Below are 121,896 nucleotides of genomic sequence, written 5' to 3'. Positions count from 1 at the left end.
CCAAAACGCTATTTTTCTCTCCAGTCCTGCCCCTTTTTGTAGCCCCTCACCTCTACAGTGCTGTCCTTCCTTATATCACCGCCCCTCTCTTCAGTTGACATTCTGTAACTCTGACCCTCTCTGATACCCTACCTTTCTCTGTGGAACATCCCTCTCTATAGCCCTACACCCTTTGTATCTCTCTCTGTAGATCCTCCTTCTCGACAGTGCCAGACTCTTTGCAGCACTGACCCTCGAGGTAGACGCCCACCCTCCGTCTAGCCCCGCCCCTCCCTGCAGCTGCGTCTCGTTCCCTAGCCCCGCCCCTCCCTGCAGCTGCGTCTCGTTCCCTAGCCCCGCCCCGCTCGCTGGCCCCGCCCACCGCCCGCACTCTCCGCCGGAAGCGCTCTGCGCAGTTCGGGCGGTTCTTTCCGCTGGTTCCCGATTGGCCGCCTCTCCGCCCGACACGTCAGGAAAACTTTGTTTACATCCACAGCAGTCGAGCTTTCCAGAAGCGGCACCATGAGCGAGCGGCCCAGCAACCAGGAGGACATTCTGCAGGGTGGGTACACACGGAGCAGCCGCTTCGAGGAAGCACATCAGTCTCGGTACAGGCCTGATCCCCACCTCCACCCCGGGGCCTGATCCCCCTCCACCCCGGGGCCTGATCCCCCTCCACCCGGGGCCTGATCCCCCTCCACCCGGGGCCTGATCCCCCTCCACCCGGGGCCTGATGCCCCTCCACCCGGGGCCTGATGCCCCTCCACCTGGGCCTGATCCCTCTCCACCCCGGGGCCTGATCCCTCTCCACCCCGGGGCCTGATCCCCCTCCACCCCGGGGCCTGATCCCCCTCCACCCGGGGCCTGATCCCCCTCCACCCGGGGCCTGATCCCCCTCCACCCGGGGCCTGATGCCCCTCCATCTGGGCCTGATGCCCCTCCACCTGGGCCTGATCCCTCTCCACCCCGGGGCCTGATCCCTCTCCACCCCGGGGCCTGATCCCTCTCCACCCCGGGGCCTGATCCCCCCTCCACCCGGGGCCTGATCCCCGGCCTGATCCCCCTCCACCCGTGGCCTGACCTGATTTCTCCCTCTCTGCCCATTTAGCTGTATGTCGGAGGTTTTTTGCTCTCGACATTTTCCAGTAGGTGAGTTTGACTATCTATGATTTATTGAAACCTGGGTTCTTGTTCCTCGGGCTAAATCTCAGTAAACTCCTTCTATTACCAAAGCAGATTCATAATGACAGGGCCTGGAGGAAGGACAGCAGCGCTGCTGTTATATAAACAATCTCCATGGCAGGCAACCAGATCCAGTGATAGCATTTCGTCTTTTCACCTGCACAATGTGTATTACAAACACAGTCAGCACTTACTGGCTGTGATAAATCCAGATAATGGATTAAGTTAACTGTGCATATCCTTTGTGCACCTTTACCTTTGTTACAAATGGTATCTAGTTCATCTGCAATGATGTGAGCTGCCTATTTATTCGGTTGACAGCCTTTGTGAATTTCCCCCTTTATTGGCATGGCACTTCTGCTCTCGGTTGTTGTGCTCTGCAGTAACATTTGAATATGTCAACCTACCTCTTTCAGTGAAGAAGAAAACACGAACAGCAGTTTTGTTTTTGCCACTTCCAGGTACCGTGAGCTAGATTTTCTGTTCACCTCTGTTGATTGGGGCAAAGCACTACTTATCAAAGACTTGTGCTCCTGACCTCAGTTGATCTTCCAGCTTTAAGATTATGAGACTTTGGAGGCAGGCTCCCCAGCTTATGAGTGACTTGTGCCAGACTCGGGCAACACCTATGATGGGCATCTGAAGCCTGCTCGCCTTTGAGTGCTGAACACAAAGGGCTGACAGGGATCTCTTACATTCTGCTGGATTGAACTATGCACATTGTTATCCTTAGTCCACTCAGCCAGCCGCTCTGACTTTACCAAATGCATGCTCAGGTGCTATGATCATGAGTCACAAAGTGTAAACAGGTAGGTTTCTCATTAGGTGATGCAATAGCACATTCCAGCCATCCCACCAGTATAGTTATGTGATGAACATGCCAATCTGAATGAGCAAGACATGGAGTTTGAAAAGCACCAGTGTGTTCCCTTTCAGGAGATTCAATGGCAATCTCCTTTCAGGAACACACTCAGCAATTTCCTCAGCCTTTACCTGTACCCTGCTACACCCCTACCTATAATTGGGCAGTAGGCAAATAGTCTCATTATCACCCACACATCTGGCTGTGTCTCTACTGCACCCTCTGTACCCACATGCCAGGAGGCAATTTCAACTGTGGTTGTGCATTGATCCAACGGTGTTTGTTTCTTGTGCCATAATACATTCTGGATATGTGAAATATATGCTTCTGTGAGTAGTACTATGTAATCTTATATGAATAACGAATTAAAACAGGGCACTTAAACTTTACAGATTATAATAGAAACAAACTAAATAGAACATGATTACTTGCATAGTGTTGTTTGGTATTATTACTTCAGTAATGCTTAAAAAAAATTAATATTAACTGTTGGAGATATATTACACCTAAGGAGTAATTTTGGAAAATTACTTTACCAGTATACAGGCTCACTTGCCAGGAGCACTTATTGGGGATTTTGTGTTACTCCTCCTCCAAGACTTTTAGTCATTAATTTTAATGCATATGCAAAGACACATTTGATTAAGCCTAATTTTGTAATATTACTTCTGTGGTACAAACTCAGCCTATTTTGAGTGGATCTCATAGGGAGAAAAGCATACTAGTTGGCTTTTAAACACTCAGGAATCAGCATACCTCTCAGGTCAGACTGTTAGTTTTATATTAAAGCAAACAGGGAACTGCTAATTCCCATGGAGCTGACAGAATAACTACAGTTCGAGATCATCACCTGATAATATCACCTGTGATCTCTGTGTGCACTTATTCTTTTTATTAATAGGATTAAATTCCAAAAACAATTTAGTCTCAAGATTAAGAAATAGGCTGTTTATTATTTCTTTTGTACACATTCCTCCTCACTGCCCCACTTTACGATCTTATTTATGGCCGGATACTGCAAGATTAACAATTGGAGCAGTTTTTGAAAACCTTAAACTTGCTAAGCACAGTCTAGTTAATTTGTGGTATTTTCGGTTTGTATACTTCTATTTGGTTCAGTAAGGTGATTTGTTCAATACTTTTGAGAACTAATTATGAAATCACTTTTTCTCAGGGATATACTGTGTTTTGCTGTACATGGAAATGCTCAGTATTGTAGATTGTCTGATAAATATTTATTGATGTTTGTATGCATTTCAGTTTGGATCCACTTGCCTGTATGACTGCCGGAAGGGAACATTTGTATTTGTCCTCCAGCATAACGTTTTGTCTTTTCCCTCTAAAATCTTCATAAAATTGAAATTGCAATTAAGCAAGATTGCATGTGTGGTCAGTTTGACTTTCTTTTCTTATCAGTTCCTCTTTTTGTTGTATCGCCTCGTAGGCTGAACAGTTCCTTGATTTAAACAGTACCCAATTTTTTTTTCCAATTAAGGGGTAATTTTAGCGTGGCCAATCCACCTAAACTGCATATCTTTGGGTTGTGGGGTGAAACCCACGCAGACTTGGGGAGAATGTGCAAGCTCCACATGGACAGTGACCCAGGGCTGGGGTCCTCAGCGCCATAATCCCAGTGCTAACCACTGCACCACATGCCGCCCTCATTCAGTGCTGGAATGATGAGCTCTTTGGGCAATTCTGCTGCATAATCGCATTTAAAGAAAGATGGTGATTGGGATGTGGCAAAGCAGTTAATGTTGTGGAAGGTACATTTATTCAACAGTTGTAGAGTGGGTATTATCAGAAGCAAATATTAGCAAGATTAGGGCATTAAATAGAGTAAAAGTGAGGCAAACCTCCCAACGCCTCAACCCCGGAAGTGCACATTGGGAATTTTCATAATGGGTGCGATCTACCCGAATGAGAACAGAGTCCCGTAGCGAGTGCCTTTACCTGGGTGTTTCCTGGTGCTCGGAGAGCCGAGGAACACCATGGTATTGAACTCCCATTTTAAAAAGATATATTTTTATTCTCCTTTTTCACATTTTCATCAAATTTACGTCAACAATAACAAATACGATGGCAATCCCCTGGCCAATAATCCCTTTATCCCACCCGCCCCCAAACAAAATACCAATGAATCCACCATCAACCCATACATAATCATCAATAACTTGTACATTCCAAACCCTCCCCCCAACCGCCTGCCTAATGTTCAATATAATCCAATTCTTGAAAATGCATGATAAACAAGGCCCATGAGTTGTAGAACTCTTCCATCCTTCCCCTCAACTTGAACTTTAATTTCTCGAGCGTTAAGAACTCCAGCAGATTCCCCCACCATGCCGCAGCACAGGGCAGAGAAGCCGACCTCCACCCCAACAGAAAACGCCTTCGAGCACTCAGCTAGGCGAAGGTTAAGACATCTGCCTCCAGAATATAGCTTCTAGGAGACCTAGGGTCTTGCGTGCACCACATTCGAGATTACCCTAAAGACCTCCCTCCAATACCCCTCCAGTTTTGGACAGGACCAAAACATATGAACGTGATTTGCGCAGACCCCTCACATCGTTCACAATCATCCTCCACCCCCTCAAAGAGTCGGCTCATCCTTGTTCTTGTGAGGACGAGGCCACACTTGGTCCCGTTTTCTGCACTGAGGAGCTCCGCTCGCCAGATCTTCTGGCATCTACCGACAACTCGCCTTTCGGGCGTAACACGACTGGTAGATCGCGCCCAATTTTCTAATAGCAGGAAAGTGTGGATGCACTTTTCCAGTATATGTCACTATTATATGAAGCTCCGTATCAGAATTTGATTCAGACAATCAAAATTTAAAGGTAAAATAAAATTTTCATTACCAAGCATATCAGTTATTTCATAGAATTTACAGTGCAGAAGGAGGCCATTCGGCCCATCGAGTCTGCACCGGTTCTTGGAAAGAGCACCCTACCCAAGCCCACACTTACACCCTATCCCCATAACCCAGTAACCCCACCCAACACTAAGGGCAATTTTGGACACTAAGGGCAATTTAGAATGGCCAAACTACCTAAAAAGTAGAGACACGTGCATTAAAATAACATCTGTAATTATGGGTGACTCTAATCTGCACATAAATTAGGCAAATCAAATTAGTCACAATACTATAGGGGAGAAATTCTTGGAGTATATACAGGATGGTTTTCTGGACCAATATGTTGAGGAACCAATAAGAGAACTGGTCATCCTAGATTGGGTACTGTATAATGAGAAAAGAATCATTGGAAATCTTATTGTGCAAGACCCCTTGGGAAGTTATGTTTTTAAAAATGTATTCATTAAATGTGGATATCATTGGCAAGGCCAGCATTGTTGCCCATCCCTAATTGCCCCTGAGTGGCCATTTCAGAGGGCAGTTAAGTCAACCACATTGTTGGGGTCTGGAGTCACATGTAGGGCAGTCAAAATAAGGACGGCAGATTTCCTTCCCTGAAGGACCTCAGTGAGCCAGATTGAGTTTTTACAACAATGGTTTCATGGCCACCATTACTGAGACGAGATTTTTATTCCAGATTTATTCACTGAATTCAAATTCCACCAGCTCCCGTGGTGGGATTTGAACTTGTATCCCCAGAGTATGAGCCGGGATCTCTGGATAACCAGTCCAATAACAATACCACCATCATAGAATTTTCAGTGCAGAAGGAGGCCATTCGGCCCATCGAGTCTGCACCGACCCTTGGAAAGAGCACCCTACCCAAGCCCACACCTCCACCCTAGCCCAGTAACCCCACTTAACCTTTTTGGACACTAAGGGCAATTTCGCATGGCCAATCCACCTAACCCGCACATCTTTGGACAATGGGAGGAAACCGGAGAACCCGGAGGAAGCCCACACACATACGGGGAGAATGTGCAGACTCCGCACAGACAGTGACGCAAGCCGGGAATCGAACCTGGGACCCTGGAGCTGTGAAGCAACTATGCTAACCACTATGCTACTGTGCTGCCCACATCTCCCCTGTATTGTTTAGAACATCAGTTTATTGATGTCAACTTGGTTTTGATGGAAACTTTTATTGCCTACAATTTTTTATAGAGTGTACACAAAACAGAAATAACTCTTCAAGTGACGCATTCAGTGTGCTGTACTGGGTCAATATAAGGAATGGAAGGAGCCCCTTTAGTAATAGTGTGTGAAAGGCTGACCTTCATCACTGTACAGGGAGAACTGATGGGAAAGAATACATACTGCATAACTCATATGTACTGTTAAATTGGAGATCAACATGTCTGGGCATGTTAAGTGGAAACATTTCACACTCTAATCTAGAAAAAGGAGTTTGCAGCAAGTAGTGCACTTAGACAATACGGTGTGACAGCTGCTTTATTTTAGATGAAGGACCTGTGTACATTAAGTTAATGATTGCACTGTATTTGTAGAGCAGCTTTTAAAAATACTCCAGACAGAAGCAGTTCAGAATGAAGTACATTATACCGTCTGCAGGAGTTAATTTTTGATAGAAGAATTGCCCTGATATGCACCCAGTCGTTTTCCTTGGACTTCCTTCATCCAGATCATCTACAGATATATAGATGATGATAAATGTTATTGTACATTTTATTGTCCTCAACACTGGATGTCGAACTAGGTCAGGCTGTGTTTTGCTCAGACTATCTAGATATGAAATGCTGAACTTAATTTTTTGTGACATGTTTTAAAAGTATTTGGATGGTGGCAAGATCACGGAAAAGAGCTTCTCCATTTTCAAACTGCAAGTAAGCAAGACAAGAGGATTGTGATGAGGAATTGTTTTGTTCCAAGAAAGAGACAGCCAGAGACACAAATAGGCACAGTATCTACTGGTTAGGATCTCACATCTGAATCTGCTGGAGAAAGCTGCTCAGGAGGATCCAGTGTTAGCTCTGTACAGGGCTTCAGGGCCTCTGGTTAACAGTCTACAAAGAAGAAACTTAACTGGGGAACAAAGCAGTATAAAAGTGATTTATTGAGGTATTGTTTTGTTAATTGTGCCAATGCAAATAAGGATGCAAATTCCGTGTATTATATGCAGGGAAGTACTGGCAAATGAGAGTAGTTTCAGATTTTGAAAGAGATGTAGTGAGTGAAAAATTCCTTTTGAGGTTGAGACAACAGAGTCAGTTATTAACTTCCAGCTGACTCCAAATGAAAAGACTATGCTGCTGTACCTGACCTGTGACAGCACATTTAAAAGCATGCCAAAATCCCATGAGGCTGTCAACATTCTGGAGTAAGATCTCCCAAGAGTATCCAGTGCTGAGTAAAACAAGTATTTTGTTGCTATTGCTCTTCACAACGACCTACATGTGTGTTGTTGGATTTTCCGTTCTCACAAAGATGAAGACAGCACATTATACTCTGATTGGAGTGAGATCATGAGACAAAGCAGGCTCCCCTTTCGCATTAAAGGTAAGTGAACATGGTATGTGTTGCGAAGGTCGACCGGCAAGAGTCCCAAAGGTCGACCGGTTGGCAAACGTGTCCTGGGAAAAACGTTTGACAAACACTGGTGTCAGGGACGTCATTTAGGCTTTCCATACATGAAGAAACAGTTTAATCTCATTCCCTTTTCCTAGAGACACATTTCAAGCACAAATGTTTGCATGGATTGGAAGTTTCCCAATGGTGCAGGTTAGCATTTATTGCATGCACATTGCCATGTGTGTGCCTTATATAATCTCAGCCATTTTCATGAGCTGAAAGCGATTGCACTTCCTCATTGTAGATTTCATAGAATTTACAGTGCAGAAGGACCCATTCGGCCCATCGAGTCTGCACCGGCTCTTGGAAAGAGCACCCTACCCAAGCCCACACTTCCACCCTATCCCCATAACCCAGTAACCTCACCCAACACTAAAGGCAATTTTCGACACTCAGGGCAATTTAGCATGGCCAATCCACCTAACCTGCACATCTTTGGACTGTGCGAGGAAACCGGAGCACCCGGACACGTGGGGAGAACGTGCAGACAGTGACCCAAGCCGGGAATCGAACTTGGGGCTGTGAAGCAATTGTGCTAACCACTATGCTACCGTGCTGCCCATGCAGTTTGTGTGTGACCACTGACAATGGAATGTGCAGCTGAGGACTGTCTTATCCGTGCAGCAGTCATATTTCCTTCATTTGGTGCAATCCTCAGTGCCACTTGTATATGATCACCATGGCAGGACAAGAGTGAGAAGGATTATCAACTCATAACATGGCTTATTATTGCGGTCAGGAGCCATGCACAGTAGGCTCACAATTTGAGTGATGCTGCCATGCGGTGTGAGTGTCACTGGCAAGGCCAACATTTGTTGCCCATCCCTTATTGCGCTTGAGATGGTAATGGTGAGTCGTCTACTTAAACCGCTGGAGTCATGTTGTGTAGATGCACGGTTGCACAAGTGGATAGCACTGTGGCTTCACAGCGCCAGGGTCCCAGGTTGGATTCCCCACTGGGTCACTGCAGAGTCTGCACGTTCTCCTTGTGTCTGCATGGGTTTCCTCCGGGTGCTCCGGTTTCCTCCCACAGTCCAAAGACGTGCAGTTTAGGTTGATTGGCCATGATAAATTGCCCTTAGTGACCAAAAAGCTTAGATGGGGTTATTGGGTTACGGAGGTGGGGTGGAAGTGAGGCCTTAAATGGGTCGGTGCAGACTCGATAGGCTGAATGGCCTCCTTCTGTACTGTATGTTCTATGCACCCATAATGCTGTTCAGAAGTGGGTTCCAGGAATTTGACTCAGCGACAGTGAAGGATTAACAATATAATTCCAGGTCAGGATAATGTGCGACTCAGAGGGAACTTGCAGGTTGTGGTGTTCCCGTGCATCTGCTGCCCTGATCCTTCTAAGTGGTAGAGGTTGCAGGTTTGGAAGATGCTATTGCAGCAGGTTTGGAGAGAGTTCTGCAGTGTACCTTGTAGATGGTGCACACTACTGCCACTGTGCATCGGTGATGGATGGTGTGGCTGTTTAAGCTGGTGGATGGGGTGCCAATCAAGTGGACTGTTTTGTCCTGAAATAAAACCAGACAAATTCTGGAAACACGCAGCAAGTCAGGCAGCATCTGTGGAGAGAACAAGAATTAATGTTCCAGTTCAATGATCTTTCATGAGGATTGGATAGTGCTAGATATGATCAGCTTTTTGAGCAACAGAAACTGGGAGAGGGGTAGGTGTGATAGGGTGGCAGACATGAATAATTGGTCACAAACAAGCCTTTGCTTCTGGTAAGATTTTTCAATGTTGCCAGAGTAATGTTAAATCTCTACATTTAATTTTTAGACAGCATGTTCACCTGGTATCAATAAAACATTGCAGTTGTAATGTAAGTTGTATATAATTGTGATATAAATGATAGCTGCTGAATAAATTATGAATTATGATCAGGGGAAGTGGTAGCTTTCGACTGAAGGCAATAATGTGTGTTTTGACCTTGGGTTGTTCAGATGTACAGTGCAGTCACAGGCTGTCCTATTTGCTGAGCATATTAGGCTTGCAATGGCATTCTGAAGAGGAATAAGCGTGCATCACTCTTTATTTCCACACATTGATGTTTATAAATATCATCAAAATAACAGTGGCATCAACTGGCTGTCCTGTGATTGGGAGATTTGGCGTAAATAAGCACTGAACTCTTGTCTGCATGTGACTATCACATGGGTTTGACAGGAAACATACCAGGAAGCACAATGCACTTACAAAACAAGAGGGGGTTGTGCATCAGCTGGTAACAGATGACTTTCTATAAATCAGGTTAAAGGAATAACTAGTATTCTGAAAAATCAGTGTATCAGGAATCCTGAGCACAATGTTTTATTCATTAGCATTTTCTTAATGTGTTTCTAATTAGTGAGAAACATTTTCAAAAATGGCTCCTTACTGGTGGTACTATAATTTGCAGATATTTATCAGATTGTTGGAACAAGACAATCCTTGAAACACTGTCCCTATTTTTAAATTGGCAATGTGCTGGTGTGGGGAGTTTTAATTGCACATCAAAAAACTGGAACTAAGTGTTGTGTACCTGCTGGTGACTTTTAACTCCGCCACATAATTATTACTTTTCTTCTGGATTTCTTGTCTAAGTAATGGCAGCAGGTGTGATGTGGGCCTGCATAACATAATCTCAATTACGGGGACAAATTGAAGGAGTTGGAGTTCAGTGTTAGAGAACTGCAGGTGTCAGAAAGGATTTCAGATGGGCAAACGCTGCGTCCCTTTTCACTGATACCTGCCTGGATGTGCCGCTGGGGGCTGTGAGTAAAGAAGTGAGATGCTGTTTAGCACTGGGAGAAGAAAGCCTGCAGCCGACACCAAGAAGGTGATGTTTATTGTGGCAAAGGAGATGTGGCGCTGCATTCCTAGTTTCAATGCAGAAATTTGATTAATAACCTTACAGGTTAAAAAAGATGAGTGGAATGGTACCTTCATTTGTATCTTGTGTTAGAGTCCTTCCTTGTGATTTCCCTGTGTTCCCTTTTATTTTGGTGCGTGGACTCGTAATTGGAATGTGACTTTAAGCAGTGGACCTAAATTGAGGCAACCTATTAGTCAGGACAGTGTGTTCTAGGATTTGTTTTTTGGAGAGGAGAAAACAGGCTTGTCGACGCCGAGAGAATCTTAAAGGCCAGCTTTGGAGGAAGTTGGTTCAATTGACTGGCTGGCTGGCCAGAGACACTGTTCTGGCTGACAACAGTCAGTGATTGGTTCCAGCAGGATGCTTCTGAGAGTGCTGGGCAGAGGTGATCAGACCTTGTAAGGAGAAGGCTCTCTTTTCTCTCTGCTGAAGTAAAGAACTGCTTGATTGTTCTAAAACCAGTGCGTGCTTGGCACATCTCTACTATATAGTTGGTATGAGCTTGAATCTACAAAGAAATTAGGCAGCCCTTCTAGGGAAAACCCTCTCAGGTTTAGAAGGAAGAAGCATCAAAGTGAAAGCTTGAACTCCTGAAAGACTTGAATTAAAAACCATCAGAAATATTTTATCCTTTTAACTTTCTCATCATTTTTTCTTCTCTCACCACCATTTCTATGCTTTGTGGGCGGGGAGGGGGGGGGGGGGGTTAGGAAGAGGTATTGGGGAGTCAGTTACATTTGTGTCAGTTTAATTATATTACTGCTAAATAGCAAAAGGTTATTTGTGTTAAATTTACAGACCTGGTGACTGCAGTTTATTGGGCTCAGCCAAGGCCCTCGGGTATTTTACAATAACATCTAATTTCTCTTGTATTGTGACTCAAGTGGGTCAAGTGGGCTGGAATTATTGACCGTACACTGGCCCAGACTATCGCAACACTTGCTTTGTGCATCAGTCTAGCTCCCTCACTCTGCTTCGTCTAACCTATTCCCATTGCATAACATATACCCAATTACAGTGTGGGTGCACCCATCCTTCACTTTTTACGCCATTCCTGACATCCACAACTATCTGTCCAGCACTTCTACTCACCCATACCTTTATATACCGTCATACTTTTCCCTCAGATGCGCTTCATCCATCTTACGAACACGTACCATTACTTGAATATATTGGGTAAGTTTGGATGCCAACATGCCTGCCACTTTTGTTTGGCATTCTAGGGCTGCACTGGCCTGCACTAAAGTGTTCTCCAGCGCATTAATAGCAATGAACTATTACCTGGCCATGAGAGAGGTCATGGAACGGGAGAGTTCATTCAAGTGCTTCCATTTCTCACCCTCAGCTCTTCTCTCAGTTGGCTGCCCACACGCTATCTCATGGCCAGGTCTGCCTTTTTATAGGAGTAGGTGGAGCAATCTTTAATCGGGCTCTCACCCAGAGGATGTCAGCCGCAAGCGTCTCAGTGCTCAGACCAGGGGCCAAGCAGCCTGTCTCTAGTTCTGTTGAAGCCACAGAAGTTCGACCATGCAAGATTGGCAAAGAAAAGAAAAACAAAGAATTATCTGGCATAAAGGTAGACATATGGTGTCTGAGAAAATATTGTTTCAATAAGTTTTTGTTCTTTATTTAGTTCACAACAATAGTATTCTTTTTAATCATTTTTCTATTGTGAACATTTTTGAGTTTGTAATTATAAGTGACCTTCTAACTTGTTTGAAGAGGAATGTTAAGAAATGATTTGATGGGGACCAAAGGGGGGAACCTTCAAGGGGTGTTTGCTTGTAGGACTGTTTTGTCACCGTGGCATTGAGGGCTTGGGTAAGAGTGGCTGTTGCATTTTCTGTTATGAGTCCTCTGCTACAACCTAAGTAAACCATGCATCAATAATGGTACCTGGGGCAGCAATGTGAGGAGCTGGAGGTATCCCCTGTGCTCCTCTTGCTTCCTCCTTACCCTCTGAAGCACCTGAACTCTTCACTTTGTTCATCCTGCAGGTCCAAGCCTCAGTGTTGCACAGTTCTGTGAGCACACCACAATGCTGATGACCCTGGCTGGTGCTACTGAAGGTGTCCAAAGCTGTTGAAACAACTGAAGCACATTAATAACACGCTGATGGCCTGCTCAATCACACATGTGGTGGTGATATGTCATCCATTTTAACACTGTTGAGCTTCAGTGCCTGGCTTCATGATGGGTGTCTTGAACCAAATTTCCAATTGGTAGCCTTTGCCGTCTCTCAGCCACCTCATAACTCTGCTTCCAGGTACAACAGATGAGGGAGCTTGGACTGCTGCAGGATGAAAGCTGTCTGAAAATCTTATGCATACCTACATAAAAATCTTCTTGCAGTTGCACATTGATGAAGTGGAAGCCGCTATGGTTGACAAATATTCCTGATTGTTCTGGGGCGCCTGGAATGCTTTGAATGTGCAGTTGATGGCACCTGGAAGTCAGCCAAAGTCACAACGAGATCACTCATTCACACTGGTATCATCATAGGCAAAGTTGGCATTATTTCCAGCCCTGGCAAAAAAGCCATCAGTCACCTATCATATTTTATATGGGTGGCTGACTGGGAGACCTGGATATGTCAGGATTCTGTTAGGGTCCGGTGGAAAAATAATTAAGGGTGGTCGTGACTTTAACACCACTGGTAACAGGTGGTCACCAGGTCCATCAGACAGCAGTTCTGTCTCTTACCACTTGACGTGATGTCCTGAACGTCCTGATCATGGACAGCACAGTAGCACAGTGGGTAGCACTGCTGCTTCACAGCACCAGGGTTCGATTCCCGGCTTGGGTCACTGTGTGGAGTTTGCACGTTCTCCAGGTGTCTGCGTGGGTTTCCTCCGGGAGTTCCAGTTTCCTCCCACAAGTCCTGAAAGACGTGCTGTTAGGTGAATTGGGTATTCTGAATTTTCCCTCTGTATACCTGAACAGGCGCCGGAATGTGGTGACTAGGGGCTTTTCACAGTAACCTCATTGCACTGTTAATGTAAGCCTACTTGTGACAATAAAGATTATTATTATGAGTGATCAAACAGGTGATAGAAATTGAGCCTTGTACAAGACCCTCTGATTCAAAGGTTGTGCCTCCTACACCCCCCTTTTGCCCCCTTCTCTAATGTGTAGCTGTAGGTTTGTGAACAGCAGTCTGCAGTATTGTTGCTGGTCATCTGAGTCCTCATCCTAAGGCAGCAAAAAAAGCAAAATTCATTCTGATGTGAACGTAACCAGCGCCCTGGCCCCCGCCAGACGCAACCACCTCCCTTGCACAAGGTCAGACTTCTCCCATCGGATCTCGGGACCATCCAGCTGTAGCCGCTGACCGAGGAAGCGAGGGAAACGCGGCGGTCTGCAAGTGAGACTAAAGCGACGCGGCTTCAAGACCCCTCTCCCCAGCATACTCCTGGCAAATGTACAAGCGATCGAAAACAAGCTGGATGAACTTAATGCTAGACTTACCTCTCAGATGGAAGTAAGAGACTGCTGTGTGCTCTGTTTCACAGAGACATGGCTCACCCCCGCCCCACCGGACTGTGCCATTCAACCTGAAGGCTTCTCAATTCATCGGGCAGACCGCACTGCATCATCAGGCAAAGCGAAGGATGGAGGGGTTTGCCTCCTCATCAACTCCTGGTGCTTGGATGTGATGACCCTGGCGACCTACTGCTCTCCGGACCTGGAATACCTGACCGTGAAGTGCTGGCCATACTATCTTCCACGTGAGTTCACTTGAGCCATTATCGCAGCGGTTTACATCCCACCCCAGGCAGAAGTGAAGAAGGCGCTGGACTAACTGTACACAGTTATAAACATCTATGAAACAGTACACCCAGAGGCGTTGTTCATTGTGGCCGGGGACAGATTTCTGGAGGCCAACCTCAAGAGTAATGTAAGCCTTCTTGTGACAATAAAGATTATTACTGCCAAAATTCCACCAGCACATCTGCTGTCTCACCAGGGGCGACAACATTCTTGACCACTGCTACTCAAAAATCAAGGGCGCCTACCGTTCCTTCCCCCAACCGCACTTTGGCAAATCAGACCATAAGACGGTGCTCCTTCTCCCGGCATACAAGCAGAAACTCCAGCGGGAGAATCCAGCTAAGCAGTGCTGGTCCAAGGAAACAGAAACAGAAGAGCTCCTACATGACTGCTTGGAGACAGTGGACTGGTCCATATTTAAGAACTCAGCGAGCAACTTAAATGAGTATGCCACCACCGTCACAGACTTCATCAGCAAATGTGTGGAAGACTGCGTGCCAAAGAAAGCAGTACGTACATACCCCAACCGGAAACCATGGCTCAATCGCGAGATTGACTCCCTACTGAAGAACAGGTCTGAGGCGTTCAAGTCAGGCGACCCTGACCTATACTAGAAATCCAGGTACGGCCTCCGCAAAGCCATCCGAGATGCCAAGAGAGAATATCAGACCAAGCTAGTCACAGACTAGCGTTACAGACTCTCGGCGGTTGTGCAAGGCCTAAACAACACAACGGGATGCAAAGTGAAGCCGGGCAGTATCTCCGGCAGCAGCGCACCCCATCCCAATCTACTCAATATATTCTATGCTCGGTTTGAGCAGGAAAACAACAATCCGCTGTCGAGTTCCCCAGCAGCCCATAACACACCCAGCTTCCGAAGTCAGATCGGCTTTCCTGAAAGTGAACCCTCGGAAGGTGATGGGTCCAGACGGGATTCTTGGTCGTGCGCTAAGAGCCTGCGTGGACCAGCTGGCAGATGTGTTCGTGGACATCTTTAAACTGTCCCTACTGCCCTCCGAGGTCCCCATCTGCTTCAAGAAGACCACCATCATTCCGGTGCCAAAGAAAATCCAGGCTACGTGCCTCAATGTCTACCGTACGGTGGCCCTGAGAGGTTGGTCATGAAGCGTATCACCTCCAGATTCCCAGAATGCCGTGATCCACTGCAATTCGCATACCGCCGCAACCGGTCCACAGCAGATGCCATCTCGCTGACCCTACACTCATCCCTAGAGCATCTCGACAAGAATGTCTCCTACATCAGACGCCCATTTATTGACTACAGCTCTGCCTTCAACACCATAATCCCAGCCAAGCTCCAATCAAAGCTCCAAAACTGAGGGCTTGGCTCCTCACTCTGCAACTGGATCCTCTACTTTCTAACCCACAGAGCACAATCAGTGAGAATAAACAACAACACCTCCACAATAGTACGTAATGCCGGGGCCCCGCAAGGCTGCGTACTTAGCCCCCTACTATACTCCCTGTACACACACTGCGTGGCAAAATTTGGTTCCAACTCCATCTACAAGTTTCCTGACGATACGACCATAGTGGCCCAGATCTCGAATAACGACAAATCAGAATATGGAGGGAGATTGAGAACCTAGTGGAATGGTGCAGCGGCAACAATCTATCCCTCAATGCCAGCAAAACTAAAGTGCTGGTCATTGACTTCAGAAAGCAAAATACTGTGCACACCCCTGTCAGCATCAACAGGGCTGAGGTGGAGATGGTTAGCAGATTCAAATTCCTAGGGTTACATATCTCCAGAAATCTGTCTTGGTCCACTCACGTCGACGCTCTCACCAAGAAAGCACAACAGCGCCTATACTTCCTCAGGAAACTAAGGAAATTCGGCATGTCCATATTAACTCTTACCAACCTTTACAGATGCACTATAGAAAGCATCCTACCGACTAAATCATAGCCTGGTATTCCAACTGCTCATCCCAAGACCACAAGAAACTTCAGAGAGTCGTGAGCACAGCCCAGTCCATCACACAAACCTGCCTCCCATTCATTGACTCCATCTACACCTCCCGCCGCCTGGGGAAAGCGGGCAGCATAATCAAAGACCCCTCCCTCCCGGCCTACTCACTCTTCCAACTTCTCCCATCGGGCAGGAGATACAAAAGTCTGAGAACCGGCATAAACTGACTCAAAAACAGCTTCTTCCCCACTGTTACCAGATTCCTAAACGGCCCTCTTATGGACTGACCTGATTAACACTACATTCTTGTATGCTTCACATGATGCAGGTGTTATCTAGTTACATTGGGCGGGATTCTCTGATCTCTGATTACAACGTGGTCAACAGGCCCCCAGGATCAGCGATCCTGCACCCTACAGGGGGCCAGCGCGGCACTGGAGCGACTCACGCAGCTCCAGCTGCCGATACCGGCGTCAAACGGGCGCCGCAGGTCTGCGCAAGAGCGCTGTGGCCGGCGCAAATTCACGCATGCGCATTACGACTGTCGCTGCCTTCTCCACTCCAGCCCTGGCGGCAACATGGCGGAGAGCTACAGGGGCTAGGCGCGGAGCAAAATAGGTCCCTGCCACGGTGGAAGCCCGCCCCCGGGGTCGGATCCCCCCCACACCACCCCCCCCCCCCCCCCCCCCCACCCCCTTGCAGGATGAACGCCAAGGTCCTGCTGGGTAGGATTACACACGAATAGCACCGGCGGGACTCGGCCTATCTCGGCAGCTACTCAGCCCATCGTGCGCGGAGAGTCGTTGGGACGGCCCCCAACCCTGCAATTCTCCGACCCGGCCCGGGATTGGAGAATCCTGCCCATTGTGCACCTTGTGTTGCCCTATTATGTATTTTCTTTTATTTCCTTTTTGTCACGTGAGAATACCTTTGAGAAATGGGTGTTTATAAATGGGTGTGTATATAAATATCTGTAGTAGAGTACTTTTAAGAAATGGATGTTTACTACTACAGTGATGTCAGAGAGTGGGTGGAGCTGGGCTGTCTGTCAGCTTTTTACTTTCATTTTTGAGCAGGCTGCAGGGTGTGTTTTAGTTTTGTTTTCAGAGCTGGATAGCTGCAGTCACAGCCAGAAGGTGTATGAATCTCTCTCTAATCTGAAGACTGTAAATCGATCCTGGTAATTAAAAACTAATAACAGTAGTGATGTTAACCTGATGTGCTGCTGGGAAAAGGTGTTTTAAGTTGTATGGGTGTTAAAAGGAAAGCTTAAAGGATTACTTAGTGTTGTATTCTTTGGGGGTTGTATTTTAAATAATGGTTGCTAAGATGTTCACTATGTTTTAAAAAGGTTAACTTGAGTTCATAGAGTAAACATTGTTTTGCTTTAAAAAAATACTTTTACATTTCTGCTGTAGCACACCTGTAGAGTGGGCCATGTGCTCCCCATACCATAATCTATTAAAAGTTGTGGGTTAGGTGAACTCCATGATACACTTTGGGGTTCTCTAAACCCTAGCCCATAACAAATTGGGGGCTCACCCGGGATAAAAGTCTACCTATTGGATTGGCTTAGTGAACTTAACAACACTAAGGGGCGAGCATATTGTGGGTGCTTTTCAGGTGTGGTACTTTAGATTAAGTAGGGAGTGTGTTGTGGGCAATGGCTCTTTCAGAGGCTCTGAAGTTTTTGGGGGTGGAGACGGTCACACTCAGTACCTTACGGACAGAGGCTAAAAGCAGACTGTTAGATTTGGCAAAAACATTGCAGTTAACATTACCTGATAAAATGCGAAAAGATGAGGTAATTATGGAGGTGGCTAAGCATTTAAAGTTGCCTGAGATACAGTCTGACTCATTAGAAATGGCAAAGATCCAGTTGCAGATTAAACAACTTGAACATGAAAAAGAATTAAAGCAGCTTGAATATGCAATGAGAGAAAAAGAAAGAGAAAGGGAGATCCAGATCGGCGTTTAAAAAAAAGAAGAGAAAAGAGAGAAACAAAGAAAGAATAACCCTAGCAGAACAAAAAGAAAGAGATAGAGAGGAAAAGGAAAAAAAGAGAGTTTGAACTTCAGAAAATGGCCATGAAACATAACAGTCAGTTAAAATTGGCAGACGTAAAGGGAAACGAACAGTTGGAAGATAGTGATGAGGATAGTGAGAAAGAGTGTCATAGTCGAAGGCTTGGTGGGGATCTATTTAAATAGGTCCAAGCATTTGCCAAGGTTTGACGAGAAGGAAGTGGAAGCCTGGTTCATTTCATTTGAGAAGGTAGCTAAACAAATGAAATGGCCACAGGACATGTGGGTGTTACTGATTCAAACAAAGTTGGTAGGTAGGGCTAGTGAAGTGTTTGCATCACTACCGGAGGAGGTATCTGGGACGTATGAGGAGGTGAAAAAATCCATCTTGGGTGCATATGAACTAGTGCCTGAAGCCTATAGACAAAGATTTAGAAATTTAAGGGAACACTTTGGTCAAATATACATGGAGTTTGAAAGGCTCAAACAGAGTAATTTTATAGGTGGATAAGGGCTTTAAAAATAGACCAACCGTATGAAGCTCTCAGAGAAATTATACTTTTGGAGGAGTTTAAAAATTCAATTCCTGATGCAGTAAGAACTCGTGTGGAAGAACAGAGGGTTAAAACTGCAAGATTAGCAGTAGAAATGGCAGATGATTATGAATTAGTTCATAAATCAAAGCTTGGTTTCCGACATCAGTTTTAGCCTGTGAGGGATAGAAACTGGGGACATGAGAAATACTCAAGTGGGAGAGGCAAAGGTGATCTGATGGGAGATAATAAGGAGAGTGTACCTCAGATTAAAAAAGAAATCCAGGAGGGTGGAAAAGAAATGAAAAATTTCAAATATTTTCACTGTAATAAACTAGGCCATATAAAGTCACAGTGTTGGTGGTTGAAGAAAAGCACTGGGAAGGCTGAAGGTAAAACAGGATAAGACAGTGGGGTTTGTTAAAGTGGTAAAGGAAAGCCCAAGTGAAGCGAATGAGGTGCAAAAGATTGTAAAGCGTGATCAAGAGGTGATTGATAAGAAGGTGCCAGATCTCTTTAAATAATTTACTTTTGTGGGTAAAGTTTACTCGTGTGTATCAGAAGGAACAGGTAAAGAAGTCACAATTTTAAGAGATACGGGAGCTAGTCAATCTTTAATGGTAGGAGATGAGGAGTTATGTAGTTTGGGAAGAATGTTGCCAGAAAAGGTGGTAATATGCGGAATTCAGGGTGAGAGGAGTAGTCCATTATATAAGGCAGGGGTGTCAAACTCAAATACACCGTGGGCCAAAATTAAAAAATCGGGACAAATCGAGAGCCGGACTGGTTTGATGTTTTTTTGCAAAACTTATTGAAATGAACTTATTGAACCTGGAACTAATAAAGCTTAGGTTATTGCCTATAAAACAACATTAAATATTAAATAAATAAAAAAATTAGTTGCATTTATTTCTTATTGCTTTAGAACATAGAACATAGAACAGTACAGCACAGAACAGGCCCTTCGGCCCTCAATGTTGTGCCGAGCCATGATCACCCTACTCAAACCCACGTATCCACCCTATACCCGTAACCCAACAAACACCCCCCCCCCCCCTTAACCTTACTTTAATTAGGACACTACGGGCAATTTTAGCATGGCCAATCCACCTAACCCGCACATCTTTGGACTGTGGGAGGAAACCGGAGCACCCGGAGGAAACCCACGCACACAGGGGGAGGACGTGCAGACTCCACACAGACAGTGACCCAGCCGGGAATCGAACCTGGGACCCTGGAGCTGTGAAGCATTTATGCTAACCACCATGCTACCCTGCTGCCCTGGAGCTTTTCCAGAGTAATTTCTAATGAAAACAATTTTCCACAGGCCAACACTTTGTGATTCACACTATACCTGAATAAACTCGGCATCAGCCATATCATACGCCATAGGCGCTTCAATTGCTGGGGCCAGCTTTAATAGTAATTAGATATTATTAGGGCAGCACGGTGGCCTAGTGGTTAGCACAACCGCCTCACGGCGCTGAGGTCCCAGGTTCGATCCCGGCTCTGGGTCACTGTCCGTGTGGAGTTTGCAGGTTCTCCCCATGTCTGCGTGGGTTTCGCCCCCACAACCCAAAAATGTGCAGAGTAGGTGGATTGGCCACGCTAAATTGCCCCTTAATTGGAAAAAATAATTGGCTAATCTAAAAAAAATTTTAAAGTAATTAGATATTATCTCGCGGGCCAAAGATAATTCCACCGCGGGCCGGATTTGGCCCGCGGGCCTTGAGTTTGACATATATGATATAAGGTAAGGTTGGAAAGTCCAGTGAGGAGTGGTGAAGTGGTAGTAGTAATAGAGAAGCTATCTTGTCCAGGGAATACAGTTTATCTTGGGTAATGATATAGCTGGATGCAGGTGGGAGTGATGCCTACTGTGGTTGATAAGCCAGTGGGAAATCAGACAACTGAAGTGTTGAAGGATGAATATCCTGGGATTTGTCCGGATTGTGCAGTAACAAGCTTGCAAAGTCACAGGTTAAGACAAGAGGAGAAATCAAAGAGTGAAGATGAAGTTGAAGTGCAATTATCAGAAACGATTTTTGATCACATGGTTGAAAAAGAACAAGAACAGGTGGAGGATGAGGCAGATATTTTTAGTTCAGGAAAATTGGCAGAGTTACAACAGAAAGATGTAGAAATAAAACGGATATATCAGAAAGCATACACGGAAGAGGAATCTGCATGTATACCAGAGTGTTATTACCGTAAAAGTGATGACTTGATGAGAAAATGGAGACCTTTGCATATGCATGCGGATGAAAAGTGGGCAGAAGTTCATCAAGTATTATTGCCGGTAGGGTATAGAAAGGAGGTGTTGCGAGTTGCACATGAGGTACCAATGGGAGGTCATTTGGGAATCAGGAAAACCCAAGCTAAAATCCAAAAACTTTTTTATTGGCCTGGACTACATAAAGATGTAGTTAAATTTTGTCAATCACGTCACACATGTCAAGTGATAGGGAAACCTCAAGGAGTGATAAAACCAGCATCCTTAATACCCATTCCAGCATTTGAGGAACCTTTTACAAGGGTCCAAAATTGATTGTGTAGGACAGCTTCCTAAAACAAAAAGTTAGAATTAATATCTTTTGACTATAATGGATGTGTCTACTAGGTTTCCAGAGGCCATTCCAGGACATAATATTACAGCTAAAAAGAGTGTGGAGGAGTTACTTAAATTCTTTACGAGATATGGTCTACCCACAGAAATACAATCGGATCAAGGATCAAATTTGACCTCGAGGTTATTCAAAGAAGTAATGAATAGCTTAGGAATAAAACAATTTAAATCGACTGCTTACCATCCAGAATTGCAGGGAGAGTTAGAAAGGTGGCATCAGACATTAAAGACAATGTTGAGGGATTATTGTCATGATTATCCAGGGGATTGGAAAGAAGGAATTCCATTCGTACTGTTTGCAATTCGGAATGCATCTAATAAGTCAACCAAATTTAGCCCTTTTGAACTAATTTTTGGTCATGAGGTAAGAGGTCCACTTAAATTGATTAACGGAAAATTGGTGGGTGAGTAATCGGAAATTACATTAATGGATTACGTGTCAAATTTTAGGGAACGATTAAATAGAGCAGGTGAATTGGCTGGACAGCATTTAAAAGTTGCACAAAATGTGCTGAAACGGGTAGCGGACAAGAAATCCAGGTCGTAGTTTTGCCATAAGAGATAAAGTTTTAGTATTGTTACCAGTGAGGTGAGCCTTTACAAGCTAGGTTTTGTGGACCTTATCAGATTGAAAAGAAATTAAGTGAGGTGTATTATGTGGTGAAAACAGCAGATAGAAGGAAGGCTCACTGAGTGTGTCATGTGAATATGCTTAAAAGGTACTTTGAAAGGGAAGGAGAGAAAAAGGAGGTTTTAATGATTCTAACTCAAAGTGATGAACCAAATCCAGATGACTGTGAATTTGACATACCTCAAATTAATTGGAAAATGAGGATTTTCTTAAAAATTGGGATAAATTGTTGAGTTACATTCCAAAGGAAAAACAAACTGACCTGAAAGAGTTATTGATATCACATGGGCAAGTTTGTGGAGATAAATTGGGAAGTACTAAAATGGCTACACATGATGTAGATGTGGGAAATGCTGTTCCAATCAAACAACATCCATATAGACTTAGCCCTTTAAAATTGGCACAGGTTAACAAAGAGATTGAGAGTATGCTTAAAATTGGCACAATTGAAGTGGGTTGCAGCCAATGGAGCTCACCCATAGTGATGGTGCCTAAACCAGACGGTACCCAACGGTTGTGTGTGGACTATAAAAAGTTTAATGCAGTTACAAAAAACGGACTCTTATCCTATCCCACGTTTGGAGGATTGCACTGAGAAAGTGTGACAATCAGCTTTTATTTCCAAACTGGATTTATCTTAAAGGTTACTGGCAGGTACCTTTATCCGAAAAGGCGAAGGATATTTCAGCTTTTGTGACTCCAGAAAAACGCCCCAGCCACATTTTAACTAACAAAGTTGTTTCAGGATTACCCAATTGTGCGGTATACATCGACGATCTGGTAATTTTCAGTCAGACATGGACAGAACATTTGAAACATCTGATGGAGTTATTCAATCGATTTCAGGAGGCGGGTTTGGTGATAAACCTAGCCAAAAGGGAATTTGGAAAGGCCCAAGTCACTTTCCTTGGCCATACAATTGGACAGGGTCGAATGGTCCCACGGGGTGTGAAGCAAAAGATATTGGGGAGTTTTCGATACTCTCGACACAACGGGAAATAATGCGATTTCTTGGTATGAGTGGATTTTACCGGAAATTTGTACCCAATTTAGCAGTGTGGTCGCTCCACTGATGCACTTGCTCAAGAAGTGTAACAAATTCCAATGGACAGCGGAGGGTCAGTAGGCATTTGACTGCCTGAAGGTGGTGTTAACCACTGTTCCTGTGTTAGCCATCCCAAATTGTACGAAACCATTCAAAGTGACGGTTGATACGAGTGATGTGGGTGTAGGTGCGGTGCTTCTACAAGACGACGACGAAGGGCTAGAGCGGCCTATTGGTTATTTTTCAAAGAAATCGAATTCTCACCAGAAAAGTATTCCACGATTGAGAAGGAGACTTTGAGTTTGGTGCTGGCTTTGCAACATTTTCACATTTATGTGACCAGCAATCCGCCTGACACCGTTATATATACTGATCATAATCCGTTGCCATTTTTGGAGCGATTCCGGAATAAGAATGCACGGCTGTTTCACTGGAGTTTGTTGTTGCAGCCATTTCATTTAAAAATAGTACATGTGGCAGGACGAGAAAATGTGATAGCCGATGCTTTGTCACGAATGTGATGAACGGAAGCAATTTGAGTTGGAGGAAGAAGAACAAAAATGGATATATTATTGTACCTGTTTGCGTGTGTCATTTTTTGAAACGTGTCATGAGAACATCGCTTTAAGAAATGGTTAGCTGCTCATGTTACTGCAGTGATGTCAGCGTGTGGGTGGAGCTGAGCTCTGGTTCTGTTTTATAGTTTCACTTTGTGAAAAAGCTTGGGTGTGTGTCTGTGTTTTCTAGTGAGCTGCAGTTGAAGTTAAACAAAGAGCTGTCGTGTTGATCTCTGCTATCCAAAGACTATCTCTGGATCATTTGGTGAATTCAGGACTATAAATGTTCTCAATAGTGAATGTGAACCTAATGTGCTCCTGTTTAAAGGTTTGTTAAGTCTTTTGGATGTTAAAAGGATAGCTTAAAGGATTACTTAGTGTTGTATTCTTTGGAGGTTATCTTTGAATTAATGGTTGCAGGGCAGCACGGTGGCCTAGTGGTTAGCACAACCGCCTCACGGCGCTGAGGTCCCAGGTTCGATCCAGGCTCTGGGTCACTGTCTGTGTGGAGTTTGCACATTCTCCCCGTGTCTGCGTGGGTTTCGCCCCCACAACCCAAAAATGTGCAGAGTAGGTGGATTGGCCATGCTAAATTGCCCCTTAATTGGAAAAAATAATTGGGTAATCTAAATTTAAAAAAAAAAAAAAAAAATTAATGGTTGCTAAGACATTCACTGTTGGTTTTAAAAAGGTTAACTTGAGTTCATAGAATAAACATTGTTTTGGTTTTAAAAATACTGGTCCATTTCTACTGTACCACACCTGTAGAGTGAGCCATGTGCTCCCCATACCACAATCTATTAAAAGTTTTGGGCATGTGAACTCCATGATACACTTTAGGATTCTCTAAACCCTGACCCATAACAAACAAAAAAGTATATTTCCTCTGTGCATTTCTTAAAGGATGGTGAATAGGTGAATAATGAAACCATCTTGAAGTTGATATTTTCTTGGTGGGGAGGTGTCATGTCAGAGTATCTTTAAGAAATGGGTGTTTATAAATGGGTGTGTATATAGCTATCTGGGGCGAAATCGCCTGGGGCCGCCGAAAATCCCGCCCCCGCCGTGGCAGAGATTCTCCGCCACCCGGGAAGTGGCGGTGGCGGGAATCTCGCCACTCCGATCGGAGAGGCCCCTGTGGTGAGTCTCCGGCCCGGATGGGCCGAAGTCCCGCCGCTGGGAGGCCTCTCCTGCCGGCGAGGTTTGAACCACCTCTGGAACGGCGGGATGAGCGGTGCGGGCGGGCACCAGGGTCCTGGGGGAGCGGGGGGCGCCCCCACGGTGGCCTGGCCTGCGATCGGGGCCCCCCGCTCAGACTCCGGGCCAGTGCCCTGGGTGCACTATTTCTCCTCCACGGCCACCGCCATGGCGGAAGCTGAAGAGAACCCCACATCGCGCATGCGCCGGCAGTGACGTCAGCGGCCACCTGACGTCACTGCCGGCGCATGTGCCGACTGGCGAAAGCCTTTCGGCCAGCCCCGCTGCCGGGGGCGCCGGTTTTGCGCGCCAGTCTTCTGGTGCCAACCGCTCTGGCGCGGGGCTGGCCCCCAAAGGTGGGGAGAATTCCCCACCTTTTGGGAGGCCCGACCCCTGAGTGGTTGGCGCCAGTCCCCTACGCCAGGACTCTCCGTCACGCAGGGTAGGGGAGAATCCCACCCCAGTAGTGTGAGTACCTTTAAGAAATGAGTGTTTATAAATGTGTGTGTATATAAATATCTGTAGTGGAGTACTTTTAAGAAATGAGTATTTATTACTGTAGTGATGTCATAGAGTGGGTGGAGCTGGGATGTCTGTCAGCTTTTTACTTTCGTTTTTGAGCAGGGTGTGTTTTAATTTCGTTATCAGAGCTGGATAGCTGCAGTCACAGCCAGAAGGTGTATGAATCTGTAATCTAAAGACTGTAAATCGATCCTGGTGATTTAAAACTAATAACAGTAATGACTTTAACCTGATGTGCTTCTGGTAAAAGGTGTTTTAAGTTGTATGGATGTTAAAAGGAAAGCTTAAAGGATTACTTAGTGTATTCTTTGGGGTTTGTATTTGAATTAATGGTTGCTAAGATGTTCACTGTATATTTTAAAAAGGTTAACTTGAGTTCATAGAATAAACATTGTTTTGCTTTAAAAAATACTTTTCCATTTCTGCTGTACCACACCTGTAGAGTGGGCCGTGTGCTCCCCATACCACAATCTATTCAAAGTTGTGGGTCAGGTGAACTCCATGATGCACTTTGGGGTTGTCTAAACCCTGACCCATAACATTTTCTTTTCATGTACTTAATGATCTGTTGAGCTGCTCGCAGAAAAATACTTTTCACTGTACCTTGGTACACGTGACAATAAACAAATCCAGATAAACATCCAGATCCAGAAAGAGCAACCTCTGAAGTGTAAAAAGTTATCTCTCATCAAAAACGCTGTGATCAAACCCTTTCCCACTAGAAAATAAGAAAGCAGATATAAACTCTTATTTCCAAGAGATTGATTCAGGTGCTGTTGTGTACTGCCCTTGCTTTTGTAGGTGAATTTCAGGAATCCTGGAAAACCTGTGGACCTGAGTTAAAGTCAAAAGCGTGTTTGAGCTATTAACATATATTGTGTCAGAACATTTCCATCCTGGGACCCAGAAGAGGAAGTTCTCAGTCTATGCCTCAAAAAGAATGTTACAGCCTCCCCTGCCTTGTTCTCTTTTCTTTAACCCCCCCCATCTGCCACTAATCTGTAAGCTGTGGACACTCATGGGTATCAAGTTGATTCATTGAGGGCTGAGCAGCAATGTTTTCTGTAAACAGTGCAGTGACTGAAAGATCCTTGTGTTGGCAAGGCCCAAGTTGGCACACCGGCCGAGTTGTTCAATAAATCACTTATGCACTCAAAAAAACATTAGAGGGAACCTTGTTGAGCAATTAAAATTGCCGGCCTTTCCGATGCATCAGGTGGGAGGAGAAGAGAATTGACAGGAGTAGTTTCCTGTAAGAAATGCACAGCCGTGTTCATCCCTATGTAAAGTTGTATGCAGTGGATTCACTGAAGATCAATTGCATAAGTGTTCCTGTTCTTTAAGTTTTGATTCTCTCTGCCAGTGCTGGATACTAGGATGCTAATGTGCACTTAATCATAGAATCACAGAATCATTTCAGCACAGAAGGAGGCCATTCAGCCTAATGTGTCTTCCCTATTCTGCTCGAGTTCTGGAAAGTAAATGAAACTTGAACTGCAAACCTTGCTGAGGACTCCTTTCCTGTTTTTAATTAACAATTATCTAGTAACCACCTCTCTATAACACTAGGTGGCGTACTTGTTATACTGAAGGAAATACCATAATTGAAAACATTTCCCTTTTGTCAGAAAGGTTTTTTGTAATCATTTAGCCCAAAGTTTATCACAGTCACGGATTTTCTACTCATCTGGTAAGGGTTCTTCCCCCAAAAAAATTAAATTGTAAGAACATGCAAACACAATTAGTAAAATCCAACAGGTTCAGCACACCCATGTCCATCTCGCATCCTATCCCAAGCAATACTATCTTCTGTGAAACCTAGAAAGAATCAGAGAAGAAATATATGGACAATTCAGGAAACATGCAGGGTAATTATACTCTGATTCTTAACAAGAAACAATGGCATGTAACTTTCCTGAGACCTACGTAGGGACTTCGCTGGAATTCCAAAGCCCCTTTCTCGCCCGATGTGTGGAGGAAGTTTCAGGGGTTGCATTGTTGGGGGCTGCGGGGTCCCCTGGAGGGTAGGTGTGTCCCATGCAGAGCCTGCTCTCAGTCTTTAATATAGTCACTCTGAAGTTAGAAGCTTTTTTTTCCTTCTAACTCTTTCCGAGTAAAGATGAGTGTAAAACTAGCAGAACCATCCGAAGTTAGTGATTTAAATCGCTCTGTTGGATGGTTGCCACTGCGGCCCAACTGTTCAGGGGAAGTTAGCCCGTCTAGATAATTGCCAGGTAAACCCTTACTTCGGAACTTCCAGATGGATTCCCAGCACATTTTTGTGCTGGGGAGCCAGGAAGTTATGGACCAATGTACTTGCAATTATATTGCAATTTTACATTCCAAATAAGCCAATCATGTTATAGTGCAGCAGTCAGTTTGCATACTGCAAAGCTCTGCATATGGTAATGAGATAAATGGTTGCCTGTTCTGGTGGTATTGATTAAGGAATAAATGTTTGTCAGAAACCATGAGCAATCCAGCAAGCTGTAGGTGCCGGTGTGCAAACTGTTTTTCAACACTGAAGTAGAGAAGAAGTGTTTACAGCATTTCTGCCTTTTAGTTAAAAAAAATTGCCAGCGTCTGCAATGTTCCTCTTTATTTTACTTGGAAATTTTCTAACATCTCTCTATGATCGTTTCCTCTGCAAGCTCTCCAAAGCTTTTAAATCTCTTCATATCTTACCACCCAACCTGAATATGATGCTGTCAAGTGCAGAGGTACCTGAGGCATATTTAGCAATAGTTGTCAGACATAGATGCTTTTGTGCAAGCAGGCAGTTCTTTAGACTGACTGTCCACACATTCACATTTTGATATGGGAAGTTCAGGAATTCAAATTTCCCATCTGTCCCTGAATGAAATTAAATGAAAATCGCTTATTGTCACGAGTAGGCTTCAATGAAGTTACTGTGAAAAGCCCTTAGTCGCCACATTCCGGCGCCTGTCCGGGGAGGCTGGTACGTACCATGAAATGCAACTCCTCTGGCACACACACACAGTCTTAGAATTAGTGAGGTGATACAAGCTTTTTGTTCACTTGCTCGAAGATGTTAACTTTTCCATTTCATAAACTTGCTCTATTAAAAGAGTTCCAGCTCAAATCTTTCTTTCCAAATACATTAAATGCTCCTCCACACCCTACTGCTCCGATGTCCAAGCCTTGGCTCAGCATCAGTGTGGAAATTTTGACCTAATTTGGCACTTGTCACTCCACAACCTGAGCCAGTGTTAGTGTTGAGAGAGAGAAAAGAATAACTCGGTCCGAAGAGTTAATTTTTTTCCCAGTGGGACATTGATGGGATTGGGATAACTTCAGTCGTATCCAATTAGTTGGTTGTCAAGCAGTTGTCCAATCTAATCTGATCAACTTCCTGCTGGGTTAGGTTTATAGAGCCCCGTGAGATTTTATGAATGTGATAGAAAAAGGGAGTAGCAGCAGGGTGAAGAGAAGTGGGCTGCTGGAGATTTTGGTGATGAACAATTGACCTGGTCACCTGGAATAGTTTCATTCATCGAGTTCGCTCAACTTGACCATGAGCAAGACAAGAATTGCACAGTTTCCTTTCTTCCTCAGCTTTTACCAGTGGGATTGTGGACCCCCAAAGTACCATCTCAAATCTCTAAAACTATTAGGATCCAAAATATCGGCACTAGGCTACCTGAGCACATCCCCAGAATTAAATTGACTGTGACAGAATAGCAGGAATCTCAATCACATAAAAACATAATTTGTTTAAAAAGAAATCTGGTCTTTGGACCAGATGCTATCTAACAGGTGCTGTGTAGCTGGTTTGAAAGAAAACAAAACAATAACCCAAGAATCCTTTCTTGAAGTAGCACAGATACACTGTTCAAACAAGATAGTTATTTCATCCTGTTCGTGACTATGGAACCTTAGGCCACAAATTAGCATTATTTTATTTTCCTCTTCTCTTTGTTTTCCCTCTTGAGGGCATTAAATTCTTAATGAGTTGAGTAAGCACAAAAACATTTGACAAAGGGAACCTAACTTGTATATGGTAATTGCAAAATCACTTGCAGACAGCAGAGAAACATGATGTAATTAAACCTCCAGGAATACAACTGGTTCACCCCTCTGCATCCAACAGTGGAATATTTCCTTATATCTGTCCATAAGCCACAACCTTCAAAATTACACACACTACTAATGAAGCAAGGTGACAGGAATACCTTAGCCCAGTATGCATTCAATCTTCAGCAGCACAGCTAGTGTTGGATTGTGAGGTTTTCAATGCATTTTTAACCATGTATTTCTCAATTAGAGTGTTTAATGTCTGAGAGTGCCTTAAGATCCATTTTAAAGGTGTATATTATAATAAAAGTTCCTTTGTCCAAGCCACAAGTCCAGAACCCAAATAAGTCTGCTAAATTGGTCTATATCAACATTAATACATCTTACATATTCCTTCACTTAAGTGTATTATGATGATCAAAAATTATTTGCACATTGAAAGAGTGAAATTTTCATATTCATAAATGGTTCATGGCTGCATTTGATGGTAAGAGTAATTAAGGGCAATGGGAAGTTGGCAGAAAATAGGTTATCTTTGTTTCTAGTGTTTATGGTCCACACTGATTTCAATGAACTGGTGTGCCTTCTGTTAAAGCATGTCAGCTATATCACAAATAAAAGGATGTGGAGATGCCAGCATTGGACTGGGATGAGCGCAGTAAGAAGTCTTACAGCACCAGGTTAAAGTCCAGCAGGGTTTGTTTCTCGTGATTCGAAACAAACCCTGTTGGACTTTAACTTGGTGTTGCAAGACTTGTTACTGTACAAATAAAAGGGTTCACCTGATATCAGTCAAGTCTCTTGTCTCTCTGAAAGGTATGAGTAGCATAGAATCCCTACAGTGCAGAAGGAGGCCATTCATCCCATCAAGTCTGCACTGACCCTCTGAAAGAGAACCCTACGTAGGTCCATTCCGCCTCCCTATGCATGTAACCCCACCTAACCTGCACATCTCTGGACACTAAGGGGCAATTTTAGCATGGTCAATCCACCTAACTTGCACATCTTTGAACTGTGGGAGGAAACCGGAGCAGTCAGGAAACCCATGCAGACACTGGGAGAATGTGCAAACTTCACCCAAGGCCAAAATTGAACCCTGGTCACTGGCGCTGTGAGACAGCAGTGCTAACCCCTGTGGCACTGTGCCACCTATCTCTGCAGTTGTTATCTTGATTTACCATGAACAGTGCAGTAAGTCTGGTTCTTGCTTGCAGATTATAATGCATTTTCACGACAACTTGGTTCAACATAGATCTCTTCAGTAAGTTCTCATTAGATAGACCTTGAATAAATCATCTTAAACGGGTGTAGATGGTAGGCACAGTGCTGTCCACCCCTGTTCTCTCACTGCTCCCTTTCCGTCATCTCTAATTGCTCTTCTCTTTTAAATTAACCTACAATTGGGATCCTACACCCATTGTTTAGTAGTGAATATATGCAGCAAATAGCAGTGCTAGCTTGCAATATTCAGTGAAACTGGTAAATACCTGACTCAGGATGCGATATAGCCAGTAAATCTCGCAAGAGGTCTCTCGCAAGATTTGCCCAGCTTATCACATCTTGAGAGACTTTGCAATTTGAATCCCACCCAAAGTGGGATTTTTTAAAAAATGCATTGCTTTATGGAGAGGAAGAATTCATCTTTAGTTAGTAACTCAATCTGAAGGGAATTTCTAAAAACAGATTTCCTTACTGGTTTGTGCATTGATGATTTACATTTTTTGTGCAAAGTTCTTTTAGCAAAGAAGAGTAGAGAACAGGCTTTATTATTGATTTGGTTTTCTTTCAATACAGTTTAATCTGAGTTTATTGTGTTCCTTGTATGACCAAACTTGTTACTAAAGAACAAACTATATTTTATTTTATTTTTTAAATAAATTTAGAGTAGCCAATTATTTTTCTTTTCCAATTAAGGGGCAATTTAGTGTGGCCAATTGCCTAACCAGCACATCTTTGGGTTGTGGGTTGTGAAACCCACGCAGACATGGGGAGAATGTGCTCCACACGGACAGTGACCCAGGGCCGGGATTCGAACACGGGTCCTCACAAACTATATTTTAGATGGGAAGCTACAATGTGCATGTAGAATGGTTTGCTGTTTTGCCGAGCAATGTTTACAAGCAACAATTATTATTTTCAAGTAATAATGAGTTGGGAATCAGAAAGAGTTACGGCTTATTGTCTGGGAACCAAGATATTCAAACAGGCCTCCAGGCCACAAACAGATGCCTGGACAGAGAATAAAAATGGATTTGATGTTTCAAACTGTCATACTTATTCAGATTCATATACAGATATCTGCAATTGGCTGCATGTCCTGTGAGAAGCCACATATAATACAATAATCAGAAAAGCCTGAAACCAAGAAAGGCAAAATGTCCAGGGTATCAATTGTTTATCTTGTCTTTCATAACCATTGATTGCTAATGTTTGTGATGAGATCGTCCCCTCCCCTGTACCCCATATTTTGAGTTACCAGATTTGTCCAGTGACATCCTGTTGCATGCCATAGCTTGTGCATGACAGGTTACGTACATCATCTTAGACTTCTTAAAGCTTAAAAGCGGAACTTGTCAGCAACAGCATGCATATACCACGTTATTGTGGTATGTTGCTTAATTCCAGATTACTTTTGCGAGGATTTGACAATATTTTACTTTTAATCCACTCAGGATCTTGGGTAGAGTTGCACTACAGTAACAATGGCAACAATGGGAGCAGCACACAAAGTGGAGGACAAGAGCAGGTTCCAGCACCCACTTCCATTCTCAATGGAGAAATGGAAAAAATACTGCTAGATGCTCAACATGAATCAGGCCGAACCAGCTCCAGAGGAAGCTCTCACTGTGACAGGTATATGCAACATGTAATTTTGCTACAAAGATAAACCATTAAAAATTTTAATTTGTGTTTTTAAACAGTTATGATTGAATATCCTGTTGACTATTCCTTCTCTCTATTGGTCGGGGGGGGGGGGGTTTGACCATCGACATGTCGGACAAAGAGACAAGTAAAGGAACTTCATACAACTGAACTTTATTGACAAATCTTAACCCATTTAACCTATACTGAACTACTAATCTGTGACTAGGCAAAAGGCTACGGTATTATCCACACAAATGAGTTGATCAAGCTCATGTCAAAAGGGATGAGTATTTGATTGCAGTTCAGGCACCTTCTTGGAAGGGTTACTCCTGGGTTCTTGCTGCTCGATGTTCTGAGTCTTTTTGCTTTAATTCGACTTCTTCCAGCATGAATTGTCCATGGAATGCAGTGGATCAGCAAGCCACACCCCTGGCCTGAGAACACATCCGTTTGTTCAGCAATTGCTGTGAATGGGCCGTTAATACTCCGTTTTGTCAACCTTTACAACTGCAGTTATGTACTATTTGGCTTTTTAAAAATATTTTTATTAAGGCATATATAATTTTAACAATTTTCACGAGGGAAAAACATCAAAATAAATAACACCCACCCAACCAACAACCACACCCAGCCAATGTGGCTTACATACACAATTTCCCAATCGCCCTTTCCTCCTAACTATTTCCCACATCATCCAACACCCCACACTAATTGGCTTTTAACACAAGACGCTGTCCAGATGGCTAGTTTATTAAAAGTGGCTTTTACAATTCTCCTCACGAAATCCACAGGGTTGGCTTATATTCCCATTGTACTTTGAGAACTTAGTCTTTAAACCATTTACAGATGAAACTGCAACTGCAGCCATTTCCCAACTGCAGACTTGTCCATTTTCCCAGTGTTACGACATCCTGGACTAGTATGTGGTCAATTTCAGCCCCACTTGATCTAGGATCACAACACATTTGAAATTAACTCTTAATTTTAAAAATACCCGAAATCTTTGGGCTTTGGCAGACCAATAAGTACAGTCACCAGCTTTGTAAATTTAAACACAATTACATTTTATCAATAACAATAACTATAATTAAATAGACAACGACTACAACTCGTTAACTGCTGTCTAATTTCTAACCCCTCTCTTTAACTTGCCCCACCCTCTATACACACACACAAGACAAACAAGCACAAGGGTGTAAAAATAATCCTCAAAGTAAAAAGTTAAAAGTCTCTGTTTGAGATGGTTATCTTCTAGTTGGATCATTCAGTCTAGACTTCCAGTTGGATGAGGTATTTGTGTTCAGTCTGCAATGGTTTCTATGCGATCTTCCGGCCTCGTTACACTCGCATTCAAGCGTAATGAGGCCGGTGAATAGCAGGAGAGGCCAAAAATGAGGTTGGGGGGGAGGGGAGAGGGGGAGAGAGGGAGCAGGATGGTCAACTGGGGGGAGGTAATCGCTCGGGGCACCACCATGCCAACCCCTGGGTCTCAACCCCATTCCGGGGCAACCCTTGTCCCTGCCTGTCTGCTCCAGCGATCACCCAGAACCCATACCAACTGCTGGCTGCACGGCTGAAGGCAATCGCTAATAGGGAATTGACAGTCATGGTTAAATGAGTACTTCACACATGTCAAGTGGATTCCCGTGGGTAGGCGGGCCACGTAGTATGTGGGAGTCATTGCCTAGCATTCCAATCACACCTTGATGCCTGGATACTGTGCCTGAACACTGTGGGAGGCAACACCACACATGCAGCAGCCAACATCCGAACACCCAGGGGATGGGACACAGCTCCGGGAACATGACCACAACCGGATGGGAGGGTGGGTTGCCTGGAGAGATGGGCAAAGGGTCCTGGGGTCAGCCTGCATTGCGGAAGAAAATAACAGAGGCATCATAATGATTGTGCAAAATGTTTAATGTGCTGTAGCCCATTCCCGACAATGCCCCCCCTCCCTTCCCCAGCTAACCAGCCTAACCCCTTACCCCTACACCGAAGCCCTCATGATCCTCAATGTACCTGGCCCTCCAAGCTCTCCCTCTACGTCTTGGTGTTTCCCCAAGATGCACATCTGAGCTGGAGGCAGCCAGCTGCTTACCTCGTCCCATGGCCCTCCATGCCCCTGGCGGACGTCCTCTAGGGGCTCTGGGGTCGGAGGAACTCGGCTCACTTGTCGGCGGTACATGCACAGCTCTGCCGCCCTGTCCTGTGTGCTGCCTGTGAGATGAGGCCTCGTCAAAGGGGTGAAACCCGGGGAAGATTCTGGAGCTCACCTGATTGGGCTCCAGAAGCCTGTACATTAATATTTCCCACCAAGATGTGTGTGTCTGCGCTGGTGGAGGGTGGGGATGACATCTGTGCAGTGGCTATTATGATGGCAGTCTCGGAGCTCTCCTCTGAGGTGTTCTCCTCTGAGTCAGGAGAGGGGGCCACCCGGGTAGGTCCGGCGCCGTCGGCTGGAGGATCTGCAGGAGAATGGGCATGTGGACAGTGGGATTGATGGGTCAGTCAGTAAGGCAATCACTGCTCACGTTTGACAGGTTGTCCGGATGGAGCCCGGTGGTTCCTCATCTCTGCAGCGTTCGCCAGCCTCTGCATGAGTGACCGCTCTGTCCTCGGCAACACCGGTCATCTCCAGGGCTTATCCCTCGAAGGAGGTGAGGATTTTCAAGTCCGGCACTCCTCCGCCAGTCTAGGCCTTCTTTCGCCAATTGTGAGAGAGTTTTTCCTGAGGAGATGCAGAGTGAGTATCGTTAGTCACACGTTCAGTGGTGGGAGAGGGGGTGTGAAGGCAGTGCTAGGGGGAAGGGGGAGGGAGGGCTGGGGATCACTTGGAGAGTTGGGGAGTGGATGCTACCGGACTGGGGGCGGGGGGTAGGGGGGGACTGGTGGCTTTGGTGAATACTCACTCGTGCTGCCCGGTGTACGTTGTTGACCTTCTTCCTGCACTGCTGGACAGTCCTCTTGGTCATACTGTTGGAACTAATGGCTGCCGCCACCTCATCCCAGACAGCACTTGCTGCCGTGTGTCTCACATACCGGGACCCCGGGGGAACAGGATGTCTCTCCTGGTCTCCACTGTGTCCAGGTCAGCGTCCACGAATCTTGGAGTCCCGAGCCACCTCGGCGTCATTATTGTGAGTTGGCTGGGGTTGGCCGAGCAAGTGCAGCTTAAGTGCTGCTCGAATCTTGTTAGTGGGGGAGGCTGGCGAGATCGATCCTAGCGAATCAGCTGACGAGGTGTTATTTGCAGTGAGAAGCCCGTGAGGCCTCCTTCAGTGGACCAATTAACGTTGAATTGCCGGATCGCTGAGCCGAGTGCCGAGAAACTCGTGGTAATTCCCTACAATATTTGGAAATTTTTCCGGAAGATCGCGCCCCATGCATATTCTATGGCAAACAACAGTCTTGAGACGGCATGGTGTGTCAACCAAACTGGCTGTTAAGCTGATTGCTTGCAGGGTGATAGTTCTCTAGATCAGGGGCTGTGATTTCCTGATCACGTTGCGCCTGAAAGTCGGCGCGCCGTGCCGCAATGTGGCTGATAGATGTTGGGAGACCCCACTCCTGGGATCTGCCCGGCTCGCTACACCTCATGAGAACTAACGCGATCTCGCGAGACGTCACATGCGAATCCAGCCCATTGAGGTGTGATCACTTTTGGCAAATCTGCATATTAGAGTGAGACAGTTCCCTGAGGTAACCAAGGCCTTGGTATCTTTCCCACTCACCTCGGAGACTTTGGGCGAGCTCCGTTCAGTACTGGTCCCCACAAACGGGACCAGGTGGAACACTTGTGGTGGGGTCTCCCAGGGAATCGGAAGCCCCCAGGTGCTTTCCGTTTGGGCATGCTGGCAGGATGCCACCCGGGCACCCTGTCTCTATCAGCCTGGCATCCCGGCACTGCCTACCTGGCAGTACCACCTGGATGCCTGCCTGGAACTGCCAAGGTGCCCAGGCTGGCACTGCCAAGATACCAAGCTGGCATTTTCTGGGAGGCGGTGATCTTGCCGGGTTTGGGGGGGGGGGGGGGGGGGGTAAGGGGGAGTGCTCTGTGGGGGGTTGCGGGGCCTGGAGAAAACCCTATAGTGAGTTGGGGGGGGGGGGGGGGTCTTGGGAGTCACGTCGGGGGCTCGAGAGGTTGGGACGCCATTAAAAAGTTCTGGCGAGTGGAACCGAGAAGTTCTGGCGAGCGAACTGCTCAGTGCAGAAAACGGGGTTAAGTGCAGCCTCAGCCACACATTCCCCACTGAGGCCCCCAATCCACCTGAATGGGCATTAGATAGTAGGGTATTATTCGGCACTTTAAGCACTGGGAAATACCCAGCTAATCTCAGGCTACAATATTCTGTCTCCATTCGGGTAGATCGAGCCCCTATAGTTTTGTGAAATTGGTTGAAGCTGTTATTTTGAATTCTTTATACATCTAAAAACACACCAGTTAAAGTAATGCTTAACATAGGAAATTCAGCGGGAGGTCGGCCGTGCAACGGAGGGCTCCCGATCGGGAACGGCATTTTCGGGGCTTTAAGCCCGGTCCCAGGGTCCACGGAGGCGTCAAGGTTCCCCGGTGACGATGGCGGTGGCGAGTGCAATGGCGGAGGTGCGGGCGCAAGTGGAGGCGCTGAAGGTAGTGGAGGAGACGGTGGCGCAGCACGTTGACGAACTTACCTCGATGGGGAAGGAGATGTGGAAGGCGATGGAGGTGAACAAGGATCTGCGAGGAAAATTGGAAGACCTGGAAAACAGGTCCAGGCGACAGAATTTGAGGATTGTGGGGCAGCCCAAAGGAGTTGAAGGGCCGAGGCTGACGGAGTATTTTGCCGCTATGCTGGCGAAACAATTGGGGCAGGGGGGGGGATCCCTCCGGATATGAACTGGATAGGGCTCATCGGTCGGAGAGGCCTGTACCAAAGGCGGGTGAGCCACCAAAAGTAGTGACTTTGTGCTTCCGTAGGTACTGTGTGAAAGAGAAGGTCCTGTGCTGGGCCAAGCAGAAGCGGGTGGTGCAGTGGGCTGGAGCTGGTATACGTGTATACCAGGACTTTACGGTGGAGCTGGCGAGGAGGCGGGGTGCTTTCAACCAGATGAAGAGGGCATTGTACATCAGCAAGGTGCAGTGCGGCATTGTGTATCCAGCGAAGCTGAGGGTGACTTATAAGCTCAAGGACTTTTATTTTGGAACGGCGGAGGCAGCAGAGGAGTTTGCGAAGGCAGAAGGACTGTGGCAGAACTGAGAAATTGAGAAATGGCCACTTGCCGATGGAACCTCCGGACTGTATTTTTTTCTTCTTTTTGTCTCTTCTTTTTTTGTTTCACTGCTTCCGGGTGTGTGGGCTAGAGGAGCCAATGGTGTATATATTTGGACAAGGGAAGGGATGGGATTTGCACTCGAAGCGAGGGCTCTTTGGGGTGTAGGTGGATATGCGGGTGTGTGTGTGCTAAAAGGGGATTTCTGGGCTTTCCTTGGGCCAGGCAAGGGGGAAAGGGACCCGGGCGGGGGCCTCCACGCTGGCCAGTTTAAACCGGCCAGTGAACGGGAGTGAGGTTAGGGGGGGAGGGGCTGCGGCCATCGTAGCCTAGCAGAACAGGGTCCGAGTGGTCTAGCCAAGGTGGAAAGTTGGAGGGAAGGAACCGAGGTTGGGGGAAGGAGGACCGAGAGAACCGAGGCAGTGGGCAGGGGGAGGGAGGGGGGAGGGGGGGGGGGGGGGGGGGGGTTTACAACTCTTGGGTATCACATACGGTACTCTTTCGGAGGTTGGACGGTGTTGAGTGTGGTGGGGGGGTAGAGTGGATTCTAGGGTGACCGGGGGGGGGGGGGGGGGGGGGGTGGACTCTAGGGTGACCATGGGCGGTACCGGACTCCTTTCCTTTGTTTTTTTGTTTCCACTGTGGGAGGGTTTGTTTTATTGATGCATATATTGACAGGTGGGCCGTTGTTTGGGGTGGTGGGAGGATGGGATCGTTGTTATTGTTAAGGGGATTAATGGAGAATAAAAACTGTTTTTAAAAACATAGGAAATTCATAACAATAACATCTAATGTGTTGGAAGTCTGAGGTAGATGATGCATCTCTGAAGACATCCATCAGGCAGGAGATGATGGGGTGTATGGTGAGTTCTGGCAGAGATCCATGAAGGTCTGAGTGCCATGGCTTCCCTCATTGAGGTCTTCATGCTGAACATGAGTACTGCGTTGATGCTGAGCACTGAGCGCACATCCTCCTCCATTGAGAGTGGCGACTCTCCTGGAGAGGTTGCTTCAGGAGTTTCAGGGATTGTACTCGGACCTTCAAGATAGCACACCAGCTGTGACTCTGGAGGTCACTACCAGTGTGAGAGATGGATGAGGCGTTTAGTGTCACTGTTAGCGCCATGTCCACCAATGGTGAGCAGGGAGGTGCAGACGCACCTCACACTGGCAGGTGAGCAGTCTATCTTCTCCATGGGCTTCTCTCAGGGCACTCCGGACAAGACTATCAGCTGCTCTGCCCCTCTGCCAGTGGCCACTGCATCTAACAATACCATGACATCTGAGGAGCGTCCAGCCATAGTGCTGGATTCTTCCTCTCTCCCTTCCCCCCCGCCCCAAGCTGGAGCCAACTCCAGCACCAATGACCAGAGGACGCCTGCCAAGGTCATCATGGTAGCCACAACCGCAAAGTCAGCAGGCCACCCCCAAAGCTGCTGCCAGTGAGGAAGGTGGGGCAGACGGGCGGCACCAAGACACAGCACCACAGGTATAAGGTTAAGGCAACTTGAGCATAACCAGGTGTGTCACAGGTGACATTATTTGCGTTCATTACTCTGAATATTCTGTTTGGTTTGGCACATTTGTATATGTTTCTTTATGTTAAGTGATATGGGCTGAGTTGGCTGCATTGCTTGTACATTGGCCAGGTGTGGTAAACTGAGGGCTTGGTGTGGTGCAACATTTCTGGGTTGGGCTCTTAAGGGAGATTTTATTACGAGTGAGACATTGTCATTAGACTGAGTCAGCCTCCATGCCTTGAATGCCGAGCTAAAGGATCGCTGTATCAATGCATCCCTGCTTATCTGAATGTTCATATTGTCTGCCTCGAAGTCCTCTCCCTGTACGATCCCAGGTTCATCCTCAGACCCATCACTGGAGTCATCACTGGAGCCCGTAACAGCCTCCCCGAACAGGCGCCGGAGTGTGGCGACTAGGGGCTTTTCACAGTAACTTCATTTGAAGCCTACTTGTGACAATAAGCGATTTTCATTTTCATTTCCTCCCTAACCTGTGATTCTGCCTTGCTCTCCTCGGCCTCCATTAGGCCCTCCTTGTCAGTGCTAGATTGTGAAAGGCACAGCACACAACCACTTTGAGGGAGACACGCTCTGGCAGATATTGCAATGATCCACCGGATCGGCCAAGGCATCGGAAGCCCACCTTGAGCAGCCCAATGATCCTCTCAGCCACCGCACTTGAGGATGCATGAACCCTGTTTTATCTCTTCTCTGCCTCAGTTTTTGGGTAATGGAGTGGGGTCATCGGCCACCTCTTTAAGGGATGACTCCTGTCACCAGGAGCCGTCCATCCAATCTTGCAGCATCCTTGAACAGCCTTGGTACCTGGGAGTGCCACAAGATGTATGAATAATGTGAACTCCCTGGATAATGGGCACTTACCTATGGAATCTGTGTCCTATAGCCACAGTCAATCTGCACATTCATCGGGTGGTACCCACTCCTGTTGATGCCAGCCCCCAACTCTCCTGCCGGTGCCCTATATGCATGCAGTGTGTAAAACTCTGGATGCAGGAAAACCCAACCATCGTTGCAAACCCTCGTGCTCTCTTGCCTGGCTGCCTTGTCTGTCCGGCAGTTGATGAAAGTACAGGCATCTCAGAGGGTGGCATCGGACACTATCTTGACATGACTGTGTGTGTGTGGCTGATTGAGAGATGCTACACTCTCTCAATCCTTCACTGAGCCCTGCAATGAATTGAAAGCATAAAAATTGAGGGCCATTGTGCCCTTCAATGCCACTAGCTACAGTTGGAGGCAATTTCAGGCCCCATGTCGCAAATTGATTTCATTGTGTCCCTGCAGAGGCGATGCAGAGGACTGGTGCCTTGCAGGTGATGTAATCCTGAGGTCCAATCCTAAGGAAAACCTTGCAGGGAAGTCTTGAAATTCTGGACGTTACTCCTCTAATGCTAAACTACAACTAGGGAACAAGCAAAATGCTGTACTCTCACAGCTACATCCAAACTATCACAGAAGAACTGCTGCTGCTTTGGCGGCCATTTATCCCACCCTGGGATGAGGGAATACCCGTTTTCCCCATGCAATGAGCTAAAAAATTGCAAGAGCGGCATAAAAGTCCTGGTGATTGGACTTTTAATGGCCTTAATTGGTCCTTTAATTGTCGATAGGTGTACATTAGATTCACGCATGTGCATGCTGATATGGGAAGTGCTCCTGGGCAAGATTTTAAAAACTAGGTCAGCTGCGCACATTGGCCAGACATAAAATGCTAGCCTTAGTTTTGCTGCTACAAAGACATCTAGAAGTACTGTGTTAAATGTGATTGGAGAGCATTTGCAAACCTTTTGGATTTTCAAGGAAATGGTGCTGAATCTTTACTAGGAGGCCAGAGAATAAGGTAGGTATGTCAAGACAAAATCTGCTTCAGGAATGGGAGCTATATTGGGGCAGCAGGATGGCCTAGTGGTTAACACTGCTGTCTACGGCGCTGAGGACACATGTTCGATCCCAACCCATGGAGTTTGAACATTCTCCCCGTGTCTGCATGGGTTTTCACCCCCACAACCTTAAGATGTGGGTAGGTGGATTGGCCACGCTGAATTGCCCCTTAATTGGAAAACAAATTGGGTACTCTATACATTTTTTAGAAAGGAATGGGAGCTATCCATGCAGTCCCTTTTGGGCTGCAGCATCTTTTAGAAATGGAGACAAGTAGCAGAGCACAGAGCAGTGTGCAACAGGAGGAGATGGAGCTCTCCCAATTGTTTTCTCCTCAGAATCCTCCCAGATAATTGTCACATGAGTGTTTCCAAGATCCACTCCCAAGAACACACTTGTTATTTTACCTTGTCTCATAATAATAATGTTTTCCTTTAGTGGTTTGCAAATCCTGCCCAAACTTTTACACACCCCGGGCGGGATTCTCCCCTACCCGGCGTGACGGAGGGTCTCGGCGTAGCGGAGTGGCGCCAACCACTCGGGTCGGGCCTCCCCAAAGGTGGGGAATTCTCCCCACCTTTGGGGGCCAGCCCCGCGCCGGAGCGGTTGGCACCAGAAGACTGGCGCAAAAAACCGGCGCCCCCGGCAGCGGGGCTGGCAGAAAGGCTTTCGCCGGTCGGCGCATGCGCCGGCAGTGACGTCAGCAGCAGCTGGCCGCTGACGTCACTGCCGGCGCATGCGCGATGTGGGGTTCTCTTCAGCTTCCACCATGGCGAAGGCTGTGGCGGCCGCGGAGGAGAAATAGTGCACCCAGGGCACTGGCCCGGAGTCTGAGCGGGGGGCCCCGATCGCGGGCCAGGCCACCGTGGGGCCACCCCCCGGGGTTCGATCGCCCCCCGCCCCCCCAGGGCCCGCTCGCGCCGCTGATCCCGCCGTTCCAGAGGTGGTTCAAACCTCGGCGGCGGGAGAGGCCTCCCAGCGGCGGGACTTCGGCCCATCCGGACCGGAGAATCACCGCAGGGGCCTCTCCGATCGGAGTGGCGAGATTCCCGCCCCCGCCACTTCCCGGGTGGTGGAGAATCTCTGCCATGGTGGGGGCGGGATTTTCGGCGGTCCCAGGCGATTCTCCGACCCTGCTGGGGGTCAGAGAATTTCGCCCCCCGTTTTTGTTTTCCTTTATCTTAACTGCTTTCACCCCCTCCCACCCCCAAAGGATCCAGCCACTAATTTCCACGATTATTTCAATTCACATTCCACAGGCCGTAGTAAAATCTCAAAATCCTAAAAATCACTTCAGATATCTTTCTGGCCTCTCAATCTTCTTCTCCGTTTTGTCTGTCTTTATTGAACAGTTCTCTGTTCTAGCACCTTCAACCTCGAGGCTTCTTGGAAACTTCTCTTCATTTATCTAGTTTCCTTAACTAGCTGCTCTTCAGATGCCGATACTTGTTTTCTTAACCGGCAGGCGCATGCGCAAATCTAATGTGCACCGATCGACAGTTAAAGGGCCAATTAAGGCCATAACAAGTCCAATCACCAGGACAGTAATGCTGCTCGTGCTATTTTTTAGCTCATTGCATGGTGAAAACGGTTGCGTAAACCCTCATTACTCCATGGTATGACTTTTCTTCTGGAAAAGTTGAGAGAGATCTTCCCTCACTATCTTTCTAAGCCATCTGCTTCTAGCAGAGCTGTGAGAGCTGCCATCTTTTGCACTGCCTGTATTCAACGGCAATAAAATTATCTAAACTAAAGCTTAAAAGCTTCTCTATCATACAAGGCTCCAGTTGGTAAGCAACACCCACATGCTTAAGCCTTTTATTTATTCTTCATGCAGTAGCCCTCTCTAAGCACAATAGAAACACAGTTGGAACTTAACCAACCCTCACACTTACCACACATACAACCACCATTGTCCAGCATGAATCTATCTGTAGGTTTTAATCTTCCATGCACATAAACATTAAATTAAACCCACTTAAAAATTATACCTTATTTCTAATTGTTTACTAATACAAATATAAATCCCTTTAAATTACCTTTGTTTCCTATCAGGAACCTAATTTCATTTTAAGTATCCCTCCAAGCAACTGGACTGCATTGAGTGGAATGGGCCTTGAGGCTGCTCTGCTCCCATTTTCTAGCAGTTGGCAGGTCATTGTTTTAATAAATTGATCCAGGAAGAGTAGGAGTGTATCTGAATTATTAAAATGAGGCCCGAGGGCTGTCTTTAGTGGGCCGGGTTAGGATGTGGATTGGCAAAAGTATCAACTCTATGCATGGGATTTTGAGACCTTGAAATTGAAAGACAGTTCAGTCAATACATTTAATCATGTTGTGAAATGTGTAATTTTAACTTTAATTTTATTTTGCATATTAGAAACTTCAGTTACTGAGAGGAAACAGCATAGATAGAAAAATAAATTCAGAAAGCACATTGTAAGAGATCTATGGGAACCCGGCAACCAGATTACATAAATGATTAGATTGTGCAATCAGTGAGTCAAGTTTCCCGAGGAAAATGCCATAATGTGGTCAGAGGAATTTATAAAGGGGAAAAAGGCAAAACAAATGGCAAGGAAGTTGTACAGTCAGGAGGTGCATGCAAATGCTAAGATAGGTAGTGCGTAAAATAAAATACACAATAATATTGGTGTGTTTTAATTAGTTAAGGGCCTGATAAGGTTCCCAAAAGGACCAGATAAATTTATCTTTTCAATGAGCTCACCTTGTCTTCCAAGCCCTCATTTCCCCACTACTTCCTGGCCAGAGTGTCCAGTATTTCTCTCAACTATACCTATTGCACCACTCGATCACAGCAGCATTATTCAGTGCCATGGCTTTAGATTCTGTATGAAAGAAACATGAAAAATCATCTAGCCTCGGGTAGAGATGTAACATAGCCTCAGCATCTTGCCCTTATGGACATTTACAGGAAGGGACTGTATTCTTCTGAAGTTGTTTGCTGATTTTTTAAATCACGAGTCTCAGCTCACTGACACACTGCGTCACCATGAAACCCATTTTCATCTGTCCAGACAAAACAGACAATTTTATACAGATTGTGGTGACTAACATCTTTAACGGCAAAACAGATATGCAACACTAACGGATTCCCACACTAACAGGCGCCATTAAGTGTTGCTAATTAAGATGATGATTTGATAACATAGGCTGCACATTGAACATCTCTCAGCTCTGCATATTTGGAAACAAAAACACTTATGTAGGCCTTTAATTGCAATTTTAAAAATATTCTGGTGTGTCTGCATCTCTCTTTGTCATATTGAAAGAGAACATTGAATACTCTTGATCTGTGAAATAAAACTAAATGATACAGGGCGTGACAGGTTAGATGTTCAAAGACTGGAGGGTCTAGTACTGGATTCAAAGGGTCAGTTTTATCCTGCTAGGATGTGTGGGTGTCAGTGCATGCAGGGAGTGAAAATTGCACTAGTTGTTGGCATGTCAGGAAGACAGATGAACCGGTTGTCTTCTGCATTTAACATTCGCCAGTGTGCAGAAAACCAATGTGGAACTGGCAGATGTACTATTAATATATGTTGAATGGGAATTAGGTGCAATTTTAAATTTGTATTCTGGTTTAACTACCAGCGCACAGATTTCCTGGCCTTCTGGAACTCGCCAGGTTGAAAAAGGTAAGGGAGCAGTGAAAATTGATGGGGTGAATGATCGAGAGGCTGGAAAGCTTTTAAAAATAGAGATATGGCAGGTTCACATTTGCCTCAGCAAACGTGTTCTCACGGGATTTGTTCTGAGAGTTCTTTCATTGTTGTGGAGGTGATTTCCAAGACATTGGAGGTCCTCCTCCACCACCAGCCCATGAGGAAACTTGCTGGACCTGTGGTAGATGTAAGACATAAGCTATTATTTTATTATTTATTCTTTCACAGATGTGGACATCGCTGACTACACCAGCATTTATTGCCCATCCCTAACTGCCCTAGAAAAGTGATGATGAGCTGTCTTCTTGAACAGTGCAGTTCATTTAGTGTAGATATCCATCATATGCTGTAAGGAAGGACCTTCCAGAATTTTGATCCAACAACAGTAAATGAACAGTAATACATTTCCAAGTCAGGCTGGTGTGTAATTTGAAGGGGAACTTGCAGGTAATGGTGTTCCCATATATCTGCTGCCTTTGTCCTTCTAGGTGGTAGAGGTCATTGATTTGGAAGGTGCTGTCGAAGGAGCCTTGGTGAGTTGCTGCAATGTATTTTGTAGTTGATACACACTGCTGCCACTGTGCATTGGTGGTGGAGGGAGTGAATGTTTAAGGTGTGGAGCAAACAGAGGATATTTTCCATCACGCTCCTGACTTACACCTTATAAATGGTGGACACGCTTTGGGAAGTCAGGAGAAGGTATTTTCTGGATGATTCCCAGTCTGACCCACTCTGGATGCCTGGGCTCCACTCCCCACCATCACTGCTCCCCAACACCTGTGCACCCTGGACCCTACTCCGCAGCTCCCTGACAATTGGCTCCCCAGCCCTCGGCTTACCAGGCCCCAAACTCATCGCTGCTGCTGCGGCTGCTTAGTGTTCCCAGAATCACTGATTGTTTCTCTCTCACATCAGCTGCTGATAGGCTCACAAAAAAACAGCTCCATACAGAATCTTCCAAGCAAATGTAGCTGTTTGATTGGCATTTTGAAAACTGACTCTGGAGTTCACATAGAAGGGATTGGGAGGGCCGCACCTCGCCCATGGGCTGCACGTTGGACAAGCCTGCTATAAAGAGTGAAGCTTCAACAGTCAGGTGCGGATCATGATCACACCTGCCTTCTCTAATTGACCAGAAAACCTGAAAGCAGGATGCGAATGCCGTGTCTCGGTTGAAGCCCACTGAAACAAAATTCACTGCGCAAACCTCTAGGCTGCAAATGCGCTGCCATTCTGCCTTGCTGTGAGCAGGTTGAATAAAATTTTACTCCATCTTCTCAGGATAAGGGGCTTGCCATTTTGGACTGAGATAGAAAAAAATTCTTCAATCTGGGGTTTGTGGATCTTAGGAATTCTGAACCCCAGAGAGCAGTGGATGCTCTGAGTATATTCAAAACGGAGATTGATAGAGATGTTCGGGCACATAGGGAATCAAGGCTAATTGGAATATAGCAGGAAAGTGGAGTCGATGTAAACATATTGAATGGCGGTTCAGCCTTGCTGTTCCTACTTTTTATGCTCATATCTAGTTTATTTTCTCACAGCCATGACCTCATATAATGCATCCACTTCAGTGTTATTTCACTTATTGAAGTCCTTTGTTCATCCATTAACTTATCATTTTCGAAGTTCTCATTACCTAGCTATAAAATGTCAGTCGCACAGATTCAGTGGAGAATAGCATGAACGGGCATGATTCTCCGGCCTCGTTGCTCGAGTGAAACGAGGCTGGTGAATAGCGGGAGAGGCCGAAACCGAGAACCGCGCCAGGCGCCAAACAGTTTGCGATGCAACCGGCCCGCTCCCGTAGGCAAAATCAGGATCTCGCCAGAGCGTGGCGAAAAAAACAATTATCACCATTTAAGTCTTATTTCCATACAATTAACAGGAGCCATCCCATATCCAACGGCCTCTCGTCATTCATCGGCCTCCCAGCAAGTGGTCACGTTGGCGCCGATTAGTCCTCCTTTTTAAAAACATGAACCTGGCGGGAGCAGAGGTGGAGTAGCCAGCCGGGATCCTCCCTTCTGGGGGCAAAGTCCCAATGCCGGCGGGAAAACCGGTGCCAACGACTCAGGTGTCAACGGCCCACCAAGGTGAGGATTTCTCACCTTGGCGCCGCTACAGCCAGCGGCGAAGGGACGGCGCAAACTCACGCATGCGCGGGGGGCTCTCTTCACGCCCGGCGTGGAAGGAAGACGTGCCCCCACGGAACAAGCTCTCCCGCAGATCGGGGGTCAGGCCAACGTGCTTCCCCCCCCCCGCTCCCCCGTGGTCAGATCCCCCACGCCCCAAGGACCGCCCACGTACACCCGCCTGCCAGGTTCCGCCGGTGAGTGAGTTGAGTGATTCAAGAAATGGACGGCCATTCTGCCTATCGGAGCCCTGAGCATGGGGGGGGGGGGGGGGGGGGGGGGGGGGGGGGGGGGGGGGGGGGGGAGCAGCTGTCAATGGCCCCCGCCCAAAAAACGGCGCCGGAGAATATGGCAGCCGGCGTCGGGGCGACGGGGTGGGATTTGGGGTCGGAGAATCCCGCCCGCCATCTTTGCTCACAAGCAAAGAACCCAAGTATGCTGGGCGTGCCACCCGAGTGCCTGGTGGGGTTTGGAGGACCCTCGGCTGGGGGGTAGGAGACACTCCACAGGGGTGGGCCATCATGGGTGGGAGTGGAGGAGGTGCTATTATAGATTATTATAGAATTTACAGTGCAGAAGGAGACCATACGGCCCATTGAGTCTGCACCGGCTCTTGGAAACAGCACCCTACCCAAGGTCTGCGGGGGTGCAGCGGGGCAACCGTGCATGGCAACACTATGCCAACCCCTAATCGTATGAACCTGTTCTGGGGGCAACCCTTGTCCCTGCCTGCCTGCCCCACTGACCACCAATAACCCCTACCGACTGCCAAGGCATCTGGCCATGCAGCTGAAGGCTATTGCTAACAAAGAATTGGCAATCGTGGTTAGATAGCCACTTCACAAAACCCAAGTGGGTTCCCGTGGGTAGGCGGGCGTGTAGCATGTGGTAGTCAATGCCTAGCATCCTAATCAGACCACGATTCTTGGCCACTGTGCCTGAACACTGCGGAAGGCAACACCACACATGCAGCAGCCAATATCCGAACACCCAGGGGATGGGGCACAGCTCCGGTGACACGTCCACGGCCGGAGGTTGGGTGAAGGCCTGGAGAGATGGGGCGTGTTCGGAGGTCGGCCCGCATTGTGGAAGATGAAACAGAGGCATCATACTAGCTGTGCACAAGAGTGTTTATTATGTGTAACAATTCCCCACTCTCCCAGTGGTGCCGTCCCCCTCCCCACCCCCAACCTCTTCTCTCACCCCCAACCTCTTCCCTCACCCCCTTCCCTGGTGCCCTCAGTGATTCTCTATGTGCTTTGCCTTCCTAGCTGTACCACTACATCTAGGTTTGTCCCCGGGATGCACATCAGACGTGGAGGCAGCCAGCTGCTTACCACCTCCCATGGCCTTTGATGCCCCAGCGGGCGTCCTCTGGGACCGGAGGGCCCCGGCTCACTTGTTGGCGGCACATGCATAGCCATGCCGCACTGCTCCGGGTGCTGGCTTCGAGACGAGGCGTCATCAGAGGGGTAAAACCCGGGCGAGTTGGTGGCCACCATCGGCAGTCCGTGGGATTGGTCCGGGTTGGTCATAGGGCCCTGGGGTTCACCTTGGGATGGAGGGGCTGCTGGTTCGAGCCATAGCTGCCCCTGCATAATCTGGCACTGCCAGCCCTGACGGCTCCCCATGGTCTACACCTTCGTGTTGATGCCCTTGGCGATGCTCCTCAGTGACTGGGATATGCTCTGCATCACCTTGGGACATGTCTCGCGGAACTTTATCAAGGTCAGCCTGATACTGGGTGACATCCGCCAGCGATGAGGACATTCTGCCGAGAACCTCAGCCATGGCTGTCACCGACTGCGCGACGCCTCGGACGCCTTCACTAATGGTGCCGATGTCGTGCACCAGGCTCTCCAGTGCAGTCACCACCCTAGCAGTGTTGGCCTCAGTACCACGCATTGCCGACGACATCTCCTGTGCCTGTAGCCTCTGGGACTCCTCCAATCGGCCATGGATCTGCTGGTGTCGCTGACATCTCCCTCTGACTGCTCCCTATCGTCTCCATTAGTTCCGGAATCACCTCTTCCATAGGCTAAGCATCAGGCTGGGACCGAGCTAGGTCCTGGGATTCAGCAGACCTCCGACTGCTGTCTTGCCTGGGGATTCCTGCCTCCATCAGCAGCTGTGTGGTTCTCACCAGATCATAGAATCGTAGAATTTGCAGTGCAGGAGGCCATTCGTCCCATCGAGTCTGCACAGGCCCTTGGTAAGAGCACTTTACCTAAGCCCACAACTCCACCCTATCCCCGTAATCCCCCCATGTCTTTTCTGGACACTAAGGGCGATTTAGCGTGGCCAATCCTCCTAAACTGCACATCTTTGGACTGTGGGAGGAAACCAGAGCATCCGGAGGATACCCACGCAGACATGGGGTGAACGCGCAAACTCCGCACAGACAGTGACCCAAGCCGGGAAACGAACCTGGGATCCTCGAGCTGTGAAGCAACTGTGCAAACCACTGTGTTACCGTGCCATCCCAGAAGCCTGACCACAAACATTTCCTACCGTGGTGCGTGTATCTGCGCTGGTGGAGGCCGGGGATGACAGCTGTGGGAGAATGGGCATATGGGGCGAAATTCTCCGACCCCCAGCAGGGTCGGAGAATCGCCTGGGGCCGCCAAAATCCCGCCCCTGCCATGTCCAGAATTCTCCCACCTGCAAAAAGTCGGCGTTCTGCCAATCCCGCCGCCCGCCTCGGAGAATGGCGGGGGCCGGGGGGAGGCTATGGGTTTCTGTGCTGCCGTTATTCTCCGGCCCGGATGGGCCGAAGTCCCGCCGACGTGGCCACGGGTCTCGTTGGCGTTAATCAGAACTGGTATTTAACGGCGTCAACCAGTGCTGATGGTTGACGCCGTTCATCATGGAGGTGGGTGACAGGTCCTTGGGGGATGGGGGGGTGGGGGGGGGGGGGGAGGAGAGAAAGCACAGAGTGTGAGTGCCGGTGGGTTGGGGGGAGAGGAAGAGAGAGATCACAGAGTGCGGGTGTCGGTGGGTTGGGGGGAGAGGGAGAGAGAGATCACAGAGTGCGGGTGCCGGTGGGTTGGGGAGGGGGGGAGGGAGAGATCACAGAGTGCGGGTGCCGGTGGGTTGGGAGGAGAGGGAGAGATCACAGAGTGCGGGTGCCGGTGGGTTGGGGAGGGGGGCCTCTTTTGTGTAGTCACGCCGGGAGGCGTTGGTTACGTCGCCCGATGTCAGCGGGTGACGTCGACGTGAATGGCGTAACGCCGCTGCTGGCCCATTCGGGCCCGGAGAATACGCGATGTTTCGCGGGGCCCGATGCCGGTGTCATCAGCGCCGTTTTTGGCACCGGGTCCCGGGCATTGCAACGGTCACCGGAGAATTTGGCCCGTGGTCAGTGGGAGGAATGGGTCAGTCAGTAAGCAATAACAACTCATGTTTGACAGGTCCTCTGGGTGGTTCCTCACCTCTGCGGTGTCCGCCAGCCTCCACAGTGCGACCACACTGTCCTCGTCCACACCCGTCACCTCCAGAGCACGCTCCTCGAAGGTGATGAGGATCCTGATGTCCGGCACCCCACCGCCAATCTGGGCCCTCTCCCGATGGTTGTGGGAGAGCTTTTCCTGAGGAGACACAGAAAGGGCATTGTTAACCACGGGTGTGGGGAGGGACGGAGTTCGTGTCAAGGAAGGATCCGGGGTTTGAAGGGAAAGGTGGGGTAGAAGCAGGTTTGAGGGTTGCATGGAGAAGTGGGTGTGGGTTGGTTTGACTCACTGGTGCTGCCTGGGTCATTGATCTCTATCCGGCACTGGAGACCAGTCCTTCTGGTCACATTCCCGGTGCTCACAGCCGTCACCACCTCAATGCAGGCAGCCCTGGCTGCCATGTGACTGACCTTCCGGGACCCTTGGGGGAACAGGACATCCTTCCTGGCCTCCACTGCGTCTAGGGGCCACCCCAGCCAGATCTGCATTCCCAAATCTTGGGGCCGGTCTCCTGGATGCCATTTTTGCGAGCTGGCTGGTGTTGTCTGAGCATGAGCTGTTTAAGTGCTGCTCGGCCTTGTTAGCGAGGGCCTGGCAAGCGCGTGCAGGCGAATCGGCTGGCGAGACTTCGTTTGCAGCGAGAAGCCTGTGGGGCCTCACTAAGTGGACCAATTAACGTTGAATACCATATCCGGCCTTGCTGGGCCGAGCCCAGGAATCTCACAGCAGCCGTTCGCTACCATAATTCAATTTTAATGCTATAATGCCATAATTCAAAATCTTTCCGGAGAATCGCACCCTACAACTGACATTGTAGGTTCTATTTAATCTTTTGCTTTGTATCCCATTCGTTTGGCATCTGGATATTGTGTGTGTGTGTCACCTGTTCAATGATTTATCATTTGCTTTCTCTTTTGAGCTCACGATCATGCAGCTTTTCCTTCAAGCATTGTTTCCCTTTCGTCTTTGCTTATCCACGCAGGGACCTTCTGTCTGCCTTTTAAAGCCAAAGTTTCCTTAGTTAAACTGTGAGACTATGCCCGTAACTACCTCAGCAGCTCCTTTAGGGAGATCTGACACTGGTCTGATTTTCTCATTGGACATGTGTTTTGCCAGAAAATGTCTGATAGCTATTCTGAAACATTTCACTTCAAAACATTTTTTCTCAAGTGTCTTGCCTTGTGTTGCCCATGAGTTAGTCAGACTTCAGTGCAGCATAGCTGTGAGCTGCTGCTACAGTGGGAGGCATTCAATGTGCTCGAGCCCAGTTGGAACAGGAACCAAAAGGAAATCTGCCTGTAAATCAGGGACAGCACTCCCACGAGTACCTCATTCATGCCCGTTATCCACTATGAGACACTTTATGTACCCCTTCCCCATTCAGTGCACCTTGAGTAGTCAGCAGCTGTTACTGGCATCTGACAACAGAGTCCTGTTGTTCCAGGCATGTTTCTGGAGATGTCCCAGGAACACTAATAAAGTATGTGTATAAACCGGCCTTGTGCCATGGCGTAAAATCTGTTCCTTCGTGCACAGGCACGTTAATAACCTAAACAGTGACAGCACCAGCGTCGTTCCACAGAGCCCACAATGCTGTTCCCTAGATTTTTGCTGTTGTTACCGTGAAACATTTCTGCCTTTTATATGTGCTGTTTAATTTTCATATCACCATCCATCTGCTGCTCATTTACCAAATTGTGAGATTTGTGCTGAGAATTGTACCCAAGAGCCTAATATATTCTCTAACTGGTACAGCATTAAAATTGTTCCACACGTAATCTGTGATAAGAGCCCATGTATTGTGCTGAATGTTGATTCTAATGATTCTTGCATGAGTAAAGAAACTCTCAATAATTTAAAAGGGAATTGAACTAATGTTGGAAACCCAAGTGCTGTCAGTTAGTGTGTTTTCGTAATTTATCAGCAGACAAGACTGAAACCAAATCTCCAACTCTACTACATATGTTTTGTTACACTTGAACGGCTGCCAGAAAACTGCAACCAAGTCGATGCTGGTATTCTTTCGAAAGGATCTGAGAGCAAGGATGGCAAAAAGGCAGCAAAAGGGATGTTGATGTGTTTTCCATAAGGCTGCATACCTGCTCACAGTTACAAATTAGAAACATTAGAAACTGGATGGTGCATTGGGTCAAAAATACAATTGTATTTTTGAGAACTGGATTTAAATCAATGATGAGAGAATATTCTCCTCTTTTTAATGACCATCCTCATCATTTATTTTCAACGCAAAATGCATCGCAGGATAGCTAGCATTATTCCTTCCAGCAGTCAAATGGTAGAAGGAGTAGGTAATTCATACTGGTGCACAAGTGTGCACTGCGGTTAGAGTTAACAGTAGATTGGACTGAATTACGTTGCATCAAGTGTGCTGGACTTGTTGACGGGCTTATCTGATTGGTGAAAGTGGAAAATTCTCAGTGCCCATCTGGTTTCGACCCATCACTTTTATTTTTTTTTCAGGTCACGTGATTCTCTATGCAGTTAGCTCTTGATGGCCTTAGAAGCCAAGAAAATACTTTGGGGAGAAATTTTAAAGGTGCAGCACGGACTTGTATCAACTCCTGTGTGCTCTGCACAGCATTCTTCCATTGTTATTGCCTGTGTTCTGCAATGCTACCTGTTCCCCGGGAATCAACCTGAATACAGGCTGACAATCAACTTCTGCAAAGGGCTTAGTCACCACACTTCTCTTGCACTTCTCAGCCACCATTTACTGAGCAGCACTAACAGTGCCTGAGAATTGGTTTTTGACTGCTGTTTTAGAAAGAGGAAGGGGATAACTTCAAAATTGAAGTTTAGAACTCAGTCGGAAACTCAGGTGAAAGTGCGTGCTTTAATAAATACGTATTGAGTGGAGGTGCAATCTCACTGTACATGAGAACTGAGGTAGGAAAAGTGTTGTTACTTCACATATTGGGGAAAAACCATTTTCTTTTATTAATGGATTTGTACTGCGGTTCTTTTAAATTGTGTATATTCTTTGCATGCTGATAAAGTACATTGATCATGGAGCAGGAAGCTGGTTTGACACTGGCAACGGAGAATACAGGCCAAAATGTAATTTTCAGTGACAGTACTTCTTTCTTTAAAGCCAATGTTTTATATTTCTAGTATAATATTGACATTTCTGAATTGTTTTGATTCTCTGCAGCCCTCCACGTTCTTTGACTCCTCAGCAGCCTCGCTGCAGTTCAGAGGTGGATACACATAGCAATGGAGAGAAAAACAGTTCGCAGGTGAGAAAAATTGAGGAAATTGTTTCATCCCTAAAAACACATCATGCTCCTACAACTGAATTGTTAATATTTCAATTAAAATCTGATCAAAATTCCCTTCCATCTATTTGCGAGCTTGCAAACTGTTCACAAAAGTTGAAATAGGTATCACAGTTTTTAAAAAAAGTATAAGTTGAAAGATATCAGCCATAACCAGTAACAATGATTACACTGGTAACATGACATAATTATGCTGAATATGCTTAGGCTGCTTATTCTTTAATGAGTGATGAAGAACATTTATCTTTCCCGTATTATTTCCAGTGACACAATTCCAGACAATGTGATTTTTTTTAAACAAATCTTTTAATCTGTTAAAAGAATTTTTCAGTTATAGTTGGCACAATAATAAACTCAGTTCTGACATTGGAAGCTTCAAAAACTAACCTTCCATTCACAATAGAAAGCTGCGTGAAAAAACTAGTCAAATGTAGTTGCATGGAAATAACAATAATTGATGGTACTAATAAACAGCACTCAATTTGCAAAATCACATACATTATGGAGACTAGGAGATGGCAAAGGATATGTTAATGGAAGGATATAATTACAGTGTGACAAATTTGCTTAGGCACTTTCCATTATAAATATGAACGTTGTAACTTACAATGGAAAACTGTAACAGTAAGTGCACAGAGTTGCAATATATTTAACATATTACTAGGCATTGCAAATATGTAATAACCATCCAGATGTGTTTTTAATTGTAGCTGTAATGTAAAGTAAGGTCAAAGTTAAAGGGACACTTAAAAAAACTTAACGACATTAAAAACGAGTTTAGAAATTGTGTCCGAATGATATTTTCATACAGAAATATTTAATGGCAGCACGTGCCCGTGAGCTGTGTTAATTCTGCATAAATGTTGCACAGTTCTTTTTGCTATTTTTGAGTGGAGAGAAGTTAAATTAGGTATGTGAAATAAATTTGTCAAGAGCCCAGGAAAATATTAAAATCAATTTGAAATAATTGCCCATTTTCAAGAGGTAGCTGAAAGGGAGTATTAGTACAGTGTACGCATATCTGAAAAGTAAGAATGTGCAAATCTACAAGGAGAGGGAAGGGGAGTGACAGGAAGTGAATTGATCCTTCGAAAAGCCAGCACAAACACATCAGGCTGAATGGCTGCCTTCTATGCTGTAATGTCTCTGTGATTCAGTGATGTGAGTACTTATTTTGAGATATATCTTATAACTATAGGATTCAAAATTTGTAAGGAACTGTCAAATTACATTGGGCAGAATTTAAATCTGCCTCTGGGCTGTGTGGCAGGCTGGGGGTGGTGGGGGCAGGTGAAGTGTCCATCACTTTCCCAACTCCCTCCAATTATGTCAGAGTTGAAGAAGGTTAAGGGTGGCATCCGTCCTCGAATCCGATTGAGGCCCTTAAGTGGTTAATTAATGACACCTTAAGGGCCTCTTTCCGCTATGGAGGGCTTTCCCAGTGGCAAGGATTGGTCCCTCAAAACCGAACCCTCACCTGAGCCTGCATGACTAACCGTGGACAGCCCTGAACCCTTGCCTCCATTCCAGGGCCTCCTCTATTGTTGATGGTCCAGGCTGACTGCAGACCAACAATGGCTACCACTCCCGGTGACGATGCTGGAAGTGAAGGGCTGCCAGCACTCCGATTGGTCAGTAGCTCCTAGAGATGGGATCTTCATATTTAAAGGGACAGAAGCCCTGACACTAAAGCAGTTATGTGGCTGATGGGCGTGCAATTGCATTGGAGCTCTGGAAATCGCCGGAAGTGGGGTAACCCCAGCGAGTTAGGGCCCGAGGATTTCTGTGGGAAGGAACGCCGAATGTGCCTGAACTGCTGCTCAACGGTTTGCTGGGCCAAAGGGGCCAAGCGGAACATTTGAGACTCTTTCCTTTGTTCATGGACATTGGTTTGGGGGGTTTCCCCCCCCCCCCTTTTTTTTGTGCTCTCTTGTTTCTTATGGGGGGGGTTTGGGTATATATTTATGTGCTTTTTCTTTTTTTTCTGTTTTTTTTCCTGTTTGGGCTGGTTTGTGCTTTTTGTGCAGCTCGCGGAAGACACTGGAGCCGGCTTGCCCCAGTGGGTGGGGAGGAGGACGGGGAAACAATGGGAATGAGACAGGAAGGCACCGGAGTGTTGAGTCACCGGGCTAGCAGATTGGCTAGTCAAGGGAGTCAGATGGGGGGGAAGCTTCAGCCAGTAGATGGCAGGGGTGGGGGTATCGGGGGATGGGGTTAGGGGAGGGTGGGGGGGGGGTTCTGCTCGGGAGAGGGACTTGAAATAGGCACTGGAAAGGAGGTCGAGGGTGGAGGCAGCCAAAGGGCGGGCCAGGAATGGCGCGACGCACGGGCCAGGGGCCGGCCCGAGAAAGGCTATGGCTGACCGGCGGGGTGGGGGGGGTGGGATGTGCCCCCCGACCAGGCTGATCACCTGGAACGTCAAGGGACTGAATGGGCCGGTTAAGAGGGCGCGGGTGTTCACGCACTTGCGGGCCCTGAGGGCGGACGTAATTATGTTGCAGGAGACACATCTGAAAGTGTCGGACCAGACCAGGCTAAGGAAGGGCTGGATTAGCCAGGTCTTCCACTCGGACTTGGACTCGAAGTCCAGAGGGGTGGCAATCATGATCAACATGCGCGTGCAATTTGAGGCAGAGGGCATATCCGCAGACAGGGGGGGCAGATACCTGATGGTACGGGGCAGACTGGAGGGGAGAAGAGTGGTGCTGGTGAATATATATGCCCCGAACTGGGATGACGTGGACTTCATTAAAAGAGTGCTGGGGAAGATCCCGGACCTGGATTCTCGCAGGCTAATAATGGCAGGGGACTTTAACATGGTCCTTGACCTGACTTTGGATCGGTCGTGTCCCAGAACGGGTAGACTCTCAGCAATGGCAAGGGAGCTGAAAGGGTTTATGGAGCAAATTGGGACAGTGGACCCCTGGAGAGATAGACAGCCAACAGGAAGGGGCTACTCGTTTTACTCGCACGCCCATAAAGTATATTCCAGGATAGATTTTTTTGTACTAAGCAGGGACTGTATGGGGGTGGTAAAGAACACGGAATACTCAGCAATTACCATTTCAGACCATGCCCCGCATTGGGTGGACCTGCAGTTCGGGGGAGCGAGCTATCAACGCCCGCAATGGAGGCTAGATGTGGGACTGCTGTCGGAGGAGGGGATCTGCGAGAGGCTTCGGAAATGTATAAAAAATTACCTGCAGGTGAATGACACGGGGGAGGTCTCAGCGGCGACCTTGTGGGAGGCGCTAAAGGCAGTAGTGCGGGGGAAGCTGATTTCAATTGGGGCCCACAGAGCCAAGGCAGACCGGGCAGAGATGGATAGATTGGTCAGGGAAATGGGTCGGATAGATGAAGAGCACGCGGAGTCCCTGGGGGAGGTTTTACTCAGGGAGAAGCAGAGACTACAGGCGGAACTGGGGGCACTATCCACGAACAGGGCCGTGGAACAGCTTAGGAAGGCGAGGGGAGTGGTGTACGAGCATGGGGAAAAGGCTAGCAGACTGTTAGCGCAGCAACTCAGGAGGAGGGAGGCGGCCAGGGAAATAGGTAGAGTGAAGGACGAGGGGGGGCGCAAAGTGGAGGACCCGGCAGAATTGAATAGGGTATTCCGGGACTTCTATCGTAAGCTGTATACTTCGGAGCCGCCGGAAGAACCGGAGGGGATGAAAAGGTTTCTGGACGGGTTAACATTCCCAACAGTTGGTGGGGGGCGAGTGGAAGAGCTGGGGGCCCCGATTAGAGTAGAGGAGGTATTGGGGGGCCTTAAGGCTATGCAGTCGGGGAAGTCCCCGGGGCCGGATGGATACCCAGTAGAGTTTTATAGGAAGTTCTCTGAGCTGGTGGGCCAGGTCTTGGCAAGGGTTTTCAATGAGGCAAAGGACAGAGGGACCCTGCCGCCGACAATGTCACAAGCCACCATATCTCTGATATTGAAGCGGGGTAAAGACCCGGAGGCGTGCGGGTCCTACAGGCCAATCTCCCTGACTAATGTAGACGCCAAGTTCCTGGCATAGGTACTGGCGGGTAGAATGGAGGACTGTGTACCGGAGGTGATTGGGGAGGATCAAACGGGGTTCGTGAAAGGTAGGCAGCTGGCGGCCAATCTGAGGAGATTGCTCAATGTGATAATGATGCCCCCGGCGGGTAGAGAGGTGGAGGTAGTGGTGGCAATGGACGCCGAGAAGGCCTTTGACCGGGTGGAGTGGGACTATCTATGGGAGGTGCTCGGACAGTTTGGGTTCGGGGAGGGATTGGTGGATTGGATCAAATTATTATATCAGGCCCCGAGGGCCAGCGTCAGGACCAACAGAGAAATGTCGGAGTACTTTAGGTTGTACCGAGGGACCAGACGGGGCTGCCCGCTCTCCCCGCTGCTGTTTGCGCTGGCCATAGAGCCGCTGGCGATTGCGCTGAGAGCCGCAGAGGGTTGGAAGGGGATGGTGAGGGGCGGGGTTGAACACAGGGTTTCTCTTTATGTAGACGACCTGCTCCTGTACGTGTCGGACCCAGTGGCCGGGATGGGAACTATACTGGGAATGCTGAGGAAGTTCGGCCAGTTCTCAGGATACAAATTAAATACGGTCAAGAGTGAAATGTTTGTGGTCCAGGCAAGGGGCCAGCAGGGGGGAGGGGGGGGGTAGAGTAGAGTAGGAGGGAAAATATGGCGGGTAGTACCGGTGGGAGGGGAGCGGGCTTGTGCAATATGTTACGATGGAAGTATTGAAAGTACGTGGATGTTTGCACATTTTTGCCTTTTTTGCTTTCTTTCTGATGATGGCTGTAACTGTTTATAAAGCCAAAAACTACCTCAATAAAATTGTTTATTAAAAAAAAAATTAAAATTAAATAGTTGTTTTTTTCCCAAAATTATAGATTTGCTTCTATAATCAGGTGAAATGTGCAAGTCTGAATACCATTGTCTGTGGCCGGGATTCTCCGGTATCCGGCGGGCGGGCCGTACCGGCGCCAAAGAGTGGCGTGAACCATTCCGGTGTCGGGCCGCCTGGAAGGTGCGGAATCCTCCGCACCTTCGGGGGCTAGGCCGGTGCTGCAATGATTGGCGCTGTGCCAACCAGCGCCAAAGGACCTACGCCGGCCGGCGCGAGTTGGCGCATGCGCAGGAACATCAGCGTGTTTCCAGAACCGCTGGCGTGATTCCTGCACATGCACAGGGAGGTTCTTCTCCACGCAGGCTATGGGGGAGCTTTACAGCGGCCGGCGCGGAGGGAAAGAGTGCTCCCACGGCACAGGCCCGCCCCCTGATCGCGGGCCAGGACACCGTGGGGTCCCTCCCCCCGGGGCCCGATCCCCCCGCACCTCCCCGAGGATTCCGCAGAACCGCTTCCCGAATTGGAGAATCCCGCCCGTATATCTAATAATATTTTCATTATCTCTTTATTCAGTCCGAAGAAGATTATCTTGAGAGAAAGAGAGAGGTCGAAAATATAATGAAGAAAAATGCTGATTGGATCTGGGATTGGTCAAGCAGGCCAGAAAATATCCCGCCAAAGTAAGTATAAACTTGTTGCCATTATTAGCCTTTTCTGTCCCTCCTTTAATTGCTGTGTCTCCACAACATGACCCGCAGATATAGGATCAGCAAAATGGAGCCCAATCAGATAACGGTGTTCAAAATTATGATGGATTCTGGTGGGATGAATGATAGTCGATTATTTCTGTTGGTAAGCAATAGAGTGATGATGGGACATAAAACACGGAAGAAACGTTTGAGAAGAACCTTGAGAAGATGTGGCCAGAATGTGGAATTCTCTGCCAAAAACTACTGAACCAAAGTGCATAAATTATTTTAATGTAGAATTAGATCATTGCTTCATAACTAAAAGCTTTAAATGGTAAAGGGAGCAGGCAGGCAAGAGAGATTAGACTGGATGTTTCCTATAAAAAAGATCAAGCGCACAATTGACAGGCCAAAGGGCTTGCTTTTCGTTGTAACATTCATCATTTTTGTTACTTTGTAATATTTGTAACAACACTGCACCAGCTAAAATGTGTATTCTGAAATAGGGAATTCCAGTTCAAACACCCAAAGCGTTCTGCCAGTCTGAGTATGAGGAACACGGGAGTCATGAAAAAAGGTGGAATTTTCTCAGCTGAATTTCTGAAAGTCTTCTTACCTTCATTGCTCATCTCCCACATATTAGCTATTGGTTTGGGGTAAGTAGCCATCAGTTTGTTGATTATTAGAGTTAGAGTTACATCAGGATCTATTTACTACACTGATTCGAATGTTCATTGAAAGGGCTTATTTTCGCTGTACCGATTTGGCCAACTTCAGATACTTGGTGAAAATTGAGCACATTTGTACTATATCTGGTTCAGAAATCACTTTGACACGCAGTTATAAATATTATTCAATAATTTAAAAAAACAGCTTTGTCAGTGAAGCCGAGTTTTCTGATGTGATCAGCCTCATGCCTCCCTTTGATCCATCTTGAATGCTTAATGCAATCGATGTGAATCCCTAAATACAGACTTGTTGATCCTCACACAGCTAGTTGTGATATCTTGCTCAATGTTCCAGCATTCAGAATTGATTTCTACACGGTATTTTCCACTCTAACTAGCAGGTCCATAGGAACCCATTTTGCTGGATTTTCACTGTATTTACAGTGGGAAATTAAGAACCGCTGCCAAAGTTGTACCCCTTCCTGCTCCAAAGGGTAAAGTTGAAAATATATAAAATACAAATACACTTGGCCTGTCCTTAACCATTCAGGAGGAGATTTGTTCACATCCACATTTTTATAATAACCTTATGTAGAAAGAATTTTAAAAATTGACTATTTGGCAAAGATTTTTTTTCACCTTTATTAATCTAGAGTTTGCTTAACAATTTTACCAGTAGACGGACTCATCTGGAATTTCCACAGGAGTTCTTCAGCGGGAGATTGGAGGAAATACAGGAAAACTGCTAAAAATGGGCGTATTCTTCAGTTTCTGCTAAAGTTTCATTGGGGATCTGGTGAACCCTGTGAAAATTTGATGTCCACATGTTTAAAAAATACTTTCTTGAGAGAGGAAATCTTATCCCAACCAATGATGAATAAAGGGGTATGTGTTCAGAGTTCTTTAACCCACAGGTATAAATGTTACCATTATACATAGGCCTAAATGGTAGAGGAGCTCCAGTTCCTTCAGATTAATAGGCTGGTAACAGCACAGTGGAGGCCATTTGGCCCACTGAGTTAACACCAACTTTCTGCAAGGGTAATTCGGTGGTCCCACTCCGTCACCTTTTCCCTGTAACCTTGCAAATTTCTTCAAGTGCTTATTTAATTCCCTTTTAAACCCCACAATTGAATCTGCCACCACCACCACCCTCTCAGGTAGGCAGTGGGTAAATAGAACTTGTTTTTCCATGTCACCGTTGATTCTTTTGAAATGAAAAATGAAAATCGCTTATTGTCACGAGTAGGCTTCAATGAAGTTACTGTGAAAAGCCCCTAGTCGCCACATTCTGGCGCCTGTCCGGGGAGGCTGGTACGGGAATCGAACCGTGCTGCTGGCCTACTTGGTCTGCTTTAAAAGCCAGCGATTTAGCCTGATGAGCTAAACCAGCCCCAATCACCTTAAATATAAATAACTCATCTGGTTCTCACCTCTCTTTAGAAACAGTTTCTCTCTGTCTACTCTGTCAGCGCATCTTATGATTTTGAACACTTCCGACAAATATCATCTCAACCTCCTCTTCTCTAAGGAGAAAATACCCAGCTTCTTCAATTTCTCCACATAATTCAAGTCCCTCATCCCTGGAATCATTGTCATAAATCTTTTCTGCACCTTCTCAATACATGGATTCACCTTCCTAAAGTGCAATGCCCAAAACTGGAAGCAAGAATACAGTTGATGCCAAACCAGTGCTTCATAAAGGTTCATTATAATTTTCTTGCTTTTGTATTCTAGTTATAAAGCCCAGGATCTCATTTAATTTTCTCAACCTTCAACTACTTGTGCATATATACCAAAGTCTCCCTATTCATGCACATTCTTTAGAATTGTAACAGTTAGTTTATATTGCCTCTCCTCATTCTTCCTATGAAAATATATAATTTCACAGTTCTGTACATTAAAATTCTATCTGCCATGTGTCTGCCCATTTCACCATCCTGCCTGTGTCCTCCTCATGTCTATCACTATCGTCCACAATCAAGTCTATGGCTATCGTCACAGTTCACAGGATTTACAAGTTTTGTGTCATCAGCAAATTTTGAAATTGTGTCCAGTCACAAAAATCAGTCTTTAGTACATATCACGAAAAGCAGTGGTCCTAGTACTGAACTTATGGAGAACACAACTGGATGGCTGGAATTCTCCAGCTGTTGTGATTCTCAGTTCCTGCCGGCAGCGCGTACCGCCCAGGGGTTACCCGGGGGCATGGGGCGGCATCAATGGGAAATCCCATTGACAAGCAGGAGGAGTAGCGAATCCCGTTCCCAGCGAATGGCACTGGCAGCGGGATTCTCCAGGAAATATGCAGATTTAGGCCAGAGTTCTCCAACCGTTGGGACTCTCTTTCCCTGCTGGCAGTGCACCCCCGCCCACTGGTTTCCCGGTGGCATGGGATGACTTCAATGTGGAATACCATTGACAAGCAGTGGGAAGAGAGAATCCCACCACCAGCGAACAGCGACGGCGTACCGCAGAGAAACAAGTGACTGGGAGACCGTAGAATCCAGCACAGAATGCTAAATTATTGATCCAAACTACAACATACCAAGCTATTCTCAAAATATAATAATCTCAGTAATCTGTAATAGCCACAGGGTACTGCTCGTGGTTTGGGCTGTAGTAAGCCACATCATGAATCCAATTCTTTCACCCATTTGTTTTTCTTTCTAGAATCTACATAGGCAGACGCTTAAGTACCCCATCCAGTGCTGTTTAAGGATATTCCATTGAAGGTGCATGCGTGTGGTATGTGGCAGATCCTACGAAGAATTCTTCAGAAGCAGCCATTGACTATGGAGTGTTCACTTTTGCTGTAGCTGCTGGGTTTTGTCCCCCAAGTGATAATTACAATCCCGAGGACTATGTTCATAGTTGATTAGCCCTGTTCCCCCTCACTGCCTAGTTAGATTGTATCTGTTTTAAATCATTTGCACATACCACAAATGTCAGGCACATTGGAATTTAATTTACACGCAAACCATTTCGTAAAAATAAAAAGCTGTGAAATATTTTATCTGGTAGTGTGAAAGTATAAATCAAAAGTTTTGTTTAATATGAACCAACAGAATAACACAGTTCAACAGATCTCAGATATGATGGAGCATGTAACAGTTTTCAGACTAACCTTTTAAGGGTGGGAAGAGGAAGGTTGTTCACCCATCTCGCGATACACTTTCTTATTTGTTCCACCCTGGGATAGGAGAGGAGGGTTCCTAACTATTCTATTGACAATTGTAACTAATAAATGAAAAGGAGCGATTGTGCAAGATTCCTACATATTTCCAGTGATGAAGAGACTGTAAAAGGCCAGATTTACAGTATTTAGTTACAGCTGTGAATGTACTGAAATACAAGCAAACAAAGGGTGGTGTAGTTGCCAGCGTTCAATAAGTTGATGTCTTACTCTGGAATTTGGAATAGTTAAATGGAATAAGATGAATTACAATTGATAATATTCTATTGTTTGGGAAGTTATTTTTAAAGAATCTTTTCAAGCCAATTACAGTATATCAAACTTATCAAGTGTACATTATGCATTGTTACTTGAGTTAATTTCAGTAGAGTTTTTCAGTGACTGCACTTGGATTTGTCTTAGTGATAAAGTACAGTAAAAAACATCCAACACATGACTTATATCAAGATAAATGTACTGCAACATATATGAAATTGAAAAAACAATCTTAATACTCGTGTGCTTATATTGGTATGATTATAGGCTTGTTTAGAATTTATGTAAGAGATTAAACTACAGTGAAGCACTCACAATCATCATAATAGAGGTGATGTACTTGCCTAGTGGATAATTGAAGGTCCCAATGTCCCCCTGCGTTTCTAGTGCAGTTATTCTTTAGGTATGGGAACAAAGATATGTACAATGTAAATAACAATGAAACATTTTCAGACTCTTGAGTTCCATAGAAAGCATTGTCGCAAAAGAAGTCTAGCAAGTACAGTCCCAATATTTTACAGCAGGCGTGCATGTGTAAATTTGATTTACTGTCCATAAATTATGCCCGCTATAACGTGGTAGCATCAATAAAATTAATAATCATTTAAATTCCAGCTAGTTGACCTTGAGTGGTGACTGAGCAGAATTTGTATTTTACAGTTTTAAATCTTGCCAAAGGGAAGACAGTTAAAATATCAGGACTGCTTTCCAAGAGTAGGTCAGCTTCCTAAGTCCTTACTTCTTTCACTTTATTCTTTTTTGCTGCTTGAGAAAGACAAGTGAAAGACCAGCTCTCCATGTTGTACAGGAAATGAATGGAAGAGAAAATGAGAAACATCTGTAGGCTTATTTGTGGATATTAAACATGTGTTTTAAATTGTACAAAGAAAATGTGAAGTTTAAGGGAAGTGCAGTCTGCCTCAGTAAAACTTTTATTATGTTCAGTGCACTGTAATGAGATGTGAAACGCTGAGTAAACACCGCTGGTTCAGTCCAAAATAAACAAGAGTACACAAGATACTATTGTGGAAAACTTTGAAACTGGTGTTAGTGGAAACAGGTGATCACATTAGGTGGGATTCTCCCGAGGCCGAAATCGGGATCAGCGATCGGGCAGAGAATGGATTCCGACGCCGGAATCGGGGCCGGCACCGGTTTGACGCCGGCCTGCCATACTCCACCCCCTCCAAACTGGCATCATTGAGACACGTGCCGTTGCAACACTGTTGGCGCATCATTGGCTGGCCCACCCACGATGCTTCACCCACGTGTGGCCCCAGCAGTCGGGAACCCGGTGGGTGACAGTGTCCAGCACCGCCACACTCGTCCCGCTGGCTGGAGGGGGGCTTCTGCTTGGGCTGGGGACACTGGTGGGGGTTGGCCAGGGGATGGGCTGTAGGGTCGTGATTGGCGGGTTGGGGTTCGAACACGGCGGGTGCCATGTTTTCCAGTGCGACTGGTGCTGGCCGTCAGCCCTGCGCCTGCGCAGCCTGGGACGCGGCCATTCTCCAGCTGTTTTCAGCGTGTTCCGCGGGCGTTTCACGCGGTGCCGGTGCTACCAAAATCGTTGAGTGGTTCACGCCGATTTTCCTGTCGTGAAACTCCCGCGGATTCTCCGTTCAAGCCGGCTCTTTGCCTCAGGAATGGAGAATGTAGCCCTTTTTTGGCTGATGTAAGGGACTTTGATTTAAACGTGCACATTTGAAGTGGTGGGAGCTGTAATTGGAAAGATAGATAATTGGAATGTGATTAATGGTGCTTTTTTTGTCCTCCCATTTGTCATATTGTGCTGTGTTAAGTAAATATGTCCAATTTTGCAGAATGCTATGTTCTATGTTTCATACTTGTAATCAATATGGAAGTAATGTTTAACAATTTGTTTTAAATGTTTGCAATATAAAAATAAAAGCATTGTGTAATTATATTTAACTTGGTGCTGTTTTTTGTTAATGATTTTTTGGTAATTTTATAACAGTTTAATATGATTCAGTGTATATTGTTACAGATAAATTAAGAGGAGTAGGCAAAACGGCCCCTCACGCCTGATCCACCATTCAATAGGATCATGGCTGATCTGATTGTAATCTCAATTCCACATTCCTGCCCAACTCCCCCCTCCCCTCCATAACCATTCACCCACTTGCTTATCATCTATCTCTTCATTTAAAATTTTCAAAGATCCTGCTTCCACTGCCTTTCGAGGAAGAGAGTTCCAAAAACCTTCAGAGAAAAAGATTCTCCTCCTCGATGTTAAATGACTGACCCCTTATTTATAAATCTAGTTCTTGATCCTCCAACAAGAGGGAACATTCTACCCCATGTAAGACCCCTCAGTGTCTTAACGGTTTAAACTAAGTCACCCCTTATTCTATACTCCAGAGGATACAAGGGTGGCCGGACTAACGTTTTCTCATAAGAAAAGCTGCCCACTCCTGGTAATAGTCTAGTAAACTTCTGAACTGCTTTTAACAAATTCATGTCCTTCCTGAAATCAAAATAGCAATACTGTACAAAATACTCCGGTTGATATCTCACCAGTACCCTGGTCAACTTCAGCATTACCCCTACTTTTGTATTCAATTCCCCTCACAATAAACTATAACATTTTATTAGCTTTCTTAATTACCTGCCGTACCTGCACACTAGCCTTTTGTGATTCATGCATTAGGACACACAGATCCCTCTGAATCTCAGAGCCCTGTGATCTCTCATCATTTAGATAATATGCTTTTTTATACTTCCTGCCAAAATTGATAATTTTATATTTGCCCACATTATACTCCCATTTGCCAGGTCTTTGCCTACTTACTTAACCTGTCTAGATCCCTTTGTCACCTTATATCTTCTACCTATCTTTGTGTCATCAGGAGCGGAAAATCTTGCATGGTGTCCAAATTGGTTTCAAGCGGCTGTGAAAGCATAAATCGATTGTCCCTGCACACCCCCCCCCCCCCCCCCCCCCCCCCCCCGGCCGCCTGCCAGTGATGTAACGGGAGCATTTATTGCCCTTCCCTAATTGTCCTTGAGTATATGGTGGTGAGCTGCCTTCTTAAACTGCTGCAGTCCATGTGGTGCAGATACATCCATAGTGCTATTAGGAAAGGGAGTTCTGCGATTTTGACCCAGTGACAGTGAAGGAATGGTGATATAGTTCCAAGTGAGGATGGTCCATGGCTTGAAGGTGGAGGTATTACCATGTATATGCTGCCCTTGTCCTAGATGGTCGAGGTTGTGGGTTGGAAGGTTCTGTCGAAGGAGCCATGGTGAGTTGCTACAGAGCATCTTGTAGATAGTACACACTGCTGCAACTGCATCAGTGGTCGAGAGAGTGGGGTTTATTCTGTCATGGGATGTAGGTGTTACCCACAATACCAGCATTTGTTGCCCATCTCTAATTCCCACATCTTGAACTGAGCCGCTTGTTAGACTATTTAAGAGTCAACCATATTGCTGTAGGTCTGGAGTCACGTGTACACCAGATCAGGTAAGGATGACAGATTTCCTTCCCTATCAGTGAACCAGGTGGGTTTTTTTGTGACAATTGATGATAGTTTCTTGGTCACCATTATTGAGTCTTGGGCCAGGATTTTCTGAGGGTGGAACTCATTGTGAGCAATATGGAAAAAATGGCTAACCAGCAAAACGTCCATTAACGTTCGGCGGGAATGAAAAAATCCTGACCTAGCTTTCAATTCCAAATTCTATTAATTGAATTTAAATTCCACCAGCTGCCATAGTGGTATTTGAACTCCTGTCCCCAGAGCATTAGTCCATGGGCAGGATGCTTCCACCCCGCCTGTCAAAAGAATACCATGGGCACAAGGCGGACAATGGAGAGGTCCATTGACCTCGGGTGGGATTTTCAGTCGCTGGGCGAACGTGGATGGAGAATCCCGTTCTATGTCTCCGGATTATTTTTAAAAATGAAATTACCACTATGCCACCATTTCTCCACAAAAGTGGGGATGGGGTACCCACAGAATTAGCTGCTTTGTCTGGACAGCGTCCAGCCTCTTAAGTGTTATTGCACAGGGAAGTGTAGAGTATGCCATCATACATCTGACTTACAGATGGCTTTGGGGAGCCAGGGGATGAGTCAGACTAAGTGTCGAAGAATAATTGGTTAACATAACTATCTGATATTTATAATTGAGACATCTTGAATAAAGGCTTATTATTGAATTAAAGGCTTCAGTCCAATGTTAATAAGATCTATTTTTATCTTTCCAGCCTGCCTGGAAAGGTAGCATTTTACAATTCTCATGACTTTAACAATAGTATTCTTAAAATAAAGTGTGTTTATCGTTATAAAAGGTACAAACTTCCATGTTGCAAGTTACATTACCAGCCTTACTAATTCATATATTGATTAAATAATTATTATTTAATGATCTCACAATTAAGCCTATCTATTTAACTGATCTGGCTAGTTTTCAATAACGCAGTAACTGGTTTCTCTCTGGAAATGGCTTCTGTCAATATTAGCACAGATTAGCTTCGAACCATGTCAAGTTTGTAATGCTAAATTACATGTTGATTCAGACTACAAAATGATATTCACACTAAAATTATTGATTTTGAAATTACCAACAGTAGTTAATGACAGGAGTATTAAAGGAAAAAGTATTCATAATATCAACCAACATCGGAGCCCTATAAGTAACAGACTGTTTAGTAGGAATAGGGGCTAGAAAGTAAGAGATGGGTCCCATGGGCAAAATGAGTTTGGAATTGGCATTAGGGAGATGGGAGGGAAATTAGAGAAAGATGTGAATTCATGGTTAGGGCAAGAGAAAACCTTAGAGGAGGTTAGGTCCAGTGAGCTAGATGTAGGGGGGAAGTAACACAGGCGGCTGATGAGATAATCATAGGGCTGGATTCTCCGCTCCCGACGCCAAAATTGCGTTCGGCGACGGGGTGAAGAAACCATTTTGCTGCCAAAATCGGGAGTGGCGGCGGTTTTTGAATTCACCGCCCCCTGAAAAGCGGCGTACTTTAGGAGTACGCCGTGCCGATTATCCACCGCCTCAGGTCATTGCCTGAGGCCTGCCCCGCGATGTTCCGTCCACGACTGACCGAGTTCCCGACGGCATGGGTTACGTGTGCTCACACCGTCGTGAACTCAGCGTGGCGGCTGCAGACTCAGTCTGGGACCACCACAGCCGGGGAAGGGTGATCGGCGGCCAGGGGAGGCTTCATTCGGGGCTGGGGGCACCGTGGGCGGTGGTCCGGGACACGTGAACAGTCGAACGTGAACGCTGCTTCCCTGCTAGCCCCCAGCAAAATGAGGAATTGGTGGCCGTTTTATGCCAGTTTTCACGCCGGCGTGGGGACTTAGTCTCCAAAACGGCGAATCCAGCCCATGATCTTTTTAACAAAGAAGCACATAGCTCCTTGCATTTAATGTCAGACATGAGGATTGAGGGTGCTTTTTTTAATACTTTAGAGTACCCAATTCATTTTTTCCAATTAAGGGGCAATTTAGCATGGCCAATCCACCTACCCTGCAAATCTTTGGGTTGTGGGGGCGAAACCCACGCATACACGGCAAGAATGTGCAAACTCCACACGGACAGTGACCCAGAGCCGGGATTGAACCGGGGTCCTTGGCGTTGTGAGGCAGAAATGCTAACCACTGGGCCACCGTGCTGCCCCGAGGATGGAGGGTGCTTTAAGAAGACAGTGGTGAAGAATAGAAGTCAGGTATCATATTTGCGTTCCTGGATGATCTTTGAATAGAATAGTTTTAGTGACGGAGCGCATGTCCATTAATATTAAAGCTACTTGCCACTTTTAAACAACAGATGAGCCACGAAGGTGGTGTAAATCGAAGTTTGTTAATCTCACTGTGAGGAGTAACATTTGAGGTCCCTTCTCCAGTAGAAAAAGGGGTTGGGATTCTCTCATTCGGTGGCAGAGTGTCAACGCTGTCGCGTTTCACGATGGCTTAAACGGGCAGCTGGGAGTACCGAATTCTGGCCCCTAAATGGGCCAGCATGGCGCTGGAGCGGTTCACAGCGCTCCAACCTCCCATCCCGGCATGAACTGTGCGCTGCGGGATCCGCGCATGTGCAGTGGTGCCGGTGCCAACCCGCACATGCGCGGTGACCTCCCTCAACGCGCCGGCCCCTACGCAACGTGGTGCGGGAGTTCAGGGGCCGGTGCTGAAGAAAATAAGCCCGGGGAGCGAGAGGCCGGCCCGCCGATCGTGGGCCAGGCCCCATCGGAGGCCCCCCCCTCCGGGATTGGTGTCCCCTCCCCGCCCCCTACAGGCTACCCCCTGACCCTGCACGCAGAGTTCCTGCCGGCTGCGACCAGTTGTGGACGGCGGTGGCAGGACTCTGCCTTTTTAGAGCAGCCGCTCGGCCCATGCCAGGCCGAGAGTCAGTGGCCCAGCCGCGTACAGCGGCCCGCGACTGGCACTGCGCCAAACGTGCGCCGCCAATTATGCCGGTTCTCCGCGAAGAATCGCGTGCCGGCGTCGGGGCGATGTGGCCCGGTTGTGGGGATTCTACAGCCCAGCCCCGGGCTGGGAGAATCCCACCCAGGGTGTTAGTTCCCTGAAATAATTTGATGTAGTTGATTTAACTGTAAGTACTGAGGACCTGGACAGGCCCACCCGGATACCGCAAAACTTGGATCCATGGATTCTGAAACAATAAGTGGAGATGGTCTCCCAGCCTGGAGATAATGAAAAACCATTATCTGGAATTTTTAATGGAAGGCCTTCCAGTAACAGTTGTTATCAAGCAATCTAATCAATCAATCAGGATCAATTGCAAGCAGCAGGTTGGGTATATTAATTTACTCAGAGTTTGCGATGGTGATACTTGCTAAACATGCACATGTGGCAAGTAGCAAATACCAGTCAAGGTTGGGCAGAACAGTGACATAAGTGAAAAATTCTTCTTTTCGTGCATTGCCTCCTCTCAAAGTTTTCCTTGAACTACCCAAGAGTGTATGACTAAAGTCAGCACAAATCCATTCTTGTGGAGCCTCCAATTCACTACTACATTAGAACCTTTCAAAACTTTCCCTTATATCCTTTTTCAGCCAATGATTTGGATTCATTATTGATAAGGCCTTGCTATCCTCCAAAGATTCCGCTTAATACAAAATGCTCAATGGTGTAAAATCCCACCCATAACCTTCCACCTTTTAAGACTTCCTATCGCCCTTAAACAACCCCGTCCACCAGCGGGACCTACCGGTCCTGCCGAAGTCAGTGGAGGTCTGGCTGACTCGCCAGATCCACCCCGGGGAACCCACCACAATGGGACCAGAAAATTCCAACCAATAATTTCTGTCCCGTATCCAATAATGATGCCTGAACATGTCAAGGATTGCTTCCCTTGTCTTATTCCACGCTGTGCCTATTCTTTTCTGTTGTTGTTATTGTTAAACAAATTTTAAGTGACTTTCAGTAAAAGAGTAGTTGCAGCACTATTCAAATTCTTGAACTGTTCCGAGCTTAAGAGGCAGCAGCAGCACATGTCAGAGAAGTCTGAGGGTCACATGAATCAAGCAAGAATCGGCGCTGGGGAGAGCAGAAGCATTTACCTCAAGGACACAAATTTAAAATTGGAGGGAACAAAGTAATAAGAATGAGCCAGAGGTAAGAATAAAAGGTTGATTTATAAACAAGTGTGAGTATGCCAGGCAGATGTTGTGGAAAGAACTAGATGGGAGTGGTGAAGAAATTAGGACTTCCTCTTTCATGAAGTGCCCAGTAAATGTAAGATTATTACAGGTATGAGGAACTGGGACTGCCAGCAGCAAAATTGGCCATATTGCTCAAGATTTAAAGCAGAAAATTGCTCATACAACAAATTACCAACAGATCTCCTGTGATATTGCTTTGGTCGATTTGAAGAATGCTATTACGTTATACACAGCGCCGAATTTATTGTGATTCGATAAAATAAACTGATCTATTGTAACATTGTATGGTAGCAATAATGTTAATGATACTGATGAACACCATGGGCTGGATTATCCGATTCAGCGACTATGTCCAGAGGATGCGTTTGGTCTTATGACCAAAAAGTCAGCGCCGCCCCCGCACCAATGCTCCGTCTGGTGGGGGGGTTGCTGCCATGCCAAGTAAAGCCCCCAGCTTTACCTGCTGATACGGACGCAGAATGGCTGGGTCCGTGACCGCACATGCACATGATGGTGACCTGTGGCGGCCGCGCTGTACATCATGGCGCTGTCTGCATGTGGACGCGGCCTGCCAAAAACTTTCCCCCTGTAAACACCCCTTGCCACTCCTCGGACCACCCTCCACCAGTCCACCCAGCCCCTGCCAAAGCTCCCCGCCAACGGAACGGCTCCCCCCCCCCCCACCCCCCTCCCCGACTGTGGCGGCGCTGGACACGTATCCTACGCCGTCGGGAAGACGGCCCATTGGGGGTGGAGCATTTGGGGGAGGGCCTCAGGTGACGTCCTGAGACCGTCCCAACGGCACATGGCGTACTCCTCGAGTACGCCGTTTTTGAGGAGCCAGAGCATGGGAAAAACTATGCCGCCCACCGATTTCGACGTAAAACGGGATTCTCCGGCCGATCGCCAAATGCAATTTTGCTGTCGGCAATCAGAGAATCCCGCCCCACGAGATGGATTGTTATGTTTCCCAACCTTCCAGCAGAGAATCCAATCCAGAAATGGAAAGAAAAGTGATTAGAATATGTCTCGGTGAGCACGATGATAGATCAGGAGTGGTGAGACCAATGCCTGATGCATATCCAAGGTTCCAGGACCCAGCACAGTCCACCTCACGGTAGCATGGTGGTTAGCACCAATGCTTCACAGCTCCAGGGTCCCAGGTTCGATTCCCGGCTGGGTCACTGTCTGTGTGGAGTCTGCACGTCCTCCCTGTGTGTGCGTGGGTTTCCTCCGGGTGCTCCGGTTTCCTCCCACAGTCCAAAGATGTGCGGGTTAGGTGGATTGGCCATGCTAAATTGCCCGTAGTGTAAGGTTAATGGGGGGATTGTTGGGATACGGGTTACGTGGGTTTAAGTAGGGTGATCATTGCTCGGCACAACATCGAGGGCCGAAGGGCCTGTTCTGTGCTGTACTGTTCTATGTTCTATAGAACAGATTAATTAGCACACTTTAGGTCACTGGTTCCCAACCTTTCAAGACACTTCAATGAGACAGACGACTGCACGACACACCCATTTTCATTCAGCTGAATCATAAACGTCACATTTACTATGGTTGCGAATTTACCAGTGGGCAAACTTCAAAGCAAATCCATTAGATTGCAGTTGCAGCAATTCTGCTTGTGTTTGAAGCTTTACTCAGAGTTGAAAACTAATAATTTGTTTTCTAATTTGCCGGATTCCCGGGATGTTGATGTTTACACATTTTGCAGACGTTTACACATTTTGCAGTGATGGACTGTTCATCTTATCGAATTTCTTAGTTGACTCCTGTACGGGAAATGGTTTAGTTATTCATAAACATGTGTCACATTTGCCTATAACCCACCGTTCATTCTCAGCAGGATAAAGTATTCCTGACTGGATGAGCCTGGAGTTTAGCCACAACTGTTGCACTGCAACTTCGAAGGCCCAGATTGCCAACATGACTGAGCCAAGCACTGATACCGTGAGGCATGTTAGAGTCATGAGGAATTAACAGGGACGATGGGAAGGAGCTTTTATTTTATGTGTGCTTCGAGTATAAACATGTCTCCCCGTTACAACCCAGCCTGCACAGGCTGATCCCACACAGTCCGCACACTCACAGCAGTCAGCACACTCAGCAGTCAGGCCTGTTAGTGAGTCTGGCTAGAATTCATGTGAACGCCAGCGACAAAATTATTTAAGAATGAAATTGAAACTAAGTTGCAGTATTGTGGTGATCTCTACCACTGTATATATGTGTGTGCTTGCATTAGGGGATGTATAACAGTACCTGTATTACAGGTTTTCCGGTAAGCCCCTGCTAGCTAGCTCCGCCCACAGGGAGCAGTATAAATATTCATAAGTTTCCCTGAGATGCCATTCTACAGCTGCAGCCGAAGGAATAGCATCTCACTGTAATAAAGCCTCTCTTGTACCTTATCAAGTCTTTTGTGTGCAATTGTTAACGCCACAGGTATGTTTGCAAATGGGTGAGCGCTCATTTAGAAGGCCATTCCCCGCTGCCGGAGATGAGGAAAATGGGACTGCACCTTTGTAAAAACAAGGGGAAACTTTGTTACCTGCAAGGTATGCCCCAAGGAATGTGCCAAGAAAATAAAGAAGTTTCCAGAAAACGAGGGCTTCAGCAGCATCGTAATGAGTCTTACAACACCACGTTACAGTCCAACAGGTTTGTTTCAAACACGAGCTTTCGGAGTACTGCTCCTTCCTCAGGTGAATCAGCAGCATTGGCAGGTCTTCCTCCCCCTCGAAGATAACAGGTCCGCCAGACTCTCACTCTCGGTCCGCCATTCTCACTCTGTGTCCGGTTCTCCCTCCCCCTGCTCTGCTCAGTGCCGCACTCCCAGGCCCCAGTCCTGTTTTTGTTTCTCCATCCTCCTGCGGTGCACAGTTTAAAAACCCACAGCAGGCCGCAGCACACTGATGTGCCCTTGCACAGCTGTTGGGAACCATTGCTTTAGGTAACAAATATTAATCTTGGAGGGAAAGCAACACAAATGCAGAGTGACCCCTGGACTCCAAGGGAAAAATTATGAGGAGAGATTAACATTGATCTTAATGGGGATCGAACTCTAATAATTAGCTTTTCAACATTTTCAGTGAGGGTCTCTACAGAGCAGTACAAACTGCCCAACAAATTATGACGTGTATCTGATGCATCAGTTACACGTGCCATGGTTTCCTGCAATTTCTGTGCCCTAATAATGGCTCCCACTGTGAGGCACATCTATAATTTTTACACTGGGATTTTGTCTGCTCTTTACCGGATAGCTGTTGGTCAGTAATCTGGACATATAACTGCCATCACAGCAATATAAGAGCTGTGTTCTGTCTAATGTTTTTCTGTCCCCTGTGGTTTTCTTGTTATGCGTTGAAATAGTGACAGATAATCAGATTCTCACTTGGTTGATCAAGTTGACTAGAAACTAAAGGTGGTTGAAGCCATCGTGTTTACTGCCACACACGAAATGCACACTTTTCAGCCAACTTTGTCAGACTACAATTTTCACTTCCAGTATTCTTAAGTCTGTTTACCTCATCGCAATTTATATAGGGCAAATTCAGCAGTTCTGTGTTTCCGGAGGGTTTGCTCGAACAGAACATGGGTTGGAGAACTTCGACTGTAACATTGAAAACCAGCCTCTGCTCCACATTTTTTTTAAATGTAGCTTCTTTGGGGTGAGATCACTGAATCTCCTCTCATGTTTTGAATCATAAAATCAAGCAGCGCATGTACACATGTGGTATCTTTCTTCTGTAATCATCTTGAATCATACATTATACCTGCATCTTGAATGAATAGTCAACATGCATTGTGCTATACGTTTTGAGTCCATTTGACTTCTGAAAGTTGCTGGTAACACTCTTTATTTACTGGACATTGTTGGTAAATCTTCCTCTTCAACGTAGAGGTAAACTCATGTACAAACCATCACAAATTTCTGCACGATAGCTTCTAACGTCTTCCAATTCCTGAGTGGTAGTTATAGATAAGTGCTCTGCTCCACTACATCCCCCAGGCTGGGTACTCAAAATAAGATTCATAGTCTACGCCAATTTGATGTCACCTCAAACAGCTGCGAAGCAGACCCTGGGTTCAAGTCTAAGTCCAACCTTGGAGAAACAGATGTACACCTCGCCAGGTGGTTAATGGAGAGAATGGATGCGGCCATTCAATATTCACTCAACCAGGGGCAGCACGTAGCACAAGTGGACAGCACTGTGGATTCACAGCGCCAGGGTCCTAGGTTCGATTCCCTGCTGGGTCACTGTGCGGAGTCTGCACGTTCTCCCTGTGTCTGCGTGGGTTTCCTCCGGGTGCTCTGCTTTCCTCCCACAGTCCAAAGACGTAGAGGTTAGGTGAATTGGCCATGCTAAATTGCCCTTAGTGACCAAAAAGGTTAGGAGGGGCTATTGGGTTATGGGTATTGGGTGGAAGTGAAAGTTTAAGTGGGTCGGTGCAGACTCGATGGGCCAAATGGCCTCCATCTGCACTCTATGTTCTATGTTCTAACCTCTGCAGTGTTACGTCCTGCAGAAGTGAAATTGCTGAGGTCTGACACCACGGGGGCATCTCGGAAGAGGCAGAGAATTCATTAACCTTTAAAGAAAAGCAGCGTGGGTTGCTCATTTAATGACGAGTGCATTATTAAATTCAACTTCCAGTCATGTCAGTCAGCTTGTGAAACCAATGAGTTACACTCAGCAGGTTGATCACAGGGCACGACTCCGGATCCATGCAGTTAAAATCACATCGAGGCCCAAATAATGTTATCGGATCCCAATTTGAATTTAGTCATCAGGCACCTAGCGGGCCAGGTACAAACCCAAATCTGCAAAAGAAGCCAAACCAGGAGGCTGTTGTAGCAGGGAGAATGTCTAATGCAGTAGGAATGTCAGGAACTCACCTAGCTCCAGAGGATGGTGATAAATATGGCCATGTAGAGTATATCAGGGAGAATTGGGAAGAAAATGAACATCATCCAGGCGAAGTTAAAAAGTCAAAAAATGAATCGATATGGTTTGTCTCGTGGCCATTAAAAAAATCCCATGCTGCTTCTCAAGCTGGAGCAGCAAAGGTCTCCTGGTGTCCAGGTCAACATTTCTCCCTCATCCAACAGCACTAAAACTGATCACACTTCAAAGTGATTCGGCTGCAAACTGCCTTGGGATTTCCTAAGATTGTTAAAGGCATTAATAATTGCCAGCCCTTTCTTTTATCAAAGGAAACAGAGAAAGGACAATAAGTGACATCAGGGTGCATCCCTCCAGTTGAAAACCTAAAACTGACAAAAGTGTGGTACACCTAATCATCACTGTGCTGTCATTTCTATGTTTACCCCTCATTACAGTGTTTTTCAAAGTAGGGGTCGCAAACTGCTGGTGGGTCACAGGTGTGGAAAAATGAGTGGACAAAAATGAGCCCCAAAGATCACCTGGGGCTGGATTCTCCGCTCTCCAACGCCAAAATCGGGTTCGGTTAGGGGGCGGAGAATTCCCCATGATGCCAAAATCCAGGTCCGCAGGCTGAGTCCGCCATGAAGCACAGTACAGCCGCTGCAGGCCCCCGCCTTGCGCATGTGCAGCCACGGACCCGGAAATGCTCGGGGTCATATCGGCAGCTAGAGCTGGGAGCTCTACGCTGCCTCCCTGCTCGCCCCCAGAAAAACGGCATATCGGTGGCTGCTTTGCACCAGTTTTCCTAATATAAAACACCACCATTTTCACACCAGCATGACGACTTAGTCTCCCAGATGGAGAATCCAGCCCCTGATCTTTATTTCTGCCTTAAATTGATCCTGTTCAAAAAACATTCACGAGGTTAGATTTAATACCTAGCCAATACACAAATACAACGTTTCGTTATGAAAGCTAACATTTGGAATGGCTGTGGGATCAGCACAGGTGTAACGTTACGTATAGGTCTAGTTCTGTTCCGTTTCTAGCATGCATTTTGTAGAAGACGGAATCACAATGAGTACCTCTCAGACAATGACATCAGATGCATGAGTTCTTCTGATGTAGAGTAAAAGCTTAGTACTGCCTCATACAATTTAAGTTACATGCACTTGATGAAAGGAAAAGGCAAGAATTGGGAGAGAGGTGTACTTTTAAATGTACAGTGGATCCCCTTTAGTTTGCAACTGTAGCAGCAGTACTGCAGCTTGCCTGGTCAGTGGACTTTGCCTGTGCTTCAAATTTGCCGCCATAAAGGCAGGAAATGACCTCAGAGTTTAACGAGTATCGTCATTCTTTCACAATCCAACATTTTTCCCAGTGTGCATTGAAATATTTTGCTGTTGAATCAATTTCAAAATGAGATGACGGCCTGGATTCTGCACCCCACGATGCTGGCAATGCAGACAAGTGTTCGGGCGGAAATTTGGTCGTCTGTCGAAAAACGAGGGGTGGGATTCTCTGCTTCTGAGACTACGGGCTGGATTCTCCGATTCTGAGGCTAAGTCCGGAGCATGTGTCTAATATTACGACCAAAAAGTCGCCCGTTGGGGGGTTAGCAGCCACGCCACATAAAACCCCCGGCATTCCCTGCAGGTACGGACGGAGAATTGCCGGGTCCGAGGCCGCGCATGTGCACGGTGGCAACCTGCAGCGGTCGTGCCTTACAACATGGCGCCGGCCGTGCGCCGACCTGGCCTGCCGGATAGTGGGGTGTAACTCCCCTCGTCACCCCCGGGCCACCCTCCACCAGCCCATCACCCAGTCCCCGCCAAAGACCCCTGGCCAGCGGAGGGGCTCCCCCCCCCCCCCCCACTCCCCCCCGACTTAGGCAGTGCTGGACATAGTCTGCAGCCGCCATGCGAGGTTGATGAAACCTCAGAGCACAAGTGATCCACCTCGTCGGGAAGCCAGCTCATCGGGGCGGAGTATCGGGGCAGGGCCTTCCTCCAACTACGCCGTTTTGGACGGGGTGGAGCATCCGAAAACAGGCACCACCCCGATTTTGGCGTCAAAACGGATTCTCCGGCCAATCGCTGAATACGATTTCGGCATCGGCAATTGGAGAATCCCGTCCTATAAATGTTGAAGCCAACGCAGAAGTTGTGGACTTTCACGACAGCAAAACTGGCGCCGCACCTACCGTTAATGAGCAATGTAATCCGGACCGGTCAGCAGCGCCGAAAAAAACTGCACAACCTCCTCAGGGTGGACAGGGTGAGTAGGCAGCAACCCCTGTCCCGCAAACCTTTAACCCAACCCCCCCCCCTCCCCCCCCAACACAGAGGGTGACCGAACCCTCACCCTGCACCACATGCTGGCACCATACCAGCCGCCCTGGCCACTGAGGCCACCAGCTACCCACCCCCTGGGCTGCATGTGTCTGACTGTCTAACACTGTCCCCCCCCCCCCCCCCCCCCCCCCCCAGGAGAAGGCCGCCAGGAGTAGGAGAAGACAGGAGGGGGAAAGCCAGATTTGCGGCCCCTCACTGTGGCAGAGCAGAAGGCCCTGGAATTGGTCGTCGTGTCGGGGGAAAGTGAGGTTGCCAAGGTGGAGTTAGGCCGCGGGTGAGGAAGTGAGACCCCGCTTAATTGTGGTTCCCCAAGACACGTGTCAACCCACCCTTCCAACACAACCCCCACACTATCCTCACCCCACCCTCATCCCTACACCACCCTAATACCACACTCACCCTCACACCACACTCACCCCCAACACCACTCTCGCCCCCACCCTCACCCGACATAATTCTCACTCCCAACACCACCCTCACCCTCACACGACATCATTCTCACCCCCACACCACCAGCACCCACACGCTCACTCCCACTCCCCCATCAGCCTGCAGTCTAATCATGCATCTTGTCTTCTGTCTTACAGGACCTGCTGGTGATGGGGCGGGTCCATTTGGCCCACCCCCAGCCAGTGCCACAGCCGGAGCCCCCTCCGTGAGCCGAAGAGTGATGGGAGCAGTTCGGACACCAGCTCTCCGCGCGAGACTCAGGAGACCCCAGAGCTCCAGTCGGAGGATGACTGATTTCCCGTTACAGCTGTCCTCCACCATCCCAGAGATACTCACCTCGGTTAGGCACTTCAGTGAAGAGACATTATCTGGTACGCAGGTGAAGGTAGGAACACCCGAGGGGGCGGACAGTCACAGGGCGGGCCGACCCCAGGAACTAGCTGTCATCCAGATGGGTTTTGGGCTTCTGGAACGGACAGGTTCAGCGATTGTGAAGATGAAGTCGCAGATCCAGGGGTGACATGAAGGATTGTTGGCGAGCATCCAGTACCTGCAGGTGCAGTTGTTTTCTTATTCGTAAATGGGACGAGGGCGTTGTAGACTGTGCCAGTATTTTTTGCCTATCCCTTGAAGGGGTAGTTAAGAGTCAACCACATTGCTGTGAGTTTGGAGTCACACAAAGGCCAGACAGGTAAGGACAGCACATTTCCTTTCCAAAAGGGTATTAGTGAACGAGATGGGTTTTTACAACAATTTTACAATTGACAATAGTTTCACGGTCATCATTAGACTTTATAATTCCAGATCCGAGAGCTGAAGGGGTTGGATTACAAAGAGAGGTTGAGTAGACTGGGACTGTACTCATTGGAATTTAGAAGGATGAGGGGGGATCTTATAGAAACATATAAAATTATGAAGGGAATAGATCGGATAGATGCGGGCAGGTTGTTTCCACTGGCGGGTGAAAGCAGAGCTAGCCTCAAAATGCCCCTTCAGAATAATCTCAAAATAACGGGAAGTAGATTTAGGACTGAGTTTAGGAGGAACTTCTTCACCCAAAGGGTTGTGAATCTATGGAATTCCTTGCCCAGTGAAGCAGTTGAGGCTCCTTCATTAAATGTTTTTAAGATAGAGATAGATAGTTTTTTGAAGAATAAAGGGATTAAGGGTTATTGTTTTCGGTCCGGAAAGTGGAGCTGAATCCACAAAAGATCAGCCATGATCTCATTGAATGTTGGAGCAGGCTCGAGGGGCCAGATGGCCTACTCCTGCTCCGATTTTATTGCATTTAAATTCCAACAACTGCTGTTGTGGGATTTGAACCTGGAACCCCTGATCATTATCTTGGGCCTTCCTCCAGCGACAATACCAATATGCCATCGCCTCCCCTTGGAGGAGTCCAACCGCATACAGCAGCAGGTGGTGCAGGCAGCGTGTGCCACCCAAGCCAACACCACAGGGTGGAGTTTGCGGTGGAGTCATTGGGGAAAACATTCTTTGCTATGGATCAGGATGTCCAAGTCCTGGGGCATTCTGTGCCGGCGGTCGCTGAGGCCCAGGACCAGGTTGCCGCCTCTTAGGCAACCATGTGAAAGACACACCTGGACATCACAGCGGCGCTCCTGAGCTTGGCCCAGTCACAGCAGGCCATGGCTGGTAACGTTGCTGGCATTGCCCAGGTGCTGGCCGGCATGGCGCAGACACTGAGGGAGGTGGCCCAGTCCCAGAGGGCGATGGCGCAGTCACTGGTTGATGTGGCACAATCAATGGGTGATGTGGCGCAGTCCCAGACGGAGATGGCCAACTCCCTGTACTTCATAGTCATGAGCATGCAGACGCTGGCAGAGACCAGAGTGGGCCTCCAGGACTAGCAGCGCCAGGTGGCGGGGGAGTCTCAGGGGATAGTCCGCTCTCATCACCGTTCGATGGAGTAGCCCGGGGGACCATCAGGCACCCAAGGGAGGAGGAGGTGATGGCCCCATTATGACATTTGTTCAGTCGTAAAACGCCACCATTCCCATGCCGCGTGGGGACATAGCCTCAGAATCGGAGAATTGAGCCCGAAGTGTCTGGTTTTATGACAAAAAAGTTGGGGCCTCCCCCGGCCCAATCCTACGGCTGGTGAGGGGGTAGCAGCTGCGGCCTTCCCGATATAAATGGATTAAGAGGGGTTACTGGGTTATGGGGATAGGGTGGAAGTGTGGGCTCAAGTGGGGTGGTCTTTCCAAAAGACGGTGCAGACTCGATGGGCCAAATGGCCTCCTTCTGCACTGTAAATTCTATGTTCTATGATCTATAAAGAGATTATTCACTTAATCAGATCCGGAACATGATGCAGAGTAGTCAATGCTGTAGGTAAAGATGATCACCAGCAATGACAAGCCTGAAACTCACCTCTATCTGAAGCTGAAATAAGCTATTAAACTTCAAGTCATTTGATGCTTGGTGAATGTTCTCTGGTTTCTGATCTTTACAGAACCCAATCTGAATAGTCTATTCTATCTCATGAACCCCGACAACAGTGTTTTTCAAACTTTATTTCTGGGGACCCATATTTACCAACCGGCCAACCTTCGCAACCCACACCGACCAATCTTCGCGGCCCACGCTGGCCGACCTTTGCGACCCACGCCAGCTGACCTTCACAGCCCACGCCGGCCGACCTCTTACCTTGTTTGCTGCTGACAAAAATGGAGGAAATGGTTTTGAGTCCCTTTGGCCCTCGTACACGCTCCTCCAATGGAATCTGTTGGATGAAGGTGAAGCCTTCCGGTGTCGGAAAGTATGGAGTCTCCATCTGTCCAAAATTCTGCATTTTGTCCTATAAAATTTTATCAAATAGAACCTCCCCGAACTTGTAAACCAAATAAAAATAAATTGAATAAAATACATGAAAAAAATAAAAATAAAATGAATAAAATAAATGAAGAGAAAAAAATGAATAAAATAAATGAATGAAAGAAAATGAATAAAACACTCCCAATGGGGCCGCACTCTGCATCCATGCCCGATCAGTGGTGCGCATGCTCAATATGCACAGTGCAGTGGCAAATTTTTGTTCCATGTTTGCAGCCATTTTGACGGCCGCTTGCATTGCCGTTATTAAAGGTCGGCTGCTGCGGCTGTTGCGTGCGGATTTGCGCGATCGGGAGCACTGCGACGGACGGCTCCGCGACCCTCCCGACACCCGCCCGTGACCCATCTGCGGGTCACGCCCCCGACTTTGACAATGCCTGCCCTATAGGATTAAACAGTCATATAGCAGACCAACACCAGTGACCGTCTTGTCCCTTTTGCATTGCCCAGTCCTTGGGCGCGATTCTCCCAAAGGGAGACTGAGTGCCGATGCCGGAGTGAAACCCGGAGTGTTTCACTCCGGCGTCGGAGGCCGTTCCTCGCCCCCTATTCTCCCCCCCCCCGGGGGCTAGGAGAATCCCGAGCACCCGGCCTTGACGCTTGCGTCAAAACGGCGTGCCGGGAATGACGCGGCTGGCGGCGCCCAAGTGACGCCAGCCGCGCATGCGCAGGTTGGCCGGCTACAACCCGCGCGTGCGCGGTTGCCGTCTTCCCCTCCGCTGCCCTGCAAGACATGGCGGCTTGATCTTGCGGGGCGGCGGAGGGAAAAGAGTGCGTCGTTTACAGACGGCGGCCTGACGATCGGTGGGCACCGATCGCAGGCCAGACATCTGCTGAGCACGCCTGTGGTGCACGGTCCTCCCTCCGCCCCCCACAGGCCCTACACTCTTCTGTCACGCGCTGTTCATGCCGGCAGCGACCAGATGTGATTGGCACCGCCGTGAACCGGTCGGGTTCAGCAGGCTGCTCGGCCCATCCGGGCCTGAGAATCGCCGGTCGGCGTGAGAAACGGCGAGCGCCGATTCTCCGAGCGATCTGTCGAAAAACGCGACATGCCATTTTTTTGGGGGGTGGGAGGATTGCGGGGTGCGCCAGGGCGGCATGGCGTGATTAGCCCGGCCCTCCCGCGATTCTCTCACCCAGCGTGGGGTGCGGAGAATCACGCCCCTTATCTTCTAATTGAATTTATTGTTATAATAGAATATAATCCCTACAGTGCAGCAGGAGGCCAGAGCACCCTATCTTGGCCCAAACCCCGCACTGTCCCCGTAACTCCACCTAGTGCCAATTTAGCGTGGCCAATCCATCTAACCTGCATATCTTTGGACTGTGGGAGGAAACCAGAGCATCTGGAGGAAATCCACGCAGACACAGGGAGAAAGTGCAAATCCCATACAGACAGTCACCCGAGGTCAGAATCTAACCTGGGTCTCTGGCGCTGTGAGGCAGCAGTGCTAACCACTGTGCCACTGTTCCGCTCATGAGTGGAGATGAGGCTAAAATCAAACTAAAAATAATTCACTGGATATTGCCAACATTTTGATAATGAGGTGCCTCGTTATTATTCAGTTTTCAACTTGGTTGGCTGGGATTCCAAGCCCCCAGGGGAGGTCTTGCCACATGCAGGAGGCAAATGCCTTTATGCCTACCTGCCACAGTGAATGGGCACCATACCACTCCCACCCTACACCACCACCACCCCACCCTATCCACCCCTACCCAAGACCTTTCCCATGAGGTCTTCGAGTTCCCCCTTCCAATCCTTCTCCTACCTAACATAGAACATAGAACAGTACATCTATAGCCCTTCGGCCCTCGATGTTGTGCGGAGCAATGATCACCCTACTTTAAACCCACGTAACCCGTATACCCGTAACCCAACAATCCCCCCATTAACCTTACACTACGGCAATTTAGCATGGCCAATCCACCTAACCCGCACATCTTTGGACTGTGGGAGGAAACCGGAGCACCCGGAGGAAACCCACGCACACACGGGGAGGACGTGCAGACTCCACACAGACAGTGACCCAGCCGGGAATCGAACCTGGGACCCTGGAGCTGTGAAGCATTGATGCTAACCACCATGCTACCGTGAGGCCCCCTCTTTTTTTTAAAATATTGTTCCAAGGCCTCAGACCTAGGCCTCAGGCCTTGCCCCTCCTCAGGCCCCATTCAGAACATTTGCGAAATTGCTTTGAAAGACCTTAATTATTCAGAGCCATTGAAACATCAGTGGAAATTATCAGAATTCGCTTTAAGTACTGTAGATCAAAACAACAGTCAATTTCTTTGCTATTAGAGATTTCCTGTTTTTAATGCCTTCAATGAAAAGCTCAAATTTACTAAAATTTTGTTTTTTAGGCACAGCTTGAGCTTTGAAATAATGAGGAAGATGCACATTGTAATGAAACATTCCTTTGTACTCTAGTGGTCACTTGCTTCTCTGGAGATTACCACCTTGACCTGATGGAGAGGCTTGTGCACTCCGACAATCCCTTCAGCAATACCATCAGGAAATCCTTTCTCCTGATAGGGCTACTCATGGCGACAAGATCAGGGCAAGGTGCCATTACAGAGTGTGGTCCAAAAAGTCCTCAAAGGCTGAGGAGGCAAAGGAAGACTGTGTGCATCACCAGCCTTGAAAGAAGGCTGCAATGGCAGAGTGGTCATGGTCAACGCAATTCAACAAATCCCCAAAATCTGATCGCCAACTTAATAAGATCATGTGGACAAAAGCAGCACCGCAAGGTCCCTACATTTAAAAAAGTCACGAGCATTCTTCTACCAGTGTCCAACTTCAGGAATGCAGCAGTTATTACTATCTTCAAGAGGGGAGATAAATTGCGCTGTGAAAATTATCAAGATGTTCCCTCTTGTCCACAACAGGGAAAATCCTGACACACATTCTCCTGAATCACCTACTTCCTGTGGCTGAGGAAGCTCTCCCAAAGACACAGTGTGGCTTTTGATCTTCCAGAGGAACCTCTGACTTAATAGTAATAATAATCGCTTATTGTCACAAGTAGGCTGCAATGAAGTTACTGTGAAAAGCCCTTAGTTGCCATATTCCGGCGCCTGTTCGGGGAGGCCGGTACGGGAATTTAACCCGTGCTGCTGGCCTTGTTCTGCATTACAAGCCAGCTGTTTAGCCCATTGTGCTAAACCAGCCTCAGTATTTCAGGTCAGACAAATTCAACAAAAATATCAAGAAAAATACCAGAAACTCTTCATTGCATTCATTGATTTAACTAAAGCATTTGATTCTCTGGATTGTGCTCCAAAGATTTGAATGTCCAAAATCCTTTGCCATAATCCTACAATTGGACAAGTTGCTGACGTTCATGATAAAATGACTGTAACTGTCTTGAATGGTAGATCTGAAACAGATGACTTCAAAATCTGTACTGAGGTCAAGCAAGGCTGTGTGACAACCTGATAGTGGCTATTCACCTCATCAAAAATCACCTTTGCTCTGGTGTCAGTACTAAATACCGTCTAGATGGAGAACTCTTTAACCTCAGTCGCCTCCATGCCAAAGCTAAACTGACCACGATAGATATACATAATACATGTTTTGTGGATAATCACAATGTCATTGCCCAATCTGCACCAGATTTGCAACCCACTCTTGATCTCTTAAATTCTGTTCACAAGAGACCCAGCCTGCCCTTGACTGTTGTCAAAACCAAATTCATATCAACCCACAAACTGGTCAGTCAAATACTCCATCTCTCATTTGTGTTGAAGGAGAGACCCTGGAATATGTTGAGCACTTCCCATACCTTGGCACCCACCGTTCTCTCACAAGGTCACTATTGTTGAGGAGCTCTAACACCAGATCAGCTGCATCGGTTCAGCCTTCTACAAACAACATCACTGAGTGTTTGACGCCAAAAACATCCGCAAGTCAACAGAAGTCCTAGTGTGCAGAGCAGTTGTCGTTACCACGCTCCTGTACTCAAGTGAGACTTGGACCGGGTATCAATGGCACTGAAGAGCACCGAAGAAATTGCATCAGCAATGGTTCTGTCACACTCTCCGGATTCAATGGGGGGACTATTGAAGAAACACTGATCTCCTTCTTGAAGTTAATTCCACAAATATTCAGGCCAAACTCTGACAAAATCAACTTTGATCAACTGAGCACTGTATTCACATGGCTGAAAACTGTCTCCCCACCAGGTCTTGTTTTCTCAACTCTTAAATCTCCAGGGAGGACAAAGAAAATGCTTCGAGGACACTCTGAGACTTCCTTGAAGTGCAGTGGCATTGACCTCAATGACTTGGAGAAGCTTGCTACCAATCATTCTGAATGTTGGCAACTTGTCCATCATGCTTTGAGCCCAATGTTTTGCAGAAACAGAGAAAGAAAGAAAACAAAATCACAAATCCTGAACTCTGGGTCCAACTAAGCTGTGGAATGCTCCACATGTGTCTTAACAGCAGTTACTGAGGTAGGAGATGGATTGGTGTTAATTCTCTAAAATTTATTAGATTCTGGAAAGGTTCCATCAGGAAAGGAGGGAGGCTGAAAATAGGAAATTATAGGGAGTTAGCTTGACATTTGTCGTGGGGAAGGTGTTAGAACTGATCATTAAAGAGGCTATAGCTGGGCTCATGGTAATCGGGAAGTGCCAGCATGGTTTTGTGAATGGAAATCATTTTTCATCAATTTATTGGAGTTCTTTGAAGGAGCACTGTAGATAAAGGGGAGCCTGTAGATGTACTGTACTTGGATTTCCAGAAAGCTTTTGATAAGGTGCCTCAACAAAGATTATTGATGAAAGTAAATGCTCATGGTAACATATTAGCCTGGATTGAAGGTTGGCTGGTTTGCAGGAAACAGAGAGTGGGCATAAATGGGTCTTTGTCTGATTGGCAGCATATGATGAGCGGAGTCTCACAGAGGCCTGTGCTGGGGCCTCAGTCTTTTACAATTTACATCAATGACAGGTGTGGGCAGCAAAGGTATGGTAGCTAAACTTGCAAACAGCAAGGTAGAAAGTATGTTGATAAGAAGATGTAAGGAGTTTGCAGATAGATATAGCTAGATTAGTAGTGGGCAAAATCTGGTTGATGAAATATAATGAGCGAAAATGTGAATTTATTCACTTTGGCAGGAAGAGTAAAGAAACTGAGTTTTGCTTAAATGGAGAGCGACTGCAGAATTCCGAAGTGCAGAGGGATCTAGGTGTTCTAGTGCACGAGTCACAAAATGTTAGTATGCGAGTACAGCAAGTAATTATGACGGCTGATGGAAAACTATCCTTTATTATGAGAAAAATTGAACATAAAAGTAAGGATGTTATGCTTCATTTATACAGGCCATTGGTAAGACTGCATCTGGAATATTGTGTGCAGTTTTGGTGTCCTTATTTAAGGAAGGATGCAAATGTGCTTGAGGTGATTCAGAGGAGGTTTGATAGAATGGTATCTGGATTGAGCGGGTTGTCTGATGAGGATGGGTTGGACAGGCTGGGTTTGTTTCCACTGGAGTTTAGAAGAGTGGGATTGACCTGATTGAAATATATAAGAGCCTGAACAGTCTTGACAAGATGAATGTGGAAAGGATGTTCCCTCTTGTGGGTGAGTCCAGAACCAGGGGGCACTGGTTTAGAAGTTGAGATTGTTTACTAGAAACAAACATGTTGATGTAAATGAAATGAAAATCGCTTATTGTCACAAGTAGGCTTCAAATGAAGTTACTGTAAAAAGTCCCTAGTCGCCACATTCCAGCGCCTGCTCAGGGAGGCTGGTATGGGAATTGAACTCACACTGCTGGCCTGCCTTGGTCTGTTTTCAAAGCCAGCGATTTAGCCGTGTGCTAAACCAGCTCCTAAATATTTTGCCATATCTAAACAAGAGAAAGTATTCCCGGATGATACATGTTTAGAATAGTCTAGTGAGCAAGATGAAGGAGAGAAATTTGTCAAGTGTTATATCAGGCTTTCTGAGTTGGGAACAAGTCAGAACACAAAGGAGTGCTATATTGCAGATGTCCACCAGGTGGCACCCCAAGTTGGAATTGGCTACAAAGGTTGTTTTAAGATCAATTAACTCATTCCCCTCTTCTGTAAGCCCCCCCCCCCCCCCCCCCCCAACACCTTCCCAGCACACATTTTATAATTGCTATGGATGAGCAAAGTGGTTATGGAGAGACTCGTTTTATGTATGTAAAATGCATAATTTTAAAATTTAATTTGATAGAGCCCAATGAATAGATTTAAATTGGAAGCTCTTTCGCTGTCTGCCGCATGCTCATTGCAATGAATCCAAGGAGATGGGCTGGCCATAATTCCCAGATCACAAATAGATTTAAATTAACACGTAGACTAGTGACTCCTGATACTCACAGATCAAATTACTATTCATTATTTATTGAGTTCATTTACAAACATATGCATCATTCAACATAATGTTTCTCGGCAATCACTTTGATTTATTTTCCCAGGTTAGTCCTCCCTTTTCCAGAAAACACTGGCACACCCTGGTGTAGTTTCACAGGTGCCAGTCACCTTCCAATACCTAAGGTGACTGTTCTTCCTGAGTGAGGCCAGACACTGAAGGGGTGATTATGGAAGGCTCTGCAGATTTCAGAATATGCCCTGTGGGAGTTTATCCCTTCCTCTAATCCATGTCAAGTAGGAGAGCAAATAACCTTCCTTAATCCAAGAACGAGTTGACAACAGCACTGGCCAGAGATTAAAAGTGAAACAATACTGTTTTGTGTACATTCGGACACGACACTTCCCTCAGAATGCATATTATTTTATATAACAGATGTCAATAGAAAGCACAAATGATCATTTATAGGTTTAACGCTTTAATCACTTTTGGTGATGATAAGTTTCCTAGTACCTCACTGTGGAATTTGCCTGTTCCGAGTTGAAACCTGTGACTCTACATTTTACTTTAAATCGTTTTCCATCTCTATAATATGTCTCCTTTCAAAGTTGAAGACTCAAAGATCTCTTCAGCCTTTATTTATTTACAATTGAAGCCTTTAAGACGGAGGATCATCCTTGCGGTTCTGTTTTGCATAATGTGAATGCCACGCTTGTTTCTCAGCAACCAGGACTGGATACACTCCAGAAAATTGTACACTTTGATCATAACTTCCTCGGACTGCTATTCCATTCTACTGTTTTGGCGATGTAGTAACATTCTGTTGACTTTGTTGATTTCATGTATTGGGCATTCTTAATCTATGAAAAATTCAAGAACTCTTTCTTCTTCACTGTTAGCTATGACAATAACATGGATTATTGCTTTGCCCGTTTTGCTTTTCTCTGTTCACTTTTTGATGTTGATCTGTTTTGACAAATCATCTGGCGTTGTTGGTGCCCACTTACAAATTTCATCCTGCTCATTGAATGAATTTGAGAGGCCCCTTCTAGTTTGGCATCTTCTGAAAATCTTATCTAAATTGTATTCAAGAATGTCAATTGAAATTGATTGGTAATACAATGGGCGCGGTTCTCCCCAAAGATGAGTGTGTGTCATTTAGGGCGGGTTTCCCGTGGTGATTCCTGCTGGGTGTTTGGGCAGATCTGTATTCATCCACACTTAGTCATTTTGTTTGGAGCTTGGGAAGATTTCACTGAAACCGGCCACACTGAAAAAAATTTTCTGCAGTGGGGAACTAAAGATGCCAGCAAGGCTGTCTCCTCAGAGATCGGGGCGCCACATGAAATCAACAAAGCCAATGGAATGTTACTACATTACCTCCCTACATAACGGGATATGCGCCGGGAGCAACGCAGTGGGAAAATCACAAACAATATTAAATTACAAATGGATGGATTATAATTTCCATTTTACAGCTGAGTAAGCAATTTCAGCAGAAAGTGACCAATTCATGTGTCTGTTCTTTATAGCAAAAAAAATCAAACAAAAGTTTCATAGAAGTTCTTTTTTTCAGAAAACTAATTTGCAGTGAGCAAATAGAAACAAACATGGCAATAACATCAAATAGACAGTGGATCTGGTATTTGCAAACACTTTATGGTATTTTAGACATTGATCTTAATTTAAATTACTGAAAATGCCACACTTGTAAATTATGACTGCCAGATTACTGAATTATAACTAATTAAGGTCATATCTTCATAATAAGGGTGGTACTATAGCGCAGTGGTTATCACTGCTGCCTCATGGCACTGAGGACCCGGGTTGGACCCTGGCCTTGGGTCACTGCCCGTGTGGAGTCTGCACATTCTCCCCATGTCTGCGTGGGTCTCACCCCCCACAACCCAAAGATGTGCAGGGCAGGTGGATTGGCCACACTAAATTTCCCCTTAATTGGATAAAATGTAAAAATACAAATGCATCTTCATTACACGGAGACTGCACATTCACCAGCAACTTACAGAAGTGGCTCAGTACTGATCAAAATTAAAAACTGTCATCTTATACTGGAGAATGTTAGCAACATACCTTCGCTGGAAGTTTCATATGCCACATAAAGCATCGTGCTTCTCTGAGGTTTCAGATCTTAATGCAAAGAAGGATAAATGCATCGATTGTCTGACTTCACAAATACCGCAGTCTTTATTCACTGGTTACTTAGGCAATATTTGAAAATATGACACAATGAATCATTGTTTTGTTGCCAATCCATGGCAGTTTTGCAACAAAATTATTCTGATTTGCATTGAGAAAGTGGCACTTATCTACACCATACGCTTTTGTAGACCTAGTGCAAGAAAGGCAAGTTGCTCAGCAAGATTTCCTTCAATTCGTACTGTTAAACATAGGAATTACTAGCAGAAGTAGACAATTCAACCCTTTGAACCTGCTCCGCCATTCAATCAGATCATGGCTGATCTCTTCCTGGTCCCAAATCCACCTTCCTACCTGTCCCGATCAGGGCCGGCTCAAGGCACCGGCAACTCGGGCAGTCGCCCGGGGCGCCATGTGCTAGGGGGCGCCAGAGACTCGGGTCCCGCGCATGCGCAGTTGGGCCGGTGCCAACCAGCGCATGCGCGGTGGCCGCCCTCCCCCGCGGTGGCCGCCCTCCCCCTCGGTCCGCCCCCCCCCGGTCTGCTCCCCCCCTCGGTCCGCTCCCCCCTCCCACCCCTCGGTCCCCCCCGCGGGTCCGCCCCCCCCCACGGGTCCCCCGCCCCCCCCGCGGGTCCGCCCCCCCTCGGGTCCGCCCCCCCGCACCCCCCTCGGGTCCGCACCCCCCTCGGGTCCGCCCGCCCCGCCTCGGCCCCGCCCCCCCTCGGCCCCGCCCCCCCCTCCCCCAAGGGCGCCGAAGTTCAGCTTGCCCGGGGCGCCAGCAACCCTAGGGCCGGCGCTGGTCCCGATGTCTGTTTAACCGGTTTTTAAAATCAAAACTATCAACATTCTGGCCTTACTGACAGAAATCTAAAATCAAACCAAGTCTAAAATTAAATTCTGTCATTAATATTTTTATTAAAGTGATTCTGGCATATGGATAAACAACAGTAATGAATATTCAATTGCCAACTATTTGTACTCTGCACAATATCCATTAATGTTCAGAAACGCTCATGTTAAGAGCTACCATGGTCACTTGCTATCAAATCTGTCACCCATAATATAAACCTAAGCTTGCCTTCAGTCTTGACCAGGCCACCATAGTCTCACAATGGGTCGGCTGTTGCAATTACATCTTCCTGGGTATGATATGCCACGAATCAGAAAATGCTACAACCATATTTTCAGTGAGAACGGATGAATTGCTTTTGCCCAACAAAAACATTGCTACAAAAGACTAATAGAATTGCAGTTTTATTTGTAAACTTCACATTTGCATTTGAACCCAGCCAAATGAGCTTTTTCTGTCACAGTTAGAATTACAAAGTCTAGGAGGTCGGCAACTTTAGAGTCAGAAAGATAATGGGGCATAATTTGTTCTCAAGGCAATAATGAGGTGAGGGCTGCATGCCGAATGCATGCTCACAGGATACAGCACTCAGTGAAGGGGAAGATATGCAATTAATTCCCAACATCCAAAATTAGCTCTCCAAGTTGCACTACTGAAGCTTGAGCTGCCTAAAATAGCGTTGCACTATTTGTACCACCATTGAAAAGCAATAGAGTGGCCAGGGACAGCAGGGTGTTGACCCTGTCCAACAGGTACGAGGCACTTGCTCCCTGTGTGGATGGCGAACAGGGCTGCAGGAAGGATGAGTCAGCTGACCAAGGCACCATGGTTCAGCAGGCCATTCAAGGGGAGGAAGTAAATAGGCAAGTTGTAGTTGTAGGGGATTCTATTATCAGAGGGATAGATAGTATCCTTTGTGAGCAGGATCGAGGGTCCCGCATGGTATGTTGCCTGCCCGGTGCTAGGGTGCGGGACATCTCTGACCGGCTTGAAAGGATATTGGAGAGGGAGGGGGAGGATCCAGTTGTTGTGGTCCATGTCGGTACCAACAACTTAGGCAAGTCTAGGAAAGAGGACCTGTTTAGAGATTATAAAGAGTTAGGATTCAAATTAAAAAACAGGTCCTCAAGGGTCATAATCTCCGGATTACTGCCCGAGCCACTTGCAAATTGGCATAGGGAGGCAAGAATAAGGGAAGTTAACACGTGGCTGAAAGAGTGGTGTGGGAAAGAGGGGTTCCTTTTCATGGGACACTGGCATCAGTTTTGGGACAGGGGGGACCTATACCGTTGGGATGGTCTCCACCTGAACCGAGCTGGGACCAGTGTTCTGGCGAAAAGAGTAAATAGGGTGGTCAATAGGACTTTAAACTAGAGATTGGGGGGGGGAAGGGAAAGTCAGGGAACCAAGAGGTGAAGGAATCAGTGGGAAGCGTAGCTGCTTAGGATTACAAAAAATCACGAAAAGACAGAGCTCAGGAGAGGTTACGATAGTCCCCATCTCACAAAATATGACACAGTGTATGGAAAGGCTCAGTAAACCAAGGTCCACCACACTAAGAAAACAAAAAGGGACAGTCAATAGGGAATTAAAGGTGCTATATTTAAATGCCCGCAGTGTACGGAACAAGGTAGATGAGCTTGTGGCCCAGATTGTGACTGGCAGGTATGATGTGGTAGGCATCACAGAGACGTGGTTGCAGGGGGTTCAGGACTGGCAGTTAAACATCCAGGGATTTACAACCTATCGAAAAGACAGAGATGTGGGTAGAGGGGGTGGGGTTGCCTTGTTAATTAGAAATGAAATTAAATCAATAGCACTAAACGACATAGGGTCAGACGATGTGGAGTCTGTGTGGGTAGAGTTGAGGAACCACAAAGGCAAAAAAACCATAATGGGAGTTATGTACAGGCCTCCTGACAGTGGTCAGGACCAGGGGCACAAAATGCACCACGAAATAGAAAGGGCATGTCAGAAAGGCAAGGTCACAGTGATCATGGGGGACTTCAATATGCAGGTGGACTGGGTAAATAATGTTGCCAGTGGACCCAAAGAAAGGGAATTCATTGAATGTTTACAGGATGGCTTTTTGGAACAGCTTGTGATGGAGCCCACGAGGGAACAGGCTATTCTGGACTTAGTGTTATGTAATGAGCCAGAATTGATAAAAGATCTTAAAGTAAGGGAACACTTAGGAAGCAGTGATCATAATATGGTAGAATTCAGTCTGCAATTTGAAAGAAAGAAGGTAGAATCAGATGTAAAGGTTTTACAGTTAAATAAAGGTAATTACAGGCGCATGAGGGAGGAACTGACGAAAATCGACTGGAAGCAGAGCCTAGTGGGAAAGACAGTAGAACAGCAATGGCAGGAGTTTCTGGGAGTAATTGAGGACACAGTGCAGAGGTTTATCCCAAAGAAAAGAAAGGTTTTCAGAGGGAGGATTAGGCAGCCATGGCTGACAAAGGAAGTCAGGGAATGCATCAAGGCAAAAGAGAGAGCCTATAATGTGGCAAAGAGTAGTGGGAAGTCAGAAGATTGGGAAGGCTACAAAAACAAACAGAGGATAACAAAGAGAGAAATAAGGAAGGAGAGGATCAAATATGAAGGTAGGCTAGCCAGTAACATTAGGAATGATAGTAAAAGTTTCTTTAAATACATTAAAAACAAACGGGAGGCAAAAGTAGACATTGGGCCGCTCCAAAATGACGCTGGTAATCTAGTGATGGGAGACAAGGAAATAGCTGAGGAACTTAATAAGTACTTTGCGTCAGTCTTCACAGTAGAAGACATGAGTAATATCCCAACAATTCAGGAAAGTCAGGGGGCAGAGTTGAATATGGTTGCCATCACAAAGGAGAAGGTGCTAGAGAAACTAAAAGGTCTGAAAATTGATAAATCTCCGGGCCCAGATGGGCTACATCCTAGAGTTCTAAAGGAGATAGCTGAAGAAATAGTGGTGGCGTTAGTTATGATCTTTCAAAAGTCACTGGAATCAGGGAAAGTCCCAGAGGATTGGAAAATCGCTGTTGTAACCCCCCTGTTCAAGAAGGGAACAAGAAAAAAGATGGAAAATTATAGGCCAATTAGCCTAACCTCGGTTGTTGGCAAAATTCTAGAATCCATCGTTAAGGATGAGATTTCTAAATTCTTGGAAGTGCAGGGTCGGATTAGGACAAGTCAGCATGGATTTAGTAAGGGGAGGTCGTGCCTGACAAACCTGTTAGAGTTCTTTGAAGAGATAACAAATAGGTTAGACCAAGGAGAGCCAATGGATGTCATCTATCTTGACTTCCAAAAGGCCTTTGACAAGGTGCCTCACGGGAGACTGCTGAGTAAAATAAGGGCCCATGGTATTCGAGGCAAGGTACTAACATGGATTGACGATTGGCTGTCAGACAGAAGGCAGAGAGTTGGGATAAAAGGTTCTTTTTCGGAATGGCAACCGGTGACAAGTGGTGTCCCGCAGGGTTCAGTGTTGGGGCCACAGCTGTTCTCTTTATATATTAACGATCTAGATGACGGGACTGGGGGCATTCTGGCCAAGTTTGCCGATGATACAAAGATAGGTGGAGGGGCAGGTAGTATTGAGGAGGTGGGGAGGCTGCAGAAAGATTTAGACAGTTTAGGAGAATGGTCCAAGAAGTGGCTGATGAAATTCAACGTGGGCAAGTGCGAGGTCTTGCACTTTGGAAAAAAGAATAGAGGCATGGACTATTTTCTAAACGGTGACAAAATTCATAATGCTAAAGTGCAAAGGGACTTGGGAGTCCTAGTCCAGGATTCTCTAAAGGTAAACTTGCAGGTTGAGTCCGTAATTAAGAAAGCAAATGTAATGTTGTCATTTATCTCAAGAGGCTTGGAATATAAAAGCAGGGATGTACTTCTGAGGCTTTATAAAGCACTAGTTAGGCCCCATTTAGAATACTGTGAGCAATTTTGGGCCCCATACCTCAGGAAGGACATACTGGCACTGGAGCGGGTCCAGCGGAGATTCACACGGATGATCCCAGGAATGGTAGGCCTAACATACGATGAACGTCTGAGGATCGTGGGATTATATTCATTGGAGTTTAGGAGGTTGAGGGGAGATCTAATAGAAACTTACAAGATAATGAATGGCTTGGATAGGATGGACGTAGGGAAGTTGTTTCCATTAGCAGGGGAGACTAGGACGCGGGGGCACAGCCTTAGAATAAAAGGGAGTCACTTTAGAACAGAGATGAGGAGAAATTTCTTCAGCCAGAGAGTGGTAGGTCTGTGGAATTCATTGCCACAGAGGGCGGTGGAGGCCGGGACATTGAGTGTCTTTAAGACAGAAATTGATAAATTCTTGATTTCTCGAGGAATTAAGGGCTATGGGGAGAGAGCGGGTAAATGGAGTTGAAATCAACCATGATTGAATGGTGGAGTGGACTCGATGGGCCGAATGGCCTTACTTCCACTCCTATGTCTTATGGTCTTATGGTCTTATAGAGTGAAGTTGTTGCACTTGTGCAGTTTATGTGAACTAACCTCCCATCAAAAAGTTAAGTCTTGTATTTTCAAGAGTTTTGAACACCATGATAATTTGTCACTTGGTAGTTTAGAACTCGAGCTCTGTAGAAGTATCATTTGGACTTGAAAAATTGTTTCTCTCCACAGAGGCTGCCAGACCTGCTGAGTTTATCCAATATTTGCTAATTTTATTTCAGATTTCCAGCATTTTGCCTTTATATTAGTGCAGAACTTGAGAGTAACAGCATTTCAAAAAAAATGTTTTTCAGACTGGGCTAATTTCCTGCTGACTAGATTGGGAGGGGCGAGTCGCATTTTTACTGAGTATTCACGAGATAGTAAAGCGTGAAAGTGCGTTTCTCGCCATGTATCAGCAGAAAATCTGACCCGCCATCCACTCTCCATGGAGGTGGTGAGCAGAAAATGCGAAACTGTTTCCCCATCGGTGAAACTGGCCTTCCCCACCACGAAGTCCATCCAGGCAGAAGGGGAAAGTTCCATCCTTCGTAATTACTTGATATTCCCCCCACTACTTTCAAAAAAGGATAAAGTTTGCAGAGCTTCAATGCTGTCAATCTCGAACCCCCTCATGTGCAGACTGATCACTAGTCCCAATGGAGGCCTGGGTGTTCTCACTAACGGAGCTTCAGGACAGAGAAAAATAGAGGTGGATCAGTCCTCCTCGTCTCAGCCTCTCTGCTTTCCAAAGACTGATAAGTTCCACCGATGTCCTAGCTGGATACTGACAATCATAAAGTTTTAGGCAAGGCAAAGAGCAGAGCAGCCTTTCACTTCTTCAATTCAATCCCACCTGAATTCAAAAAAGCAAGTTCAAAACTTAAAGCTGATCTCAGTCATGTGATCTCCAGTAAATCACTAGCCTTTGTTTTTAAACCAGTTTTTTCCCCCATCAATTAAAATATTTGCAGTGCAAACAAGCAATCAAATGTCAGGCTGGCCTCATGAATTCTTGGAAAAGGCATCTTTGCTCCCAGTGCAAATGTCAAAAGAAAGTCCAAGTGTCCTATGATGCACCATCAATTGGACACGAGGCGAAGGTGTGATCCAACAAAAGGCTTTAATGCACAAGATGTGTGCCCGGCAGCAGACGTACAGAAGAATGGCCAACTGCCGGGGATCACGGGTTCTTATATCCCGCCCTGTAGGTGGAGCTATCTACCTCTCAGCCAATTGGCTGAGAGGCACATGACTTACCCGGGCCAATGGGCAGCGTGTCCTCTGCACCAATGGCAGCTCACCTCTGAGGTACCGTAATACCCCTAGTCATACTACCACATCCTAATAATGGTATGTCCTTCCAAAGTTTAAAAGAAAGTTACTGTTCTTGAATATATGGTTTTGCCAACAACTGTACAAGACACAAGGCACCAATTGTTCATAAGGGTCTGGATAAACACATTGTTGGTTCATTTCTTAACACTAGGGACATGAGAACAAGTACACATATGTATAAAACGTGAGGGCATCAGAGCTGTGTGTGTGTGGTCTGCTCAAAGCAAAAGTGAAACTAAGATGGATCACATGACACATTTTCCTTCTAGTGATGTCATGCTGATGTCCCTTCAAAGCATATTACAACAGTTGCCACAGGAATTTGGACTCCGCAGCCGGCTGGTGTGGATCAGATTTGTGCCAATAGCATTGGATTTGATCCCTTTTCTAGCTGGGTTGGATTTGGGATCTTCCTAGTTGCAGTACTATGGTTCGGCTTTGCCTTTGGGCAAAGAACTAACGAAGAAGGTCATAACAAACCTGATTGTTTTTTTTTGAAAAGGTGACTAAAGTATTGGACAGGGAAATAATATCTGTAGATTTTATTGATATGGACTGCAGAAGACATTTGATGAAGTCTCTTCTCAGAGACCATTAGCTAAAGTTCAACTTCATGGAATTGAAAACAATTTTTTAGCCAAGTTCAGAAATTAGTTGAACAGCATGAGAGAGAGAGATAATGATCGGGTACTCTAATTATCAGGATATTGAGTCTCCCACAAGGATCTGTACTTGTACGTCAGAAATTCCGTGTTTATTAATGACATACACGCTGCATTAGAAAGCCACATATCCAAATTTGTGCTGATCACACAAAAATAGACAGGAAAAATAAAAGTAAACAATGTGAATGGAAGCATGAAATGACAAAGAGCTATTAATAGATTAAGTGAATGGGCAGAACCCATGGCAAATGGATCTCAAAGTCAGCAAATGCGAGGCCACCACTTGAGGTCTAAAAAAGGAAAGAACAGAGTTCTTTCTAAATGGCCAAAAGCCAGAAATAGTGTTGGTCCAAAAAGACTTGGAGATGCAAACACATAGGTCATTAAAATAGGATAGAGAGAAACTATTTCTGCTGTTTGTGTTATCTGGCACTGGACAGCACTGGCCTAAAATTAGAGCGAGATATTTCAGGACTGAATCTACGAAGCACTTCTGTGTGCAACGGGAGAGATACATTTGGAACTTTATTCTTCAAATTGTAATTGATGCTGCATCAATTTCAAGCCTGAGGTTGATAGACCACTGTCGTTAAGGGACATGGGGCAAAAAGGAGTATGTGGAATTAGGTCACAGGTTAGCCACAATCCTGTTGAATGGCATGATAGTGTGTCTCCTGTTCCTATGTTCCTATATGAATAGGACTTCACACCAAAGGGATTGTGTGATTACTGCAATGTTCAAAAATCCTACTCAATTATTGTGAAAAATAATTTTCACAGCAGAATCAACTTCTTCGTATTTGTGGTAAAGACTCTTGTTATACTCTGGGTGGTACTGCCAGTAGAGCTTCGTTCAACAGCTGTTCAGGAGACTGCAAGCTGTCGGAAGAAAACATCAAATGCTTTAGAAGTTTGGAGGGAAGTAAAACTGCTAAATACTTAATGTAGATCAGATAATTTATTTTGCTGCTTAATCCCATGGGCTACTGGAAGATGTAAAGGAAGCACTGTAATGAAAATCACAATGTGCTCTTGGGACAAGTCTATTTTGGTCTGTGATGCGGAAAAGAAAAGAAAAACCCATACAATTAAAGACTTGAAGGGCAGAACCTCAGCATGTGCTCAATTCTGGAAATCAGTGCTGTGCCCTGCGTGCGTGCTCAAACTTTAAACAATTTTACATTTTAATTGTCTGCAGTCAACAATGTTCAATCTTCTCTTGAACACTCTTCAAATAAGGGGCCGTGCTATTGTCATCAAAAATCCACAAGAACAGTACAAGTTTCTCCCTGGTTTTGTGATTTCCCAATTCATTTTGCTACAGAAGTGGCTCTCTTGGTTTTTGATCACTGAAACTATGGTGTTTGGATGTCCCAGTAGAGAGTTCAAAAACTCTGATTGCTTTTAATGATAGCTAACATATAAAACTTAACAGATGCAGCCATTAGAACTATTAACACAGATTTTCATCTTAAGTACAAACTTCCTGAAATCTAAATAGGCTGTCAGGAGTTGGTTAGCCTGCATTCCAAGTACCTAATCATTGCACATGTTTTTTTTTTCACAACTGGATAGTTGGTGCGCTCACATTAGAGAAAAAAGGCTATGATTTTGACAGCCATGTTGGTTAAACTGTTGCAGTGTACTCCACTAAAACTGACAGCAACTTCTGGGGTCTGCACAAGCACAGAAAACACAGAAACCCAGAAGTTGATGACAGTGATTCTACACTTCCCTATAGGGTGCACTCAAACCCAACCTCAACTTCAATCAACTGAATTGCAAATAATTCCCAAATCTGCCGCTCTTTATCTTCCTATAAAACTCTTGAAAAAGTTACAACTTGTTCAGTGAAGTATAACTAGATTTTTAACTGCATACTAATTTCATAATTACTATTAAACACCGTCACAAGCCCCAAAACGTTTATGTCACATTTGTGAATTGGATTATGAACAACGTAAAGTTTTCAAGTTGAATATATATATAATAAGGGTGGGATTGACGCCAGCGCATGATTCAGTGGGCTCCTATGACAACTAAATTGGCACCGGTCCCAGAGCAATTCATGATCCGTTAATAGGCTAGCATCGGCGCCAAATGGAACTCGATCGATTCCAATGAAACACGGTGTCCAATTCAACGGAATTGGGATTGACACTCAAAAGGCTGACAAGCTGCAGCCGTACATCAGCACTCCAATTCCCATACACTCATCCCAGCTAACAAGATGGCAGCAAGAAGAGCGGCACCTGGTTGGCAGATACGGAGCTCACAACGTTACTGGACGCCATGGAGGAGAGGCGAGCCATCCTGTTCCCTGGGGTGGGAAGGAGGCTGCCACCCACTGCCGTTCACCGGGTCTGGGCACAGGTGGCAGAGGCTGTGCGCACCATGGGCCCCACCGCAAGGACCGGAGAGCAGTGCAGAAAGAAACTGCACAACCTCCTCAGGGCGGCCAGGGTGAGTAACCAGCACCGTGCCCCTGCCACCTACTCTCGTGCCTTCCCCACTCACGTGGAGGGCGACCCCCACACTAACCCCCGCACCAACTCCTCATCACCCCAACACCACCACCAACCACCCCAACCCGCAATCCAAACATGCGTCATGTCTTGTGTCTTGTAGGATCACCTGGGGACGAGGCGGGCTCTTCTGGTGTCATCTGTCCCCGACTCAACCCGAAGCAGATTCCAGCAACGAGGGACAGTGACACGAGCCCCCAAAAGGCACCCTGGAGCACCAGCCGGGGACAACACTGTCTCAGCTGTCTCCAACACCCTTCATCATCCCAGAGACTCTCACCTCGGTTGGACAGTTTAATTAAGAGGATCCTGCCGCACTATGGCTCACATGGTGTGGTACATCAAGTGGAGGTAGACGGATGGACAGTCGGAAGGCAGCCTCATCTCAGGGGCTTGCTGCCATCCAGACGGATCTTGGGCTTCTGGAAAGGGCAGTCCCATCAATAATGGAGATGCAGACACAGAGCCAGGGACTACATAAGGGGCTGTCAGCAACCATCCAGCACCTGCAGGCGCAGTTGGAGGACTCCAACCAAGAGGGGGGGGCAGGAGGCGGTGCCAACAATGCATGCCACCCAGGCCAACATCGCAAGGGTGTCCACTGTGGAGGCCTTGGGCACAAAGGTATTAGCCATGGGTCACAATGTCTAAGACCTGGGGCACTCTGTGTGAGCGGTGGCCATGGCATAGGGCAGGGCTGGCCTGTCACAGGCAGCTATGTAACAGGGTCACCTGGCCATTACAGTGGCGCTCCAGAACTTGGCCCAGTCACAACGGGTTATGGCTTATGGTGGTCGCTGGCATTACCCAGGTGCTGACTGATCCGCACCAGTCCTGGAGGAAGGTGGCCCAGGCCCTGTGCTCTATGGCTGCAAGCATGGATACCCTGGTCACGATAAGAGTGGGCCTCCAGGACTGGCGATGCCAGCAGGCAAGGGAGCCCCAGGAGTTTGCGCCAGCCACCCCTCCATCCCACAGAGTAGCTCAGGGGCCAAGCAGCCCCACGAGGGAGGAGGAGGTGATGGGTCCCATGCCGGTAACTCACGCAGGGAAGGTGCTGGAACTCCACAGAACCTGGGACTCCCTCCCCACCTGTCCCTGGTGCATCTGATGGGCAGTGGGCAGAATAGGGTGGCACCATGCCACGTGAGACACCTGAGTAACTGGTAGGCCCATGCAGGCCCAGTCCCTTCAGAGGACGGCCGCCAAAATTGACCCATGTCAACTTTGGGTGGGATTCGCAGTATGCCACCTCCACCCCTGATGTACCACCTGGAGATCCATCTAGCGTGAGTGCCCACTTTTGTCAGGAATGCAGACATCAGTTAAGTTGGCATGGGTGCAGCACATAGGATAGCGTTCAGGGCTGGAGCACAAACCTTTACAGTGATGTTCTTGTGTTATTTTAAAAATAAAAACCTGTGTGGCGCATTGGATAGCACTGGGACTGCAACACTGAGGGTTCGATACCTGGCCCTGTGTCACTTTCTGTGTGGAGTTTGAACATTCTCCCCATGTCTGTGTGGGTTTCGCCCCCACAACCCAAAGATGTGCAGGTTAGGTGGATTGGCCACGCTAATCACAGAATCGTATCATAGAATTTACAGTGCAGAAGGAGGTCATTCGGCCCATCGAGTCTGCACCGGCTCTTTGAAAGAGCACCCTACCCAAGCCCACACCTCCACCCTATCCTCATAACCCAGTAACCCCACCCAACACTAAGGGCAATTTTGGACACTAAGGGCAATTTAGCATGGCCAATCCACCTAACCTGCACATCTTTGGACTGTGGGAGGCAACCGGAGCACCCGGAGGAAACCCACGCACACACGGGGAGGATGTGCAGACTCCGCACAGACAGTGACCCAAGCCTGGAATCGAACCTGGGACCCTGGAGCTGTGAAGCAATTGTGCTAACCAATATGCAGCACGGTAGCATTGTGGATAGCACAATCGTTTCACAACTCCAGGGTTCCAGGTTCGATTCCGGCTTGGGTCACTGTCTGTGCGGAGTCTGCACATCCTCCCCGTGTGTGTGTGGGTTTCCTCCGGGTGCTCCGGTTTCCTCCCACAGTCCAAAGATGTGCAGGTCAGGTGGATTGGCCATGATAAATTGCCCTTAGTGTCCAAAATTTGCCCTTAGTGTTGGGTGGGGTTACTGGGTGATGGGGATAGGTTGGAGGTGTTAACTTTGGTAGGGTGCTCTTTCCAGGAGCCGGTGCAGACTCGATGTGCCGAATGGCCTCCTTCAGCACTGTAAATTCTATGTCTATAGTACCGTGCTGCCCCTTAATTGGAAAAAAATAATGTGGTATTCTAAAATTATTTTTAAAAAACACCTGTGCACAAAAGTTCCAACTGGTGCTCTGTCAGAAGGGTGTGAGGACTGGGCTGGGCTGGCTGCAGAGGGAGCACTGGGTGGTGGTGATGGGAGCGGGGGTGATGGGCGGGCGGGGGGGGGGGGGTGGTGGGGGTGGGAGCGGGGGGGAGATGGAAAGGCAGGGGGGGTCATGGGCCTGAGCGCACGTATTGCCCCGGTAGCCCGCCCCATCCCCCTCTTGACCAGCAACACTCCCATTCCGCACTATGTCCTCACCTCCGCCCCCTCAAGTGTTTGGTGGGACCGTGTGATGGAATGGCCTGCTCGATTCCAGGGATCACCCAGGTGGATGGTGGAAAGTGCTGCTGTGGGTAGGAGTCAGACATTGTCAAACGAATCGGAGCACAAGAGCTCATCGCAGAGTGGGTAGTCATCATCTTCCATCCCATGGACAAGACCCACTGTTACTTCCAACCCAGGGACTGCACCTGCAGATAAGAATCATGGAGGGGTCTGCGGGGTCTGGCAGCAGGGTGGTGAGTCCATGCCGTCAGCAGACCCCTGAGTCGGTGAATCTGAAGACGATTAGAGCATCCCATGCGCGCCAGCGCTGGTACACACAGTCTGTGGCCTCCTGTGCTTGCCAGGCCCGATGCCCTGCCCATTCCCTGCATCCTTCTCGTCGGACAAGGCCTGGGGTTCACCTCTTCCTCCAGCACATTGCCCCTCTGCAGTGTGATGTTGACGAGCATGCTGCAGGCCACTGTTGCCAATTTAATGGAATACTATCCCACGAGCGTCACCAATACTGTTGCTCTTTAGAGTCGCCAATATGATACTGAGGCTCTTTTTATGATATGATGTTATGTTCCAACAGCGTCGCCAATATTATGGGTGTTTCTATTTCTCTTACTGAACCGCAAGGCTTTCCTGTATATCGGTCAAATGACCACACAACCAGTTAGTCAGTTCAAGTTCAAAGATAGTTTATTTACACACAAATGTTACTTCAACATGCAAACACGATATGCTACAAGTTAAAGTACACCTATCAACTACAATAATCTATACTTAACTTCAGGTGACCGGCACTGTGCAAATGGCTATGGCCTTTATCTTGATTACGTGGCTGGTTTGAATAAGTGGCTCTGTCTCTGCTGGGCTCATCCATCAGGTAGCGATCGTTGGTTTTGAACTTGGCTGTCTGGTCGTTATGCTGCAGTTGGACTGGCACAAGCCGGATTCAAAGGAGGCTGGCACATGCCGGATCCAATAGAGGTAGAACACATGGCTGTGCCTCTTTTTATCCCACTAGGATTTCGCGCTCTTTGGGGCGGTCCTTAACCTTGGACCCAATAGTTCGACAGGGCTTCTTTCACTGCCTTCGATTTTGACCAATAAAGGAGCGGGTGCCTTGATGGCTGGGAGGGTCCTTAGCGGTCATTGACCTTGGCAGTTGGGTTCTCTGAGTAAAGTGAGTGGTGCTGATCAGTCTGTGGCTGTACCGGTTTCTTGAGTGCTGTCCTATTGTTCTGGGGAACGGGCCATTAAAATGAAAACGAGCAGGGATTTTGATCAGGTCTAGCTATCTGTGTTTCAAATACACAGGAGCTCTGTATCTGTCTGAGTACTGGGTTGGCCATAATTCCCATGGTCCTTTGCAGGTGGCCATCTCAGATGGCTACATCCCGTCCTCTTGATCCTGAACATAAAGCATGGGTGGATCACACTGTTGATCCCTTATCATCCTTGGTGTGCCGGTCACTCTTGGTCAAGGCCATGTTCTACACTACTCTGTCCCAGGTTTTGGGGCATTTACCTAACATTTATTAACACATCATACATTAATTAATCTCTAACGGGTCACTATTAAACATTTAACTTATCCGCACAATTGAATCTCAATTCAATAACACTATATAAGCTACTCTTATGCTGCTGGTAAATATTAAAAATAACTTATGTACAGTACAGAAATTTTAAAACAGCAGCATCACATTTCTACTCAATCGAGCAAAGTTACAGAGGTACATGGTTTCACTTCTTATCAGCAGTTAAAATGTTTGTTGAGTTTGTTGAATTCCAAAGAAGGGTGCTGGGAGTGTATATATCGGGGAGCGGGAAGTTCCTGCTCGTCATTTACGGAGTTGAAGTGTCTGAATGACACTGCAGATTATTGCTATTACCAGAATAAACATAAGGGCAAATGGGAGAACTGTGTCCCATGTGGTGTTATTCTGCTGCACCATCTTTCTAATGGCCGCTTTTAAAGTGCGATTCATTCGGTCAACAATGCCGCTGGATTGGGGGTGATACGCGCTGTGAAATTTTTGCCTGATTCCAAAAATCGGTAAAACATTTTGCATGACTCTGCCGTGAAGTGGTCTGACTTGGTCTGACTCAATACTGCGGGGGGAGATCCCAGCATGTAAATATCTATTGGGTCAAAATCTTAGCGGTGGCCTTTGCTGTGTTTGTCTGTGAGGGAAATGCTTCTACCCATTTTGTAAAGGTGTCGATTACAACTAACACGTATTTGAAACCAGTTCTGCAAGGGGGAAGGGGGCCAATGTAGTTGAGTTGCAAGTTTGTCTCAGGGTCATTAACAGGTTGGGTGTGGCGTAATTGTCCTTTCTTTGTGTATCGTTCCATATTGTTCTGAGCACAGATAAGAACTCTCTACATAATGTGTTACATCGGTTTTTAAATCTGGCTACCAACACATTGGCCTTAAATGGGCAATGGTATTGTCTATTCCCTGGTGTCCGTGTCCATCATGAAACTGGTACGTTGTCAGGTTTCTGTCCTAGGTGGGGACCACATAAATTCAATTTTTCAAAACTATGCCATCCTGTACCATCAGTGCGTCCTTCCATTTATCATAGGGGGCTGGGAAGTTGCCGTCTAAAATCTGTTTGAGGGTGTCGTCTGCCTTTGGGGCCTGAGATAGATCCTCAATGTTGGTCTGGGAAACCTGGACTGCGTGTATCAGTTCGCTTTCGGGGGGCTGCCAAAAGTGACCATTGCGTGATCCTGCCTTGGCTAAGGCGTCTGCCTTTACGTTACCGGGTGGGGACGAATGATGATGGCTTCTCACTTTAATTAAACCGTACGTGCTGTCTGAGGCTGTCCGAAGAATGTGTTGCAATAACGGGCAGAGGGTAGGGATTTTCCTTCGGCTGATACAAATCCCCTAGATTCCCACAGGGGCAGGAATTCTGTCAAGCTATTGCAAACAGATAGACTGTCCGAATGTATGTCTGCAGGAGTTGGGAAAGGGTCTGGGTGTTGCACTACATATGCTATGGCTGCGAGTTCTGCTGTTTGTGAACCTAGGTGGCCGGGCAATTTTAAAGAGATCTCTTCTAATGCGCGTCCCTGCATGTCTTCTATGCAAATTCCACAACCAGTTAGTCTCTTTCCATTTTCTATCGTGGAGGAACTGTCTGCATAAATCTTTAAAGTATTGCCTGTGGTCTGGGAATCCTGTGTTTTACTGCCTGCACGTGGGTGTAGTGACTTTGGAATAAAGGGTCCTGTGTGGTGTTGGGCTGCTATGATCTGGCACTCATGTGAGGTCCCTGCATACTGAAGATTATCGGCTAGAAATGTGTGGGTCTTGGCGCGTTTCACTGTAATGTCCCTTCCTTGTAACAGCAGTGTCCAGTGAGCTGCTCTGATTTGGCTAACTGAACTGTCCTTTAATCTGCCATCTAACAAGTGTTGCGTTGGGGTGTGCTCAGTTAAGATCGTTACTGGGTTAAGGCCTGTGATGCAGGTGAAATACTGTACTGCCCAAAAGACTGCAAGCAAGTGCCGTTCACAGGCTGAGAATCCATGCTCTACGGGGTCCAAAACTCTTGAGGCATAGGCTAGGGGTCGTAAGCGATCATGTCTTTCCTGCAGGAGTACTGCTGATAGGGTTCGGTCGGTGGTTGCCACTTCGATGGCATAGGGCAAATGTGGGTCTGGAACTTGCAATGCGGGGGCTGTACCTAGGGCACATTTTAATTCATTGATGGCGTCTGTGCGCTGCGGAAGCCATTCCCATGGGGCGTTCCTTTTAAGGAGTTCTGAGAGTGGGGCTGCTTTTGTGGCAAAACCATCTATATGGTTTCTACAATATCCTACTAAACCTAGGAATGACTGGAGTGCAGTGACGTTGTGGGGCAAGGGGCAATTTAACGATTGATTTGATTTGTTTGTGTTCAATTTCTCTCTTCCCATGGGTGATAATGGTGTCTAAGTAAAGAACCTTTTCTTTTAAGATCTGGGCTTTTTGGGGGTTGACCTTGCATCCAATGGATTGCAAAAGAGCTAGTAATTCCAAAAGAAGCTTTACATGCTCTTCTTTAGTGTCCGTTTGTACGAGTAAGTCATCCCCATACTGTATAAGGCAATTGAGTCAGGAAAATTTGTAAAGTCCGTTGGCCAATTGTTGGTGGAAAATGGAGGGGGAGTTGTGAAATCCTTGAGGGAGGCATGACCACGTATACTGCTGCCCTTGAAATGGAAACGCGAGACTTCCGGTGACGGCGGGCGGAGGCAGCCACGCAATGGAGGGCTCCCGTTCGGGAACGGCATTTTTGGGGTTTTAAACCTGGTCCCAAGGTCCACGCAAAAGCAGGGAGGAGGCACAGTGAAGGCGCAGTAAAGGAAAATTTTGAGGGTGAGAAAATAAACGGCCGTAAAAAAAACAGCTGAAGGTCCGTCGGGGAGTGGAAAGGTCACCGCGGGGTCACCACGGAAAATGGAGGCTAGAGCACCAGGGGAGGCCGCATTGCTTACGGCTGAAGAAATAACTAAGGCGACGGCTGCGGAATTCGAAAGGCAGTTTACAAAATACATGGAGACAATGAGGAAGGAAATGAGGGAGGTTTTGAGTCTGCTGGTGGAGGAGGCGATTTCCCCGGTGACGACGGCGGTGGTGAGTGCAGTGGCGGAGGTGCGGGAGCAAGGGGAGGCACGGAAGTAAGTGGAGGAGACATTATTGCAGCATGGTGATCAACTTACGTCGATGGGGAAGGAGATGCGCAAGGTGATGGAGATTAATAAGGATCTGCGAGGAAAAATGGAAGTCCTGGCAAACAGATCCAGGTGACAGAATTTGAGGATTGTGGGGCTGCCCGAAGGAGTTGAAGGGCCAAGGCCGACTGAGTATTTTGCCGTGATGCTGGTGAAACTATTGGGGGAGGGGGAGGATCCCTCCCGATATGAACTTGATCGGGCTCATCGATCGTGGAGGCCTGTACCAAAGGCGAGTAAGCTGCCAAGGGTAGTGACTCTGTGCTTCCGTAGGTACAGTGTGAAGGAGAAGGTCCTGTGCTGGGCCAAGCAAAAGCGGGTGGTACAGTGGGCTGGAGCTGGTATACGGGCTGCTTTCAACCGGGTGAAGAGGGCACTGTACATTAGCAAGGTGCAGTGCGGCATTGTATATCCAGTGAAGCTGAGGGTGATTTACAAGCTCAAGGACTTTTATTTTGGTACGGCGGAAGCAGCGGAGGAGTTTGCGAAGGCAGAAGGACTGTGGCAGAACTGAGAAATTGAGAAATGGCCATGTGCCGATGTAACCTCATGACTGTATTTTCTTCTTTGTTGTTTCATTGCGTGCGGGTGTATGGGCTAGAGGAGCCAATGTTGTATATATTTGGACAAGGGAAGTGATGGAACTTTCACTCGAAGCGAGGGTTCTTCGGGGTGTAGGTGGATATGCGAGGTGTGCGTGCTAAAAGGGGATTTCTGGGCTTTCCTAGGGCCGGGCAAGGGGGAAAGGGACCCGACGGGGGCCCCACGCTGGCCGGTTTAAGCTGGCCAGTGAACGGGTGAGGTGGGGGGAGGGGCTGCGGCCATCAGAGCCTGGCAGAACAGGGTCCGAGTGGTCTAGCCGGGGTGGAAAGTTGGGGGGAAGGAACCGAGGTTGGGGGGAGGAGTTTTACAAGAGGCAGTGGACGGGAGGAGTTGGGGGGCGGGGGGTTGTTTACAACTCTTGGGTATCATGTACAGTACTCTTTCAGAGGTTGGATGGTGTTGAGTGTTGGGGGGGGGTGGTGGGGGGAGTGGACTCTATGGTGACCATGGGCGGTCCCGGACTCCTTTTTCTTTTTCTCCTTTGTTTTTTGTTTCCACCGTGGGAGGGTTTGTTTTATTGGATGCATATATTGACAGGTGGGCCGTTGTTCAGGGTAGTGGGAGGATGGGATTGTTATTATTGTTAAGGGGATTGATTTTGTATTTGTTACCGTTTACTGTCTGTGGGTGGGGTGTAAATTGTGAAGGAAAAAGTGAAAATGGAGAATAAAAACATTTTTAAAAAAAGAAATGTAAACGCAAAATTATATTGACAGGCCTTGTTTAACGGGATGGACCAAAAACCATTGCTGATGTCCAGCACTGTGAAGTACTTTGCCTGTGCTCCCTGCTTGAGCACGGTCTTGGGACTCGTGGCAACGGTGGTTGCTAAAGGGGTGACCTTGTTAAGTTCTCGGTAGTTGATCGTTAGTCGCCATGAACCATCGGCTTTTTTACAGGTCATATTGGGGCTTTATTTGTGGATGCTATGGGCAGAATAACTCCTTGGTCAAATAAACTATGAATAACTTTTGATATCTCACCCTCGGCTTGCTATGGGAAAACGTATTACTTCTGTGGTTTTGGATCCGGACCTGAAATTGAGACCATACCTGGCAGCTTCCCACAATCGTGTTTGTGTTGTGCGAACAAAGGTTTGTGTTTTATGAGGACCTCTCTAATCGTTTGGTAGGCACTAATTGTTTGTGGATCAAACCAATCGTCTCCTACTGAACAAATCCTATGTTCATAATCCCCTAATGTGAGCGTAGCGGGGCCCATGTGTCCCATGTGTCCACAATGCTAGCAACCTCGTGGTGCCTGTGCTCTGGGTGCTGTCCTTCATATCAACCCTCGGTTATCCATGCTGGGTCCTGGCTACCTCTAACTGGGTGCATATTTGCTCCTATATCATCCTGATCTGTCTGTTGGTGTAGGGATTGATCCCATGCTCTGGAAAGTCTCTTCAAAATCCAAACTTCATTATGCGTGTGGTCTGCAGGGTCGTAATTCACATAAGCCTTTTGACCTGCTTCTGTGGCATGCGAGAATAAAGTGCAGGACCATTTAGTGGTGCTGTCCTCATTTAAGTGTGCGCGGTTCAAATCCACAAATACTGCCTTAAAATGGATCCAAAGGTGACCTGCAAATGCGGTTGGATGCTCTCCCTTCTTTTGCCTACAATGGTTTAAACTGTCTACCGGATCTCCCTTGTTGTACCCGATTGCATCTAAAATGGCCACTTCCATTTCCTGTAGGGTTCCTCCTGCTACATTTTGGTTTCTGGCAAAGCTGATCTCACGGACTGGCTAAGGCTCATAACAATCAACTTGACTTCCTCTCTCTCGTCTCGGCTGTACATAACTTTTTGTTGGCGCACATCCTCAAAAAAGCTGTGCGGGTCTGCGGTGGGCTGGAATGGAACAATTTTGGTGCAAGCAATTCTCAACTGGGTAGTGGCTAGTGGGATGGTGTAAATCAGGCTCATCCTGATCCGATGACTTGTGCTGCGTGGTAACCGGATCCACGGGGGTGTGTGCTGCCTGTGCAGTCGGTGGTGCGGGTGCTTTTCTTTTTGGGGCATTGGGGGCTCAATTCTGATTTCCTGTATCCTCTACATATCTCTGGGCATTTTCATTTAATTCTTGCCAATCAGGGGCAACTTCCTCATCTAACTTTTGTCCAAAAGTATAACGGAAGCCATTCTGCACTGAAAGCAGTGACTGTAGTTTCTTTATTTGTTGTCTGCATTTCGCATGGTCTGCTGTGCTCTGTCTCTGTTCTGTTGTGGAGCTGTGGAGTGCTCGGAAAACTGCCTTTAAATCCGCGCATTGACTACTTCACTGGGCTACCTGCTGTTCTGTTTCTTCCCTTACCAGGACTGCGCGCTGTGTATCTTGGTAGGCTTTATCGTACTGGGTCTGAAAGCTGCTAAGGTGAACTAAACAAGATTGGTGTGCTCGTTTCACATTAACCATCTCCTTATCCTTAGCTGCCAACTGTTCCCAGAGTTGTTCAATTATCGTTTCATTTTCAGTATTGTTTCCCTCATTCATCTTGTCTTTCTCAACTAACTGCCTGCGGAGCATCTTCACGACCTCCTCTGTGCCTCACAACTGTGCCAAACAGGACACTATTGGATTTCAAAGTTTTGTGGGTTCTCTCGGAGTGACAAAATCACTTCTAAATTGAGTCCCACCAGAGGTCCAATAATGTTATTTACCAGCCAGGGGCTGGTTTAGCTCACTGGGCTAAATCGCTGGCTTTTAAGGCAGACCAAGCAGGCCAGCAGCACGGTTCGATTCCCGTACCAGCCTCCCCGGACAGGCGCCGGAATGTGGCGACTAGGGGCTTTTCACAGTAACCTCATTGAAGCCTACTCGTGACAATAAGTGATTTTCATTTCATTTAATTTCATTTTTCATTTCATGTTATCAATTTAATGGAATACTAGCCCACGAGCGTCACCAATAATGTTGCTCTTTAGAGTCGCCAATATGATACTGAGGCTCTTTTTATGATATGATGTTATGTCCCAACAACATCGCCAATACTGTGGGTGTTTCTATTTCTCTTACTGAACCGCAAGGCTTTCCTGTATATCGGTCAAATGACCACACAACCAGTTAGTCAGTTCAAGTTCAAAGATGGTTTGTTTACACACAAGGGTTACTTCGACATGCAAACACAATATGCTACAAGGTAAACTACACCTATCAACTACAATAACCTATACTTAACTTAAAATGAAAATGAAATGAAATGAAAATCGCTTATTGTCACGAGTAGGCTTCAATGAAGTTACTGTGAAAAGCCCCTAGTCGCCACATTCCGGCGCCTGTCCGGGGAGGCTGGTACGGGAATCGAACCGTGCTGCTGGCCTGCTTGGTCTGCTTTAAAAGCCAGCGATTTAGCCCAGTGAGCTAAACCAGCCCCTGGTCGCCTTCAGGCAACCAGCACTGTGCAAGTGGATAAGGCCTTTATCTTGATCACGTGGCTGGTTTGAAGAAGTGGCTCTGTCTCTGCTGGGCTCATCCATCAGGTAGCTATCGTTGGTCTTGAACTTGGCTGTCTGGCCATTATGCTGCAGTTGGGCTGGCACACGCTGGATTCAAATGATGCTGGCACAGGCCGGGTCCAATAGAAGAAGAACACATGGCTGTGCCTCTTTTTATCCCTCTAGGGTTTTGCGCTCTTTGGGGCGGTCCTTAATCTTGGACCCAATAGTTCGACAGGACTTCTTTCACTGCCTTCGATTTCGGCCAATAAAGGGCGGGTGCTTTGGTGGCTGGGCAGGTCCTTTGGTCATTGACAGTTGGCAGTTAGGCTCTCTGAGTAAAGGGAATGGCGCCAATCAGTCTGTGGCTGTACCGGTTTCTTGAGTGCAGTCCATTGTTCTGGGGAAATGGGCCATTAAAATGTAAACGAGCGGGGATTTTGATCAGGTCTAGCTATCTGTGTTTCAAATACACAGAAGCTCTGTATCTGTCTGAGTCCTGGGTTGGCCATAATTCCCGTGGTCCTTTGCAGGTGGCCATTTCAGATGGCTACATCACCACAATGTGGAAGACTGTCATACTGGAGGGCCCCTCCTTAGTGGTTCAGGCACCTGAACCGCATCTTCAGCAGGATGCCGATGCACCGCTCAATAATGCCTTAGTCTCTGCATGGATGTTGTTGTAGCGGAACTCCGCATCAGTCTGCAGCCTCCGAAAAGGCGTCACCCATCACGGCCACAGTGGATAACCCCTGTCACCCAAGAGCCAACCCCTCACCCGGGATGCTGTCGAAGGTGTCAAGAACCGCCTCGTGTGCCAGGATGAAGGCGTTGTGCATGTTGCCTGGGTATTGTGCGCAGACATGCATGATATGCAACTCATGGTCACACACAGTAGCACGCAGTTTCATGGAGTGGAGCCCCTTTTGGTTTGTAAAGACTGCCCCCCCCCGGAGCTCATAGCAGAACATACATCCCGTCGATCACCCACTCAACCTGGCACATCCTGGCAACGGCGGCAAACCCACTGCCTGGGCATCCTGGTGGGCACCCAGTTTGCTGTATGTGACTACTTCAATGTGATTGTTTTCTTCAGCATGTCTTACAAAATCAGAAATATTCAATTGTTCAATATTTTTGTCCAGATTACATATTAGACAGAATTATATAGAAGCAGCACAGAGGTCGAACAGGGCTAACTATCTGTGCTGATATATATATATATATATAGCCCCAACCCACCCCGCCCTCCCAACAAAAATTGGTACAATTTTTAACCGCATTGTGGACATATTGGAACTGTGTACATTCCTCCATTACGGTGCCAATTTTTTTTCAAACATAATTCTCTGATTTAAATAGCATGATTGCAGATTTTGTAAGCTAAATCCTTTATCTGCATTGAAATCTATATTGGCACACTGGAATTTGTACAAGGTTCCTGTTAAATGTCCAGCCCTCCCGGAACAAAACGGTGGTTATCACTGATCGGTGACCACACCGATGCCCCCTCCAGTCTCATATGATGCCTCCATTGCCCCCACACCCTCAGGGCTGCCACCACAACACCAGAGACCCAGGATCGATTCCGGGTGTGTGGAGTACCGAGCCGGCGAGAACGGCAGAGGTGCTGTTAACAAAGCCTCCACACTTGTACCCTTACAGGATGCCGCCTCCACTCGCTCCCACACTGACCCCTCCCCCACTATCCACTTCCTAACCATCGATATATTAATCAAATTCGGAAGAGCCAAGCCCCCTCCCTATGCCTCCGTTCCAGAAGGACCTTCTTCACCCTCGGGGCCTTACCAGCCCATACAAAACCCGAGATCACCACGTTCCTGAAAAATTCCTTAGGGATAGAAATTGGAAGACATTGAAACACAAATAGCAATCTCGGGAGGTCTGTCATCATCATAGTCTGTACCCTCCCCGCCAATGACAGCGGGAGCATGTCCCACCTGCAGAAGTCCCCTTTCATTTGCTCAACTGCCCTGCCCAAATTTAACTTATGAAGCTGACCCCAGTCCCTTGCCACCTGAATCCCCAGGTACCTAAAACTCCTTCCCACCACTTTAAACAGTAACTCCCTCAGCCTCCTCTCCTGCCCCTGTGCCTGGATCGCGAACAACACACTCTTACCCATGTTTAATTTATAGCCCGAGAACCGACCAAATTCCTCCAATATCTCCATGATCCCAGCCATCCCCCTTAACAGGTCTGTTATGTAAAGGAGCAAGTCTTCCGCGTTCAATGAAATCCTATGCTCCACACCCCTTCTCACTATCCCCCCAAGATGTTCGATGACCTAAGCGCCATTGCCAAGGGCTCTATGGCCAGGGAAAACAGTAGTGGGGAGATTGGACACCCCCTGTATCGTCCCCTCACCCAAACGAAAATATTCTGACCGGACCTGGTTGGTCCTTACATTCGACACTGGTGCCTAAAATAACAGCCGGACAAAGTCAACGAATCCCTGCCCGAACCCAAACCTTCCCTGGACATCCCACAGGTACTTCCACTCTCCCCGATCAAAGGCCTTTTCTGCATTCATGGCTAGCACCACCTCAACCTCGCTACCCTCCGCTGGCATCATTATCACATTTAAGAGCTGTCTAATGTTGGACGTCAGGTGACGTCCCTTCACAAACCCCGTCTGGTCCTTCCCCATCACCTCCGGGACACAATCCTATCTGCGCATCCAAGATCTTTGCCAACAATTTTGCATCCACATTTAAAAGAGAGATCAGCCTATACGATCCACAGTTCTCTGGATCCTTATCCCGCTTCAGAATAAGGGAAATCGATGCCTGCAGTAACGTTGGGGGAGTGCTCCCAACCCCTTGGACTCATTAAAATCCTTTACAGGAGCGTCCCCAGCCACCCGGAAAACTTTTTGTAGAACTCGACCTATCAGGTCCCGGAGCCTTGCCCGATTGCATCACCCCCAATCCGTCTATAATTTCATCAAGGCCGATTGGGCCTCCCAAGCCTTCCACCAACTCCTCATCTATCCTTGGGAACTCCAGCCCCCCCAAACATTGTTTCATACCCTCCGCCACGACTGGGGCTCCGATTTGTATAGTCTACTATAAAATTCCCAAAACACTTCATTCGCTTCCGCCGGATCCACAACTACCTTCCCCCCTATATCCTTTACTTTCCCAATTTCGCCCGCCTCCTCCTGCTTCCTCAGCTGAGGTACATTAAATTACTTCGTAATTAGGTCATCAAGGAGTACCAGGACCAAGGTAAACAAGGATGACGACAATGCTATTCCCATCTTCCTCCACGGGTCTTATACATTGGGTCACATTTTTCTCTGCAGTTGAGGAACACTGGATTTGTGTTCACTTTGGCAATAAGCCATCTGTCCCTAAGCAACTGTGTGTTGCAGGGTTTCTAAGGGGTGACATGTTTAAGTTTCCAGGAAGGTGATCCACAGAGCGTGATATTTCCATAGTTTCGGTGGCATCTCCACAGGATATGCACTGACCATCATACATCCAGCAAGACACTTATCCACATTAGTGTGGGGTTCCGTCTCTATAGCCAACCCTGGGTTGTGTGGTACAGCTTAATTGCAAGGCGTAATGTCAGAGTTGATCCATCCAGTAATGAAGTCTCAAGGTTTGGAAAGTCACCTGAGTAAAGCTTGGCGAGATTTAGGTACTTTATTTAACTGACAGTTAGGTGTCTGTCAAGTCACAGATTGAAGTAGGTAGCACTCTGTGCATTTTTAAAAAAAATTTATCGTAAAATCCCTACAGTGGAGAAGGAGGCCATTTGGCTCATCAAACCTGCACCAACCCTCTGAAAGAGTGTACCACCCAGGCTCATTCCTCCTCCCTATCCTCGTAACCTCACCTAACCTGCACATCCCTAGCACTAAGAGTCCATTTAGCATTATCAAATGTACCTAACATGTACTTCTTTGGGCTGAGGGAGGAAACCGGAACATCGTGAGGAAACCCAGGCAGACACGGGGAGAAGGTGCAAACTCCACACAGGCAGTCACCTAAAGTCGGAATCGAACCCGGGTCTCTGGTGTTGTGGGGCAGCAGTGCTAACCATTGTGCTACCATGGGGGCCAACTAATCCTGGACAGCAAGGACAGAACTGAGCATTAAAGAGAAGGTCATGCTTTTGTGGTTTACTAATTCTTTGTTTAGTGTAGGATAACTGAATAAGAATATTCTACCTGCAAAATGATTTCTACCTTTTGCTGTGTTAATGGAATTACATTCATATTGCTCAAGGTCAAAATTCCTGGATTCAAATTTTAAATGTATAGTCAACATTTTCTAGATTCATTCATTTAGATTAATAATTACAGTGCATTATCACCAGGCTCAAATTGTAATTTCACAAGCCAGATTGCATTTCATCCTTCACTATTTATCATGCTGGTATTGAGAAATTACCAGTGGAATCCCATTATGTTGCTCTGTGAAAAATCTTACTGATTATAATCTGTTTTTGCCTTACCTAAACAGCTGCAAACTTCAAGGAAGCATTGCAAACGATCCAAAGCAATGTTCTAAGGAAAATCGCCTTCTCAACTGCACAATTTAATGATGTATCATGGCAGGGTGAGTTACATTCAATTTCATCACTTCAGAAAAATCAGAGCTTTTGCAAGTGATGGGAACAGTACTAAAATGAAAAAAAAGTGATTTAGTTTTCGACGTTAAACTCCCTGGGCTTAAACTGACAGTTTTGGAAGGGCACCTGACGGGCAGGAAACAACTGACCCGTGGCTCTCCTGGTGTCACATTGCTTTTCTGAATAGTGCAACATCCATTTCCCAGATTTGCACCACATGGGTCCACTGTACAAATTTGCACATCACTCAACAAGGATCAGGCTATCAGCTGGAAGATGGGCCCCTTACCAGCATCACTTAAAGGGCTATGCACCAACTTACAGGCAAGCTGACTTTAAGAACTCCTGCTATTGCAAAGTGTCTGGTAGTACTGTGGACTATTTTTGGAGGTGTTGTGGTGAGTTCCTGGATTTGGCAGAAAAGGCGCACAAAAGGCGTGGGGACAGTAATTGCAGTTCCTCTAGGTCAGCAGTAAACCAGGGAGACAGATTCCGCACAGGGAATGCCTGCAGGATGCTCCCTGCCAAGTTCGAGCCTGATTCCATCCTTGTCAAAAGTGATAGGAAGCCAGTGCACCCAACATCTCAGTCTGCGTGCCGAGCAGTGTGCACCTGTAAAGATGGTCCTCACCCAAGTCCCCTTCAGCAGTCACCCTCCAGTGAGCTGATACACAAACCATCCTTTACCCCTGGCCTGGCTGCAGCCAGCTCATGCCTGTTGACTGGGTGGAAGGGAAGGCATCCATGGTTATATCAGTTGACCCAATTTGATCATGTGAGCGATATCAGGGTGAGGATGAACTGGTAGCTGATAAGAGATATAATGCAGGCACGTAACATCATTCCCGATGTTCTGTGCGATACCAGCTGCAATGGGTTCTAATCCAGTTGCCTCCTTCAACAGATGTGGGGTTCTTGTGCCCCTCTGGGTTTTCTCTCACACATTCTATTGTGTGCCACAAGGAAGAGGGCAGAATGCCAGTGAAGGTCTTGTGCTCTGTTGGGTGAGTGTCAGCCACGGCTGAAGTTTGGGTGGCAGCCAGAGAAGGGTGCAGTCTTGACAGCGTTGGTATGTGCGTTACGGGAGGTGGAGTATCTGGATGTTTAATATGAGTCCTGAGTACCAGGGTCTCCTGACGGAAGACTGATGGATGCTTGAGCAGTGCGAGCATTTGGTGGTGTGCTGGGTAGGAAATGTCATCTGAAAATGCATTCATGAACCTTGACCACCCATGCAAGATTAAATAGATATCTTGTAGCACTGATGCCAGATTTCTGGGTTCAAGTGTCAGGAATGAACTACAGTATAGCCGCCTGCTACCACTCCCTTCTGATGGTGATATTTGAGGTCTTCCTGGTCCCCTGCAGAAAAGCAGCTGCTCTCCTCCTGCCCAACTTCATCACTCACGAAAGCCTCCAGCACCACAGCCATGACCCTGGGGCCCTCTCTCTTCCTGAGTCTTCATTTCCATTGTTTAGAATTCCAGCACTATCATTCTGCAACAGCCTGTGTTCTGCAGTGCAACTTCTTTTTCAAAGGGGCAGAGTGTTTTTACAAAGGGAAGACTGGCTACACCACAAGCTGTCAGATAATGCTGTGCCCCAATTCAGAGGCAGCCAGCAGCGCAGGAGCCACTCAACCCAACGTTACTATCCTGTATGGGGAAGGCCAAGTTTACATGCTGCCCACCTCCACTGGAACCAGCACAGGTTTGTCAAAGAGCATGATTCTTGCACCCCAAAATTGGGGCAAATTACTTTTTGGCTCCCCTCAATCTACATCTTCCTAAAGGAGGAGGATTTTAAGCAGCCTGGCTCAACGGAAATCTAAAGGGAAACAAGTTAACCAAAATTCTGAGTGAAAATGCTTTGCTTTGTTTGATACAACAGGGTGCCTGTCAAGCGTGCACCTGAGTAACACTTGCTTCCTACATTGGCTGCAGGTCACATATGTCCAATGTCTCACCACTTGCAGATACCCCCATGTCTATTCTACCCTCTAAATTAAACACTGCCAGTATCTGTGCTGGTGGTTGATGGTATGAAATGGAGCAACACTGTTTCTTCATTATCAGTGCTTTCCTACTCTTCAGCCACAGGCTGGACTGGTTCCTACTCTTCAACCACAGGCTGGACTGTTTCCTACTCTTCAACCACAGGCTGGACTGATTCCTACTCTTCAACCACAGGCTGGACTGGTTCCTACTCTTCAACCACAGGCTGGACTGGTTCCTACTCTTCAACCACAGGCTGGACTGGTTCCTACTCTTCAACCACAGGCTGGACTGGTTCCTACTCTTCAACCACAGGCTGGACTGGTTCCTACTCTTCAACCACAGGTTGGACTGGTTCCTACTCTTCAACCACAGGCTGGACTGGTTCCTACTCTTCAGCCACAGGCTGGACTGGTTCCTACTCTTCAGCCACAGGCTGGACTGGTGCCTACTCTTCAACCACAGGCTGGACTGGTTCCTACTCTTCAACCACAGGCTGGACTGGTTCCTACTCTTCAACCACAGGCTGGACTGGTTCCTACTCTTCAACCACAGGTTGGACTGGTTCCTACTCTTCAACCACAGGCTGGACTGGTTCCTACTCTTCAGCCACAGGCTGGACTAGTTCCTACTCTTCAACCACAGGCTGGACTGGTTCCTACTCTTCAACCACAGGTTGGACTGGTTCCTACTCTTCAACCGCAGGCTGGACTGGTTCCTACTCTTCAGCTACAGGCTGGACTGGTTCCTACTCTTCAACCACAGGCTGGACTGGTTCCTACTCTTCAACTATAGGCTGGCCTGGTTCCTGTGTATCTGGGAGGAGAAAGGCACAAAGGTAAGGCTGTGCTGAGGGTTGGGAAAGTAAGAAGTGCACCATCTACAACTTGTAAACGAGAAGAGATTAAAGGGGAAATGAAATTTGAGGAGGGCCATTAGGTATGAAAATGCCATTACCTTTTACTGGATGGCCTCCGCAGCTGGTGTGTTGCCCTCCCACTGCTGGTAAAATACAAGCAGCGGCAGGAAAGATTCTTAAGTGGCCGTTAATTGGCCTACTAATGGGCCTCAATTGGCCTAAGGGCAGGCAGGTCATCCATCACTTCCCATGGTAAAATACCAGCAGAAGCCCACCCCCCCCCCCCTTCCTTCCCCACCCACCCCAACGTTGCCTCCCAGCCTGATCCCAGGAAGGGTGTCAAATCATGGCTCAAGACCAAATAGGTTTCTATATGATACAATTGCTTTTTATGAGGTGCCCTCCCATGGGTCCAACAGCAGAACCTCAGATGTAGCAAGCAATTCCACAAGAGATTTCCCGGCAGGCAGTTTTCATAAGGCTGTGCATCAAGATGTACGACAGCTCCAGAAATATCACTAGGCAATCAGATGAGTGTCCTTGCTTCCGATGTTGAGGTTGCAGCAGGCTGTATTCCCAGGATGCTTAAGGATGGAAGCCACCAGTATATGGTGATGGTCATGCGGCATGAGCATTCAGCCAGTACTCCCAGACAATAGGTTTTCCTTGGAAGAGGCACTTTAACGTTTACCAACCCAGGCCTTCACTTACAGCAACAGCCTCAGGCTTGTCCAATTCTTACTCATTTCCAACTCCACCAGAATAACCAACAGCCTTACTGAGATAAGAATAGTGAGATTTTAAAAGGGTTTTTATACAACTGACCCTACATTCAGTGGGTGGATGGACTGGATTTTCTTGCCGTTCAGGCTGGCTGTGGAAAAAGGCTTTGACTTTGGATCTTCAGAAAGAATCCAGTAGATGAGAATGAGCTCAGGGGTGTCACCCTCCAGCTTCTGACCCAAGTGAAAGTAAAACATAATTTTTGTTTTAATTAATGGGCAATTTAGCATGGCCAATCCACCTACCCTGCACATATTTGGGTTGTGGGGGTGAGACCCAGGCAGACATGGCGAGAATGTGTAAATTCCACATGACAGTGACTCAGGGCCAGGATCGAGCCCAGGTTCTTAGTGCCATGAGGCAGCAGTGCTAACCACTGTGCCACCGTGCTGCCTTGTGAAAGTAAAACATGATCTCATGAAGGAAGCTTCTTGTCCTTAAAGCCATTAATCAGCCATGGACCAAAATTGTAATAGCGAAAAATAACAGAAATTAAAAGGGAAAAAATCAACGGACAAAACAGGGATCAACAGGAGGATCCTTACATAACTACCCCCCCCCCCCCCACCCCTTCCCCCCCCCCCTCCTCCACCTAAAGAATGAAACTTCAGGGCATGGACCTTTCATTATGAGGTATGCAAGACATACTACATACCCATCTAAACCAGCTCCAATATACAAGTCCCTTTCCTTGTTTCAACATTAGTAATGAGTCCAGCCTTTAAACACATGACAACGTGTCTACAAACACATTGGGCGGGATTCTCCATTGGCTGATGCCGAAAACTGGAAACGCGATTGGGCGGAGAATAGGTTCCGATGCCAGAATCAGGACGGGCAGCGCTTTGATACCAAATCATAATTCCCTGTTACCTCAACAGTGACGTCAATGCGGTCTGGAACATGCATACAGTAAATAAAGTTTTCCTAGCCAGCCTGACCCGGTATTCTCCGGGCCCCCCACGATTCTCCACCTCCGATGGGCCAAGCCCCCGACGTTGCAGTTTACTGATTTCAAAAATCATGAAACCAGCGTCGTGGCTGCTGAGGGAGAGAGAGCGGTTACAGAAAGTGTCCAACATCGTATAGTTTGCTGACAGATGTGCTGCTGGCCGGGAGGCTTCTACCAGGGCCAGGGTGAGTAGTGGAGGATGGGCAGGAGGTGAGTTGTGGGGTCAGGGTGGATGGCATGGAACACCATTGCCACAGCTGAAAAGCAGCCATGCAGCTGCGCATGCAGCCACATAAGCCTCTGACAGCCCACTCTGAACTTAGGGCAATGGATCATATGGGTGCACCCCCCCCCCCCCCCAAGTAACCCCCCCCCCCCCCCCCCCCCAAGGTGCCTTCTGGCCCCAGTTGACCCATCAGATGTATGGGCGCACTTCAGCAAAACCCGTGCCATGTTGCTTGCTGGGATGAGTGTGTGTGGATTGTAATGTGTATTTGCGTCTGCAGCTAGTCAGCCTCCCGGGTGTCAATCACGGACCTGGCGAATCTCGCACCGTTTTTCATTGGAATCGATTGTGTTCCACATGACGCCAGTGCTAGCCCCCTCCACAGTTGCTGAATCGGACCAGGTTTGGTGCCAGTTTTGTTGTCGTGAAAGTCCACGAATCTTGCCCAGTGGCGTGCAGAGGTCTGGTGATGCCCGGGGCAAATCTTGATTGTATGCCCCAAAGACTCAAGTATAAGGCCTAATATACTGAGAAATATTATGAGAAAGGAAAACATTGTGAATATATAAACATGAAATAAACGCTTTATTCGATTTTAATATAAATCAATCAAATTCATTAAGTTCTTTTCCCCAAATGATACTTCCTGTCACAAAACACCTGAACTACTTCACTTTTTACATCAGCTGTGAGAAATTCTTTTTCAATGCTTATTAAAGCCAGGTTGGTCAGTCGCTCCTGTGACATAGAAGACCTCAGATATGTTTTTATTAATTTCAGTTTGGAAAATGACCTTTCACAGCTTGCGACTGAAAATGCGATTGTAAGCAGTAATCTGTATGAAACACACAGCGTCGGAAAGACATCCCTCCCATACTGCAGTAAAGACTCCTGAGCATCTTTAGGATCAGGGGGAACTCTATTCCCTCCAGCTCGAAGGAGCATCACAAAATCAATAATTTCGTCATATAACTGAATTGCAACCACATCATTGACATAATAATTTGCAAAGTCTGAACATTCCTTTTTTAATTTCTCTCTTTCTTGTTCATCTTCAATCACTACTGAATTCAAGTTCAGAAGAAAAGAAAATCGGTCACTGAGTCTTTGAAGACGGACACTGCGGTCTTCAATTTCAGTTTTTAATCTGTTCACAATCTCTACCATTACTCTATTCATTTCTTCTTGTGCCGTCAGTCCACTATCTCTTGCTGACTCTCCAGGCATTATTCTTCTTCTCCTTGTTCGTGCAATTGGTATTCCCCAATTTTCAGAATATTCATTGGCTAAATCTATTGCACTGTGGATAATTTCGTCATTCTTCAAATTCAAGATATGAATAAGTCCTCTCAGATCACAAGAAGCTTCATGGAACCCCATTTTCGGATCCTGCAAACGTTTTGAGACTTTCTCCACTGATGATAAAACTGAGTACCAAAAATTTAATAAAGCTATAAACGGGAACTGTTGAATAGAGTTCAGTAGCGATCCTGCATCAGATTTAGTTTCCCTTGAAAGTTCTCCTTCCAGCAGGTGT

The 121,896-nt window shown here is 46.9% G+C and overlaps 1 protein-coding gene across 1 annotated transcript; it reads left to right on the top strand.

Annotated features, from left to right (window-relative positions):
- Nucleotides 1-384: 384 nt before the first annotated feature.
- Nucleotides 385-64,937, top strand: bnip3 (BCL2 interacting protein 3). The gene is made up of 6 exons (XM_038773534.1): nucleotides 385-541; nucleotides 31,937-32,117; nucleotides 53,247-53,331; nucleotides 58,779-58,885; nucleotides 59,401-59,550; nucleotides 62,236-64,937. The coding sequence occupies exons 1-6, from the start codon at nucleotides 502-504 to the stop codon at nucleotides 62,279-62,281; spliced, it is 609 nt and encodes a 202-aa protein (XP_038629462.1). The 5' UTR covers nucleotides 385-501; the 3' UTR covers nucleotides 62,282-64,937.
- The last annotated feature ends 56,959 nt before the right edge of the window (nucleotides 64,938-121,896 follow it).

Source organism: Scyliorhinus canicula, chromosome 16, assembly GCF_902713615.1.
Source record: "Scyliorhinus canicula chromosome 16, sScyCan1.1, whole genome shotgun sequence".
Classification (NCBI taxonomy): domain Eukaryota; kingdom Metazoa; phylum Chordata; class Chondrichthyes; order Carcharhiniformes; family Scyliorhinidae; genus Scyliorhinus; species Scyliorhinus canicula.
This window is presented reverse-complemented; position numbering and strand designations above follow the sequence as displayed.

Excerpts from the sequence above, each read along its gene's own strand:
- bnip3 (XM_038773534.1), top strand. The coding sequence starts at position 502 with ATGAGCGAGCGGCCCAGCAACCAGGAGGACATTCTGCAGG. Across the intron at positions 542-31,936 it reads CCAGGAGGACATTCTGCAGG|GATCTTGGGTAGAGTTGCAC; the intron begins GTGGGTACACAC and ends TAATCCACTCAG. Across the intron at positions 58,886-59,400 it reads CCAGAAAATATCCCGCCAAA|GGAATTCCAGTTCAAACACC; the intron begins GTAAGTATAAAC and ends ATTCTGAAATAG.